This window comes from Pteronotus mesoamericanus, unplaced genomic scaffold (genome assembly GCF_021234165.1).
Source record: "Pteronotus mesoamericanus isolate MK-2021 breed Mesoamerican mustached bat unplaced genomic scaffold, CSHL_Meso_final scaffold_85, whole genome shotgun sequence".
NCBI lineage: Eukaryota > Metazoa > Chordata > Mammalia > Chiroptera > Mormoopidae > Pteronotus > Pteronotus mesoamericanus.
The window spans coordinates 13,032,085-13,167,342 of NW_026555329.1; the positions used below are offsets into that span (position 1 = coordinate 13,032,085).

Consider the following 135,258-nt stretch of genomic DNA (forward strand, 5'->3'; position numbering starts at 1 on the left):
TAGCTACGCCCTCCCCGAGTTGATTTTGCTAATGACATGGCTGTCTCCTCAGGTGTTAGCATCACTGAGTTCTCGTGTTTGGCATTTGGGAAAGCAATCTTTTCACAGCCCGGGCTTAAAACAGCAGTTCTGTTTAAGATGATTTTGTTTTTAATCTAGTGTGGTGAGGACAGGAGGAGGGAGCCCTGAGGAATCTCACTGCTCCTGTAGACTTCAGCCCCGTTCGGTCAGGCACACTCCCACTTCCAGCCTTTGTACTTGGCGCCCCTTCTGCCTGGGTGGGATCACATGGTTCACTCCCTCCCCCTGCCAATTATCCGGTTACTTGCTTAACAAGGCCTTCCCTAACCACCCTAGTAATATTGCACTTCGCCTCCTTCTTCACCTAGCAATTTCTGTTCCCATTCCTTGTATTTTTTCCTCCATAGAACTTTTAATATTTTATAATACACGTATTTACTGATTTTTTTGTGGGCCTCCTTTCTGCACCATAAAGTTTATGACAAGTGAGATTTCATCTGTTTCATTCACATTGGATCCAAAGTGCTTAGCATAGCACCTGCCACTGAGTAGATGCCTAATCAATATTTACTGGATGAATGAGTAGTCCTTGGAAGTACAGCCTCTCACGGCTGCCTTTACTACCCTCACAAGCCCCCGGCCCTCAGAAAACCATTCACATTTAGGCCACAGTGGCACTGGGCCCACTTCCCCACGCCAGGACCTGATCTGACACACAGAGGCCCTTCATTTTCCTGGAGATTCCCTAGATCACTCCCAGCTCAGACTGCCCATTGCATGGAAGGGTAGCCTTCCCTCCTCACCCGGCTGCCCTCAATCTACTGCCAAAGTTGGTTTCTACTTGACTGGAGTTCCATCTTCTGTCCCAACTCCTGTTTTTTGCGTCTGTTAAATTAATTAAAGAAGGAGGCCATTAGACTGAGGTGTTGCGATGCTGTGGAGGCCTGCATTAACAAACCAAAATCTAAGCCTATAAATGTCTCAAGGTCACAAAAATCAAAACCTAAGGACAACCAATCATGAACAACCAAATAGACTTTAGGCTATAGCCGAATCAGTAGTTTCTTTGCTTGGCTTCCCACTTTATCTATAAATGTCTCTCACCTTGAACCCCTGCTGGTTTGGCGTTGCCTAATTTCAATTGATTTCTAGTCAAATAAACTTTTAAAAGTTTTAATATACCTTGGTTCATCTTTTAACAAGACTCAGATTTCATATGTACTATATGATATTAAAATCTTTTCTCCCATCCAAGTACAAACCAGGCCTGACCCTGCTTAGCTTCCGAGATCAGATGAGATCAGGCACGTTCAGGGTGGTGTGGCCATAGACTAAAATCTTTCTTATTATGTAACCATGAAAAGGTTTATTTTGACATTTATGTTTATTTGTGCATAAAAGGATTTAACCTTAAAATTAATCATGTGATTAACTCACATATCACATTTGAATAAAATCTCACAACAAAAAACCTTTTCAAAAAGATGTGTTTTAATGATTAAAGCATTTGTGAAGTTTTCTTGTACACATTTTTAGTGATATTAAACATGTACTGTCAAATATAAACATCTCTTAGTGGATAAGAATACAAATTGTTTTTTTCATGAAAGAACCATGCTATTAAAGGCTTTTAAAGAGGCAAAAACGACAGTTTCTTTTAGAAAATGACGCTAAGGAGTCAATGGTATCAAAGTCACATTGGCTAAAGATGGAAAACAAACTTTTAAAGGCATCTTAACAAACTTTACTGCAACTATATTCCTCTTTTGAACACAACACATAGGAAGGAGAGGAACCACTGAAACGTTACTGCTGTCTTCTCCGGTGTGTTAAAGAACAAGTTTGGCTAGCAGCTCCTGAATAATAAAATTCCCTGGCAAATTCTCCTAGCTTGGCATAGCTTTTCGCTTATAAAAGGTCATATAAAAAGGCATAGTTTCAAGCAGAGCTAATAATGGTCCATAACAAAAGTTTAATTTAGGTTATTTAAAAATACTAACATAAGAAAATCCAGTTAAAAAAGAATTTCAAACCAATACTAGGCATTTAAAAAATAGCCAGATAGCTGAGGTTAATTTTCTAAAGTCATAGAAACAAAACCTCCTCCTTTGACCCTCCAAAGAGTGTCTGTTTTTTCCTACAAAAATCAGTTTACCACTTGCTGGAATCCCAACCCAGAAACCAGCCTGTGAATGTGGGTGGTTCATAGCCCTGTTTTATGATGATAATTGGCGTCCTCTTATCTCTTCCAGAAGGGTCTGTCTCAAGGTACACATTGGCTAAAATGAAGCGCAAAGACATAAATTTAATTAGCTTTGATTAAAGTAACTATAGAATGAACAGTTTCCAATAAAAGTAATGAATTAAATCCTCCTTGCTCCAAAGCAGTCAAATACTGCTTCATATGAACAATTACTTATAGATTTCTCTCATCTACTAGAATGTTCTATGACAGCTTCATTATTGCCTGGAAAAAAATTCCAAACTTTACGGAATTATACTGATGGCATAATTATTCTTGTTTTCAATAACAAAAAAGCACCAAAAACCTCCAGCATTATTCAAAAAGAATTAAAAAATAACCTAGGTTATAACAGTTATGGAGGTTTTACTATCTATAACAAAAAATGTAAGTGAATTAAACATTTTCAGGAGATCAAGATGGCAGAGGAGTGAGTGGAAGTCACACTGACCTCCTCCCAGGACCAACCTAGAATTACAATTAAATTGGGGAGAAATCGCCTGGAACAAACAACTGAACAATAGCGAGAGAGGAGGCTTGTAACCTCGGGGACAGAAGATTCGGCTTTAGTGCAACCTAACTGGTCAGGACTGCGGTACAGACCTGAGAAGGTGGGGGGGGGGGCACCCATGGGTGGCAGCACCAGAAGGATATTTAAACGGCCAGTTGGATCCCCCTGAGAAGAGCAGGGTCTAAACCAAAAGTGGGGATCTCTGGCCCACAGCACCAGAGCCCAAAAAGTACACAGAAAACAGCCAGCTGTGAAAAGCAACAGGGTTGCTCTCTGCCAGAGACAGGCGGCTGGAGACCCAAAGGACTGTTTAAAGGGCCAATGCAAAATTTTTATTTGCAGCCACTTACTCCAGTCTCCGGCAAAAGGGGAGCAGAGTGGGCTAGAGACTCTGAGGAGAGACTGGGGAAGTAGGCTTTGGGGAGAGAACTTAGAGTAGCTGGCGGGATCTCGGTGCTGACTCATCCCCCAGATTGCAGCAGGAGCCATCTTGCTCAGGCAGAGACCACTCCCCCTGAGCGGTTCCAGCGTCAAAGGACCCAATAGTCCTGCCCCCAGGTGGGATTCTACCCTGCCCTGTGCTGTCTAAGCTGCCTGCTAAGTGCAGAGTGGCAGCCATAGATAGCAGAGCCCTGGCTAAAGGGGGTGCAGAGAGATCTGGCGACTCTTGAGGAGAGACTGGGGACGGAGGCTTTGGGGAGAAAATGAAGGGAGTAGCTGGTGGGATCCCAGTGTGGACTCCTCCCCCATATGGCAGCAGTGTGAGTAGACTCAATAAACCCACCTCCAGGAGAAACTCTGCCCCACCCTGAGCTGTCTAAGGCGGCCTGCTGAGTGCAGAGTGAATAGATTAACAGCTGAAGGAGACGGCCACAGACAATAGATTCCTGGAAGTCTCGAACCAACTAAGGTCAGACAGGGTCAAATCTGACATCATCAGAGGCAGATCTAGAAAGTAAAAACAGCGGTCTCCAACCAGACAAGTTCACACCACAAAGTCAGGAAATCAAGACGGATCAACTTAAGAAGCAGAAGCAAAAGAGAAGAGTCTCACAAATAATGGGAAGACAAAGGAATACACCCCACTCAAAGGGAAAGGAGGAATCCCCAGAAAGAGAATTAAATGACATAGAGGCAAGTAAACTATCAGATATTGAATTCCAAACAACAATCCTAAGGAAGCTCAGTGAGCTCAGAGAGAATTACAAAAAACTACAGGGACACTACGAGGAACTTACTGCAAACTATATCAGCATGGAAAAGGACATAGAAACTATCAATAAGAGACAAGAGGAAATGAAGAATACAATTTCTGAACTGAAGAACACAGTAGAAGGAATCAAAAGCAGGCTATATGAAGCTGAGGACTGAATCAGTGAGCTGGAGGACAAGGTAGAAAAAAGCTCCCAGAAAGAGCAAGAAAATGAAAAAAGACTCAAAAAGAATGAAGAGGCATTGAGGGAAATGCAGGACAACCTGAAATGTAATAATATCTGTATAATAAGAATATCAGAAGGAGAAGAGGATGAGGAAGGGATAGAGAGCCTGTTTGAAAAGGTAATGATGGAAAACTTCCCTAACTGGAGGAGAGAAAAAGTCACACAAGTCCAGGAAGCACAGAGGGTCCCATTCAAGAGGAACCCAATGAGGCCCACTCCAAGACACATCATCATTAAAATGGCAAATATCAAAGACAAACAGAGAATCCTAAAGGAAGCAAGGGACAAAGAGGTAATAACATATAAGGAAGCCCCACTATGGCTAGCATCTGGCTTCTCAACGGAAACACTGCAAGCCAGAGGGAATGGTAAGAAATATTCAAAGTAATGAAAAGCAAAGGCCTGCAACCAAGACTGCTGTACCCAGCAAGGCTCTCAATTAAAATGGAAGGCAAAATAAGGAGTTTCCCAGACAAAAGAAGGCTAAAAGACTGCATCTCCACCAAACCTGCGCTGCAAAATATGCTAAAGGTACTGCTTTAAGATGAAGAAAAAGTTTTATGAATACCCAGTTCCTTTCAGAGTTGCCAATACTTGATACTGATAATATTTTTAATATTCATTTATCTGATTGTGACAATGATGTTATTTTAATTGTTCTTTTACTATTTATTAAAACTAAACCTGTTTTAGTATATTTCTTGCCTATTTCTATTATTTTTAAAAAAAGCTTTAAATAACTTTCTGGTATTCTTTATTCATTTATTGATTAAAGTTTGTAGAAATTTTTCCCCTAAAAAAACAAAAAAACCTTATTAACCATGTTTTAGATGTGTTGCAAATACTTTCCTATTCTATTCCTTGTCCTTTAACTTTTTTAATATGTATATTACTATATAGTTAAATGTTTAATATAGTCATATTGTCAATATTTACCTTATACCTTCTGGGTTTGAATATTTTACTTCAGGTCATGAAAAATATTAGTTCTATTTTCTTCTAAAACTCCTTAGATTCTACATATTGATTTTTAACTCACCTGAATATTTCTTGTATAATGTGTGAAATAGGGCTCTATATTAGTTTTATTCCAAGTAATAGTGGTCCATGCACCTTATTTGTTGAATAAGCCTTATTTTACCCATTGATTTGAAATATCAACTTAATCATATATTATATTGTTAGACAGATATATACGTTTGTCTCTAGAATGCTCATTATATTTCATCGATCTACTTGATGATATTTCTGTGCTGGTGTCATGTTGGTTTAATTGCTGAGACTTTATAATGGTTTAAAATTTTTTTAATTTTTTATAATTAACTTTGACATTTAAAAAAATAAATAAAATCTATCTGCATTTAAGAAAGAAAAAAATAATAAATAAATAAAAATAAAAATTTTCAGGATAATTGATATCTAGCTTACCAGACTTCACAGATTCTTTCTTCTCAACTTCATTGGCATCTTTGCCAATCCAAATAAAAATCTAAAAAATGAAACAATAATAAAATACACTGCTTGGGGAGCATGAACTCAGTTCTGGATCCCACACAAACCTCTTCCCACACATGGCTCATTTAAACTTCACAACAGCCCAGGAGTGAGAAACATGGACACAGCAGTGTGGGCAAGTGTGGACACTTCCTCACTGTTTGCACTCACCAGGAGACACGGAACTTGTATCCAGACAAGCTTCCCCCTAGATTTCACATTCTGGTAGTTTGTGTTTATATAGCATTGTCTAGTTTATAAAGTGAATTTTCTCAAAAACATCTTACTGGGTTTTTTTGTACCCCCCGCCCTGGGATGTGAAGGACAATCATTGTCTCTATCTTATCCTGGAGGGACAACTCTCAGCTTGTTAGCAGGCACCCCACAAATTAGAGGTTGATGAACCTCTGACTGAAGCTTAGTGAGTACCATATCCCCTAACAATTTAGTAAAAGTGCTATAACCTTTAGTATTTAAATATTGAGGCTATACTTAAACTGCTGTAAGTATATATTCTGTATGCATCCTTCTCCTTCTTAAATATGTAGGTTGGGTACTTCAATGCTGAAAAATTCTCCTGAGTGACCTCATATGTAAATCACTCTGAAGTCACTTGTTGGCAGAGAAATTTTGGTCAAATTATTTTTGACTGTGTTCTAATTCACACTGAAAAGGCTGAAATACTGGCTTGCAGGGCGTAGAACAAAGCATGACAGCAAGGTAATGTACATAAAAAGTATGAGGTATAATTGGCACATAACACTATATTAGTTTCAGTTGTGTAACACATTGATTCAGTACTGTATCTATTGTGAAGTGATCACCACCACAATAAGTCTAGTTAACAAGAAGCTAAGGGGTATTGTACCTGAATGACTTGGCAATTAACAGCAGACCTATAAGTAGCAATAACTTCGGTTGACTCTTAGATCAGACCAAATTCAGATATGTAAATGTTTCATATTGTTCTATGTCATTTAGTTTCTAACATATTTATTTTCCCCCTTTACTATTGTTAATTTACAATGGTAAAGACAGATTAAAAAAACAACCGTCAAATGTGCCAGTTAAATCACCATTAATTTTATCCAGAACTAAACGTAATAGTGACATACTTTGCAGATTCAAAACTATTCTGTGTCTGTTTCTTTCCTATGGGAAGAGTCCCCTATGTCTCCCTGTCAAATTTCAAGAGAAATTCTGAATATTTCAGTCTCCCCATGGTACTGTACCCCTGTTATACACATTAATTATACCTGCTAATGCATTTATTAGTTAAATGAATATATAAATGTATGAAAAGTTTAGGAGTAAATTTTGTAAATAAATGAAAAATAGTACCTAAAATTATAGAGCCAAGGATGGTAACCGTGGAATTGTTTTTACAAGACATCAACTTGCTATATGTGTCAGTCTTATTTTTTGCCAAAATGTGTTGTATCTCTTTTAAATAGAGCCTAAATCCATAGGTCCATTTATTATTAAACTTGACACTTCTCCAAGCAGGTTTTGTCAGCTCCCAACTATAAGGACACACTCTTGTTATGAACAAAATATAATGATACCTGTTCCCAAGCATCTAGTAACATGACGTCATCTTCTGCTAAATCATCCTGGGTGAACTCTCCTGGAACCTCTTCAATCTGAAATATATAAAAAACTTTATGACCAAATGGTAAAATAGTAATTTTTCTAGTATATAGACAAGTTGTTTCACAGATTTATGAGGCCTTCCTAAAGTCTGTAAAGGTATTTGTGGGGTGGGGGGAAGGTCAGGGGAGGGTCTATTTTATGGACAGTAACTACACAGTACGATCTACTCATAAATTCCTAACTGGGGAGGTCATGGTGGGTAGTCATGCCCCAGGCCTATAACTTCTTTAGTGAAAGGTTTTGAGCCAGCCCTGTCCATTATTCTTGTGTATCCAGGTAAACACACCTTTGAACTACCAGAAGGAGGTATTGAGGAAGAGAGCACATAATCTTGTTACCCACCCTGTACTGCCATCACCACCTTGCTTTTTCTTACCTCCACATAGCCTTCCTTGTGTTCCCTCCTCAATTTCAAATGCATAAAAGCTGCAAGACTGTTATTCTCAGGAGCATGTGAGATCTTCTCCTGGCCTATGTTGTCAGTTTTGACTCAATAGAACTCAAAAATTCTCTACAGGTTTGGACATTTCTTATGTCAACACATTTGAGCTTATGGTCTGGATATTAAATTGCCTTTCATTTTGTGGGTCAAGGTTCTTTTCATAAAATCAATAGGTATGGTCACTTTTATAAATCAACAATTTTCAATAAGATAAAATTTAATATTCCATAAACAAAGTTTTATTATTTTTAAGTGGGTTAAATTGTGTTCTCTATAGTTTTACATTAAAGGGTAATGCAGAAGGTTAGTTTAATACACCCAGTGCCAGCAAGTATGTATTAAAGTTCAATATTTTTAAAGAATTCCAGATAAATTCCCTGATCTTCAGGAAAGTGTGGTAGATTGGACTACGGTTCCCAGTTCTTCACTCCTTCCCTCTGCCATGTGACTTCGCAGCACGGTTGAGTTGGTAAAGAGCTGACTGTGGCCTTGGCCATGTCATATTAGCCAATGTGACTCTCATCAGGGACCCTCTTGTGCCCTTGGGGCATGTCATGGGAAAAACAAGCATGAACCCAACCTGCAGCCAAAGGAGAACCTCCCAGCTGTGCCAGCCTCCATAAGCCAGGCCCTAGGCAATCTGGAGCTCTCTGAGCACGACAATGCATCTACTGTATGGATGGGATACCAAGATTGTTGTACAGAAACAAAAAACAAGCCAATGAAAAGCTAACCATTTATAAAGGGCAAGGAATTTGTTTATATTATCTTTTTACAGAGTATTTACTAATCATATAAATAGTTAAAAAAGCAAAAACTTTCAATATTTCTTACTTTGTGCCATGCACTGTCCTAATCCTTTATGTACAAAAACTAATTTTACATTCCCAACAACCCTATGAAGAAAATACTAGCATTAGCTCCATTTATCAGATGAGAAACCTACAGCACAGAGATGGTAAGTAACAAGCTGAAGGTCACACAGCCAGTAAATAATATCAGCAAGTAAGTAATATCACACAGGCAGATTGGCTCTAAGAGCTGCATTTTTAACCAGTGGGTTCTCCTGCTTCTAGACATGAATCCACATGTCTAAAGACCACTTTCTGATGGCGATAAAATGAAACACTTTTCAGTAACACTCTTTTGCTTTAAATTGTGAAGGGAGCAGGAGTTCTGAATATCAAACAAGAAAATGAAGAGGTGCAGAGGAAAAGTACATTTCTTTTAAATATGTGCATGACCAAAAAAAAAAAAGACTAATAGAATTTTTTATACCCAACTAAGAAGAAAGCCTATGTATTATTTTTGTAAAACACATCTTCATTTAAAACCAACATGTTATTTATAGCAATATTAGCAAATAATACTAATAAGAAATTATAGGAACATATGGTGAAAAAGAAGTTGTTCAGATGCAACATCAAATTAACAATCAAAAGAATAAAACAACATTTTTCTGATGACAGGTTTATAAAATACAGAGGTTTCTTGAAAAGTAGATGAGCAATTGCAGTGGCCAACAAGGAAATGTTTATCACAACCCACAATTTAAATCTTTAATTTTTGGTCAAATCACTTATAAATGTCAAGTGTAAATTGTACCTGAGCAGTTTCTTCTTCAAAGCATTTTATTTGTAGGAAGCATGTACCTGGGAAAATACTTAGGAAATTTTCAAGAGTGTGTGTGTTGAAAAATAAAGTGTGTATTCACCAGGATGTGATGACAAAATTTTTAGATCAAATTTTATATAGTAAAGGAATTAGTTCTTTAAACGAAAAAATTTATACAAGAGCCTAGCCTGGCAAACAGAGAAAGAAGTTAAACTGAGATGATGGGCTGCAGCCCAGAATATTCCAGAGCCCAGTATAAAACCACTCTTGGATATGGACACTTTTATTTCCAGATACCTGGAATTCAAAATCTGTGAATGAGTCTGAAATAAAACATTCCCCCTGATTTCAGTTAATTTGCAGGTGCGTGTGTAGCTCTCTGTGATTTTGTCCCATGATTATAATAATCCCATAATATATTTTATTCAGTCAGCATGGTGAAACTTCTTATCCCCCTTGGAAATTGAAGGGTAACATTTATGTAGTTTGATCAGAAACCACTCTTGTAGCCAGCAAGAAATATCAAATTATTCGATTAGCAAATCCAACCCCCGTGCATGCTGACCCCGGTGCAAGGTAGCTGATATTTTTAAGAGCAGCTTGATTTATATAGTACATTACAATATTCCAGTGCTTTCACATGCATTACATCACTGACTTTTAAAACTAAGCTGGGATGGGTGAAGAGTATCACTTATGGTTTGCAAGTGAGTGGAAATTGAGAATCAGAGGTAACATGGCTGGAAAGCATCAAAGCCGACACCAGAAAGTCTCCCTGGACACTTACCATGAATCTCCCACTTTTGTTAGAGCAGGCGTAAAGCCGAGGAGGGTGGTCTTCAGCCTGGGTCTCCAGCAGTGGAGAGGTCTGGTACTTGCTTTTACCTCCGAGGGAATCCCAAAACTCCTCTGTGGAAGACACACTGAGTTACCTGATGCATTTTCAGATATTATTAACAAATCATATCTTACCTTGATTTTAATGTTAAGAAATTATTGAAATATAGCAGGTACTACCACTCACTGTGGAAGCTAAAGGATTCTTTCCGCCCCCCACCCTGCCCACCACTCATGATCTTTAGAAAGTGACTATTTACAGATCAAATAAATTACGTGGTTAGCAATCACACCAAAGGTAAGTTCCGATCAGTGGCCCAGGTCCCGCAGTACACACCTGGCTCCTTTCCTTCCTGAATGCTTGTGGTTTTGCATTTGAGCACACTGGCCACGTGCTCTGCTCCCCTCTCCTCCTCCCGGCTAGCACCTTTTCCTATCCAGGTGTAGCCATTATTGTGTGGCAGTTTCAGGACAAAAACATCATTGGAATTCAAGGACTCTGCCTCAACATCTACCTACAGTATGAAGATAAATAACACAATGATTCAAACTCATAGCTGCCCCTTCACTGAACACATCGGAGAAATTGTGGCAGTGACGAATCATCCAGGGCCCTCTGTCTCAATCCCAGGAAGCTAACTCAGGGCAGCAGGTGGGCACCCCGTGGCGTTAACAGCTCTGGGGCAGGAGTACTTCAGTCGGTGCCCATTTAACTCCCAACTGCCCACACGAAGTGCCACAAGGCTCTGAGAATGAAATTAGCCAAATTTAAATGATAAGTAGCAAAGATAATATTTAAAGAGATCATAAAAACAAGAATGCGCTATTACTGGGGGGGGGGGGCGGGGAGAAGAGGGAATAGTATTTCCAAATGACATACATGAAGCAAAGGTATTCAGTTTTCTCTCTCCTGCTAAACAGGAGAGAAGGTTTATCAAATAATCAAAGGGATGTCTAAAAAAACCACAAATCAGGGATGGGAGTCCGGTGTAGGCAAAGATATAATAATGCAGGTTCACTAAAAAGTGCTCCAGGTTCAATAAATTATTGCTCAAATTATAAAAGACTATTTATAGTCTTTTATAAGACTATAAATTAAAGACAGCACTGACACACCCCTTCCTTTCAACCAAGACGCTGTGGACACTGTCTCGGACCAGCCAGGTGAACGCAGTGCTGCCCCATGTGGCCACAGGAGAGTGAAAGGGATCCCGGGGCTTGGACTCTGGCTGGAGAGGGAGGCTGAAGGCGGAACCTCTGGGCAGGAACAGGCATGTTCAGAGGCTCGGACTTGGTGGTGAGCCTGAAGGTCTAGGGTGGGCCTGTGTCTCTGTGTCTAGGACCTTGTGATTTTGAGACTCTTTATCAGTGTCTGTGAGAACCTCTGTCTGGTTATGTGACTGTGTCACTGTGACAGCATGTATATCATTTTGTGCATGACTGTGGGACTCGGTGTTAGGTGTGATAACAGGGAGATGAAGCATGAGTAAGCCAGACTGAGACGAAGCAGCGTCGGGGAGGAAGAGGACAAGAATGTACTGTTCTTGAGGCCAAGTGAAGAAAGTGTTTCACGGAGTTGGTTATCCACTTTGCCAAATGATGCTCTTTGGCCGACCACACTGAGGTGCCAGATGAAGGAATTAGCTGCGTGTAGAGTTGGATCCCACCAGGTTCGCCAGGCCCCCTGTCCCCAGAGAGAGCAGTACAAGAGGAAGGGATGGCTGTTGGAAATACTGAAGAATCGGTGGTAACATTCAGGGACGTGGTTATCATCCTCTTTCAGTAGGAACTGAAGAACGCTCAAAGGAGTCTACCAAATATGATGACAGAGAATTACAGAAATCGTGACTTCCCATTTCTAATCTAAATGTCTTATTGGTACAGAGGAAAGAGCTTGGCTGATGAAGAGAGGGGAGACAAGAGGCCCATGTCCAGATTGGTGTGGGGTCAGGGAAATAAAGTATAGTCTCCCCAGAGATGAAAACAGAAAGCCCTATAAACAATGATTTTGATGAGTGCATTCCAGGAGCCTAAGAATATGCAGGCCAGTTTGAGAAGCACAGGGAAATAAAGGAGCTATATCACACGCAAGCTACCATGTCATAAATAAGTGCCCCCTGGGGAGAGACAAGGAATGTAGCAGATCCCACTGACTCTTTCATCAGAAAGTAACTGAGGGTGCCCGTCAATGAGAGCTTAACTGTCTTTTAATTGGATGGAGTAAAAAAAAAAGTTATAATTGAACATGAGAGTCCATGCACAGAATATTCTGGATGAGATCAATACATATGTCATTTCAACGATGTAACTGAATGAGGACAACCAAGACCAAGCCTCAGACCACCCAAGTGCTTAGAGGGCTAGCAGAAGTGAGTCCAGCAAAGCTGCCCTTAGAGGAACGGCCCTGAACTTGGGAAGAAATCCTGTAACTTTGGTATTTCGGAAGGCTGGTGGTAAAACAACAACAATAAGAACAACAACAACAACAAACAGAGTTTCAAGAACACAGGAAAAGGAGACTGTCTAAATGCTAGTGGGAGGTAAAGACAAGTGAGATCAGAGAAGGCGCAAGGCAGGTGGAATGGCAGGAATGGATGTCTGAGTGGAGTGGCTTTAGTGAACAGGCTTCGAAAAGCAGAGATGGCACATTAAGTGGAGACAATGATTTTGAGGATTTGCAGTTTTAAGGAGGGCAGAGAAAGGATGTCACCAGGTCATGGTCAAGAGATAGTTTTTAAACGAAGGATGGGAGTCCCTTAAAGGCATGTTTATATTTTGAAATAAATGATCCAGGACAGAAGAATAAATTAACAATGCAGAAGAGATAGAAGTATATTGCCTGAGATAATGGTGAACTGGAGGAGGGGTAACACAGGACAGAGAAAAGTCCAGAGAAGTTCCTAGGAAGCTCAGAGGTCAGGGATCCCGGACAGAAGCTGGCAGTGAGGGCTTATAGAGAAGTCACATTTTCTTTCTTTATGTAATAAATATGTATTAGATTATTTACCAGTATATACTTTATACAAAGATTATTAATTTTTAATGTATGGGTAAGAATAGATTGATATTAATTTAGAAATGATTTAGAATTTATATGTAAATAACTCCTATCAAATATTATTAAATATAAATAAATTAACTATTTCAATTTCTTTCATAAGACAGCTGGGAAGAATATACAGGTGCAGGCAGGTTGGTGAAACTGGAAGGGAGTAGAGGAGGTTCTTGTGCGAACTCTGGTTCCGTTCCCCGTAGAGAGCAAGCGACGCTGGTGATTTGGAGAGAGAGGGGGCCTGAGGGCGCGGTGGACACAAAGGGTTCGAGGATTCAGGATGGAGACTGAGAGCTGCTGAAAAGCGCATTCTGAAGTGAAGGAGCTGCAGGACAGGCCATGCTTGTCTGAGGTCAGATGCCTGAAACAGCTACCCAAGGTGCTGCACTTATCGCCAATGGGAAGGCTTGGTATCGGGCCATGTGCCCGTGAGACAAAATGGGGTCAATGACAAGACTGGATGAGAAAAGCCAGAGTGATGGGGACAGCGAGGCCATGGCCGAAGCCACTGAAGTGTAAGGGAGGAAGGACCGGCTGCTCAGTAGACGGTAGCACAAGGGGCACAGGTGAAAAACACAATTTCTTCTTGAGGGGGCTGTACAGGGATCTGCATCTTCAGCGAACAGCAGAGCGTGAAGGGGAAGGAGGCTTCGAGAAGAGGTTGCAGGTGGAGAGATGCTACGACTTTGCCTGGTTTTAAGGGCTCAGCTGAATGGCTGGTACAGAAGCAGCATTGGCAGGTGGGCCTGTCTGAGGATATACAGGGTGTGAAGGGCAGTTTAGGTTGATTTGGGAGACTTGAATTTCAAGGGAGACTGAGGTGACCAGCATACCAGGTGATGGATCATCCTAGAAGTGAAAGCACTCAGTCATTTAAAAACCCGCACCTGCTGGCCTTGCCCATGCCCGAAGGCCGTGTTGTCTAGTGACAATGTGATAGGGGTATGATTCTCTCACAGCTGCTGTCAGCCAGCGTGTTTGGCTGGCTGAGTTATGGTCTGGCCCAGCGTGGTGAAACCTGTTTCCCACATTCATTCAATGTGCACAGACAAGGGGCTCCCCTCGAATTCCCCGGGGGGGTCACCTGACCAGCACCCGCATCCATCTTCCCCAGGCCTTCCAGGACAGCACGGAGGCTGCCTCATGCCTTTGGCAGCTTGATTTGTTACATTCTTCTTAAATTTCATTCGTTTTGGCATAATGCACTTGAAAAATGTGAGAGGCCTGGTATCTGGAGTTAACTTTTTACTCAATTCTCCTGCCTTTAGTATTTTTTATTGTGAACACTTGAGTTGCTATAAACATAAAGGGAGTTTAATTGCCAGCTTTTTCAAGATTAATACTGGCTGAGGGCTCAGGTCGTTTCTGGAATGCATGACATTACCTCCACAACCCTGGTGATAGATGCCAGGTTTCTTCGGACTTGAAAGAGGCGGGTAGGGGCGGCAGGTACCTGACCTCCTTTCTTTGATGTTCCATCCTTGTAAATAATGAGTGGTTTGTCTTTGAACAGACTTAGCAGGTGAGCAGGTTCTTTGCCCTGGGAGACTCGAATCTGGCCGGGGGAGGGAAAAGAAACGAAATGAAGGGCACCATGAGAGAAGGGCACATTTCCAAATGTGTTCCCATTTTTCTTTTTGAAAATAAAACAAAAAATAAACCACAAGTCAAGAGAAGGAGGAATAATGATGAATAGAAGGTGTAGATTAATGATAATCAAGCACGGTTTTATCACAGACTTAAGAAGCAATTATAATTCGAGACCCCATACTTCTGACTGGTTTTTCCTCAGGGGGAACATCACCTTACTGGGCCACTTGCTGTTTACAAAAAGAGAAATAAAAAGAAGTTCACCTATACCTCCAAAAGAGAAAAAGTGAAGTGCCGATGTACGTCATCTTTCATGGAAACTACTCTTTTTTTAAGAGTACCAACACCTGACAGATATTAAGGGGTATGTACATTTTTCACATATTTTGGATCTTGTTCAGGTTAAGAGATGTGCTTTTAAATGCCTCCACAATTACAACAACACAAAGTATACTAATTGTTTTTGCATCCCTACAACTCAGATGAAAAAATAATTGAAGAGCTATCTGGGGATAGAGAAATGATTTCTATCCAAACATGAAAACCTGACAAAAATAACAGAATATACTTTCTATTTTTAAACTTAACTTTAGAAATGATAATAATAGATTTGCTTAATATAAACACTTGAAAAAATACATTATAGTCCTGACCAGGTAGCTCAGTTGGTTAGAGCATGTTCCCAATATGCCAAGGTTGCAAGTTTGATCCCTAGTCAGCGGACATGCAAGTCAATGTCTGTCTCTCTCTCTCTCTCTCGCTCTCTCTTCCCTAAATCAGGTTAAAAAATACATTATAAAGACTTTGCAAGATAAGGAAATTTAAGAAAATATATGGGAAGTTATTTAATTTCACCTATTAACACCAAACATTGCACTAGAAATGTATTTCCTATTTTCTTGCATAAATGATCAATGCATTTTTAAAAAGATTTTATTTATTTATTTTTAGAGAGAGGGGAAGGGAGAAAGAAAGGGAGAGAAACATCGATCAGTTGCCTCTCACATGCCCCCTTCCAGGGACTAGGCCTGTAACCCAGCCATGTGTCCTGACAGGGAATCAAACCAACAACCTTTCAGTTAGTTGGTTGATGCCCAACATACACAGCCACACAAGTCAGGGCCTGATGCATTTTTTAAAAATATAAAGTATTTAAATTTTGTGCTGGTTCCACATTTTTGTCAATTATTCTGCCCTATGCTAAAACTGGATTGTCTCTCACCTAATCTAGTCTGTCTCTTTCTAGAAGCCAAATTAATGGGAATGTTGATGCAAATACTATTGCAGGGAGGCCCAGGGAGCATCGCCAATAATTAACTTCCCAGTTATCTCTCAATGAGTACACATTTAAACAAATGAGTGGCAAATGATAAAAGTGTTTTCTGAGTCACAGCCCCGAAGCTCCGGGTGAGGTTAGCAAGAAGTTACTTGTTGCTTAGCAGGACACTAGACTTAAAAGGAAAGAGGCCACTAATTAAGACCCTTTCTACTGTGAAAGGAGATGAGAGAGAAAAAAAGGTTAAACTGAATTTTCTTCAGTACTGTTACTATACACTACAGAATGTTTAAAACAGCAATAAAGGACTTGAGTTGCTTATGCATTTTTATAAATTACTGCCATCTAGTGATTTGGCTAAATATTACCACTTTATTGTCAATTAGGATTCGACTGGCTAACAAGGGAAAATTCATTGGGTATCTCAAACATTTTACTATGACATATGAAACTTTTAAGGCATGATAAATATCTTCCAAGTTTTAACATAATTTGGTAAGGAATATATTAAGTATCAATTAAATTACATAGATGATGCCAGTTCTTAGACATATTTCATTCAAGAAATGGATACTTCACAGTGAAATAAAATTCAGTACATTAAAAAATTCAATCATCTTACTAATTTGTTAATTAACAATTAACAAATTTAATTTTTAAAAAAGTTAACACAGACCATTACATATAGATCTAATTTGCTTTTTAGTATATCTATTAACTATAAACAAATACTGAGGTAGAAAGAAAACTATCTAAAAGACCAAATTTTGCCTCCATATCTTAGATTATATATACTGAAGTATCTGACTTACCTATTTAATTATTACCTCTGAAGAAGCTATTACACATTTATAAAGCTTTGCAAACAAAAGAAAACAAACAAACAAAAAAACCTTGTGTACCCTATAGACCCTTGGTTCACTCGACATCAGGCCTGAGGAAGTTAGACACATTCCTGCAAAAGGAATGCTTAATGCTGCTGTATCAGAAATGTCACGATGCTGGCCAACCCAGCACCTGCTTTCACAGCCTGAACCCCAGTCTGCACGATGCTTTTGCCAACAGATGGGAGCAGACTCTTTCCCCAAAGCCAGCCAGAGAAAACACCTAGGCATTGTGAGCTGCTCCAGCTGGGAAGTGAGGGAGGGAATGAGGAGGAGGGAGGGAGAGGGGGAGAAAGAGGAAGGGGGTGGAGGAGGGAGGGAGGGAGGGAGTGGGGGGGGGAGAGAGAGAGAGACTGGCACTAGGGAGAGTTTGCAGTAAGGCCAAGGAACAAGCCAGGGCCACTCCTGGGGTTCAAAAAAGTAAACAGACAGGTTGGTGCACATTGAAAAGTAACAAAGTCTCCTTGAAGCCTATACTTAAGTTACACTTGGAGGAATTAAATAAGCAAAGACCAAGAATTCTCTAATATGGGCCCTGAAATAAGTAGCAGATATTCTGCCCTGAACATAAGAAATGAACTTGTGAGAAGAGGAAGGTCAAATCAGGCTGGAAAGTGTCCCTTCACCACAATGAGGACGACTGGCACTGGAACTGATAGTAGAGTCCCAGTGTGTGGTGTTCCACCTTTTGTAATCAGTCAACACATTATGTCTCTCTCCCCCTCTTTCTCTATCTCAATCTATCTACTTTTCTCCAGATAGATAAAAAGATAAATAGATGGAAGGAAGGAAGGAAGGGGGGGGGGATTGTGTTTTTCCCCAATGCCCAGTTTCACTCATTTATATAGAATTGTTATTTAGAATTTGGGATTGGTCATTCTCAACAAATTATTTATTTTCAGAAATACTCAAATAATGAATCTCTCTCTCTTCTCTCTTACACTGTCCTCTCCTTTTTCCTTTTTCTTCTCTCTTTCCCTCTCGTCTCCTCCGTGGCTTCCCTCCCCCTCTTCCCACCTATTCCTTTCCTTCCCTTCTCTCCTCCACCCCCCCCCCACTTCTTTTCCCATTCCCTCTGGTTCTCTCTCCCCAGCCCTCCTCTTGCTCTTCCTCTTTTTCCCTCTCCTCCCCTCCCTCTTCCCCTCAGTTTGGTTGCTAGACTGTGTGTCAGTCAAAATTCTGGAACTGAGAAGGGAAAAATTAAGGATCCATGCTCTCATCAGGTTTATTTCAGATCTTCTGTGCAAAACATCTTATGTACTTTTATGATTTGGGAGAGTGTAAAACATTGTCCTATGTTTTAACTATTAATTAGGATCTGTACGTCTTTTATACTACTATATTTAATTCCTATTGCTTTTATAAAAAATCATCATGATTTTAGTGCCTTAAATCAGTCTAAATTTATCTTCGAGTTCTGGAGGTCAGAAGTACTAAATGAGTCTCACTGAACTAAAATCAAGGTGTCGCAGGGCTACGTTCCTTTTGGGAGGCCCTAGGAGTGAATTCGTTTCTTTGGCTTTTTCAGCTTTTAGAGGATGCCTCTGTTACTCGGATGGGGACCCTTCCATCTTTGAAGCTACCAATTGCTGAGTCTCTCTCATTATGCCTCCTTCTAACTCCAGCTGTCTTTCTGTTTCACTTGCAGGGATCTTGTGGTCACCCTGGATTTACCTACCTGGTCATCCTGGATAATCTTCCTACCCAGGAAGGTTTTAAGGTTTATCTAGTTTTAAGATATCCTATTTTGCAACCTTAATTCTATCTCCATTCTTAATTCCCCTTTGCTTTATAACATAACATAGCCACAGGTCCAGGAGATGAGAATGTTCACATTTTTGCAGGATTGGGGGTGGGGGAATAATCTACCTCATCCGATTTGTTTAACAACAGCAGGAAGTGGTAACTCAGAATAGTTTTAATATCAGGTGACTGACATTGACATATGATGTGATTCTAAAGGAAAGATTCTTTTGGGCTCTTAAATCTATAAGTCATTTATTTTGGATTTCATTGTTTTTTATTTTGTTTGCTTTCTCTCTTCAGGGTCTGAGAGAACTGCTATGGCACAAGAGTAGAAGTATTTGAATTCCAAAATGGAAAAAAGCTAGTATCTAGAAAAGGTCAAGCTTCCATCCCAACCTGAGTGGAGGGCTTAAAGTAGACGTTGGGTTACCAAAACTTGAACTTCTATGAGTTTGGGGGTAAAAATATTCCAACCTGCACAGCATGTCCTCCAAGGGATCTATCCAACTGAACAGTCAGGAATGCAGATGTTGTCAGCTCATCTCTTGTGGCATTTGCTCCTTGCCTGGTGGGACCAAAGGGAAATAAATTAGCTTGTATTTAAGTTTTAAGACCTTCTAATATAGGCATTTCAAGCAGAGACTTAAGTTTCTCTGATTTCACAGGGCAAGGCTGGAGAAGCCATCATTGTTTTGCAAGTACTAACGTTGCGCCATCAATTGGCCCGTGTACTGGCTAGAACTACATGTGGTTGGCATCTTCATCTCCACTTTATAAGAAGTTGACGCTTAGCTCCTTACATAACTTAGGTAAGTAATCAGGTCTGTTTGACATCAAGTTGGACCTGCCTATTTTGGAAAACCACATCCATAATGAAAATTCTCCATTTGACTAGGAGAATTTGAGTCAAATCTAGTAGGCTGGATATCAGAGGCACTTCATTGTTCCATGAATATCTGGTGAGTATCATATCAAATGTCTGAGCCCAGAAAATCAAGAAAATAATCATGACAAGTAGACTCTGGAGAGGCCCAATTTTGTCATTCTAGTAAAATTCTAAGAGAGACTAAATTACCAGTGACCCAGATAAGGGTCAATAAATCAATTTGTCCAGTTCATTTGCAATTTCTTTTTCTATGGTAGCTTGTGGCTATAACTCCAATCATTAGCTCTAACCTGTAAAGCAACCTTTGGGAGATTTGCCTATTTGATGAATTTGTGTGTGTGTGGTGGGTGTGTGTGTGGGGGGCGGGCGGAGCAGGGGGTAGGGCAGAACTAGCCAAAGCAAGTCTTGTTTGTTTCTAGCCAACTCTCCCTTCTCTGTCTGGCTAGGGATTAGCAGGAAAAATACTAACCCCCGAACTGGATTTTGAAAATTAAACATATCTTTTTTTCTGAAAGTTTGAAGCGACCTGTTCCATACCCAGAACAGAGTAACAGTAATCTCCCATCCTGGGCACAGCACACACACAAACACTGAGTGCAGGGAGCACGTCTTACTTACTCCAGAACATTGCATTGCACACATAACGTCAAATGATACAAAAATGGTCCACAGAGAAGGGCCGCCGCCCAAAACCACATGCTCATGTCAAACACACGTTTAAAACAAAATTAGAAATTGCTTCCCCTAATAAAAGCACTAAGAGAAATATATTTTTCTAAGGCTACTGGCCTAAAATGTTCAAGAGCTCATAGCGCTACCACATACTCCTGTGAGCCGCTGGGAGCTTGGGTCGGGGAGGAACACAGGGCTGAGGGTAATGTCAGGCTCTGCTACCATCTGTCATTCCTTCACCACATCTGCAGTTTTTCTGGTGAGTTCTCCATTTTGTTTTTTTTTTCTACAGGAAAATAAATTCAACCAACTAATAGACAGCATCACCTAACTTTTATCTCCATTTTGCTCTACCCGCTGTAATATTTTGAACAGCAAACCCGAAAAACCTGATCCAACGTTTGCCTCTGACACTCTTAACAGATACATCACTGCCAATCGTGAGCTTCTCTTCCTCTTCTTGTCAGGCGGACCCCGCTACCATCCACACAGATTCACGCTCATTTGCTTTATGGATCTATGACCCAGAGGGTCAAGTACTCCAATCAAGACATAATAAAGTCCCTCTTTGCCTCTAATTTTGGAATCCCATGCTTATGGGAGGGGGAAAAAAAAAGAAATCTACTTTGACATGATTCCTTTATAAACATATGGTGCTCACTGTCCATTAAACATAAATTCTTAATGAAAATGGAATTTACTGCTTCAAGAAATTCATCACTGCCGTTGTTCAATGTTTGTTCAATTTCAATTACCTGACATTTTGGAGAAAAGACCACTGCCAAAATTATTTGTCTCCTAGCATTTTTTAATATAAGTGTTTTCACAAATATAAAGACAAATTTGTGTATTCAGTAGTTGATTGAACTCTAATCTTTCACCTTTAACTCTGCCTCCTGGACTTAACCTATTTCCATCCCTGCATCAATATTACCAGGTAAACTGGAAAGTTGCTGGATTTGAAAGGCAGTCTTCAAGAGATCTGCTCATTTTCTAAACGCCTCCCTTACTACCTTTGTGGAAGCTTTGGAAGTTCTGCAAACCAAACAACATTAACAAAGATACATATTTAAGATCCAAGATATTAAGTGGTAAAGGCTCACAGAAGGACACAAATAGCTAACTTATATTCTTGATTTCTCCCAAATGCATATTCTCATCATAGAAATGTTGAACATGTTGAATTGAGGAAAAGAAGTTAAATAACCTCCTCCCCCATCCCTAGTCCTATCCCAAAGTGAGTAACTATTAACAATGTGGTGTATTCTTATTACCTTTCTTTTCTCTGGTTTTTTATGAGGTGTCATGGCAAACATTCTCCTAAGCTCCCTATCTCAGTGAATAAAACACTATCCACTTGTGAACAGACCAGAAATCTAGGGGCCACCTTTGGCTTGGTCATCTTCCCTGTTCCCCGTAACCTGCTTTTAGATGCCGGCTCCTTAATACGTTGAAAACTTACCTCATCCTTTCCCTCCCTGTTACCCTTACATTGAATTCTGGACACATGATCCTTCAGCTGGACATTACAAGAAATTCCCAGCAACCTCCCTGCCACCAATCTATTCTTTGGATTTCAACCAGAATAATTTCTCTAAGATGAAAAGCAATCATGCCCCTGCAAATTCTTGGACTGGCTCCCAATGGCCTGACAAAGTTCGTACTCCACAGCCTGGTTACAAGGCCAGTCACAATTTGGCCCCTTGTAATTTATGTGGTTTAATCTCCTGCTCTGTCACTTTGCTCCCGCCATACGACATCGCCAGGAGATTAGTGCACACTTCCTGGCATTGCTTGGAACAACACCCCTATTTGCTTGCCCGGCTAGCTCCCACCTCTGCTCCCACTTAGCTGTCCCTTCCTCGAGGAGCTCCTCACAACCAGGCTAGGAGTGGGCTGGGGTGACTGTAATTCTTCAAAGGTCACTTGGCTTGGACTTATCTTCAAATCATTTATCCTTCATTGAAATGCCTGTGAATCATCTGCCTCTCTTTAAACTATAGGTTCTTGTGGTCATGGGGTGTTTTGGGTTTTTTTTTGCCACTGTGCCTTTAGTATCTAGTGCAGTGCTTAGAACATGGAAAGTGCTCAATAAATACTTTCAAATGATTTAAGGAACAGCTTCTACATTTACAATGTTTAACCTGACTTAGTCTGTTTTAGTTATAGCCGCATCATTATTTATATGGATTTCAAATTGTTAATTCCTCAAAATACCCTCTTGAATTGCTTGTTTAGATGTTCTTGTTTGACCTAAGTGACACACTTATATTTTTTACATACAAAAGAGAATTAAGAGGGAGACCAAGATCAGGATGCAAAAGAAAAGCTGACTGGGAACTTTTAACTGATCACTCTAGATGTCATGCTTTGCACAAACACTTTTCTGAATTAAAATTTTAGAAAAGGAAATTGCAAAATAAGGACACACCTTTCGGGTCTAGCTGCACTCGGGCCTTCGTTCAAGAGAGACCTACAGATCAAGGGGCAAAATGCTGCCTTACAAGTTACAATTATTGCGTCTTTGTATTCAGTTACTTAATTTGCCTGATTCTTCCCCCTTTTTTTTTCTTTTGCAAATAACCTTGTGATGAGTAAGAGAGAGAACACTTGAAAACATCTAGTACTTTGCTGGCACAAACATGCTACTCAAAAAAGTGGTCGCTCCAAAGATGGCCTCTTATACGCAAAGCTAAATATGGTCCATCTTTGACAGGCTACAATATGGCTGCAGGGTCAGTAGTGTCTCTGGGCCCAGTGGTCCTCGTCAGTGCCGTGGTGTACACTAGACTCTCGGGGGTCCTGCCACACAGAGAGTAGGAGCTATTTGGTGTTGGGTGGGGGCCGGGCATTTGAATTTGTGAAAAATGTCCAGGTTATTATGGGTGGCTGGTGTTTAGAACCATTGCCTAAGGCAGTGCCTGTCAATTCTTAAAATGCATGTGAAGCACCTGGGGATCTTGTTAAAACACAGGTCTGGCTTGATGGGTCAAAGGTGGGCCTGAGATCCTATATTTCTTAACCAGCTCCAGATCTCACTGGTGTCTCTGGTTCCTAGACCACACTCTGAGTAACGAGAGCCCATGGGATAGTGATGATTATCCCGTCTTCTGAACTTGGTTGGGCTCACGGCACTGTTCAGTGTCAGTGGTTAAGGGGGAAGTCCTAAGATTACACTGTGGGGACAGGTATGACTCTGTCATCTGGGGGAACACTCACCAAGGAGAAATGTCACCATATCAGCAGAGACCTGAGTCCCTGTCCATTCACTAAAGCCACGAAGGCTGCCACCAGGCAAAGGCAGATGCTGCTCTGCCCTTGTTCCCCCGCACCCGGCACCTGCACCTCTCACTTGTAGGCTCTTTTTTGAGAATTCTTTTCTTTCTTTCTAGCCTTCTCAGCAATATTCCATTTAACCTGATTTCATTTAATACAGAGTTAGAGAATCCCACATTATATGATTTATCGCAGAACCCCTAACCCTTTAGGATTAGCCCACGTGGTATGTGGACTTAATTCACTTGGTCAGACATTCCCAGTGGAGCAGGGACTTGACCCTGACTCTGTGAACTTAACCTTCAACTATCTCAAATCATTATGCAAAGCCATATAAGATGTGGATGCAATGGCACTTTGCTCTATTACATGAACTTCCCGGGGAAAAAGAATACGGATGCACTGATTTGAAGTCTCTGGAGTATAAAACAGGATCATTAATTTTATCTGCCTCTTGCAGAGTTTGCTCATTGCAACTTGGAGGCTCCAATCAGGGCAGGCCTTTGAATTTTAATAGGAAGGCGTGGTACCCAATGCTGGCCAGCTGGAGTGTCAGTGTGCACAGAGATGAGCTATTCAGCTATGCACCCACTAAAAGAACACTACCTTTTGGATGTCAAAAGCTTTTTCCTAGACTAGAGAGAATGATCTGTATCTAATTCCTCCTGTTTGAGGAGAGCGGCTACAAAATATGGTCAAAATCAAATCAAAAGAAATGACTGCACGCTATACAGGTCTCACTGGGAGAACTAGAGGACAAGCCTATCCCATATTGCATAGGACTTAATAGAACTTAACTCTGGAGTGAAGTCTGGCCTCTATGCAACTGAGATTTTACAAAAGAGGGAAACTTACCATGTGTAGATAATCTGTCCTCTGGGATAAGTGTAAAGTATAATGTAGCAGTCTCCACCATAGAATTCACCATAGGAGTTTCGGTCAATTTCAATCCTTCCGTTGTTTTCTACACGCCAAATCTGAAAGGGATGGAATGTGCATATACCAAAACTACAAATTCCTTGATCTAATAATACTTCTCAGAAGTTTAAAAAATTTGGTTTAGATCTAATGTTAAGTAACTTTTACGTTACTTTTCTAATGAGTTTAGAAATCAAGCAACGAGAAGAAATTTTATTAATTTGGCAATTTGTGAATTGATGTTAAGTGCTTTTGCATCCTTCACAGTACTTTGCACAGTTCTGAATAAGTTGATTAATAAAGACCTGTTTTTAATCAATTAATGAAAATAACATAACACTTTAGTGGAATATACTCAGCTTAGAAACACATCTCTTAATTTATATTAAAATGTTCATCAGTTGGGAGATAATTTTTTAAAATTTCATTTTCCCTGAGCTTAAAGGGATGAGGCTGTTGTTTTCCCAGGCAAGAGCGATAGACTGTAACCAAAGCAGGCAGGACTAGGTTTGTATTTTTTAATTAAATTTATTGGGGTGACGTTAGTTAATGAAGTTATATAGGCATCAACTATGTCTGTAAGTTTTTGTCTTCTTCACAGAACCAGTTTTTCCTAATTCCTCATCCTTGCTGCAGATTAAAGATACTCCAAGTTTGAGAGCTGCAGGTGAAACGGGGAAGTAGCACCTGAGTGAGAGACTGCCAGGCACTGGTTGTGCACACACACGACCTCCTGCCAGGTCCTGGGCAGGGGCAGGGTAGGAAATTGGAGACAGGCAGGTGGAGAGGACAGGTTCAGTGCTTTCAGAGAGAAGCCTTCCCACGCCATCCCGGTGGGCAGAGGAGAAATCGCAACTAGGCCTGGCTAAACTCAAGAGCCCAGAGACAGCCTCTGGGTTTTAGTAGCCCTGGGTGGCACAGGAGGGCATCTCTGAGATGCTGTGAGCTGACATGGAGTTGCAGTCGGGACACAGCTGGTCTGGGGGAACCAAATCTGCCAGCAGCACCTCCAGCTGAGCAGAGTTCCAAAAAAGGACGTCTGAGCAGGAGACAGACCCAGACCCAGAAGTTGTCACACCCCTCACAGCGGCCACAATTTCTCCCTTTGCAGTTCCCACCCCTGTACAGCTTAGTTCCTACTTCATGTCTTTGAAAGGAGGAAGAACAACTCCCTAAATCTCTTTACTGTATATTTTAGTCCAAACAAAGTATGGCTAGCCCTCGGAGCATAGAGATAAAATATTCAATTCATGCCCCCAAGGATCTAACAGGAGGTATAGGAGGAGAAATTTCTAAATAAATAAGCAGTTCCAAGGTACTTATCATACTTGATAAGTTTTGTGAAGAATATTACTTACGGTTTCAGCACAAAGATCATTTCAGGGTGGGGGGAAGGCTTTTGGGGAGAGGCAGGACTTTACTGAATTACAAAGGAGGAGGGGGGGTATTACTGAGATGGCGGGGCTGGGGGGGGTGGCGGTGGGGAGAGCAGCCCAGGCGCGGAAGGGTGGGCTGGAAAGCAACGCCGGGATGAGACCACGGAAGGCCTTGCAGGCTCAGCGACAATGGCCGTTCTCAGGGACACTGTGGGGAACCATTAGAATATTTGAGAAGTGACATCACCGGTTCTCATGAAGTTAGAAGACTCCGTAGTGGATTGACTGAGTGTGAAGAGATTTGGGTTAGGGAAAATTATCAGGTTGTTTTTTTTTAATAGCATTTTTGTCAAAAAATAAATCAAGGAATCATCAATGAACTTAATTTGAATGCTCTAAAAGTATCTGTGATTTCAGCACATAACACATGTCCAATTTGCTTCTGTGAATGCCTCTCAGATGCGAGGGAAGGACAAACCGAAGGTAGTCAGTTCATTCTGTGAACACACCCCCTCTGGACGATCCCAGTTCTGAGAGCAGGAGCGGTTCTGGTCCAAGAAACAAGGTCTCAAAGGTGACAATTAGGCCATCTTGCACAAATCACCTCATTTCTTAGAATCTCAACATACGTTTTGTAAATATAGAACTGAATCTCAAACAACATCTATTCCAGCTTTAAAGTCCCAGCTTGGACCATCTTTTTTAATAAGTAAAAGTCACATTTTACCAAGTTTGTATTTTCCTGAAGTTATATTCCCACATATACTGGCATGAATGGGCTTGACATAAACAAACAAACAAACAAAAGGTAAATACCTCCACTTTGCCAGAACCATCATCCACCATGTTGTGCTGGGCTGCCATTCGGGGAGAACTATGCAATTTGGAGGCATCAAATGGAATTTGCTTTATTTGCGCCACTTTCTCTGTGACGTACACTTTCCCGAAGCCGTCACTCTGATCTTTATCTCTCCAGTCCTTAAAGAACTGCTTGAAGATCGGTGTTTCACCTCCTTCGGGAAGGACTTGAATCTGAAATTTAAAAAAAAAAAAAAAAAGAAGAAGAATTATAAAGAGAAAAGAGAGTGAGGAAAAGCATTAATCACATAGCAAAGGAAAAACTAAGGCAAGGAAAAGACTGTCCTGGCTTCTCTGAGGCAGACGGAAACCTGGAAGCTGGGATCCTGAAATGATTGCAGAAGGGAAGGGAACGAGCCGAGCCTGCTTTTGTCTCGTAACTGAAGTGATTGCCACTGATTTTGGAAGTTTGCAGTAAGAACCAAGTTGTTCCATATGTTATCATGGCAGGCGAATAAGCTTGTTTTTCTACATTAGGTTCCTCCATGGTCCGGACCTGGAAGAAGGGATCTCACGGTGTTACTTGGGTCAGGACATGGAAATGAGGAAAGAGGAGACTGAGAGGTTTAGAAGATGAGAATCAGTAGCTCGTGTCTAAGCTGATCATGGTGAAGCCAAATGATATCTAGATATTAGTCCATGTCTGCACAGATTGTTCTAAGGAATAACTGATAAGAGCTCCCAGTAAATTCAACTGTGGTTGATTATTTTGACTTGAAGACTGTGGAGGGCATATTAATAGGTAAACTCTTACTTTCACTATGCAGCCCCCCAGAAGGTGTCTTCCTCAGTTTCTGAAAAATTCCATCCTCCATACTAGCAACTTTCAACCCTTTTCTTCTCATGGCATATGTAAACTAATCGCTAAAGTTCTGTGACACACCAAAAATGAATTTTTGCCAATCTGAGAAAAAACAGGTATAATTTTGATTCATTCACACCAGACTGCTACTGTTGTGTTAGCTGTTGTCATTTTCTAATTTGACAGAAAAAAGAGGTCAGTGCCATTGACTCAATAGTCAGGTATTGCATGTTTTAAAAATTTTGCGGCACGCCAGTTGAAGATCGCTGCTCCATACGCAGAGCTTTCTAGGGACGTACGGCACACCACTGCACACACTCAAGTGAGGAATGACTTCACACCTACACGTTATTTTAAATTAAATGCTTTTATGAGTTTTGTGGAGATGTCATGAGCACCCATGTTTGAATTGTTTTCTAGACAGTTCCTTTCCACACATACTTGGGTATTGGCAGAATAGTTCATTTGCTCTAGGAATTGTTCAGCTGTCTTCATGGCAGCCTTTCTCTCCCGGGGATTAGCATCTTTACCTAAATTACAAGATACATTAAAGAGAGGCAGAATTTTAGCAAGGGAAGATATTATAGGGTCAAGTAAAAATTATGTACAAAAATAATTATTTAATTTAAATACAACACTGAGAAAATGGCAGAAATTTCTAGTACATTAGATACACTTAAAATGCAGTAATGAACACTACACATAAAAAAGATTTTTTTTTTGTATTGTCCAAATGGTCTTTTAACTCCATCATCCCTGGCAAATGATGCTAGTAGGAAAAAAACGTGGCTTTGATATCTGCATTTTATGTGGGCTGTTTACCGATCAAGTCTCAGAAAGGTAGATTTTTTTATTTTTAATCAGAAAATACGTTTTCTTTACCTTGCCGAAGAAATACCCACAAACCTGAAGAGCAGCCACAAAGTCAATGGCCTCTTTTACCTTTCCATACAAAAATTTGTTTTGCAGCACCGTGGTCCAAAATAAAGCATTCTTCAGACAGCAGCATCGCCTTTGAGAAGGGGTTTTCCTCGGCCACCAACGTCACCCTCATGGACCCGCTGGCGTCTGAAACCTAATGAAAAAATAGCAGCTCATTTGGGCAATGATATAGATCTTCTAAAATTAGATTATGGTGGTAACTGCACAACTCTCTAAATGTAACAAAAACCACTGAATTATACAAATGGGTGAACTTTATGGTATGTAAATTACAGCTCAACAAAGCCATTTCAAGGAAAGGAAGCCAGTAACAAAATCCACGAGCCCAATTATATCCTTAAAGGCTTTAAAACAAAAAAAAGGCTTTTAAAACAAAGATTAAAAAAAAATGGCTTATATTAAAATTATCAGTATATTTAACAGAAGCAGCAAACACATTTTCCTTTGTCATCTAGGCAGAAAACAATCCCAAAGATAAAAGAACTACTAATAAAAAGTTAAGACACCACATCTAAAACATCAGAAAATAGTGATAATAATAACGGCTAAGGCTTGTTGAGATTCTCATATACTAGGTACCATGCTACGAACTTTACATGACTATTTCTTAATTTTTACAGCAATCTTTTCAGATGGATAATAATCCTACAGTCATTAGGCACACACAAAAAGCTGAAGTTTAAATATTCAACCAGTCAACATTTACTGAGAGCCTACCATATGTCAGGCATTGCTAAATTAGTTTATCTTTATCAATTTTTTTCAATACAGGTCCTATAATATATGTATACTTTGTATAAATCATCAAAGTAAATTTCCTCTGCCACAAATTAATTGTTATCTAGATTCTCAAATTTGGAAATGACTACAAAGCTTGTCTTTAAAAGTTGAAGGTAGACTTACAAAATTGAAAGTGATATTAAGGCTCAGGTTAGAATTCATTGGTTTTCAATGGTCACCTTGTAGGCTACAATGTAACCACCTGGGTACTTGATAAACATGCAGACTCCAGGGCCCTTCCTAGCTCAGTGGTGTTTTTCAGCACTTTGGTGGGTCTTAAACGCTGCAGTTAGTGACTCTGCTTTCCCACTTTGTTCAGCAATCTTAAATTACAGTATTTTCAAGTAACTTTATACTTGCATGCAATACATGATAGGTCCACTAGAGGGAGCAACGATTCTGGATTATCATGTTCATATTGTAAAATACTTTAGTCCTTAATGCTGTCCAAGAGCGAGAATAGTTTTATTTGAGGGTGCGGCATAAAAGATATTTGTTCAGCTGCTGAAAATGAGTTTTAGAAACAGTAATTAAAAAAAATAAGCAGCCACAAACTCTTGATATTTCTGTATGGCTTATATTAAAATTATCAGTATATTTAACAGAAGCAGCAAACACATTTTCCTTTGTCATCTAGGCAGAAAACAATCCAATTCCCCTTTAAAAAAAGGATGTTATGCTGGACAAGTTAGTAATCTGATCTTCATCTAATATCAGTGGTTCTGAGCTAGAAGGTCACTTAAAGAGCAGCAACTACAACTCCTTTCCAAAGAGATGAGAAAACTATTGAGTTCTGCAGGGAGTTGACAGTCGGCTCCAAACGACCTGCTGAGGGAGCTGGAAGCGGAGGGAACACTAGAATGGTCCCACTTGAGCAGGCTCCTCACCGGTGTACCTCGTGGCTTTTGTTACCCTCACCAGCAATAAAATCATAAAATTAGAGGGTTATTATAGAGTTGGAAAGAACTGAGTAAGCTTCTAACGTAATCTCATCCCCTCTCTCTCTCTCTTTTTATTTTCCAGATAAGAAAACTTAGACTTGGAATGGTCATGTCTTGTCCATGGTCATCCAGACAGTCATTCACCACGGAAGTGACATGAAACTGGGTTTGCCAGTCCCCAGGGCAGGGCCGTTTTTATCCTGCTTCCTTCCAGCTGTTTGATTTCATAGCTTTGCCCATAATAAAGAAAGCTTTCACTATGGCTAACCAGAATATTTTAAAGAAGGTGAAGATTTTATAGCTTATCAAGAGTTTATTAGGAAAAGCTTACAAAATATGTTTACTCCATGAAGGAAACATTTTATTGAATGTAATATATCAAACACATTGTTGCAAACTAGTGAAGGAACAATGTGTAGTTTTATTTTTACAACAGTAAGTTCACTTAGTTTTTAATAAAGATAACAATAAGTAATGAAAAAAGGAATTTTAATAAATACACTAGAGCAAATAATGGATTTTACCTACACATTTCTCTTTGAGGGCAACAAGGAGAATATCAACTGCAGCAAAGAGTCCCTTCCAGTACAGGCCTCCCCATTACATCTAGTAAAAACAACAGAACTGTCTAACAGTTAACTCACCATGTAGAGTTTAGCCATTTTCCTGTTTGTTATGTCTGCTATAATGTCATCATCATCATCTCCCTCCCTGAGCTCTGGCTTTTTTCCTAAAACCTGGAAAAAAGTGGATAAAAGATAAAGACCTCTCATTAAATACAGAGTTTTTAAAAAAGTTAATGATGTTGCATTTCTAAAGACACAGATTATAAAATATTTGCTATTAAAATGACCAGGCTCAAATGTTTCTCAGCAATCATACTACCCTGGCATTTTCCTACGGGTCAAATCAATCAATGGTGTTAAGTAAACAAACACTGAGTTTGCTGGTGATGGGAACTTCCAAGAAAGTATAATCCCAAATTTATAAGCTTAGGTGTCCATATTATTGAGAACTAACAGGAATTAAGTAAAATATGAGTTCTAAGTTGAGTCCTTTAACAGAATTTCTTCTGGGGCTTCTGGTTCTTGAAGAAGCAGTCCATAGGTTTAATTGATTAACTATTACAAAGACTTGGATCAATGTTACCATCTGAGGGCTAGGTACTATTATTGCTATTGGCATGTTACAGGCTAGATTAAGTGCAAGACCTTGTCTACCATACCATACCTCCTTTCCTCCTGTACCCTTGGCACTCGGAACAGTGTCTGGGCATAGGAGATGCTCAGTAAGTAGCTGTCAGATGAACAAATGAATGTATTTATTGTTGCATATATGATGCTATCCAAAAGTTTAAGCAAACCATTTAGAAGAAAGCACACTTGAATCTGCTTTGAAATTCTGTACACTTGAATTACACAAAAAAGTTGATAAAGCACCTTAATTTATTGATACAAATATCACAGAATGTTAAGGACAAGAATAAAATGTAAATTTATTCTAAACAATGTGATTTTTTATAGCAACATAGAAATAAATTGAAGTTTAGAACATGCAAAAAAGGTATTCATTTAAACAAATATTTAATATACAATGAAATACCTTGCATAACGTGTTTTATACTCAATATTCCTTACAATATATTGTGTGAAGTACAGACTGCTGAATGTTAGAAAACAATAAAAATGCATATAAATTCTAATCCTTATAGAAGTATAGGCACAGCCTGGAGTTTAAAATTACCTTAAAGAACATACTTCCTCTGGGAACAAGCCTAACTTTTTATTTATACAATAATCAATAAAATGTTTTAGTTATTATATATATAAAATTATTATGATAGTTTTTCTTTTTTGCTAAAAGTAGGATCAAGACAAAAATTAAAGCCCTTGCAACCAAAAGCTTTTTTTTTTTTTTAACAGTTTTATTTTGGTAGAAGTGTGTATAGCTTTGAAGAGCAGTGAGGGGTCTCCTTATAGACCCTTTGTAACCAACTGTGCTCCAACCAAGACAGCAGAGCTTGGAATCAACAGTCTGTGTTAAGGACACAGCTAATGCCAGCAAGTTTCCCAAGGAGCCAGGTGAGTCTGAGATTTGGGGCATCCTCTAACTTTTAATTTTCAGACAGCAATTCCCGTACTAGCCAGGGATCTTAATTAGCCTCCCAAAGGACTGTAGCATAGTTGGGAACGGAACCGAAGGGATTTATGAGAAATAGGTTTAATTCCAGCAGTGGGGAGATACTGCCAGGAATCCCTGAGGATCGTTTTAAGATTCAGTTCAACAACTAAGCATTTACCAAAACCCTCACTGGGATACACAAATGAGTTTTCACCAACTTGCCTGGTCCTTAAGGACTTTTCATCCTACCTAGAAAGAGGAAAATTAAATATGCTCGTTTTTATCAACCACGCCATACAGTTTGATCTTGAAAATAAACTGTAAATACAGCCCTGACTGGTGTGGCTCAGTTGTTTGGGGGCTGTCCTACAAAGCAAAAGGTCTCTGTTTTGGTTCCTGGTCAGGGCACATGCCTGGGTGGCAGGTTCAGTCCCTGGTCAGGGTACACATGAGAGGCAACAGGTCAATGTTCCCCTCTCTTTTTTCCTCCCTTCCTCTCTCTATAATAAATAAACAAATTTTAAAAAAAATTGTAAATACAGCTTTCCTTCCTCTCTGCCCACATGCAGGATAGTGACTCAACTTAAAACACTCATTTAAAGTTTCTCCAGCAATCAGTATTTTGGCTCATATAATCCTTTTATTTTTGTAGGAAATAGCATATTTTGACAATTTAAAAAGAAAGGAAAACAGAGAAGCCTTATCTGAGGACGTTCCATAAAAATTTCATCTATCGTTCTAGCTAAGACCTGTCATTCGAGCTGGCAGTCCTCCCTTCCGCTAATGATGTTCTCTGAGTTTCTACTTCAAAATTTCACCGTCCGCTAACGTGCTCCAAACTGCACTGATCTTTCCACCAAACGGCCCATTTTCAGTTCACCATTTATGTCAGTGACTCTTCATGCTCCCATCCACCTGGACTGAAAATCACGTGGTCAGTTTTGAATACTTGCTGTCCTCCGCTTTGAATTTTCTACCCGCTTAATCATTAAATTCTATTGGGTTGTCCAAAACGTCAATTTAACTAAAAGACACATTGTTCTTTTTCACAAGAACTTTATTGATTTGGATACTTTGAGTATGTTGGCTATCTCCCACATGGTATAACGTCGACTGTTCTCAACGTGTCGATTTGATCGCTCTCAACTTCAGTTGGCCTACTGGACCGTGGAGCATCATCCAGCAAGAAATCTCTACTGCGAAACTTCACAAACCGCTTTTGACACAATCAGTCACAGAGCCTCCTCCATACACTGCACATTTTTTTTTTTTTTTGCATTTCAGTTGTGTTTTTGCCTTCCTTGAAATCATAAAGCATAATATGCCAAAAATGTTGCAAATTTTCTCCCATCTTCAATATTAAAATGGCTACACAAAAATTCACCGATTTTGAGTGAATTTTTAAATTCACTCAAAACTTTTAAATTTAATGATATGACAGCTGTCACAATACAATCTAACAAAATTGTTTTGAATGAAGATAAAGACAACTAAGTGCTACTAGAGCCATCTTTCAGAAAAAACCAAATAAACTTTTTGGCCAACCCAACAGTTCTTTATGATGATGTTTGGAGTCACTGATTCCTTTCTGTTCCTTAATTACCATCCTAGTGAAGTCCTCCATCATCCTGGTCATGGGTTATACCTACTGTTGTCAACTTTCTGCTTCATCTTTTCATCCAAAGTCATTCTGGACTCTGGCAAGAAGGCCCTTTATTTCACTTTAATCCTAAATTTCAAGAATATGGCTCTAATTAAAGATTTATATCTGGAGCAGTGGTCTTAAAGTTCAGTGTTCAAGCAATATCTGGGAAAATTAATAGAGTACAGATACCTATCTGCCAGCTATGAAGTAATAGCTCGGGGTGAAGTCCAGGAATCTATACTCCACATCATCCAGAAATAGATACCAGTGGCAGAGCAGAACCCCTCTGTCTGGATCCCAAAGCCCCCAGAGGCTGCTGTTACCCACCCTGCATTATTCCTCAGCCTCTCTACCAAGCTCCATCTCTAAGCAGGCTGACAGTTTCATTGTTCCTTGGGAGACCATTGCACTTCCTTCCCCAGGGCCTTACCTAATGCTGCCTGAAGCACAATTGAGCACAATTATCCTTTGGTTGGTTCAGCTAATTATAAGTAGTACAGTAAAAGACACCACTTTACTGAATGTCTACTATGAGTCACACATTGTATCGGGAGCTTCGGACACATGGCATTCCATCCCTGTAAGAGCCCCTATAAACTAGATCCTATGGTCATCATTTTATGGAAGAGATCACTTTTTTTTCCATAAAGGTGAAGTGATTGCTTCACAGAACTGCTAAATGCCTAGGCTGAGATTGCAGCACATGTCCCTTTAATGCCATTTCAGTAACTTTTAGAATAATCGGTTGCATACTTCTCTAAATCAAGAGAAACTAGACCAGTCTTTGAAACGGACAGAGATTCTTTTTTTAATAGTTAACTTTTTATTGTATTTTTCCATTACCACTTACTTCCCTTATGCCCTCTTCCGTCTTCACCCATGCCCCCTTCTCGCCACAGTCACCACACAGTCTTCCACGTCCATGAGTTCTTCCTCTTTTTTGCTGGATCCTGCTACCCGCAACTCCCCCCTCACCAGAGCTGTCCCTCTGCTCTGTCTCTACGAGTCTGTCTCTACTTTGCTTTTCAGTTCAGTTTGTTCATTGGATTCCACACGTGAGTGAAATCACGTGGTACTTGTCTTTCTCTGACCAGGTTATGTCACTCAGCCTCATGTTCTCCAGGTCCAACCATGCTGTCTTTACAGCCATAGCGCCCTGAACACACCTGACCTCGTCTGATCTCGGAAGCTGAGCAGGGTTGGGCCTGGTTAGTACTTGGATGGGACAGAAAGATTCTCTTTCATTTGGTTTTAATTTTTTCAATTACAGTTTATATTCGATGTTATTCTGTATTAATTTCAGGTGTACAACATGGCGGTTAGGCAATGATATACTTCACAGAGGGCTCCCCCTGGTATTTCCAGGACCCACCTGCCCCATACACAGTTATTAAAATATTATTGACTACGTTCCCTATGCTTGTTCTGTATTCCCCATGGTTGTTCTGTAACTTTGATCCTTCTGGTGATCTGATGCTACAAAGGTCTGTACTTCTCCTTTGAGTTATTTTCTAATTCAGGTGAAGATCAATAGAAGCAAATGATTTTGTCTATAGACACTGCTCACACAGAGATTCACAGAGACTTTTGTATGGTAGAGATGAAAGTAAGGTCGGCTCTGTGGTCAAGGCCAGCTTTGCATTTATTAGAAAACTCATCTCAACACTGATTGTCCATACATCTGTCTGTTCTTTGAATTTTTCTTTGAATTAGTTATAATATCTTATTAGTTCTCTTATGAATGAATGCCTTTTAAAATCTTTCATATGGGTTATTTTATATTTGTCTGAGATTCATTATTTTACTTTTTGGAAAACTACCTTTGGCTCCAGAAGTTCCACCCGCCCCCACCCCCCCAAAAAAAACCCCAAGAAAACTACTCTTAAAATATAGTATCCCTCTTGTCAAATACTTCTGTATTATGTATTGGGACCTGTTTACATATTCGCTGCCTTAATTAGCATTACATATGTTTAGCTAACATTTTTCAAGAGCTATTCTGTGCCATGCCAGGAACTTTTAAACTATTATTTAACATATCACTATGTGCCAGACACCATTCTAAGCACTTTACAGTTGTTAAATCATTCCATCTTCATAACAACCCTATGAGTTGGCTTGTTTATTATCCCATTTTATGCCTAAAACAACAGGCTAAGCCACTTGCCCAAGGTCATGCAGCTAATAAGTGACAAAGTCAGGATTTGAACTCTGGCTCCAGAGAGTGTGTTCTCAACTCACATGCTCTGCTATTTCTTGTCAGTACTTCCAAAGGCCTTCACTTCATTGTTTGGGGCTTGTCTTTGGCAATCAAGTAGTTGTCACTTCATAGCAGAGCTTGCACAGGGGCCGTTTGCGTTCTCCCATTCTGGTTAGACCACCACCAGCAGATAAGAATACTGAGCAGCACACATGGTATGCGTTGTAGTTCTAGCGTTCTGCTGTCCTCTCCACTAGCTGTTTTCATCTTTCTCCAAATCCTCTCTTTCTATTTCCCTTTCTTCTCAGTTCTACCTTGTGAGCCTTAAAGGCTGAGAGGGGGAAGTTCTTTCATCATATCAGTGTTGTGTGAGTAAATAGCCCTTAAAAAAGAAATCGGAGTGCTCAACAAACATGAAAGGTACCAAAGAACGTAAACTGAGACAATAGTGCTTCTTTAACCGCAAACTTTTCAAAGGTTAAGAGAAAATTGTACCCAGCGTTGGCACAGATTCAGTATTCTATCTGCCATTCTTCTAGTAAAAAAGACAATTCTTGAAAGGGATTAGCAGTAGGCAACAGAAACCTTAAGAGCATGCTAATTTTGTAATCCAATAATTCTATTCTAGTAGTTTATTCTAAGGAAATAATTAAAATATATGCAAAAAATTAATGTACATCACAACATTTTATAGGATTTAAGAATGCAAACCATCTACATGCCTAACATGGAAGGAATTGGTTAAGTAAATTAGGCCATATCCATATAATTGAAAATTATATAGACATTAAAATAGTATTTAAAATGTGATAACCAGGTGATCACATATTTTAAATACTACTGATTTAACCAGTATTTAAAAATGGTGATAACCAAGAAAATGTTCATAATAATTAAGGTAAAAATTTATATTGCAAAGCCTTATCTACAGTATAAACTTTTTTTGTAAAAGCACAGAGGTAAGTACAGGAAAATAAAAATTAAAAAAAATTGGTTATTTTTTTATCAAAGGTGAGATTTGTGATAACATTTTTTCTCTGTACAACTATATATTTGGTAAAATTTCAACCACAAACATATATTTTTCTTTAACAAATAACCTCCTCCGTGTCTTGTGTTTTTTCTATATGACCCATTGTGCTACTTCTTTTAAAACATAAGTTGGTCTATGTGTAAATTTGTTTTCTGAGAAAGACCAGGCAGTTGAGAAAAACTTTGCTGAACCCTTGTGATTCCTACCTAATTTTCACATTGGCATCTGCCTTTATTTACTGACTTTGAAGCTTTAAGTTGGCCCCACCTGCTTTGGAGATGAAATCCCAACACTTACAACCTTGGTCGCTCAGGATGGGTTTTCCCTCCTTTAATTCTCTGTGGAAAAGTCAAGGCATTTGGAAACCTTACAGAAATGTTTAAAATAAAAAATAAGAAAAGAGAGGATGATATGTGGCCTGGAGGAAGGACAATACACAACCCAAAACTTGAGGTCACTTCGGATAAATGTGCTCTAAGTGGGTGTCCAGTCCTAAAAGCATTTGACAGAGAGGATCCTCCATTCTCCTCAACGCTGGTTTCAGCTCGACAGGTTGGAAAAGGGGCCGAGAGAAGTTAAGGGTTTTGGCTTCTGCGCATGCCCCATCAATACTGAAGCAAGGACGCAGACCCGGGCCCCTCCAGCTTCTCCTGCCCTCTGTGGGAAACGAGACATCACCTCCTTCTTAGCATCATCATTTTCATGTGAACTCTGCTTCTACTTTCACTAAAAACAAACTAAGCTCTCAGGTTCTGTGAGCTAACATTTGAATTACTCAGTCATTCTGGTGTCTTATTTCCTACACCGGACTGAAAAATAAAACAGTAGTTTGCAAGCAGAAATAAATTATGAAATGGTAAACAGAAATAAATTGTGAAAGGGAAGAATAGCCTTGTTATGGCATATTTACTGGCTTAAAGGCAAGTAAATATTTGGAACTAGAGAAGACCAAATATTTGCTAAGAAAGAGAGATAAAAGCATGGGCAATTCTTGGGAAAAGCTGTGACATCATTTAGGCAGTTCCGCCTAATCTGGGTGTGCGATCCCAACATTTGCTCTCCTGCTCTCTCAGCGATGTGCTTTCCTGGCTCTAAAACACCTTCATCCCTTTATTCCTATCTCAAGTAAAGGGTAATTTAATATATCAAATAGTGGGTAAAAGTAATTTAGAGAGAAACCATGTGCCATACATGTTTAGTTAAAAGGATAGAGTGAACTGGACGTCTGCAAGAGAGATTTGGCTACTTAATTATCTGGGCCAGGGCTGTCTAATAGAATGGTCTCTAAATGCAATATTCCATGTCTGTGCTGCCCAATATGAGGGTCACTAGCTACCTAAGCTGGTGTCGAGTCCTCAGAGCATTTAACACGGAAGGTCATCCGCGCTTCTACTACAGGCAGCTAGCGAGTGCCTGACGTATGGCTGGTGTGAGCACATACCTAAATTGTACATTTTACCTAATTTTAATTAATTAAAACCAGAACTTAGCCATATGTGTGTCACAGATGCTATAGTTGACAGTGTATCTCTAGAGGACTCAGGAAATGCAGTAGCCTCAGGGTAAGTTAGGAACTCGCGCTGACACAGGTCTGGTCCTCAGTGTTACTGTTACATCAACGTAGTAGAGACTAGAGGGTACAATTCACAAGAAAATTAACTCATAAATTATCATATTATGGGAAGCTAATTCACAAGTGACTATCATATGGAAAGCTAACTTACAAGTTACTACAACACGGAGAGCTAACTCACAAGTTGTTAAAATACATAGGCCAGAATGCCAGCTTATTCAACCAGAACAGTTGTTCTCGCTGGCTGCATATTGGAGCCATCTAGGGAATAAAGGATACAAAAGTCTGGATCTGAGCCTGAGATTCTGACTGAAGCCTGGCATCGGTTCAGTGATAAACTTAAGTGTTCACTGGTATCAGCTTTGTTTTAACCTGTTTCATCTTCACCATCAGGACAGGGCTGCCTAGCATTTCTGGTGTCCACTCAGCTTCTCAGGGGAACTTCTCCCCTGGACAAATTCTCACGGTCTGGTAGTTTGTGAGCTGCCCTACAGCAAATCACAGGGAAAGGTTTTTAGGCCACCTTCCTTTTCTGGGGATCATTAAACCTTTTTTGTAAGACCTCATACCTGTTTAAACATTTCGAGCTGATTAGTGTTGGAACAGACACTCCCACCGTTTGCCTTTGGGATTTCTAATTTCTATGCTTCACAATGAGCCTCTCCGCCCCCCCCCGCCCCCCGATCTCCTGATCATTCCTTCATTTGGGAGGCCCAGGCAAGCTGAGCTGGGTGGACCCACTACTAAGTGACTCACTGACCTTGTTCCCACATATAAGATGGTATAACAATGATCTCCCCTCTCAATTATTCTAGGATACGTGCTGCTGAAGCGAGGGCCCACTCATAATCGTTATGATGATTAAGTGAAATAATGTATGGGAAGTGGCTGTCACTATACCTGGGACATGGTGGAAACTCAACCAAACTTAGATCTTGCATCTCGAGTCAAATCCTGCTTTGGTCAAAAGGTCATTGTGTCTCCTTGAGATGCTCCTGCATATCACTGCTCTGGTGCCTGTACCTTTAAACTTCTTGTCACACACCTCCCCATTGACTTACACTTACTTACTACTTGTCCATATCCTAATACAGTGCCATTAAGTTGATCATAGGCAGATCTATATACCCTTCTTCAAGCAAAGCCTAGAGAATTACCTCCTGTGCAAGCAGCAAGGAAAGAGCTGATGATGCTTAGAATAATGAGATGAGTAATCTCTTCCCTTCTTTGAGTTTTCTTCCCAATTATGTGTGTATAATGGCATTAGTCTTTGCTTATACAACCAGTTCTCTGATCTTCCCACATGTTTCAATCCTATCTCCCCATTTAGTGTTGTACATACGACCTTATTTTGGTGAGGCAGGACATATCAGTTATGTAGGTTTATTATGCAGTGTCTATGATTTATCAGCATCATGAGAGAGGTCTGGGGCTCTAATGGCGCTGGCTGTTGTCCTCTGCAGTAATAAAATATGTGACAAACGGTTTCTTAGATTATGGGGTTTCTGTGTTAATGGTAAGAAGCATTTGTATCACATAAGTAAAAAAGCAACTAGAAAGTGTAAGAAGTGAACAGAAAATGCAGGCTTCCAGTGAGCCATCTGTTCTTACCCTTGTAGAGCACAACAAAATAAAATATGCCATCACCTAGCAAGGGAGCTCCAGGACAGTGACTCTCACAGCGACCGATATTCTATTGCAATGCATTTGCCAGTTGCTTCAAAACAGATTTTAATTAACATTTTTGTCTTTTCCACATGCACTCTATCAGACTTCATGTAGTTGTATTTTCAGTTCCAGTTTGCTTTATTAGTTGCCAGCATTCACTGAAATAGAGCACTGATACTTGGTTTCTCAGTCATGCAGAGTTTATTTTCCAGTATGGCTTTTTTTTTGTTTGCATACTGATACTAATATATTTTAAACAACATGCTAGTGCCTTTTTCCTGATCAGTAGACTGTTATGGAATATCCAGAATGGAGGATTTCCTCTTGGTTTACACGGAGAGTGTACTATATTTATATGAAAAAACTGTGCTTTCCTGACAGTCACTTTATAATCCTTTTTGTAAATAATAAACATACATGAGTGTGTGTGTACATACACACACATACATATATACTCCACACCAAAGTAAACTGTAAAATTGTAACGCACTAGATACCCTTACAAACAGAATAGCAATAACATTGGCTTTTAATTTGGCCAAGTACTGTCAATATAACCCAGTTCCACAACAGTGTGATTTTTGGCTCTGAAAAAAACAGGACTTAGAAGCCCCATCCAGATGGCCTCAATTTTAGAGAGTTCTTTCCAATATGTGAACACATTTCCTTCTGATAATAAACAAATATTAATTATAAAATAAATACTAAGGAATTGTGGGTTGTTGACTCTTGAAGAGTCAGTCTTATATCTGAGCTAGGCTGTTAGCACAACATATATAAGTAAAGTAATATAAAATGAACATTTCTGTTGACTATTATTATGTATTTTAAAAACAAATTTACAAAATGTCCAAGAAGAGTGAATCATTGAATTGTAGAGATCTGGCTCTTTGATATCTGAATTTTGGCTAATTCTTAGGAAAGGGATAAGATGAAATTGACAAACTGTTGAAAGAAAATATAGTCTTAATGTTAATATTTAAAATTATATATCATCACTAATATTATAACATGAGGGGCAATATGGAGAGATTAGAAACCTGCCATTCTCGTTGAACATGTGAGTTGATCAACTCAGATACAGGTTTTGTGGGGTCAAAGATCCACCCTTTCATGCAGTCCATCCGTCTCAGAACTGCATTCTGCTATTTACTCCCTCTCCCTATTACCTCACTCCAGCTGCAAACTACAGGGAAAAGTACCTCATTCAGAAATGACTGCCACTGGCGTTCATTTGGACTGATCCTATAAAAGCAATATCTTATCAGTAAGGTCACAATCTTCATGTTGAACTTTGGTGTGACAAAGTGAAAGACTAGCTGAAATATTATTATATTATTGCACCATAGGGTTAACTACATGGTCGATATAGTTCTTAGCTTTCTTCAGACTATCTCAACTTCCCCCACTGGATGAACTGGTGAGGCACAAAATGGGGACCTGAATTCAATACTAGAAATCCAAACAGAAGATTCACTAAAATAAACAACAAATGAATGGTGCCTTGAACAGTGCCTGGCACATAGTAAGCTTTCAATAAATGGTAGATAGTAATAGCTAGAGCAATGTCAGCGCTCTGGAAAGTATTATAACCTTGTAGCACGCACTACTTGTCACTATGATTCTTTGGACTTTGGATGGATACTCAGTATTGTTGTCTTAAAGCAAAATAAAAAAAATAATTACAATGCTGAAATGTAGGACCATTCCAATGCTTACAATATTAAATGTTCAAAATCACTGCTGATGTTACTTCTTGTAAATTTATGATGTATAAAACCTTAGGAAGCATTAACAATGTGCACAGCCTTTTGAAGATTTGGGGAAGAATAAGAAAAATATATTGGAATATTTATAAGATAAAGCTCCACATCTGTTTAGTTCCTTGGAATTCAAGGAGTATAATGACTCAGCTCAGTGGCGAGAAAAGGCAGCAGCAGGACTAGGGGCAACAGCCCAGAAAAGTGGTGGAGGCCAGCAGCCAGCAGGGCCGAGCACTCGCGCGTGAGAGGGGTTAGTGTTTGTGGTTGCTGGACACTGAGCGGGGAGGTGACCTGACCCAGAAAGGGCGATTATACAGATGGGGGTATCCAATGGCAACTCCTGGCAACATGCACTGCTACTCATAGAATGAAAATTGTTAGACACCAGCCCTTTATTTCTTGCTGTACGAGGTACTTTCACCCAGAGTATTTATAATCTACCTAACATGTGGGAAGGTACTGCAGTAAATATGAATAAGCTTGACTCAGTTATTACTTTCCGAGAGGCTAGTTGTAACTCTCCATCTGTGGAAGGAAGACTAGAAGAATATATGAATTATCATTATCTAAACACTAACTGCGCCTTTATAGGTGCACTTGGTTTAAAAACTAAATCAATAGGATGGCTTTGTTCATATTTTCACCAACATTGTAATCTCCAATGCAGGGGAATCATTTCTCAGCCTTTCTGCTACAAGTAAGTGTAGTGTCCATTCTTATCAGGTTAAAATGCAGGAAAGTTTTCAAAGCAATACTATCCTCTAGAGAACAGGAAAGCAAAAGGAATGGTTTGCCAGTACCATGTAGCTCACCGTTAATTGCACTTATTATCCAAAGATCAATGAGCAATGAATTAGAGCTGAGATGGTCACACAGCTATGAAGGCAGTGCCTGTCCTAAAGGAACTTAGAGCAGCAGTACTAGGATATAAATGCTATTTGACAAAACACTGGGGGGAAATGTGAATACATTTTTACTCTTTTTCTAAATAGATATCTCTAAAGGACAATTGAAGAACTATCTGCACTATTCAACTCTAGATTTCACTTACAAGATATCCAGATGAGGTAGATGCATCTGGTCCACTTGCCAATAGAATGACTAAGTGAATGATTTTATTTTCAAGTTGTCAATTAGCATTGTGACAAGATGAACACAACTCCTACGTTGGGAGATCCTTTGGAAGTTAATCTAGCCTATACACTATTATAATATAGTCTAAAATACATAAATTTATCATGACAAGACTTCAAACTAACGGTAGTATCATTCTGACCATGCTTTCTGGTGTTTGCGGACCTTTACAATCTGTCCCCACGCTTTGACTGTTTTAGATCTAATGCATGTTTATCTCCTCAAATGGATAATAAAATAAGGAGTCTTTGAACTCTATTGGGAACCAGTACAGTGTTCAATAAGTATTAATTGAAACAATATGGTAATCTAATCTAGTCTTTCTTCCAACTTCCTTTTTCTTTAATCCAGATTCAGAAATAATAACTGCACGGGGAGCCTTGGTATTTTTATAAAAGCAAGAATCTAACCATTCAGCAACATGGCATCTGTTTCCAATTTCCCTGTAGTGTTTTTACCACCAGTATTCCACCACTAGCATTTATAATAATTACAGACTTAAGAGGTTTATTAAATTATATTGAAAAAAGCCTTTCTTAGAAAAATTCATTGTTTCCTGTTGTCATTTCAAACAACTTGCCCCTTCGTATTCTTTTTCTGATATCTGCCAGATGCTGTCTTTTTAAACATGAGCAGCTGCAGGACCCGATCCAAGGTGCTGGCAGAGTAGGGAGATGTTATACTCACCGTCTCCCAGGACCAAACTGGAATTACAACGAAAATACAGAACAATCAACCTGAGTAACCAAATAAAGATTAACTGAACAGAAATCTTGTAACCCAGGATTTACAGAAGAAGCCACATCCAGATTGATGGAAAGGGCGGAGATGCAAAAAGCTCTGGCCCCACTCCCATGGGCAGCAGCTGAGATTCCAGAGGGATATTTCAGCTACAAACGTTCTCCCTAAGAATCATGGGGTCTCAATCCCAAGCCAGGCTCCCCAGCCCAGAGCACCAGAACTGGAAAGAGGTGTCCATATACCATCTGGCTGTGAAAATTGGTGGAGATTCAGTCTGCCAGAAAGAGACAAGAGTCTACTAGAGACACAGGTTCCCTCTTAAAGGACCAATGCCCAAAAATCTTGTTTGCAGGCACTCACCCTGGGCTCTAGCCCAGGGAGGGTGGAGCAGAACAGAGTCGCATGAGGAGAGACTGGGGTTAGTGGCTCTGTGGGAGAGAGCTAAAGGGATACTGTCTGGGCCTCTGTGCTGAGTCACTCACCCGCACTGCAGATGCCATCTTTCTTGCGGGGAACACTTCCCTCCTTCTGGCAACAACTGGGGGAATGCAAAAGCCCAACTCTCTGGATTCCCTGGCTTTGGGGTCGGGGGCCATTCCTTCCACTTCCCAGAAAGCATGACTGGCATCTCCCCATCATGGGAGATCTGCTAGCCCCACTTTATGGGATCCCAGCAGCCCCACCCTCCCAACTTCGGGTGGCTATGCCCTGTCAAGGTCTGGGCAGAATACCAGAGAGACTGTGTTGTGTGGCTCTAAACAGGAACCATTTTTTTCCTTGCACACCTGACTGTTGCAAAGTTCTTCCTACACATGGCCAAATCTTGGTCTGTTTTGGCATGATAAAATATCGTGGCCTATCTTCGTGACTCCCTGAGACCCCACTTCATCACAAAAGTGTGTGAGCACCAGTGGATGGCATCTGGATTTAATATACCCTGGGGCATTTGCTGGGTGGCCTCAGACCCAGCACTCACACCAAGTTTGAACTTGTATCGATCTAGTGAACACTCCTTGCCCCTGCCTGGTGACTCACTGACAACCTACCTTGTGTAACTTGAGTCCCACCTGAGGCTCTTACAGCGACTCAGCCTAACAGACAGCAGGCAGGGGGAGTTGGATCTCAAAGTGTCTTGGTATTCTAGCTGACCTGTCTTCAGGCCTGGTGCTGGTAAAAGTGGTCCTTGGTGCACAGCTTGGTCCTTCCTGTCAACATCCTGGCCCAGGAGAAGCAGCTGCAAACTGTGGGTTACTTTGTAGCTCCAAACCAGTTGCCCGGGGCCAGTCACAGGCAGTATCTGACACTGCTTTGCACTAGAGTCCTTCCCAAGAGATCCAGAAGCAACACACCCAGTGACCAGCTTCAGATAACATTAGAAAAGAATCTAAATATTTTCACAAGAGGCATATCTAAAGGGAGATCTTGGCAGGCACTAAACCCTGCTGAAGTAAACTCTGTTTCATATGGTCAGCATCTGCGCAGCTGCTTGTACACTGTTGTCTGGGTTGATCCTCACAGTCAGCCAGCCTGAGGGTCAGCCCCATGTACGAACAGGTCAATAGCAATCAAGACTCAGTTATAACAGTGGGGACCACATAACCCCCACCAGAGGCATTCCTGGAGCACCCATCTCAGGTGACCAAGGGGACTGTGCCACTGGGTCCTAAAAGATACCTACTACATAAAGTCACCCTACAAAGACTGAAAGTCATAGCAGATCTACCTAATGCATTAAACAACAACAACAATAACGACAAAAACACAAAGAGGCAGCCAAAATGAGGAAACAAAGAAACATGCCCCAAGCGAAACAACAAGAGAAATCACCCAAAAAAGAACTGATGAAATGGAGGAAAGTCATTTATCAGAGTTAAAAAAATGGAGGTAGAAGAGGGTAAAGGGGGGATAAATGGCAACAATAAAAGGAGATTTCACTTTGGGTGGTGAACACATAATATAATATACAGATGATGAATTATAGAATTGTACACCTGAAACCTGTGTAATTTTATTAACCAATGTCACCCCAATAAATGCAATAAAAAATAAAAAATAAAAAAATAAAAATGAAACATTGATTATTGACCTTAGCAATATTTCCTCTGCAGATGTTTTAGGCCCCCTTCTAATGTTTGGGGAATGTACAGGGCCACTGAAAAAAGTTTGGGACCTTAGGGCTAGTGAGATATTTAATTTTCCTTCACATTCATGGATTATTTGTTTTAAATATAAAAAGAACCACCAAGAAAAAAGCTTTGCATAATTTATAGGAATCTTTTCATGTTGAATATGTTTATAGTAAAGAGAAAGAACAGAGTAAAGTGTGACTTTAGTTATAGGTTTTAGTTCTATTTATTGGATTATTTTCACATGAGCTTGTAAAAGTCACTAAAGATACAGATAAGGGGCTGACCACACATCCTGTTTCCCCAGATGGTCTCACTGATATACGTCCCCATGTCCTGTCTGGTTGATGTCTCTATTACTCTCTAAAGTGTTTGAAAAAACAGTTATGATCATTCTAAAGAAAAACCACATTAAAATTTTGTGAAAATAATGTTGTGATCAATAAATAGCTGAAATACCTTAAAATAAAGATCAGTTTTTCAAAAAATTATCAGAAAAGTTATTTTTCATATTTTTAGTTTTGGGCACACCAATGAGTTTGAAAGACATGTTCCAAAAATTCAGCATCTAATATGGAGTAATGATAATAGGGTTATTTAACTGGTTGAACTAAGAAAAAAATCTTATTTACTATAGCAATAAGAAAAATAAAGTATCTAGGAAAAAATTAAACCAAGGATCTAAATGACTTGTACTCAGAAAATTACAGAACACTGAAGGAAGAAACTGAGGAAGACACAAATAAATGGAAGCATATACTGTGTTTATGTATTGGAAGAATTAACATCATTAAATTGTCCATACTACCCAAAGCAACCTATAGATTGAATGCAATTTCTATTAAAATACCAATGGCATATTTCACAGATCTAGAAAAAACACTCCAAAAATTTATATGGAGCCAAAAAAGACCCCAAATAGCATCAGCAATCCTGAGAAAGAAGAAGAAAGTTGGAGGGATTGCAATACCTGATATCAAACTACAGTACAAGGCCACTGTAACCAAGACAGTCTGGTGCTAGCATAACAACAGACATTGATCAATGGAACAGAATAGGGAGCTCAGAAATAAACCCATGTTTCTATGGTGAATTAATATTTGACAAAGGGGCACAAGCATATGATGGAGTAAAAACAGTCTTTTCAATAAATGGTGTTGGGAGAACTGGACTGGTGCATGCGAAAAAAGGAAACTCGACCACCAACTCTCACCATATACTAGAATAAACTCATAATGGATAAAAGACTTGAATGTAAGTTGTGATACCATGAAAGTCCTACTGGGAAACATAGGCAGTAAAATTTCAGACATCCCACATGCAATATTTTTGCCACTACATCTCCTAGGACAAAGAAAATAAAGGAAAAAATAAACAAACGGGACTAGATCAAATTAAAAAGTTTCTGCATGGTAAAGAAACCATCATCAAAATGAAGAGGGAACGGACTATATGGGAAAACGTATTTGCCGATGATATATCAGACAAGGGTTTAATCTCCAAAATATACAAAGAACTCACAAGACTCAACCCCAGGAAGACAAACAACCCAATTAAAAAATGGGCAAAGGATCTGAATAGATGCTTCTCCAAGGAGGACATACAAATGGCCCATTGACATATGAAAAATGCTCAGCATCACTAGCCATCAGAAAGATGCAAATTAAAACCACAATGAGATTATCACCTCATACCTGCCAGAATAGCCATCATTAATAAATCAATGAACAAGTGCTGGCGAGGATGTGGAGAAAAGGGAGCCCCGGTGCACTGCTGGTGGGAATGCGGACTGGTGCAGCCGCTGTGGGAAACAGTATGGAACTTCCTCAAAAAATTAAAAATGGGACTGCCTTATGACCCAGTGATTCCACTGCTGGGAACATACCCTAAGAATCCTGAAACACCAATTTAAAAGAACTTATGCACTCCTATGTTCATAGTAGCACTATTTACAATAGCCAAGGCTGAAAACAGCCTAAGTATGTATCATTAGATGAATGGATTAAGAACTGTAATACACAATGGAATACTATGCAGCAGAAAGAAAGAAGGGACTCCTACCTTTTGTGACAGCATAGATGCAACTAGAGACTATTATGCTAAGTGAAATCAGTCAGTCAGTGAAAGACAAATACAATGACCTCACTTATTTCTTGAATCTAATGAACAAAATAAAGTAATGAGAAAAATAGGACCATAGACATGGGAACATGGAACAGACTAATAGCTATGGGAGGGAGGAGGGGAATGGTGGAAGGAATGGGAAGGGATTAGTCAAAGAATGTATATGAATGACTCACAGACATGGACAATGGAGAGCGGATTAACTGTGGGAGAGATGGGTGGGCTGGGTGGAAGGGGGCAAAAAGGGGGAAAAATTGGGATGACTGTAATAGAATAAACAATAAAACAAACAACAGCAAAAAAAATAATTTGTTGAAAGTCCTTGACTTCAAGCCATTACTAATAGTCATATCTAAATTTCCAAATTTTTTGATAAGTAATTTTAAAAGATTCCCATGAAAAATTAGTTACTTAAAAGTTCAATTTTAATTTTTTTTAATCATCACCCCAGAGGTATTATTCACTGATTTTAGAGAAAGGAAAATGGAGGGAGAGAGAGGGAGAGAAACAATGACGTGAGAGAGAAACATTGATTAGTTGCCTCACACACACGCCCTGACTAGGTCTGAACCCACAATCCAGGCACGCAACCTGACTGGGAATTGAACCCACACCCTTTCAGTTCATGGGACAGTGCTCCAACCAACTGAGTCACATCAAGCCAGGGGAAAAAATGAATTTTAACAAGTATTTTGAAAGATTTTTATAGTTTTTAGAATCGTTCTCTAACAGAGTTTCAGAAAAAGAAATAGCAGCCCATCATCTTAAACTAGGTAATCTTGTATGGGTGTGCTATCGACCAGTTTGAACCACTTTTGAAACCTATGAACCTCTTTTAAGAAAATACTTTTTAAGTGTGTAAAATACAACACAAAGTACTACAATGAAAACCTATTTTTTTAGAATGCAACTATCAAGATATCAAAATATATTTTAAAACAAACTATAAAGTAACATATGAGCGTCTTCATTAACCCATTAAATAATATTACTGAAGAGCAGGTGTAATCTCTATCATAATTTTCAATTAGTGATTAACAAATAATATTTTGCAATAAATGATAATTTGACCTGAAGAGTCACAGGTAGTGCACATGCTACTTTGATTTGTTGACTAAATTCACAATGGGAGAAAATTTTCATTACAAGGTTAGTGAAAACAAAGCTGTGTTTTTTTCCCCCAACAAAGTTCATGACCTCTTGAATTCTACAGTTATAGTTAGGTACAACATTAAGAAAACCTAAACAAACTAGTTTATCACAGGTGCACAATTAATTCATTAAAAAACTACTAAGTCTCCCTGACTGGTGTGGCTCAGTGGATTGAGTGCTGGCCTGCGAACCAAAGAGTAGCAGGTCTGATTCCCTGTCAGGGCACATGCCTGGCTTTTGGGCCAGGTTCCCATTTGGGGGCATGTGAGAAGTAACCATACACTGATGTCTCTCTCTCTCCCCCCACCCTTCCCTTCCCCTCTCTCTAAAAATAAATAAATAAAATCTTTAAAAAAAAACCAAAACTACTAAATGTTGTGACCAGGCTACAAAACAACAGGTATAAAAACAAGAAGCCCACTGAATGTTTTTTAAGAAAAAAGTAGACCCTCACTGAAAATTCAGTTCACTGTGTAAGAGTTGTCAAATATAATGGAGGATATAATGAATGTATTCAATGGAAACAATGTATTTTCTAGGATTTAAAAAAAAAAACCAAATGGAAATTCCCTCATACATAAACATGCATTTTATATTAAGCAGTATGTCCCTTAGTCCTATCATTGAATATTTTATAGTCAAAATTATATTTTACACGTATTTTTCTTCATATTTGCATCTTCTTATTTTAACAGTATAATATATTAACTGGCAGTTTAAACTTATTCCAAGCTCTGAGAAAGAAAATATACACATATACAGTTAAGGCCTCAACCTCAGTGGCGTCATTTCCTGGAACACACTACACATGATTAGAGTTAACCACAGATGATTGCCTAAGAAACAAGATAGAATTTCATGTCACTGGCACTGAAAGTGACCATAGGAAGCCACTTTGTCCAACCCCTCATTTTACAAAAGAGGAACCAGAGACAATGAAAGATTAAGGGACTTACTTAGACCCGAGATGATAATGAAAAAGCTCAGTCTGAGAGGTAATGAACTCTCTACCCACCACCCACTGTATAAGGATGAAGCCTGTTCCTGAGTCCATTTCTATAAAAGAATAGCTTTGAAACTATCAAAACAAAAAGTTACAATCGACTCAAAATACGTCTTATTTATAGACTTTTGTTTCCAAATATAAGAATTAGAAGACTTAGGTGGTGATTATGTGCCTAGAACACAGGCCTTAAAAGAATATTAAAGGTCAATAATTTGTTTTGAAGAGTCTGCAAGGTCTAATTCATTAGCGATGTTATTCTATTGAAAACCTTCCTTTCCTAAATTTTTTAAGATGACCTTTTCCTTCTGATTATAAAAGGAATATATATCTATTATAATAAATTTGAAAATACAAGGACAAATGAAGAAAATATCAAGCATCCATATCCAAAAAATCAAAGATAATATTGGTAATGTTTTAGGATATTTCTTTTAGATATACAGGGTTTAGCACAAATAACACCCTTTTTTATTATATAACCTTTTATTACAAAATCATAAGCATGTAATTCTGTAACATAACAATATCACTCAAGCATACCATATGACATTTTGGGTGAAATGTTTACATTAAAACTATATATTATTACATCCATATTAGTACCCTATACCATATAAGTACCCTACCAACCACACTCAAGCAGGCGTTACTTCGGCTGGACCCTGTATATGTATATATGAATATATAACTATAATATAAACATATATTAAGATAAAATTGTATATAAATTTTTATATTATGCCTTTTCTCTTAGCATTAGACCATGAGTGGCTTCCCACTGAATCAAAATTATTTTTAAAACACCATGAATTTGAATATTGGTGTTTGGTGATTATTAAAGCAATAAAGTTTATAAACATTGTAATCAGCACAATTATCTCATATAATTTTTTATGAACAAGAACATTTATTATAGAGTTTTAAAAGAGTAAAACATTGAAAGTCACATAAATATAAACGAGGAGAGACTTGTAGATGGAGAGCAGGATGGGAGCTAAGGGTGGGAGGAAGTAGGGGGCAGAGGGATGAAGCAAAAAGGAAAAAGGACTCAGGGACATGGACAACAGTGTGGTGAGTGCTGGGGGGAGGGAGGAAGAAGGGGACTAAATGGTAATGGAAAAAAATACAGTAAAGATTAAATTTTAAAAAACCATCTCCCTAAAAAAAAAGAAAAGAGTAATTATCTGGTAGGTTAAAAATAAACTGTACTATATCTATATCTGTATCTGTATTGGTATCTGTATCTCATATAATTTTTGATCATTGGGTTATAAAGGCTAACATTGGATTAGGTAACTGTAATACGTTACATTGCTCTAAATAAAAAATTTTTAGAAAATATGTTTATAAGATACTCTTTAAGAAACTTTAAATGCAAATAGCTAAAATCATTGGGGAAAACTACATACTATTCAAGGAAATTACAAAAATTAAAATTTGGAAATACCATATGCTACTATTAAATGTGGAAATATTCAAAATAGTTTACAATATTACATCCTGACAGAGCTCAGTAAACTCATGAGGGATCTCAGTGCTTATGGAAGGAAGCAGTATTTGATGCAAACTTAGTTCCTGGCTCATTTTAGGAGTTTAATAAATATTTGCTGAATGAATAAATGGGAATCAACTCATCAGCATGTACCTAGACACCTGAATATGATCCTACCCTTTGACTGATGACCCTACTTAAGGGAATATATACACTATACCCACTCGGGTACTCACCACAGTTTTCTTAAAGGGGAAAACAATAGGTCAAAACTTAAAGGAAAAAGGAAAAAGGACTCAGGAACATGGACAACAGTGTGGTGACTGCTGGGGGAGGGAGGAAGATTGGTATAATGGAAGATTGGTATAATGTCCAAGATTGGTATAATGGGGTAAGGAAATGATGTAGGTAATAAACAGCCATGAAGACAATTTTTAAATTAATTTAACAATTGTACTAAAATTATAAGCTTCTTTCTTCTAATCCTTTGTTTAAAATTATTGAAATATTTAAAAAATATTGGTAACTTAATCTTTTGGTATAAGATTTTATTTAATTCTTTTAATGAAATACTTGTTAAAATAAAAAAATCCTTGCATTTAAAAAAAAGTCAAGAAACCTAGATGAATAAACTACTTTTTCTTCCAAAATATATTTTTATAGGAAGCCTCCAAAGAGTCACCTATCTATTTGTCCTTGAATATCACAGAAGACAGGGTCAAGTCTTTCTCCAATAGCCACACCAATGGTGAGAGAACAGTCTTGACCATCTTCTTTCCTGGAACCATGACTTAGATAACTATATTTCCTCTTTCCTAATCTCAGCCTAAGGAGCAGAAAACTTGTTAAAATTAATACCCATACACATGCACATACATCTTGCCCCACACACATGCCTGCTGGGACTATACCCTAAGAATCCCAAAAAGCCAATTCAAAAGAACCTATGCATCCCATTGCTCATAGCAGCACAATTTACAATAGCCAAGTGTTGGAAGCAACCTAAGTGCCCATCAGTAGATGATTGGGATCAAAAAACTATGGTACATTTACACAATGGAATACTACGCAGCAGAAAGAAAAAAAGAACTACTACACTTTACAACAGCGTGGATGGAACTAGAGAGCATTATCCTAAGCGAAATAAGCCAGGGGGTAAAAGACAAATACCATATGATCTCACCTATAAGTGGAACATAACCAACAAAACAAAGCTGCAAGGAAAATACGACCAGCAACACTGAAAGAAAAAAGAAACCAACAGAGTCAAGAGGGAAGAAGGGAGGGGGCGCGGGGAAAAGGAAGGGAAGGGGCAAGTCAAGGAACACAGAGCAAGGACTCATGGACAAAACCAAAGTGGGGAAGGACTGAGGGAGGGAGATGGGGGAGGAGGGCGGGGGAAAGTGGTGGTGGGAAGGTGGAGACAAATATATTTGAACAAAAAAATAAATTAAAAAAAATTAAAAATACTAAAAATGAAAAAGTTGTAGCCTTTCAAAACAACCTAAGTCACATTACCTGTATAAGTTCTGGTGGTTCATTTCCTTCTTCCACCACAATTAGTTGAGATCTTCCATTCCTTTCATTGTCCCGAATGCCAATGGCAACCTGGCTGGCCTTTACACGCTCATATTTGTTGCACGAGGAGCCAAACCACTGGTAAATTTTCTAAAAGAAAGAGACAGATCTTTTGACCCCAGAAATATGTGGCAGACATTCAGGCCTGTTGTAATACACATTGTGATTAACTCCCAAAAAAAGAAAAGGTATAAAAAATAAAAATATAAGGTCACAGAAGAAGACCAGACCTAAGGTGGTGAGCATATACAGATGGTTTATAATAAAGTGTGGACCTGAAATTTATATAATTTTATTAGCCAATGTTATTTCAATACATTTAATACTAAAATATTTTTAAATTATCTATTTTCAGGTATACATGATTTTATTTAGTACTTAATTATTACCTCATTCTCTATTCTGTTGTTCTCAGCATTATAAAGTAAGCATTTTTTCCAGTATCGAAAATTTATGTTAATAAACTATTCTAATAAAGAAAAACACACCCACATATATTGTACAGGGGTTTTCATTACTATGTGAGGAATTAGACACTAAATGTTCAATAACAGAAGAGTAGACATATAAATTATGACACAGGAAAAAATAAATACTTAAATATCAAAGTTACACTTCAATAGCAATTTAGAGAAATAGAAACAGAATAGTTTGATATTTTATAAAGTAAATAGATATTAGCTGACATTTATATTAAATATATATATATATTTTACACTTAGGTACAGTGTTCTGAAGCTATAGAGATATAACTGTAAAATAATAACAAAATATCATTTTCTCCATTAAATGTGGTTTAACAAAAATAAGAAAAAGAAGTTTAATAGTACCTAAGCCAGCTGGGGTGCATATAACGCATATACAACATATAATGTGAGTTATATAAACTTTTAGAAAGGCTTTTTTTGTTTGAGCACAGTTTAGCACCATATCAAAAAATTATATGTGCTTTTAGAATCAGGAAATTTCACTCCCAAGAATCTATTCTATAGTAGTCAAACATGGGATAAAAAACAAAGAAACAAGAAAGCTTTCCATCTACAGAAATATGGCTATGTAAATGTCATTACAAGGATATTGCAGACTACATTTCAGTTGTTAAAAATTAAGAAAAATGTTCCATTACTGCGAAAGAAAATTATCCGAGGTATGCCAACAAGAATAAAATACACAGTTTTAAAAAATTACAGTTTTAACACCGGGGGATGGTCATGTATATGCAGAAAGAAAATTTTCAGTTTTCATGGTATTAAGTCAGTGTTTTTTCCTTTTTTTAAGAAATGTCAGTCACATTATTAGGTGCCTAGTATGAGCTACATGTTGGGGATAGAAAGATGAATAAGAGAAAATGAGCAGGAGAAATATGTAGGCAATCATTGCTAGTAATATGTCTACTACATTTGGTTTTTAAAAAGTTTCCACACATATTTCATCTAGTTTATCTTAAAGAGGAGGTTAGCACAGCGATTAAGTATGAAGGAGACAGACCTTGGTGGCCACTTACTGGTTACGTGACTTCATGTTTGCAGTTTTTAAAAGAACAAGTAAATTAATAACGGCAACATAAAAGTGTACACAAGGCTCAAAGACTCGCTCTTTTCTCTGATTACAAGAATTTCCAGTCCAGAATTATTTCTTTATTCAAAGGTAATTTACTGCTTGCCTAAAATGAGGCAGGCTCTCTTCCAGACCCTGGGGCTACCACTCTGAACCACGTACTGCTACCGCCCTCACACCCTCACCCGAACCCGTTCCTGACTGAACTATTCCACATTCCTCTTTAATAGTAAAGTATATGTTTTAAAAATACAAGCCTTTATAAGAAGTAAAATAAAGGACTATGCTTTGCAATCCCTCTTGAATTTGATTTAGTTATTCAACATGGTTAAGGGGCATTTCTTTTCAGTTTTTAAGAGAATTGTGCACTTCTAATGTTTCCTCCCTAACCTTTCTCTCCATCTGGGCATCTGGGCTCACGTTTGGAAGCACTTTGAATATCGTAACCAGGTTAGCAGTTACAAAGAGTAAGGATACATGATTCCCAATGATCAGTCAACCCCTAATCACTGAGCATTGAAATCAGGTGATGGAGTAGGAAGGCGATTTTTTTAAAAAAATTATTTTTCAATTACAGTTAACTTTCAGTATTATATTGGTTTTAGGTGTGCAGCATAGTGGTTAGATGTTAATATAACTTATGAAGTGATCCCTACACCACCGTAAACCCAGTATGCCTGTGGCACCATACATCGTTCTTACAATATTATTGACTATATTCCCTAAACTGTACTTTACATGCCTGTGCCTATTTTGTAACTACCGATTTGTACTTCTTAATCCCTTCATCTTTTTCACCCAGCCCCCTAACTTCCTTCCCATCTGTCAACTTTGTTTGTTCCCTGTATCTATGAGTTTGTTTGTTTTATTTGTTCATTTATTTTGATTTTTAGATTCCACACACAAATTAAATCATATTATGGTAGTTGTTTTTCTCTGACTTACTTCACTTAGTATAATACCCTCTAGGTCTATCCATGCTGTTGCAAATGGTAGGATTTCATTATTTTTATGGCTGAGTAAATCCATTCTGTATATGGACCACCTCTTCTTTATCCAATCATCTACTGACAGGCACTTAGGTGCTCCCATAACTCAGCTATTGTAAATAAAGCTGCAATAAACATAGGGATGTACATGTTTTTGGATTACTGTTTTGGATTTCTTCAGATAAATACCCAGAAGTGAGATTGCTGGGTCACAAGGTAATTCCATTTTTAATTTTTTAAGGATGCTTCATACTGTTTTCCACAGTGGCTGCAACAATTTGCAATCCAACCCACAGTGCACGAAGGTCCCCCTTTCTCCACATACCCACCAGCACTTGTTACTTATTGATTTACTGACGACAGCCATCCTGACAGGTGTGAGGTGATATCTCACTGTGGTTTTAATTTGCATTTCTCTGATGATTAGTGATGTTGAGCAACTTTTCATATGCCTATTGGCCATCTGCATGTCCTCTTTGCAGAAATGTCTATTCAGGTCCTCTGCCCATTTTTTAATTAGATTGTTTGGCTTTTCTGGTGTTAAGTTGTAAGAGGTTTTTATAAATTGTGGAGGTTAACTCCTTATTGGATGTGTCATGGGTGAATATCTGCTCTAATTCAGTAGGATGTCTTTTTGTTTTGTTGATGGCTTCCAAACTTTTATTATATTTTCATGTAATTCAATGTTTTATTTTTCTTTTGTTTCCCTTGCCCAAAGAGATATATCCAAAAAATATTAGTAAGAGCAATGTCGAAGAAGTTATTGTCTATGTTTTCTTCTCGGAATTTTATGGTTTTGGGTCTACATTTAAGTTGTTAACGCATTTTGAGTTTATTCTTGTATATGGTGTAAGAAATGGTCTAGTTTCATCTTTTTGCATGTATCTGTCCATTTTCCCAACACCATTTATTGAATAGACTGTCTTTATCCCATTGTATATTCTTGACTCCTTTGTCATAGATTGACTCTATGGGCATGGGTTTATTTCTGGTCTCTTTATTCTGCTCCATTGATCTAGGTGTCTGTTTTTATGCCAGTGCCAGGTTGTTTTGATTGCTATGACCCTGTAGTATAGTTTGATATCAGGTAGTATGATGCTTCCAATTTTGCTCTTCCTTCTCAAGATTGCCATGGCTATTTGAGATATTAATGGTTCCATATAAATTTTAGAATTATTTGTTCTAGTTCTTTGAAAAATGCCATTGGTATTCTGATAGGAATTGCATTGATCTGTATGGATTACTTTAGGTAGTACTGTCATTTTAACAATGTTAATTCTTCCTATCCATAAGAATGTTATATGCTTCCATTTATTCATATCTTCTTTAATTTCTTTCTTCAATGTCATAATTCTTCATGTACAGGTCTTTTAACTTCTTTGTTACATTTATTTGTAGGTATTCTTCATGCAATTGTAAATGGGAATTGTTTTCTTAATTTCTCCTTCTGTTAATTTATTATTGGTGTATAAAAATGGAACTGATTTCTGAATATTTGAATCTTGCTCCTCTACTGAATTTATTTATCAGTTCTAATAGTGTTTTGGTGGAATCTTTAAGATTCTCTCTACATAGTATCATCTCATCTACAAATAATGACAGTTTTACTTCTTCCTTTCCAATTTGGCTGCCCTTCTTTCTTTTGTATGATTGTTTTTGCTAGGAAGGAAGGTGATTTTTGAAAATACAGATATCTGAGCCCTACCCTTAGGTAATCTCAGGTATATTTATTGAACAATCCTCAGGTGTTTCGAGCATTCACCCAGGTCTGAGATCATCTGCTGGCATTACTGAGCACCTTGCACCTGGTACAAATTACAGGGCACCTCTAACATCTAATTATCTAATGCTGCTAAGCAAGCTACCCTCCTGAATACATCTAGGCTCTTAGCTCTGATGCCTTTCCTAGCTCATTCCATGTGATTTTGCAAATAATTCTTTTCCCAGCAGTCCTGAGAAAGCAAAGTTCTAATATTTATACTATAGTGAAATTTAGTAGGTAGATCAGAAATTAGCTCTCTAGATTTCTCAGACTTGTTAGCAACTTTCATTAATGACTTGCTCTGTATTTATACAGGCATCTAACAGGTGTTTGTTCTTCAAACCTTAGTTGTATAATGACCTCTTATCTACTTCAAAGAGATTCTATAAAATTATACAAAATTTTATTAGCACCTGTAAAGTATTATGGAAGCTTGAGAAATGTGTTACAAATGGGTTATAGATGATAATTTTACAAACATAATTATTATTTAATGTAGAATTTATAATATTGTATGGATCCCAGAATATTTTCTTCAATATTTCTTTGGGATGGGAATTTTTATGTGCAGTATCAATTCGCAGATTAATTTAATTATAGTAAATATTCCTGACCATTGCTTAGAGACCATAGTTTCTCCCTTTAAAATAGCAAAAACATATCTAAGAAACAAAACTTTTCAGAGTGAAGTTTTCCCTTTAACTCAAAGATGACTAAATCACTCAAGAAAGAGTTATGAAAGATTTCCTACTGAGCACCAAAATGAATGCTTTGTGTTATGCTTCCTCTTATTTTCACCTAATCCTGTGCTATTTCAATAAAAGTGACATCTTATTTACAAGACTTAATTTTCAATGGTTAATTCAGACAAGAAATGCAATAAAAAATGGATTCTAATTATAAATTGCTAAAAGCCAGAACTATTTAAAGTCATATTAATTAAAACAGCCTTTTCATTCAATGCTAATGAATTTTTATGCAAATATAATTCATTAAATTGTGGCAGCAGCACCCTTAAATGTGCTTTAAAATCTTAAATTTTAGCAACTCATTAAATTTGAGCAATTTATATCCCATCAGGTGTGGATAATGTGTTTAGGGCATCTCATTTTAACAGAGCTCTACTGTGCTGAAATACATGTGTGTTGTACTATTAATAGACTGTACTGCTCAACCCTTACTCTATTTAGAGAGAGGTGGTTAAGACTACTTCACCACTTTGTGCACAAGGAAACTTTGTATTTAACCAGCACCATGCTTGAAAAAATTCTCTCTATAATTCAACTTAACCTTTTTCATAAGGGGCGTGGGCTGCAAAAAAAAGATATTCTTCACAGAACTAAGAAATATCTGAACTGATGAGGTAGGTAGAGCTGTATTATTACAAAATTATTTTCATTATAATTTAAGTTGTTTTATTTATAATACTTTATGGGGATTTAGAAGAAATACCTTTCATAAACCTGACATAAGTGTACTAGACATGGAAAACTGTAATGCAAACACAACATTGGAGGAAACTATTTACTCTCTATGATCCTAAAGACGTTAACAACTCAACACTAAAAGTTATATTTCTTTAAAAAAGGTCATAACCCCTTCCTCCCAACCCCCGTAAATTTGGAGGTATCCATTCAATTCAGAATGAAGTCTATTTAAATTTTGGCTGCTATATGCTGATGTACATATAGCCCATGAACACTGTCTAGTAGAAGTTTGTTTAACTATAGTTAACTCATGATACACACACTCTTAAAGGCAACAAAAATTCTTTGGAAAATTAGAAAAGGAAGAAATAGAAAATAAAGACCATCTGTTACTGGCAATTAATGTGGTCCACTAGAACAAGACATATAAGCAAGTGAGTAATATGTATAGAAACAACCATACTGGGAGCAAACTAGAGTTTTCTAATATTTCCAGTAAAATGTGTAGTCAGGGTTAACTAGTAAAACATCAAAATGCAGCCAACCCTCATTTTGGGGACAGGAAATAAGAGCAAAAATAAAACAATAGTCAGTGATCCACTTGAAGGAAAGCAAGGTTTCAGATTCTGAGTTTAAAGGAACACCCCAAAGAGCCAATGTGATGTTGACTCATAACACGTGCAAAGAATTCATCATAGACTATCCACTCTTTTGTCCTTTCTAAGTTACTTACTCTAAATACATGTAAAAATTTATTAAAGGAGAAGGGGGACCATACCTAGTCCTCTTCCTTGATTCTACTGGCTTTATTTTATTTTATTTTTTTGCCATGTTCAGTTTTCTTTTAGATCTAATAAACCAACTATAGAATTCATTCAGATATCCCTCTAGGCTGGACATTTTCTAAACATAGCTTAAAAAATGATAATGACTTGTGCGATACCTCTAGTAATCTACATTTTTTTTTTAATTTCAAAACTGTAAGACATGATTTTCTTTTTGGTTTTTGGATAAACAAACAGTAATTTACATTCTATTCTATTGTTCACAGGTGAGCCAACTCAATGGCATATATGTGTTTAAAAAAAAAATGCCTCTGGCTAAAGGATGGGAGATGGATGGAGTGAGTATGCAGGGCCACTGCTGGCCTGGCGACCAGCAAGGAAGCAATTGCAATGTGAACTAGGGCAGAGCAGTGGTGACAGAGAGGAAAAGAACTGAGGGATATTTATTAGGTTAAACCCTACAAGACTGATCGAAATGTCCTTCAGGGAAAGGGGGAGTGACGGACAATTTCAGGTTAGCTGCTGGTAGTCATGTCACTTACTGGGACCAGGGGACAACTTTGGAAGCTTCTTTGTGCAGTGACAGTGAGAGCAGATGAAATTATGTTCTCTCCACAGTCTAAGTATTGGGCACACCCCGGAAGTTTTATCATCGCAGTTTATCAAAAACCAAGTCTGCTAGCCACATAAGTTGATGTAGCTATTTTTAACTGACTCATTGGTTCTTCAAGCCGATAATCTCTGAAGGTTCCAGGACCTTTAGACATTCCTATATTGAAGTGGTTCTCAGGGTTCATTGTACATTGTAATAACCTGGGGATGGGGCTTTAAAAGTACTTACACCAAAGTCCCATCCCAAAGTTTTAAAATCAGACTCCTAAAGATCAAATTACAAGCATCAGTATGTTAAAAACATCCAAATGATTGTAATGTGAAATACTCTGACTTGTATAGGTGACTGTGGCTCCCACAATTGACAGCACCCAGAGGTCAAAGGCTATCTAGTTTTCACACTTAGCCTCCATGTGCCCAACACATACTAAGCACATAATAAATGCCATTCATTCCTACTTTCATTGAAGGTAAATTTTTAGAGATTTAAGATGAGGTTTATCTTCCCCATTATCTTTTCTTGTTACCTCATGGCTCTCCCCTCATAAATCTAGGGGAATGCACTACTTTAGGGTAAGGATAAAGTTATCCAGGACAAAGATTTTGCTCAGTTTTTCATTTTAAAACAAGCATTTTAAAGTCATAACGGAGATAAAAGTTTGAAAGCCAATACCATTTTAATTTACAAGAACCTTGATTTTGTTAAAGTTTTTGGGGAAAGAGTGAGAATTCAGTCTATAACGCTGGTTTTGCATATCAAGAACCAGTCTTGGCCTTAGGGGCCAGAGTATATGGCAGGAACTACGGAGTAGGTGACAATGTGAAATGGTGTAAGACTAGTTTGTCAGGCCCAAGAATAGAATGGCAGGAGATTACAGGAGAACCAGGAAATTTTATCAGGTGCAAAGAAAGTTTGAATAGAGCTCGGTACTTTCCCTTCAACATATTTGCCGTACATTCATCCATGATCCTGAACATTAGAGCAGAACTGACTGTAGGCAGTGTCTAGGCAGTTGGAGCAACGTGGCTACAGTGTCCCCACAACGTCAGTGAGGCGTGGGAAAATTGAAGCAGAATTCCTGAGCTGGGAGAGGGAGGGGTGGGGGAGGAAGGGTAGCTGGCAGAACCAGAAGGGGTCTGGCAGTGGATATTTAAGCAGATCAGAAGACCAAAGTAAGACCATGGGTATTTTCCAACAAATGTCTCGGGGCAGAGGCCAAAGCTCAAAGCTCAGAAATAATAAAATGGCTACGCTTCAATAAAAGTTCGAGAGGGGTGAAGACTGGCCACTGCACACCAGACTCACACTTCCATTCTCAACCTGACCCCATGCCCAGGTCATAATATCCACATGCATCTAACCTGCGGGACAGGGAAGGCTATGGGTGGGGTAAGTCTGAATTGCTTTAATGGTAAACAAATTTCGCCTTGGCGGGGCAAGATTATTTCATTGTAAACCTTTCAGTGGAATTGGCAGCTTGACAATAAAGTCAGATTAAGTTATAGATGGAAAAAAAAGTGCACCTTTATGCACAGGACTGCCTGAGACTGTTTTATGATGGACAGCTATCTATCTGTTGAAACATTTGTTGAGTGATATTAAGTTCCGGGCCATATACTAGGAACCACGTGAGGAAGTGAGGCTAGTAAGTGAACAAACAGGCAATGTGAAGAGTGCTAGAGGCAAGTCTCTGCGTTTTGATAAGAAAGTTAAGACAGGGTGTGCTGAATTCTACAGAGTGTGACACGGGGCAGTGGTAGGAGAAGAAGCCAGGGAACACATTGTAAAGAAGGCAGTATCTGAGTTGAAAATTTAAGGATGAGATGGTAAGAGGATGTTTGCTGTAGAAAGGGGATGAGGGTGGGGAGAGTATTCTAGACAGAGAAACAATGTGCTCAAAAGCAAAAGCATGACAACTTAGGGGAAATACCATGCATGGGGTATTGTGGTGGTGAAGAGGACAGGAAGGACTCAAAAGACGCTTAGGAAAAAGAACAGACTAGGTGCAGTGATTGACTGTACGTGCAGCATTGTGGAGAGATTGTCAGGATGATTTCTGGATTTGGGGTTTGAAGGCCTGAATGAGTGGTGGCACTATTCCCAAGACAAGGACAATAAGGAGAAGTCATTTTGGAATGAGAGGGTGAAGTTGATGAGTTCCATTTTTAGACTTGTCATGTTTGCGGTTCCCATGATGCACATAAGCTAAAGTATTTGGGAAGTAGTTAGAAATCCTGGCTAAGGGAGAGGTTGTCACCAGGCTATACATTTAAGATTTACCAGTGGGTCAGTATTTGAAACTTTGGGGGAAGACGAGTTTGCTCAGGAAGAATGTACAGAGAGCTATGATCCAAGTGGAATCCTGAAAAAAAAACACAAAAACCTTGAGGGTGTGGGCAGACCATGTTCAGAAGAATGGAAAGAGTGGCTTGAAAGGGAGGGGAGCCAGGGGGCTAGGGGAGTAGTGAGGCTTACAGAGAAGGGAGTAATCAAGTGTGTCAATGACAGCATAGGGGACAAGTGGATAATGATCAAAATGTCAACTGGATCTGTCAGAAGGCAATATGCCCACAGGAAGAACCATTTCAAAGGAACAGTGGGAGTGAAAGTCAGAAAACATGGGTTGAAGACCAACCGGGAAATGAGGAAGTGCAGACGGCTTTTCCAAAGCAGCGTGACTGAACAACGAGACAGGGGTGATAGATTATAAATAGCAAGTGGAGTAGGGCAAAGCTGCGTAACTGACCAAACAAGTTAACAAGGGAACAGGACACGCAGAACTCACCACTCTGTGAAATCTAATTCTCCACTAGTGGCTGACTTGGGCATCTATTTCTAAGGGAGTTAACTCCAGGTGCCAAACTTTGAGAGTATGGGCTTTTTTTCATTATCATTCAGTCACAGTCTCTATTTATGGATGTTTTGTTACAGTATATTTACATGTGATTTTATTAATGTCTACAAATACTCCAGATCTTTAAAAATAGTGAGGAAATAATGATATACAAATTCACCAACATCAAAATATGTGGTTCAAAAGCATTTTCCAAAGATTTAGTAAATTCCAAATTGCTGACATCCAATTCTGTTTTACATTATTTTCTGGAAACATACTAAATATAAGACAACTTACCCAAGTTATTCTCTGAAATGTTGGTAGTATTTAAAGTGACTAAACAGATAATTTTACAATCTTATGCTTTAGGCTGAGGAGGTTACATTGTCATATACTGGGGGTGCTTACTGTAGTCTCAAATCCTATCATAGTAAATGTTTTTAAGGTATATGGCATATCATATTAATACTAGTGATTATTTATCAAAAAAGCCAACTTCCCTCAAACACAATCAAGGCATAGGATTTATGTTAAATCGATAACCTTCATGTTGGCCAGCTGGCTTTAGCTGGGAGACAGCTTCAGATGTCTAACCTGCCTTTTTCATACCTGAGTAATTCAAACAAACGTGAAGAAAACTGCTGTCTAAAGCAGACTCCTTTTGTGCTGTCTAAAGCAGAAAGTGGTCACAAAATAATTAACTCAGGTTAAAATGTTACGGTAGAATTTTGATTCCATACCTTCTTAGCCTTCTCTGACACACCCAAAAATGAAGTCACTACAGTAACTACAATATCTTATCATCAGTAAGTAATTTTTTGGCAATGTACCAACTGGTTGAAGGTTATTTAACATAAAGACAGATCATATGGTATTTGTTCCAATGTTCTTGGTAAGCCAGTGCTTGATTCCTACTGGGTTATCCCTTTGTGGTATAGGAAACTTTCACAACAGAAGAGTTCATCGAACTCTGGGATCTCTGCAACAAAGTCATTCCAAATGTCTCCAACCAGGCATGAGATCAAGTGGCAACTTGAGGGCTATTAAAGATAATTAACTATATAAAATAAGGATAGTTTTCTATTAAACAGATGAAGGTCCTTGAACCTCATAAAAGAGACCTTGTCCCTTTTTTATGAGCCTGGATTTGTGGGTCATATACCCACTGGGCAGCCTTACCTATGGGAAGGGAGCATTCATCACTAGAATGACAACCTTCCACTGCACCCAACTGTTAGCCCATTGTGGAAACTCAATTCATACTTGTTCAACAAAATAAATGATTTCACTAATAGTATTACTTTCAGTGAATTCTAAGCCAGGTTAGACATATTCAATTCTGATTTAGCAGACTCTGAAACTGTTACAAGATATTCTTTTAGAGAGCTATACCACTTTATATACTGCTAAGTTCACTTAGTGTAGTGAAAAAGATGGGAACTAGGGGTAGAAAAACCCAGATCCTATCCCAGGTCCTCACTCAACCTGTATCAATGCAAGTGACTTACTCACACATTCTAAGGCTTTTTTTCCTCTTGTGAAGCTGGGATGATAACTGTCATTTCCAGATGTGACTGTGTATCACATGAGACTGCATCATAGCCAGCGAAGGTTTCAAATGCCATTAGAAACCAGAGTCAAGATAAAAAAATTAAGTGAAGGGGAGTTAAAGCTCAAAGAGGTTAAAGCCTTGCTCAATACCAAAGAGGAGATAGCTGAAAAGTTGAATTCAACACTATTCATGATAAAGGGATTGCTGCATTTATAGAGCAAGTACATTACCCATAATGTGTTTCTTTAGAAAGGAAATAATATTTTTAAGTGGTGGCAGTGATAAATTACATTACCACTGTAATGTAGTATCTCTCACTTAGGGGCCCTAGAGATGATCTAATCAAATGCCTAACTTTTATAGGTGAGAACCTAAAACTAGTAAAGCTGAATAAAAAACAAGTAACCCCCTTTTTCTATGAAAAATACCACCTTATATGTAAAAGTTCTTTAAAAAGGGGATAAAAGGTTCTAAAATGTAAGTGGTTGAGATGAAAGTTAAGACAGATGATTAATGACTGTGCCCAGGCCTTGAGAGACAGGGTGTCGCTGTTCTGGGGACTGTGTGGCCCGATGACACATGCGGTCATCCATCTGTTTAAATGGTGGTTTCGGTCGCAGGGGAATGGGGGGATGAAACAGAATTTGTTTTCTGCCTTGATCTGAGGCACTGGTAGTTGGGCCTGGTGAAGGGACTGGGGTAGCATTTAAAGTGGGAAAGGAATTTTTCATGAACGTGCGAGATGCGGGGTAAGAGGGCTGCCGTTCCGGGTGCAGATGTCTAAGTGTGATTCCAAGAATTTTACTTTGGGCGTATTATGATCTCAGCTGTGCACACAAGCTGGTGTGATCCAAGACAGCTCAATTATATATTAGCGGTAACAAAACCATAGGTGTAACCTAATTTTGAGAATGCAATGAGATTTATAGCTTGGGGTCATTTTCCAAACCATTTATAACTAAGCGCATGGAATCTCTGTGCTGCCGCTAAATAAATAATGCTTAGACAGAATTTTGTGTAGCTTCATTTTCAAAATCTTTAGTGTCCTTTCTCTATGCATAAATAAACTCTTTTGGCCTCTGTCTGATGCTTTCCCCCAAAATACTGCCCAAGAAGCAGCGATGAAACAAAATGTTCTGGTGGGAATCGGCACACTGGACCTAGGGTCTAATCCTGGCTTCACCGTTTACTGACTGCACAACCTTGAACACGTTCCACCGCCCGTCCATGCCTCGTGCTAACTGAACCATGCAGGTCAGTTCAAGCCTCTGTACAATGCTCAGCCCAGAAATGTTAGGGCTGATGATGTGAATGCAGATTTATGGGATGTGATGAGAATGATAATCGCGAGGAAAAGGAGAAGGCCGTCATTAACCAGCTCTGTGCTTTCCTGCCTTTTCTGCCTTTGCACATGGCTTTGCAGTGATAGGAAATGCCCTTTATTTCTACTTTTAAAACCTTACAAAGATATAAAGACACAACTTATATACACCTACCAGAGTCTAGCAGCAGACCTCCAAATAATACTTCTTTGTCACAATAATAATAATTTGTAAGTATACCTCTTTTCTTCGAAGAAGATATACCATTGCCCATCCAATTAGGATGATAACTGATAGTCGTACTTGTGCCTGTTCTTCTAATAACCAAAGATACCTAAAAAAGTGTCAAGTAGTGTGGCACATATCTGAGTGTATGTATGTGTGTAAGGGAAATTGCCCATAACTCTTTGGGCAGACTGCTTAGACTCATACTGTGCCCATTTGAAACTCTAGAACTTTTGCTCTCTGGGGGAATCAATTTTCCCCTCAAGCAATGTTTTCCCATACACAATTAGAGACAAAAATAATTAGAGGAAGCTCTGTTCAGAAAGAAGGGGAAATATATGAAAAAAATTATTCAATTTCTGTTCTATGGTAGGAAGAACTAAATCACTATGCCATTCTCAACCTGGCAAAGAAAATAAAAACTTTGAAGTCCTACTTTGTGCCATTTAAACACTAGCCAATTACTTGCGTGATATGATTGCATCTCTCATCAACATGACCTCTTTTCAGTGTGTAGAAAAAACAATTATCTTCCTTGACATGAACATCAGATTTGACCTGAAGACAATTTACTTTTCTTTTGATGTCCACATGTGCATATAAAACTTACACTGCCAAGGTCAATGATGAAGCAGTCCCCCTTGTTGAAACTGCGCCAGCTCAGGGGCACTTCTGTGGCCCTGACCACTCTCCGACCCTTCACGTGCAGCAGCCTCTGGGCAGTCAGGTCGTTGGTGATAACATGATTGAGTCCAGATGCCACGCCTCCAACCTAATCAGGGAGGGGACAGGAAAGAAAACAAAAGCAATGAGGCTTCTAACCAGGCACAATCACGCATAAAACCACAGGTGTTTGTACCCAAACGGCCTGTCAAGCCAAGAAAAAAATAGCCACCTCAGTACCTGTGAAAAATTAAATACAAAGAAGAGAATCCCTTGGCAAATCAACAGGTTTTTAAAAAAAAAAAAATTTAGGCTCTTTGTCCTTCCTATTCCAACATTCAATTTAATAATTACAAACATTTACTGAGAACTTTCAGTGTACAAATCTGCTATACAAACAAAAAGAAGCTGTAGCTCTTGTCCTTTGGGAACTAATTATTCTTAAGTCAAAGAATGAGAAGGTAGACGAGGACTTCAAGGGAAAGGGCAGCAGGAGGCTGGAGGAGAGTCAGAGCCAACAAGCACAGAGGAGGGGCGCCCAGGGAACGAAGCACCCAGGTGCCCGCTCTCAGTGCTGGCCGGGTAGGGGCTACTCCTACTCATGGTCCTTGTTTTTCAACTTTAAAGGATCCCCTGTCTTTCTTATCTATCTATCTATCTATCTATCTATTTTTGTTAAAAGAGTTTACTAAATATGCCAATGCAAGGTATCTATCTATCTATCTATTTATTTTTGTTAAAAGAGTTTACTAAATATGCCAATGCAAGGTATTTACAGTTTACATGAGGAGAGATGAAGAATCTCGGTTGCATATCCCCAACCCAAAACAAAAAAAAATAAAATACAACCACATTGAATTAAGAAATGATGAAAAAAAAATTAATTGCATCAAGTACATCTTCCTGTATTATTTGAAATCAGCTTTTATCTTTTTATTTTTTCCTGTTAGAAACAATAAACTTTATTTTCACAATTAATTATGAGGTAATGTACATAATAAAGATTCAGTATAAACAAATATCTGTCATTTATTGATCAAAGGTCTCCTATGATAATATGATACAAAAAATTAGCAGTATAAGAAACCTATAAAACAATCCAATTTTTAAATTTGTTATATGAACATATACAGTGAATCCAAAATCCAGGAGAATTAGCTGCATATTTAATCTTCAATACATTTTTATATTTCCATTGACTTTAAATTTTTCCCATTCTCCAGGAAAAGGCCCGCATGAATAGAAGGGTTTTGTTAATATATGCTAAATGATTTCAGGGCAATTATAACCAAAATTTTTAAGAAATATATAATAATTGCCCAATTTTTTAATTCTACAAAGATTGCCATATTTTTGACAGAACTAAGAATTATATAATAAAAATGCATATAAGTTGTCATCATATATACACTGTTCTTAGCCATTTCCTTTTTTTTCCAATAAGTACACTGTGATCTAAAAGAAAATAGTATAAGAACACTGTAATCTGAAAAAAAAAGTTATAAGCCATAGACTAGACTGAGTATACATATACAACACTTAGACTAATTTCCTATGAACCATCAGAACATGTAACAGTATCTTAAAAACGAATTTTGACTCTAATATTTGATGCCAAATATGTATAAAAGAACTAAGTTTTATACATGTCTGTATCAGATGGTAAGTAGTTCTGTCAATATTGTTTGAATCAACCCTGGAAACTCCCTGCCCCTTTCTACCTATTCCACAGAATGAAAACAAAGTGGGTGTTTACATTTAACAAGTTCCTCTAAACCTGTGGCACCAAAAATATGCTTTTCCTGGTTGACAGTTGTCAGATGGTTGCTGAGGGCTGGGTCTTCTTGAGGTTGGGAAAGCTGTGATTAACTAGAGATTTAATATGAGGGAGCAGCAGTAAGTAACAGTCCTCTATAACCCTTCTCAACCCCCTAAAACGCCCCAGGAAGGAAAAATCTCAGGTCAATGAAATCAGAGGAGATGGTCTTAATGTTTCCTATCTGAATCTTTACATCGCATGTAACGACTACATATGGTTATTGCTGACTGGATAGCCACAGGCTTTGCCAAGTTATTTTCCAATTTCAAGTAGACATAAAAAATTGTCCTGACATTTTAACCATTTACTTCTGTTGAGAGCATCCCAGTATAACGATTACCAGCTCAGGTACAGAGTCAGATGGTCACCCACTCACATACCAGGTATTTGGCCTTGGCAAAGTTACATAGACTCTCTAAGCTTCCCTTTGCTTATTTTAATAGGGTGATAATGAAAGAAACTGCGCCATATGGCTGTTGTTTAGATTAAGTGAAGTGATGTTCATGAAGCGCTTAGCACATTCCTATAAGCATGGAATTAGGTATAACACAACCATCTTTGCTATTCTGGGTGGTAAATTATCTTTGCTTCTACATTTCCTATCAAGCATTGCTGCAACTGCAACACCTCATCCGCTCAATGTCACTGATGATAAGATAGTGAATTAATTTTTTTCTGCTGATAAATCTGACCTCCATTTGCAAATATCCTCTTTCTAAAAAAAATGCTGATTTGTAGTGGTTTTAATGTTGATAATTAGAAAATAATTATTCAATAGCTATCAAATTACTTTTATCATGTCCACTTTTAAATATGTATCCAGAGGTGTGATTTCACAAGTCTTTCAAAGAGCCAGAAGGATTACTAATAGTGTAATTTCCTATTGATTGTGTATGTATTACATAAGTATTTTATTCTTTAATTCAATCCTTAATCCCTACAACACTTATATGAGGAAGCTGTTGTTATACCCATTGCACATTTGAGAAAACTCAGCACAGAAAGCTTACACACTGGCCCTGAGGCCAACCAGTAATATGTGGAAAAAAGGGGTTCATAACCATTCTGATGACACAGCACATGCTTCTAGAAACTATACGACCAAGCTTTTACAGGAGGTTGGGTTCGCTGACATAAAGGAGGTTTCAGGACCATGTGACAAACTGTAGGGATTCATGTGAATTAAATACAATGAGAGGTAATAGTTCCATGTTTAGGTTGCATGATATCCTAGAGCAGAAAAATGGTTCCAAGAGATATGAGAACTTTCAGTGTTTTGCACTCATCTTAATGGCATCACAAAATATTCAACTAGGTCTCTCATCAGGTGACAGTAAAAATAAACCCTGGCATTGTAGCAGGCAAGTTTAGTATCTCTTCTGAATTCTAGTTTAGCTCTGAGGTCTTAGGTCTTCACTAGGCTAATATGCTATAGAGTAGTGGGCTCTGTAGAATACCTGTTGGGGCATCTTTGATTTTGAAAAGAACTGTTTCTAAAATGTTAGTCTAGGGAGGGTATTCCTCACACATTGTCTGAACGCCCCAGGAGCAGGGGGGATAGTGAAGGAAGGCCAGTTTGCAAAGGCCACTGGGAGATTTCCTCTCAAAAACTATCTTTTACTGAAAATTGCCTTACAGGGACAGAACTACTTAACACTTTGTGTTTTCCTTTAATTTTCAAAAATAAAGCCAATACACATAAAATGTGTGTACATGCCAGTGGATGTGCATTTGAATTTATGAGACCGAACCACACATGTTTGACTCAATGGTTTCATTTGTATCGCTTCCAAGATCAAACAACACTATATGGGAAATGTCTGTTGAATTCTTTGTATTAACGGAAGTTATAATTGTTATAAATACTGTATTAAGATATTCTAGAAGAGTTGAGATTCCCACATAATTGGTTACTTGCAGCAAATTCAGAGTTTCTTCAGAATATCAAAAACAAAAACTGTTACTACACAGTTTACCAATATTTAACTATTGAAATAATTTTACTTCAATAATTCCTGTGACAACATAACTGAAGGCTCTTAACTTTATTAAAAGTCAACTTACTAAATGAAATAAAATCCGAATAGTTCACATATTGCTCTATACATTCCACAAACATTTACTGAGCACTTACTATGTGCCTAGAGGGTATTGGTGATATATCAGTGAGCAAAACAGATTAAAACAACAACATAACAAAAAACTCTGCCCTCGCCTGGCCAGTGGGGCTCAGTTAGCTGGGCATCATCCTGAAAACCAAAAGTTTCAATGGTTTAATTCCCAGTCAGGGCATATGCCTAGGTTTCAAGTTCAGACCCTGGTCAGGGTACACACAAGAGGCATCTGATTGATATTTCTCTCTCAGATTAATGTTTCTCTCACTCTCTCTTTCCCTCATTCTTTCCCTCCCTTCTCCTCTCTCTAAATAAAAAAATAAACACATAAATAAGCATGTCCTTGAGTGAGGAGGAAAAATAAATAAATAAAATTGTTTTAAAAAACATGTACATTTACTCTAATGAAGACATGAAGTGTGGATGGATAGAAAGAGAAAGGGGTCATAGCAGAAACTGAGAGCTACTTACCCTGTATTTCAAACCTCCTTTGAAATAGCCAACAAAATCAGTAGACTCATATCCTTGAAGTTCTCTACTCTGCACTGGTTTGCCGCCCAAGTAGTCGTCCATCTGCACAGTAAAGATGGCAGCCGCGGTGCTTTCATCCTGAGAACACTCCTTGCCTGAAACAGCAAACGAAAGTGCCTCATTGGTCAAGCAAATAAAAGGATGATGGCAGAATTTTTGATAGTAAAAAACTCGGAAATATTTTTGAATTCTCTCCCATAAAGCAAATCATCTTCAACAGAACAATCTTTCAGCAGAAATGGTGTAATATGAAATATTATGTTGCTAACAACTAAAATAATGTTGTTCCTGCTTTCCAATTCTTTTTTAAAATTAAAAAGACAAAACACCACTGTCTGAATATGCTCACGAAGTTATAACAATACATTCTAGTTGGATTCAGATTCATTCAGTCAATAACATCAAGCTCTAAAAACATTTTGAAATTGTTTTAGCCTTTAAATTTTCTATTTTTATGCTAGTTTTCCCCCTTTGGCCCCCTCCCTCCAGCACCCCCCTTCCCACAATCCCCACACCACTGTTCACATACAGGAGTGATGCATATGTGTGTATGCTCTTTGTCTGGTCCCTTTACCTTCTTTCAACCAGTCCCAACCTCTGCCATCCCCTCTAACAGCTGTCAGTTTGTCCCTTGTTTCTGTGCCTCTGATTCTACTCTGCTCATTAGTTTATTTTGTTCCTTAGATTCCAGTTATGAGTGAGATCATATGGTATTTGTCTTTCATTGCCCGGCTATTTCACTTAGTACAATAAAACTCTTTTAGCTTTTATTAGCATCAATCTTTAATATCCAATGTCAATATGTTAGTATTTGTAAGGAATATGCACATGATAGGCCACAGCTAAACAACTTAAGAAAATGTACGTTAGAATGGGGAAAAAAAACATAACTTGACTTTTCCCTTATTGAGTCCGATTGTCCCAACTTCACTCCCTTAATGCTGTGATATTCTCTGAAGTGTAAGGGAGAAGAAAGGAAGTAGCATGCTCACACCAATTGAATGTTAATGTATGTATTACTGTCCCAGGAACTGAACAAATGACACGTTTAATTTTTAAAATTGTAATACAGATCCAATCCAGGCAACCTCACTGAGGTGGAAACACCAGTTTTTAAAACCAGCATCTTCAGCGTACAGGGAAATCAGAACCAAGACAGTCCTGAGGGGAACTCAGATTTTATAAAAGGCACTTCAAAACCCTTACTACATCTGAGCTGTGTGAAAGTCATAAATGATTGTAAAAATAGTAATAGCTAACATTTATATACTTATATCTTAGCTATGGGCTAGGCATTGTTAGTGTTTTACATGGATGATCTCCTTTAATCTTTGAAGAAGCCCGTGCAGCAGAAACTATATTGTACCATGTTACAACGGTGGACTTGGAGGCTTACAGATGCCAAGTACCTTTTCTGGGAGCATAAAGTTGACCTGTGGTAGACCACCACCCAGAACGAGTTATCTGTGACTCTGATGCACAGACTCTTTGAAATTAAAATTCTAGATTCTTTTTATGTATACTTAGACTCTCATTACCAGTAAAATGTTATGGTAACAGGAGTATGTTATTTTCCTTCATGAATAATTGATGCATAAAAGTTAGAAGCTGTAACAATACTATATGAGGTCTACCTGGAAAAAGTCAAGCAATTGTTAATTTAATGAAAATGGTTTATGTGACATTGATGTAATTTGCCAGCCAAGGAGAGAGGAGTGAAATGCACAGGTGTGAACAATGACAACTTTACTGTACTAGTCAGTGGGGGTGGTAGATGCTTTCGAGTGAACATGTGAATTGTGGCCATTGCATTCAAAATGACTGAGCAAGTAGAGCAATGAACCTGCATCAGATTTGGCATTAAGCTTGGACATTCCTCCAAGGAAACTGTTTGAATGATTCAGAAGGCCGCAGCTATGGGCAAGTGATGACTGGAAACTATATCACTATAACGTGCCCACTCATGCACCACATCTTGTGCAGAATTTTTTGGCGAAACATCACATCACCCAGGTGACTCAGCCTCCATACAGACCAGATTTGGCACCCTGAGACTTACGGATTTTCCCAAAACTAAAATTACCTTTTATAGGGAAGAGATTTTTAGACCATTGATGAGATTAAGAAAATTTGATAGGGCAGCTGATGGCAATTGGGAGAACTGTGAGAGGTTCCAAGGTGCCCACTTTGAAGGGGGCTGAGGCATCATTGTCCTAAGTACAATGTTTCTTGTATCTTCTTTTAAAACAAATGTCTCTGTTTTTTATATTGCATGGATGGATACCTTCTGGACAGACCTCATAGTTCACCTGAAACCCCAGATGAGAATATTCACCAAAGCTGAAGAAAGGAAATCAATCAGCAAAATGGAAGAAAGAATTAGATTTCTTTACAATTCTTACTACTCTCAAAGGGGACCTGTAAAGCAAGTTTCTCCTTAACAAAAAATTTAGTAGCTAGAAGAGCATTTGACATGATATATTTTGTGAACTTGTTTTGGTCAAAGGAAATTGTATAACACACTTCAAAAAACACACATGTAATTCTTTGGTCCAAAAGGACTCCAGCATCATTCTCAAGCCCGCTTTCCCATCCATAAATGAGAATACTGAAAAAAGGCATAGATGTAGATTTGTATGGTAATGCTTTAAAAAAGGAAAACTTAAATCAAAGTGAATACCAAGCCATTAAGGTTGTTGTGCTTGACATAAACATTCTTACTTGAGTACAAGTTGAAACCCAAGTCTCTTTAGGTAGGTGTAACTGGACATATAATTAATGAATGGACTGGAAGTAAGGTAATTAAATTATATTATCACTTGTTGATATTTATGTACTATGCTAGGCTGCAAAAACAATCAGTATGAATAAGCCAGCGTCCTTGCTCTAAAGAGGTTGAAAAGTCACTAATGAAGCTAACAGCAGTCTTTGAATGTGAAAACCAGAATCAAATTCAATTGTATCATGATGAAATCCTAGCAAGTACTCAGTAACTTGTGAACTTCACTTATTTTCCCTATAGTAATTTTACCAATGTTATATTGTTTTGTGTTATTATAGTACATTATGTTACATTATTGTATATGTATAAAAGAACAAAACTTACCAAGTTAGGAATACAGGGGAACATTTCAGCTTGATAAAAAAAAAAATTTAAGCTAACATAATTCTTAATAGTGAAAGACTGAAAGCTTTCCCCTAAGACTAGGAACAAGGTCAAGTTTGCCTACTCTCATTAATTGTACTCAACATTATACAAGAAGTTCTATCCACTGCAACAGGGTAGGATGAGAAAAGCATACAGACTGGAAAAGAAGAAATAAGTGTTTCTATTTAGAAAGGAGAGGATGATCTACATAGAAAATTTTAAGAAATCTACAAATAAATAAATTTTAAAAGGCCCTCCTAAATAAGTGTGTTCAGCAAGATAGCAAGTTAAAAATTGATAACAAAAGGCGGTCTCTTTTTTTATATAGAAACAATGGACATGAGTAAATTGAAATGAAAACATCATGCCATTTATGATCACTCTGAAAAATTAAGGTGTCTATTTAACAAAACTGGTACATGATCTATATGCTAAAAATTACAAAATGGTGATAAAAAGAATCAAAGATGATGATAAATGTAAAGACATAGTGTCATGGACTGTAAGACTCAATATAATAAAGATGTCAGTTTTCTCCAGGTTGATCTGTAGCCTTAATGTTATTCCTGGCAAAATCACAGCAAGATTTATTATAGATTATATGAGTTTATTTTAAAACTTATATGAAAAGGCATAGGCCCTAGAATGGCTAAAACAATCTTGACAAAGAAAACTAAACTAGAAAAAATGACTCTATCTAATATCAGTGCCCACTCTGCGGCTACAGAAATGAAGACAGTGCGGTACTGGTGGAAAGATACACACATAGATCAGTGGGATGCGTTTCTCCCAGTGGTAACACTTTGTAAAACTATAGTACAGGGACCCCAGGACCCTTCGGTCGTGGAGCAGCCTCCTGCGGTCTCCTCTGGAAATGGGCTCCGTGGCCTAGCACCCAGTTCCCCCTGCCCGTGATCATGCCGAGGCACCTGAGGGGTTGCTGCCAAAGTTTCCACCCAGCCCACAAGCAAGACTTCGCAGCCATCCCTCCTGCGGCTCACTGGTGCCACCCCTGACATCCACCAGCGTCACCTGGGTTCCACGTCCAGTGACAGCTCCAGCGGAAGTGCGAAGTACCGGGGGATGCCATTGTCCACCACCCCGGCCCTCCCAACGCTGAGCCGGCTCACTGGTGGGCTAGTTTTTTTTAGGAAGTCCACTCTCCCGTTCAAGGCCACAACGTTGAAGTCCCCAGAGCACTCGGAATCTCCCCAGGCCTCCAGCAGCGGGACCACCTGTGACGTGGGCTGGGGCAGCCACCAGGAAGCAGGCTGGCAGCCAGCCCGGCACAGCCAACCCTGCACCCCATCCTGAGCGGCCACCACCAGCTACCCACTTCCAGAGGCGCTAGGCTCTTTTGAGCCCCTTCCCTCCCCGCTCTCTCTCTCCCCCCTCTCCCCACTCCTCGCCTACCCCATAGGCTGGGTCGACTGCAGCAAGCAGAAGCATTTGCGTTCTTCTATATCCAAACAGCAAAACACTGAAAAGGAAGTTGGAAGAGCCCCGCTCTTTACTACCCAAGACACACACAAGCCTTCCTGACATCCCATAACCATGTGTCGTGCACAGTGGAAAATAAATGACAAGCAGCCAGAAAGAAAAAAAGAAAAAAGAAAAAACCTTATATAGTTTTTTTAGTTTATATATAGTTTAGTGTATCACAGTATACTAATGTGCAGGTATATAAGTATAGTACAGTGCAGTACCACAATTAAGATTTGACAGTGATACAAGGTATTTATTTTTTTCACATTTCCCCAGTTTTACCTATACTCATCCGTGTTTGTACATTGAATTCGTGTGTATATAATTTTATCATATGTGTATATCCAACATCACAGTCAAAATACTATATAAGGCCATTGCCAAAAAATCTGTTTCCCTTTTATAACTACACCCACCTCCCTCCTGCATCCCCCTGACCCCACCCCATCCCTACCCTCTGGTTACAACAAATCTAAAATTTTGTCATTCCAAAAATGATATATAAATAAAATCATACAGTGTGGAACATTTTGGCATTAGTTTTTTTTCCACTTACTCAGCATAATTGCCAGAGTGTTTATCTGAGTTGCTGTGTGTATCAAAAGTTTGTTCCTTTTTATTGCTGAGTAGTATTCCTTGTTATTGATGTGCCACAATTTGTTTAACCAGTCACCAGTTGAAGGACCTCAGAGCTGATTCAAGTTTTGATCTATTCAATAAAGCTGCTATAGATACTCATGTATAGGTTTTTACATCAATATAAATTTTCATTTCTTTGGGATAAATGTCCACGGATGCAGTTGCTGGGCCATATGGTAATTACATGTTAGTTTTGTAAGAAACTGCCAAATTCTTTTCCATAATACTCATATCTCTCATTTTATATCCACCTCCCCAAGTGACAGAGAAAAATTCAGTTTCTCAGCATCCTGACCAGCCCTTGTATGAGTTCCTTGTATTGTATGTTGTATACTGTAACCCAATTCTTTGGATCCCCAGCACCTTGCATAGAGCACAGCATAGGCTAGTTACACTGAAATTGTTTGTTGCCCTCAAATATATTTATGTAAAGCTTAAAACTGGCAAGGAGAAATGGTGAGGGTAGGAGTTTGTAGTGTAGACCTGGGATGTGACAGGCAGTAGCTTTATCATCTAGTCCTGCTCATGAATATATAATGGTGTACTTAACCAGAAGCAGATGGTGGATGCATTTAAAGCACTAGGTACAAAGCTGAAATGTTGAGGAAGGACCAATGCAACACTCTCATGCAAAAATTCTTACTTTGCAAATATAAACAGTAAAATGAAATAATCTGAGATGTGCAAGGGTGTTATAGAAAGACACAGAGGGAGAGACCAGGAAAGATGACTCTCTATTCTCCTATTTTATGTCCAACTTCTTCCTTTTCCCCTTTTCCCTTCTTTCTTGACCTGTTTCTTTGTTTCTCCCCTATGCATCCTTTTCATCCCAGTCTGATTTTAACTTCACTCTCTTTCATCTTCCTTCCAACTGATTTCCTATCTCTACTTTCTTTTTCTTGAACTTTCAGCTCTCCTTTTTGGAACTTTCATTCAATCTGTCTTATTGTCATGAATTCATCCGAATTCTTAGTGAAATATTCTGGATGAAATCCTGCTCACTTCAGGGAACAGGAGTAGGAGGAGCTCCTGAACAATTTCATCTAAAGCCCTGTTGGTTATTTTATTCTAAACTTTTCCATGTTCTCCATGATCTTCTCTTGACACAAGATCCCTCCCAATTACCCTCATGTTCCTCTTTTCTCTCAAGGCTTCTCTGCTTCCTCCTCTCCACAGGCACTGAGAGTCCTTTTCACATTTCACAGCGCTTATCACATTTTACCTGTCTTATATCATGTTTTGATCCATTGTAATTTTGAGATTATAAACTTTCAGGAAAGCTTCATAAATAATTCATATGCAAGAATGCCTTTTACAAAGCTGGGCACGTTGAATAATTACTGAAGAAATAAATTTATTCATTAACACATCATAACTTCAGTTTTAGCAGATCTTGAAGACTATAAGAAACTTCTGCCCAAAGCATTTTCTGAACTTGGTGAGCACTAAATGAATAATTAAGAGTCAATAATTAATAATGATTCTGTGTAGACCTTAGAAACTTAGTGCTCAAAGACCTTATTGAGAAGGAAGAACCTATAGAATTAAAAAAGTGTATTCAAAACCATCTTGCAATCTTCTCACAAAGTCAAACTCAACTGTTGTCTACAGAAAGATATGAAGTTCTTCCACATTTCAATTCACCAAAATGGCAAATGCAGCATTTCCGACACTTTTATTCATTCCACATGCAAGTTGTAGATAAGAAGACCAAGGTGGGGGCATTATTATTCTATCTGGCATCATTCATTCATGAACATGGTTATATATTAGGATTTCAGTGTTGTGGGGGGTTTGGGGGTGTAAAATAATGACATTGCAATGGGAAACCAAAATGAGCTTCAGCATCCTCAAACACAAAATGTTAATACCAAATGTTACAATGAAAAGCATCCTTCTTCCCTCTATGTATTTGTTATTTGAGTATCTGCTCCAAATGTTGACTAACATTGAGAACACTGCTTCTTAATGTTTTCTACCTTTTTTTCCCTTAAAATCTCCAAGTGTTAGAAGTAAAAATAGTGACTTTTTTAATGGTTTTCAGGGTCTTCAAAATGTATATGTGTGTGTGCTTTTGTGTGCTTTTCCCCGTACACTAAGGAGTAAAATGAAAAATAAGAAACACAAGTCCAAGGGAGGCAAGCTAATTTGAAACGTCAGCGAGGCTCAGATAATCAGCACGTTGTTAGATGGGGTGTGCCCACTGGCCCAGGATCTCACAGGGAGAGGCTGGACATTCAGGATGTTTACGAGTAAAAGTAGAAGGTGGAAAAAGTAGAACACACAAGGCCCAGTGTCCTGAGAGTCTGGCATGAGTGCAGCCCAAAATAATTACTGCTGAAGGAGCAGTTTTGTTCCAGAATGTCCTTGTTCAAATAGATAAATATTAAATTTAAAAATAATTATAAAAGCAGCTCGTTTAAATACATAAATAGGCCATAAAAAGCTAGTTTTTTATATTGACAATATCTGTATTGTTTGTTTCCTGTCTGTATCCAAGGTGGCCAGCATCCTAATAAACAGGAACGTTAACCACAACTGCGAGCCACGTGGGGCAGGTGGGCTCCTGACTTAAAGCAGCCAGACATTAATCAACGCAATTAGTAGAGAAATGCAACAGGAAAAAAGAAAAAGGATTAGTTAGCAAACAACAACAACAACAAAACTTCTCGCCAGCTGTGGCAGATTCCCACAAACGACTTCATCTCCTCCCTGACAGGGGAGCCAGGACTTAACTTGTCCGCAGGTGAGCGGGACTTGGCCAGCACCTCGATGCGCCGCACAGCGGTTCTGGCAAGGACTGGGGTTGGAGCTGGAAGGTGAAAGAGGGAGGAACCAGCTAGAGGAACCAGCCCCAAAACCCGAGAGCGGAACACGGCAAAGATCAAAGGAAGGGGAATAAAACTGCTCCCGACTTCGCAGCGCCCGGCGTTCGCAGCTGCGGACCCGGGCGGGGAAAAAGTGGCCACCCCCGAAGGCTCGGCCCCACAGGGACGCACTGGCGCCAGGGCTCCCGGACAGTCCCGTTTGCTCTCTCTTTCCCCTTCGCAGGCAAATCTTAGCTCCCTGTGGCCTCGCCCCTCCCGAACCTGGGCGCGTCCAGGTCCGGTGCCCGCCGCCCGTACCTAGCCAGAAGTGCAGACGGTAGGTGAAGCCCCGACACGCCTTGGCAGTGTGCAGCACCAGGTAGGCATCCCCAACGTAGAAGTCGCCGTAAGCGCTCGGGGGCACAGGCACCAGCTCCATCTTCTCGATCCTCCAAACCTGCAGACCCGCCTTCTTGCCCGCCCTGGCGAACTCCCTGTGGTACAGCTCCTGGGCCATGACTGGCACGCGATGCTCCGGAGAGGAGGCAGAGGACGTTGTCGACCTTGGCGTCGGACTGAACCGAGAGCGGCCAGAGGGACCCTGTTCGCCCCAACTTTATAGGGCTCGCCCTGCGCGGAGGCGGGGCCCCGAAAAGGGAGGGGCTAAGTGCCCAGGCAGGAGTTGCTCGCGGGGAGAGGATCTGTTCCCAGCTGGAGCACAGCCCCCACTACCTAACTCCTACGCCCTTCCCTGGGGGAAGAGGAAATCGGGGTTTTAAAACCTTGAGATCCGGAGGGAATGTGTTGAAACTCTTGGAAATACCTCCTCCAAGTCAGGACGTTTTCCCTGGCAACGGATGAAGGAGATTAACAATTATACGCGATTTTGGCGGGGGGGGCGGGGAATTGGCTATCCAGGTAACAATCACCCTAAACATCAACGCCATCATTTCCTTGGTCACGCTCTCTCTTCTTGACGGCTGAAGGTTATGTCTTGATCTTCCCAGTTCGAACATGCCTTGAAAAACAGCACGCCAAGTTCCTCGGAAAGCTTGGAAACCTGGAAGGTTGGAGGTCTTGCCCTGGGCACAGAGCTCTGTAATCCCCGGGGGTTCAGCAGCTGAAGCTCTTAGTCACCACCTGCCTCCGTTGGCCAAGAAAGTTGCTGAAAAAACAGCAGCCCTCCTCCTGAGGTGTTCTTAGGTTAGGCTGCCCTTGGCTGTGATACAGTGGCTGCACTGCCTTACGAGTTACCTGTTACCCGGCTTCAAAGTGCTAATTTTCTCACCGTTTTCTCTACAGATTTTGCTTTTCCAGCACGAGCAAAGCACTGTAAAAAACAGGTGGAGGTGGACTCTGTATTTTGCACTCATTCAACCGAAGCTGAAATGGCAAAAGGGGTTTACCGTTACATGCTGTGTTATTTAAAAAGCAAATCAGTGCTCACCAGGTAAAGAGTAAGAAAGACGATTTTTATGCATGTGCATTTCCTGTCATTGATTCCCAAATTACTAGAGCTCCGGAAAGTTACTAATACTGTATAACTTACTTATTTCCTTAATGAACTTTTAATAGGAATTGCATTACCACGGTAAAACAAAAACAAAAAACAAAAAAACTGAAGTACGAGACGTGCAATAAAGTTTACCTCCATTTCACCAGCCACTTAAGAACATCTAAAATTTTCCTGTTTTTTTTGTTTGTTTGCATGTGTGTGTGTGCGTGCGCGCGCGCGCGCGTGTGTGTGTGTGTGTATGTATGTGTGTGTCTCTGTGTATCTGTTGTAGGTTGAGATCCTGGCTGATAAATATCACTAGCTACATTATTTTCCCCCTCTTAACCCAGACAATGAAAGGCAGGTGCATAAGGCTCATTTTACAAATGAGGAAACCAAAGCTTTGGAACTTGTTAGAGGTCACCTAAAAAGGAATTCAAGCCCACTGTGTCTAATGCAAAAGCACATGCTTTTTGCAAAAACTTATTTTTTCAATCCAAAGTATTTGGCCAAGATTTGTTTACATAAGCACATGTAATATTTTCATTTTTTTCCAGCTTGTTCCTAGAGGGGCTTCTGATCTGATGAGTTAAATGCAGCACCAAGAAGTTTAGTTTTAACTTTGTCACTGAGTCACTAAATATCTTGGTTTCCTTATCTGCAAAGTGGAAATCATTTTTTCTTTCTCTTTCTAGGGAAAAAAAATGAGAACTTGTGCTCTGGTCTTATAGTCAGAGTTATTAAGTTCAATTTCAGTTTTATTGATAATTCCTTTCCTTTTAGTGAGGGGATTCCTTTCAGTGAAGAAATAAAAATAAAAGGAAATAATTTCCTTCTAGTGAAGAAATACAAAGAAAATTTGGGAACAGGTAAGTGAAATTCCCTCTTACTTAGACCTGGTCTGAAGCACCAACAAAGCTTAGTAATCAAGATCAATACTGTTTTGAGGCAATATTTTAAAAAATCAAAATTAATGTGAAAAATTATGGTAAAGGCAGAATTGATAGTAGTGCTGCATGGGACCATGTTGGAGGCTGAGGCCTTAAAAGAAATACCAGCCTTTCTTTACTTAAACTTTTGATATTTGGTTTATAATTTATTAATTTTGATATTTCAAAACATATTACATTAAAATATGAGTGATCTTGATTACTGATTTTTTTTCTTTGCCAAACTCCTAAATTTTGTGCCTGAGTCAAGTGCTCACTCCTATTATACTAGCTCTGATCTGGCCAAGCAACCTCCAGACTCGTAACTTTCTGCTAGACATAGCTATCTAATTGATCCTGCCAAGGTCAAGTTCAGCATGCTCAAACAAGCTCATCATCCCTTCCAAACATGTCTCTCCTATTCTTCCTAATTTCATTAATAGCATTTAATTTTGACTCAGCACTCTCATTTTATCTTCACATTCATTCAACTAGGGTGTCTAGAATATTTCTCAAATCTATCCCAGCTGCCCACTCTCTTGTTATTTCTTTAATTCCCGTCTTCATGAGAGACATGCAGTGGAGTAAAAGGGCCTAGTTTACAGTGTGGCCTAGATGTAAGTTGAACCCTACCTACCCCCAGTACTTTTCAGATGATTGAGCAGGAACAAGTTACCGAACATTATTGTGTTTCATTTTTACTGATGGAAATTACCTCATAGGATTGTCGTGAATAATAACGGTAAATAAATATGTAATTGAGTGAAAGTTTATTCTGTTCACTACACAATAGCCAATAAACTGAGTGACAACAAAGAGTCAGGGCAAGAAAAGCAACTTTATTTGGAAAGCCAGCAAGCCAAGAAGATGGCAGGCTAGTGTCCTAAAGAACCATCTTGAAAAAGTACAAATTCAGGCTTTTATGTCAGAAGAAGTGGTAACCTGAAGGATTGAGGTCAGGAGGTAATTGGTGACCACAGACATCTGATTATTAGCAAGGATCCCAGGGGGATGGTGAAACTTCAAACTCTAGTTGTGATGGTCTCAGTCACAAAGTTACTATTAATCTTTTGATAGACAATCAGTTTTGTACATAGCTTTAATATAGGAGAGGGGCACGGAAAGTCAAAGTTCAGTTAGGGACCTGCTACATGCTGCCTGACATGGAACTCACTGACTGGAGGTGCAAGCAGACCATGAGGAGCCTCCAGACAAAGAAAATTCCTGCGAAGATTGATTAGTGTCTACCCACCCATACGTTATTGTTTACTATACTACAGAGGGAAAACACAAGGCCACAAAATACACCTTGTAAAGGTTAAAGTAAATCTCAGCCTTTTTCCATTCTCTGTTTCCCCATACCAGAAATTACAAACATATGTATAAATTCAGCCTCTAGAGACAGTTAGGATCTCTCTTCTTGCTCTTGTGAGGGCAGTCTGCTACTCTCTGTGGATTGGCTTTTCTTGGTTGTTCCCTCTGCTCAATAAAAGACATTTTTCCACTTCAACCTCTTGTCCAGGTGGAGTCTTGAATTCTTTCCTCTTTGAAACCAAGAACCCTTTTGGCTTGGGCTTGAGTCCTCCCTAAGGACTCGTCCCTCCAGCATCACCTTCCTTATCTCCTTGGGGAGGTAGTTTCAAGCAGGGAGGTTGTTTCAGTAATTTCTAAACTACAGGCTAGATTCCTTTAATGATTAGCATATCTACATGCCAGGCTAAGCAGAAGTCACTAACCAACATGTCAGGCTCAGTGAAATAGTCATAAAGACAGATTATTTTATTCCAGTACAATTATAAACTTGGAATGGTGCCTGCACATACTAAGTGACAGTAAACTCAACTAAGGGTGATGAGTGGTTAATTCACTTCTTCAAATATAATCCTATAAGAATAATATTTCCAAGTCTAGTTCAGATAAGGGCTGTCAGTTTCCTATACAAAAAAAAAAAAATCTCTAAAATCAGGTGCCAATTTCCTTTGTATGCCTTTATTTTCTCTCTCATTTCCTACGTTCTTAAAAGTAGATTATTTTCTCCCCTTCATATTATTGTCCTTCTTCCATTACCTGTCTTTTGAAGTGTTACCAGTTCTTTAGGGTTTTGCTGAAGATTCATGCCGGTATCAACACTGTTCTCCGGGCTTCACTGAATTTGAGCATCCTCTGAACCCCAGGCTCTGTTTTCTCTCACAGATCATAGGTTCACTGAGAGACTTCTGTCTCATTCTTTTATTCCCTGGCTTTCTGGCAATCTACGCTAAAAAGATGTGGTTGAATAGTTGATTTTGGATTAAATTACATTTTTGAAAAGTCAAGTTACCAATCCTTTCTTAATTCAGCTACAAACAGTGAAGGTGAATGAATAGCTCTTTCACTGATACTAAGAGTCAGGAGGTTTGAGGTGTGAGGCTTGTGGTTGAATTCAAGGTTGGTGTTCTTCTAGAATGTTAATGCCCAAGGGCAATGTTGCATAGTTTAATCCTGGAAATAAATGACAACATTAAATACCATAATTGGTTCATTGTGCATGCATTTTATTGGGATGACCTGGTTAAAAAAAAAAATACACATGCACACACAAAACCAGTTGGCTTTATGTAATCTTCATTCCCCAAGTTGTAGACTTTTAGAGTTGAGAAGCTCTTATTTTTTTTTTCCATCACTGCATGGTGACCAGAGGGTTGTTGCGATTAAATAGATGTGAAAGACTGCAAATACAGGAAGTGGGCTTTTTGTCCCAGGGGAAAAAATGCTTCCCATGTGTTATTTGTTTGCTCTCTTTTGAGAATAAATCAGGAAAGAATATAATTAAAAATACATAATTAAGGTAGTCCTTAAAGGGAACCAAAGTTTTGCCACCCCCAAAGCTGTGCCTTTTGGGATATTCATTTTCAGCTGGTTATTAACAAAAAAAATCAAAAAGAATGACCCTTTACCCTTTATTCTGCCCAAGAGATTCAGATTGAAAAACTGGCTTCAAGGAAGAAATCGGAACGTATTCACCTTGGTCTAATTTGAATTGAGTTTGGTGGGTGGGAGGGCATCTAGAGGCATGTTTATTAGGTTACCTCCCCTCCATCTCATTGTTTATGGATTGCCTAGCAAAAATTTACTTGAAAGCTCTTCTTCAATTACCTGTAAATTGCCTATTTCAAACTCTAAAATCTAAGACCATGTCTCTCCTTTCTCCTTTGTCCAAAATGTCACATATACCCAATTTTGCCTCACTGTCCGGAATTTCCAGACATACGTGAATTTCCTGTGCATACGTATGAAAAATTTGATTTTCTCCTGTTACTCTGTCTCTATTAACTTGATTCTTGGCCCAGTGAGAAGAAATTAGAAGGTAGAAGGAAAAGTATTCTTTTTTTAGCCCCCACATCCTGTTAAATTTAAATTTAGATAACTTATATTTGATGCCAAATTATTTGAGGGTTTAAGCATAGAAACTAAAGTGAGAAAACTTGAGAAAGCTTGGAAGATCAAAAGAGATAATGTACATCAAAGCCCTGGGAACACAGTCAATAAACACAGTTAATTAATAATCAGTAGAGATGCTCAGCTCTAGTACTTATTAAAGATATGTGATGACTGAAAGGGAAAATGTACCCTAAGTGTATTTTCATCCTTCTTTTCTATACTAGGCAAACTAGAACTTATTTTTTAATTCAGCTTTAAAAAAAATCAATCAGAATCTAGGACTTTTTCTTTCACTAATAAGTCATTTTAAAGTTACACATGCTATTACTATAAAGGCACGGTCATGGCTCAGTACTAAGATGAAGGTTTTATTTGCCTTCGATGTCTGTTGTTTTGATAAATAATTTGTACTTTGTAAACCAGTTTACCTCAGAAGGTTAATTCAGCACTTTCTTCTATTTTTATTATATATAAATTTATTATTGTTATTATATAGGAAATAACAGATTCTTGTAAGATTATTGAGAGGACATCATTATCACTTTAGGAGTTTACATATTAGAGAATGCTTATGACCGAAAGAAAGATTGAGAATCCAGAGTTGCATGAAGATTTATGATATAAAAATGATAACTTTTGCTCTAGTCTTATATTTATGCAAATAGAGATGTGAAGATAATTATAGTTTTAAAATATAAAATTGAGGATACAAGTGCTTGAGATTGTGACAGATTTCTTGGTCCTAATTTTTCTAAATGTGTCTATTTATTAATAATCACGATTAACATGCTATTAAATTTTGTCTGGAGCCCAGACTTTACCAGTTTGTGAGAAATAGCTTCAGATTTTCAAGGAACATGCCAACTGAGCATAGACATGATCAGATCATCATTTTGTTGTGCAGGTACTTACAAAAAATACGGTTCATTGGTTCACCTAAACCAAATGGCAGGTTGTTTAAGAGTTAAGGCTTGAAGATCTCCTTTCCACTGACAAGAAACCACTTCCTTTAGCTAATTTCTTGATTCAACCTCTCTTAGTATGAGTAAGCAATTTGACTAGGACTCCTTTCAGTCTTAACTTCCCCCTTATCTTGGAATTTTGAGATTTCCTTGAAATCATAGCTTTTCGTAGACTATTCGAATTGGTTGGAAGGATTGTTGAAGATATTTTATTTTATATATTTCAGAGAACTCCATATTCTTAATCTGACAAAGAGAGAAAACTATGTAAAAAGACCACTTGTTAACCTAATGGCATAATAATAAATTATAGCAATAACATATCAATTGGGAAATATTTAGAAGGATTTTATTGTGATTAGAAAAATAGGAAAAAATGATAGAAGCCCTACTATCTCACTACTGCTCAACAGGGTACTGAGTTTTGGGTAATACAATAAGATCAGAAAAAAATAATAAAATATATTAGAAATTGTTAGGAAAAAATCAAAACTCATTATTTGGAGAAGTTAATATGAAGTGAAAAGTCTAAAAAATCTACTGACAAACTAATAGAACAAATAAGTCAAACAAGATTATCAAATGATTAGTATAAAGTGATATAAAATGAAATGCAAATTCAAAAGAATTAAAATCCTTAGCATTTTATGTGTATTTCTGAATAAAAAAATTCTTAAACAATACCCAAAATACCATGAAATATAAATACAAAGGAAAAAACTGTTCACTTTGACTACATTGAACTAAAGATGTGGCCTCAAAACATGACAACAAAAACAAAATTAAATGATGGGTGGCAGACTGTGAAAATCTTTTCAATTTCTGAAATGATGAAGGATATTAAGAATGTATAGAAACAAAAATTATGCAGCAAAAATAAAGTCAAGGAACTTTAAGGAAAATGTAAAAATATAGAGCAATCTAGCTACTGAATATATGATGAGTGCTAGTTGATCTGGTCCTCATTATTGGTTGGAGGAACTACCTGAACATCCAATATTTGAGGGCTCTATGTGGTCTGACACTATAATAAATGCTTTTAAATATGTGTCCTGATCCTTTTAGCAATTCTATAAACTAGGTCTTATTATGGTCTCATTTTACAAATCAGGCAACCGAAAGATATACAAGTATGAAGTAGTAGAACTAGAATCTGAATCCAGGTGGAATGGCTTTGAGTCCACGCTTCCAACCACTACCCAAAATGACTGTACATTACTTTTGTTACACTATTTAGCCATATATTAATATAACCATCATATTGCTATAAATTAGAAAGATAACATCAAAGGCTGCTGAGGAAGGGGGAAATGAGAAATCTCATGTAATAGTGAGAGAGGCAGCTCTAATACAACATAACCATTTAGAGAGCAATCTGTCAGTACTAGGTGAAAATTGCAGCCACGTACTTTGTGCCCCAGAATTCCACTCTTAATTGTCTATTAGATATATGGTCTTCACAGATGCACAAGGAGTCATGCACAAAGACGCCTACCAAAGCATATTGTGGTGGAAAAAATTTAAAGGCAACCTAGGAGTTTAAAAATCAGTAAATGTGAGAGTAAAATGTGGTGTGTAGACATGCATAGCAAAAACACTGTGCGGTATCAGAGCCAAAGAACAGCATGGAAGGGATAGCAGTGTAGGTGTATGAAAACTATAAAGTTGACCTGGCCAGCAGCTCAGATAGTTGGAGTGTTGTCCCATCCCCATACATCAAAGGGCTGAGGGTTTGATTCCTGGTCAGGGCACATACCTAGGTTGTAAGTTTGATCCCCAAATGGGGTGTGGACAAGAGACCAATTGATATTTCCCTCTCTCTCCTTCCCCTTTCCTCTCTCTCTAAAATCAATAAACATATCCTTGGGTGAGGTTTAAAAAAAACAACTATAACATTGAATAAAATAGTAAGAAAAAATATGATGCAATTTGTGCCAGTAAAAACATACCAATGTTTATAAAAATAAATGTTATAGTTGTACATATTTAGAAATGACAATGAATCATGTGGAATGTGAATTGGAAGAGCGTACATTAACTGAGACTCTAGGTCTATCCATGTTGTTGCAAATGGTAGGATTTCATTCATTTTTATGGCTGAGTAGTATTCCATTGCATGTATGTACCACCTCTTCTTTACTCAAGCATCCAGTGATGGACTTGGTTGCTTCCGTATCTCAACTATTGTAAATATTGCTGCAATGAACATAGGGATGCATATATTTTTCCAAATTAGGGTTTCAGATTTCTTTGGATAAATATCTAATAGTGGAATCACTGGGTCATAAAGCAGTTCCACTTTTAATTATTTGAGATAACTCCATACTGCTTTCCAGAGTGGCTGCCCCAGTCTGCATTCCCACTAACAGTGCACAAGGGTTCCCCTTTCTTCACGTCCTCACCAGCACTTGTTTATTGATTTATTGAAGATAGTCATTCTGACAGGTGAGAGGTGATATCTCATTGTGGTTTTAATTTGCATTACTCTGATGATTAGCAGTGTTAAGCATCTTTTCATATGTCTATTGGCCATCCATATGTCCTCTTTGTATCAGATGTATCATTGACAAATATGATCTCCCATTCAGTGAATTGTCTTGTCTTTTTTTTTGCTGTGCAAAAACTTTTTAGTTTGGTGTAGTCTCATTTGTTTATTTTTTTCCTTTGTTTCCCTTGCCTGAGGTGCTATGTCAGAAAAAAATATTGCTATGAGAAATGTCAGAGATTTTACTGCCTATGTTTTCCTCTAGGATTTTTATGTTTTCAAGTCTAACATTTAAATCTTTAATCTATTTTTGAATTTATTCTTGTAAATGGTGTAAGAAGGTGGTATAGTTTCATGTTTTCGCAAGTATCTGTTCAATTTTCTCAACACCATTTATTACATAGACTGTATTTACCCCATTGTATGTTGTTGCCTTGTTTGTCAAATATTAACTAACTGTAATGGCTTAGGTTTATTTCTGGGCTCCCTGTTCTGTTCCATTGATCCATATGTCTGTTTTTATGCCATTACCATGTTACTATGGGCTTCTAGTATAGTTTCATATGCAGTATCATGATTCCTCCAACTTTGTCCTTTCTCAAGATTGCTTTGGCAATTTGGGGTCTTGTGATTCCATGTAAATTTTTGGAATATTTGTTCTAGTTCCATGAAATATACCATTGGTAACTTGATAGGAATTGTGTTAAATCTATAGATTGCTTTGAGTTATGGACATTTTAATGATGTTAATTCTTCCTAACCATGAACACAGTATATGCTTCCACTTATTTGTATCTTCTTTAATTTCTTTCTTCAGCGTCTTAAAATTTTTTGAGTATAGATCTTTTATCTCCATGGTTAAAATTTATTCCTAGGCATTTTATTTTTTTCCATGCAATTATAAATGGGATTGTTTTCTTAGTTTCCCTTTTTATAGTTCATTGTTGGTATATAAAATTGCAACTGATTTCTGGACATTTATTTTGTATCCTGCTACTTTACTGAGTGTATTTATCAGTCCTAGTAGTTGTTCAGTGGCATCTTTAGCGTTCTCTATATACCGTATCATGTCATCTCCATATAATTGCCTTCTGAAATATTTATAAATGAATACAGCTTTCAGAGCTGCATAGTTGAATACACAGGGTCCGGCAGAAGTAAGCCCTGCTTGAGAGTGGTTGGTAGGGTAATAATAAGGGTGTAATAATTTATAGTTTTAATTTGAACATTTCACCTAAAATGATGTGCTCCAGTGTGATATTGTTATGTTACAGAATTACATGCTTATGATTTTGTAATAAAAAAGAGGCGTTATTTGTGCTGGACCCTGTATTTAGAAGAGTTTATGATGCCAATCCAAAAGGCCAGCCACATTCAGGATGAGGGATGGCCTGACACCTTTATCCCATTTCCAGAACAATTGGCGGGTGGGGTTGCTTTTCCATATGTGTGATAATCATTGGAGCATATTCTTCCTCTCCAAGTTTGTGTGGGGCAACTCCTGTCTATAAATATTACTTTCCCTCTTAAGCAATTTCAAAGTTAAACTATCAGGCATTAAATATTTGTGATAACCAAGTAACTTTATGAATACAGAAAGGTTTTTTTGGTGGGGTGCAATTTTCAACAAGTATAGAGAACAATTGCCCAAGAGGACATTAGTGAGTGAGATTGGTTAATGTTACTGACACAATTTAAACTAATAGGCAGTTTGTTTTAGGGAGAATTTTCTATAATAAAATGCTAGTTGAAAATTAGTAACATTTATTTCAAAAGCTATGATCATTTTAACATTTTAAATGATGAGTACTGAAGTCTGAAGGAGGAGGCTGAGGCTGAGGAGAACATCTCTGGAGGTCTCTGCCATGCAGGCTTTTCAGGTGACAAGGTAAGTACCTTACTTCTTCCCTCTCGTGTCAAGTAAATTAACCTCATTTTTCAGAGAAGGGTGATGCCTTCCAAACAGTCACCAAGAGGTTAACTTTCTTTTGTAATTTGGATGATCAGGGAAATTTTTTTAAAAAATTTACACAGACTTCAATTTTTTTCTCTTGGGATTATAAGACTTAAAGTGCCCTGCCCATCTGCTAAGGGAAGTTTAAAAGTTTCATGATGAAACTGAAATAGAAAAAAAAAAATTAAAGTTTTACCTCAGTAAAAGGAAAATAGTCTGAAATTTAAATATTTTAACTCTGTGTTTCAACAAGTGAAAAAATGGAATGTTTCTCCCCAGTCATTAAAAATATGGCAGTTGTCCCTGTTTTAAATTTTTTCAATTATTCTAGAAAACATAGAAAAAGGTATTATTCAACTTAAAGAGAAGAATAACAGTCCCTTTTTCTGCATGTCAAATTTTGTAAATGAACAGAAATGTCAAATACTTCATAGTTTAGGAGATATAGTTGGGAAGAGTTGGTTTTCCAGTGATAAAAGTTGAGATGAAAGACACTTGAAACCTATTTCCTGACCTTTGCATGTGTAGGTAGGAATCTGAACTTTGCATTTATAAAAATCAAAACTGGGTTTGATTTCCAAATTCTCCATTCTAAAGTAGTGAGGCCTTTGACAAATTAGTAACCTCCTCAACCTCCCCGTCTCTGAAATGGTGCTGATGAATATATACTGAACACATATGTATGAAAACCTATGCACATCACTATAAAGGTTAAATTAGACTGGATGTTAAAGGTACAAAATTCAAGTAACTAGAACATGTATAGGAGGTACTCTATAAATGAGGTATTAGTTATTGGGTGTTCTGGGATAGCATTTACATTTACTTTAAAATATATATGTTAGTAAATATGTATGCTTGGAAAAATAATTGTTTTGAAAAGTTTTAGAAACACATATTTTGGGGTACAGAATGAGGTAAAAATACAGCATGCTATTTGCACAGTTGAACTATTCTGAATGTTGTCCCTAAATCCCCTGAAAGAAGCAAAGTTTTCTAGTTGAGAAACTACTTTCTGTGATTTTTAAATTGCATCTGGTTTGAATTAGCCTTGGAAGTCACTGCTCTTTTTTTCTAAAAGAAGTGCTTGATAATCTTCACATAACCCTGATGATGATATCATTATTTTTGGATAGTCACTTGATTTCTCTTTCACAAAGAGAAAAATAAGCAGAGGTTATACCTGAGTCTTTGCCAATTGTTAATGCAATTGTATGAACTTTAGAATGCGGACAGGCCCATGTCTAGCTCACCATTATTCTATAACTGTATGCAAATATAGAACATTCCTCCTAACTGCTTTCAGTCCTTGATATTCTCATCAAACTCAGAATTCAATCAGTGGTACTGTGATTGCAATAAAAAGCTTCTTGTCATACAAGTGTCAGTATTTTCTCCAAAAGCTATTTCTTATCTAATAGGACCTTAACATTTTAAACTCACTCACCCTGCATTTTATTCTGTAGCGGTATTAACTGAGAGATCAAAGATATAATTCAGCCACCTATTTGTGAGAGAAGAAACGGAGACCAAGCCTTTAAAAAATGTATGAGAACTCTCAAAATGCCCATGGATGAGTCAGAGAAGATGGTCTAGGATTCTTGGGATCCTGAGAAGTTGACAACACTAACCAGGCTGTAAGTCAATTTTATACTTATGATTTTGGTCTTTAAATATTTAGCCTATGTACAAAATACTTTTGCACATGGTGACTGTAATTCTAATCTTTCTGTCAATTGAGTAGCCAATTTTCTCATAGTTCAATAAAATTGAAATCAGAGATAGAAGTTGAGAGGTGATGGAACTTCAAAGATTATTCAGTCCATAGTTATATCTTGCTACTCAGATGACTAGGGTCCACGAAAGAAAACCAAGTAATTAACCCAAGCATTCAGGGTAATTTGGTTTGAATGTTAATGCTTGAGGTCTGGTGTGAAATTTAGACAGATCATTTCTTGCAATGACACATCCTGTCACACAGAATTGTATTGAGCAATTTGGTACTCTTTTCATGTTTAGCTTCCCCTTCTAAATATTTTTGCCTTTCTCTGAGATCATAAGTCTTTACAGTATTATTTCAGATAAGTAGGAATGAATTTTAAAATCTTGTTCTTTTAAGATTTTTTCCCCCCAAAGCTCTGAGTTTCTTCAATTTTGGATTTGGTACAACCCTTCTTTTGAATATAATAAAGTTTAATATTCCATTTATAACTGTCAGTTTTATAGTCTAGGTTCAGATAGGAAAACATGAAATTTGAATCTTAAAATACATTGGCACACTTGACAAAAATTTTGAAGAAATAATCTATGGTACAAGTTTGTTTTGGAGAGGGATAGTTTTTAACTTGGTTTTAATTTTTATTAGCATTATTATTAGGATTTATTATTTCTTTTCTACTTGCAAATTAATACATTTAAATTAAATAAAATTAGAAAATATATAAAAAATTAAAGAAAAATCTATTCTGAAGGAATCGCTTTAATTTCTTTAAAAAATTTTATTTAGCTAGAGAGGGGGAAGGTAGGAAAACAGAGAGGGAGAGAAACATCAATGTGAGAGAGAAACATCAGTTTGTGGCCTCTCACATGCGCCTCACCAGGGACCAGGCCCGAAACACAGGCATGTGCCCTGACTAGGAATTGAACCAGCAGCCCTTTGTTTTTCAGGACAACAGTCAACCAACTGAGCCATTCTGGGTGGGGCTGGCATAATCACTTAAATATTTTCATATATTGTCCAACCTTTATATGTATACATATGCGATTTTTAAAACAAAATCAGCGTCATGGTGAACATGATTTCTCTTACTGAAATTTACTTTTATTATGTAAAATAGTAGTTGAAAATCATGAGATGTAATGTTGAAATCTGGAAAGACTGGTGGCAGCTGCACTTATAATCTTCTGTTGCTTTTGGAGAGAATATATACCTTTCACATGATTTTAGCTTTTAAAACTTCTCTCAATTCTTAACCTTTATATTTTGTCCATATTCTCTGAGAAAGTTATGTAAGTATAAAAGCCAAATAGTCAAAGTTAGTCACCACTCTAGAAAGGCAGCATAGTATTTTGCTTCAACAGGAGACTGGGGTGAAATGAAGACGTTACTGGTACATATCAAATTTAAGTTTTTGGGCATATTTTCCTGTGAGAGGATAAGTATTTGAAAGAAATAAGGAATAGCAGACCAATGCAGCAACAATAGCTAAGAAAACATAATGAAATGTTGCAGAATGTGTACTTTTTATTCTAGGAGATAATTCAAAGTGAGTACAGTAGTGAATAGAGATAAATGTATGATTTTGAAAACATTATTTAGAGACTGGTGTGGCTCAGTGGGTTGGGTGTCATCACTCAAACAGAAAGGCTGCCTGTTTGAATCCAGTCAGGGCACATGACCGGGCTGCAGCCCAAGCGCTCAGACGGGGGCATGTGAGAGGCAGCCTGTAGATGGTTCTTCCACACATCAATGTTTCTCTTCCTCTTTTTCTGTCCCTTCCCCTCTTTAAAAATAAATAAATAAAATCTTTAAAAAATTATTTAGAAAGTAAAAAAAGAATATTAATTATCTATGCCTTCAAATAAGGAAGATAGAAGAAGGGCTAAACAAATAGCAACATGAAAAAAGGAAATAATGAAGATAACGTCATTAAAATGAAATGGAAGAAAAGAGGTATGATTTACAAAAGAGTATGCATGAACAAACAAAACATAGATTAAAGCTGGTAAAATAATGAAAGATATAAAAGATGTCCTTAAACAGCACATTATGTTATAAAGAATACTTTCATGGTTCATTCGAAATCCAAATTAAGTAAACAAAGAATGTAAAAGTGTGAAGTGGCAAAATTAAGTAAAAGATGCAAAAAACAACTTGAGGAGACTAATAGCCAATAAATATATTGTGTTACTAATTGAAAGTTTTCTGTCCTAGAAAGTACAAGACAAGAAAATTTTTATAAAGTACAGCATAGGAAATATGGTCAATAATATTATAATAATTATATATGGTGTCAATGGGTACAAGACCTATTGGGTGATCACTTTATAAGTTATGTAAATATCTAATCACTATGTCGTACACCTGAAAGTAATACATAATACTGTATGTCAACTGTAATTATAATTTTTTAAAATTTTATAGATAATCACTACCATATATCCAGGGAACAGTGCTAATCCCTAGGTTGTATAAATTAAATTCAAAAAAAAGGAAAAAAGGAAAAACACCAAACTTTTATTATGAAGCCACATTTTATTTTCTTTGGCTGCAATAATGCTGTTGAAAGACTCTACTTGCTATCCTTTAATGTCCTGAGATCCACTGAAAAAAAACTAAAATTTCTGCTTGGAAATGTGAGGTAACATGACTCAACACTTGGAAGTAAGGCCAAAGGAGTACAGCATGGCCTTTGAACATCCTCCTGGGGTATTAACAAGCCTGTTCAATAATTATTTAATCATCTAAAACTTCACTGTCTAATATGGTGGCCACTCACCATATGTGACTATTAAGCACTTGAAATTGGACTAGCTGGAAGTACAAAATAGGCATCAGGTCTTGAAGATTTAGTATAAATAAAAGTACATTACCTCATTAATAATGTTATATTACATGTTAAATTGAAACATTCTTGATATACTTGGTTAAATAAAGTTTATTATTAAACTTTTTTTTAAATGTGCATACTAGAAAATTTTGAAATATGTATGTGGCTGTTATTTTATTACCATTGGTTGATGCCGATCCAAAGAATATAGCCATGAAGGACTCACTATTCACCACTAAGTTCCCAACTCTGTGTAGTTATATATTAACTGGCAGATTTAGTTCCAGGAAGGACGCAAGTGATTTCTCTCTGGTAGAACAGGTAACCTTACAGGTTATCATTTTATTGTCGTAAAGGACAGCAAGCAGTTTTATTTTTTAAAAAAATCCTAGGAATCTTATTACTACATGTTTAAAAGTGTGTATATATACCCATAATCTCAGAATGGTCTTTGAACCAGCTTGGCTATCTTTTTGATTTCCTTAATAATGAGTTAGTAAAATCTTGCCATCCATTCACTCTAGTGGACTTAATATATACGGTTTAGAAGAGTTTATTTCCAAATAATAATATACCTGAAAGAAGGTATTTTTTTTAACTTTCTGAAAATTATACTTTGATGGAAAAAGTTGTCATTATGCTTGGCTTTTACTACTTTTCTTCAGTAAAGAGATTATATAATATTTTTCTTAACATTCAGGTATGACATAAAATAATATTGTTCTGAAAGTTGCTTCACAATTCACAATTCACAAACAATCCACAAAGAGAAATGTAACCAGAAGTTTATAGCATAGCCTTTATCCATTGTTTTCAAGGATGTGACTACTGATTATCAAAGAGGTTTATGTTAATTAGGCCATTTCTCTCATGCAACTTTGAGCAGTTAATCATTAATGTTCTCAGTAAACCTGATGAGCAACATTACTGATGAAAACACATACCAATCATTTAAGTGCAAGCATTTATTCTAAGAGCTTTATTTCTTACCTCTTGGGATGGTAATTCCCTTTCAGGTGCAAGGAACAAGAATCTTAAAATTTTAACATTCTTGACACATACAAAGCAGTGTAAGGGTACACTACTTCACAAAGGTATTAATTTTGAAATCAAAGTTAGTTTTCACCTAGTGTAGACGAGAAGAGAAGGGATAAAGAGACTATATATGTAACTCAGTACTCTTCAAAAGCCAGTGGATGACTTTAGCTTCATTAGCTCCTAAGAATGGAATGAATTACTGATATCTATGCCTTATGCAGCTCTCAGATTATCCCAATGAAATCATTCATTCAACAGACATTTAATAAGCACTTACTACCCACCAACTATTCTACTTGGCACTGGGACAAAAAGTGAACACAGGGACAAAGCCCCTGCCTTCATGAAGCTTCACCATGAGGAAGAGAAGCCAAGGGGCTGGAGAAGAGTAGGCAATGAGAGTAATAGTAGGAGATTAGTACAGAAAAGTAACCAGGGCCAGATAGCAAAGGACCATGTAGGATATTGAAAGAATTTGGCTTAAGATGTAAAGATATTGGAGGGTTTTGAGCAGAAAACAATGGCATAATGGGAACTGCATTTGACAAGAGTCAAACCATTCTGCTCTTTGTTGAAAATACATGAAGCTGGGGGTAGGCCTCCTGCAGAACTCCAGATAGAAAGCTAATGCAATCATTAATGCCAAAGATGATGGGAATTTGGACCAGTGTATTTACTAGCAGTGAATAAAAGTAGTTGGGTTTATAGTATAATGAAAAGTAAAAAGCACAAAACTTGCTGACATAAGGGCATAAAATAAAGAATAGAAACAAAGATAACTTCAGTTTTTTATTTTTTGCCTGAGGAAATGAAAGAATGGAGTTGCTCTTCAACATGATAGGCACAGCTGTGAGGGGGGGGAAGAATGCCAGGGCTAAGGCTCGGACAGGTAAATTTTGAGGGGACTGGTAGACATCGTGGGAGTAAGTTGTCCACGAAAGAGTGCAAGGGTCTAGAGTTCAGAAGAAATTCCAAGACTAGGGATTTACATTTAAAAGTCTGAAGCATGTAGATGGTAGTTGAAGAAACAAGAATGAATGGGATGAACAAGGGAGTGTACATAGAAAGAGATGAGAGCCAAGAACAGAGAGAGCCGCAGAGCATTTCACCCTTTCGGCTCACATGTCCTGAGTAAATTCACCTGTCTGATGTATGCAATCAATATTTGCTACATTTCTTTTCCTTTTTTCTTTAATTTTGTTTTTTCGAATACATTTCCTTTACCTGGCTCAACAGTTAAAATTCCAAGGAATCTTAATTATGTAGAACAGCCTTTGGGAAATGACATAACTCATTGCCTCATCTTTCCACTTAATGTTGCTTATGTAAAAAGAGCTATTAAATCTTTATTTGACTTTATTCTAATTAGTTTTCACGGTGAAATTAGAAAATAGACAAGATATTTAATGTGATAAAAATGTCAGTGATATGAGTGTCGCTCCTTTTTTATTACTTAAAATAATAATCATCGAATATGGACTAAAAACAAAGAAGCTTGAAGTCATTTGTCTGCTTTCCCACAAGACTTTTAAATAGAATTTTAGAAAATGATTTTAATTAAAATATTAAAGGGAAGACTTTTTCCTTCTCTGAAATTATAAATTCTCCAAGCCTAATCTTCAAGGATATATTTTGTGTCACTTGGAGATCTCTATTTTAATATATTTGAGAGTCTCAAATAAACTTCAAAAAATGTATTAAAAAAAGGAAAAATAAAGATTCAGATTTTGATTCAATATGCTGTACACATAGAAAAAATTTGATTGTTTTAGCCCATGTCACCTTCTAAATATGAACATAAAGTTCATACATATAACTCTTGAATATTTTTGAGAAATAAATATCCTAATATTTCTGAAAAACAATATACTTGTGGAAACAATTTAATCCTTAAGAAATGGTGCTGTGCCACAACTTAAACTGTTACTTTTTGCCTTTGGAATATCCTCTTGGAAAAGTGTGCTATTTCTATACTTCAACTCTGGTTGCTACATTGGTCTCTATGATTCTGAGGTTTGTTTTTTTTTTTTTGTTTGTTTGTTTGTTTTTTTACCTTTACACAGCTATATCCCTCAGGAAGTATAATACTTATTCCCCTAAGGGAATATATGGCTATATATAAGGAATTCTTCTTGTTACTACGAAGGATGCAAACAAGTGCAATTTGCAGTGCTTGCTTTAGAGAAGCTCAGTGGTCAAAATTAGTGAGCATTATTCTTGTTTATCTGCTGAGCTTAACCTGAGGGTAGAACATCACTTTAACTCTGGGCATTAACAGAAAGCACAAGTATTGTCAGCATTTCCACTCGTGGTTGGAAGAGCTAACTTTCACAAACTAAATCATAATCCTGAAGACAGTTACAACGAGGGGATTTCAATTTAGGCAACTTTAGTTTGAAAAGTTTGTTGTTTTAAAACTCTTTTGTGCCTCTGGGAGAGTGCTTACTTCTCCAGAATCCCGGATGATGCCCAAACCCATCTGTTTTCATAAGAAAATGCGGAGAGAATAAACATCCAAGACAGATTTCAGGAAGCCCTATGCTATTTTGGCCTGTCAGCTAAATAAATGAACAAAAGAGAAAAATGTGAGACCAGAATTTCTTGAATCAACTTCTATAATGGGTGGGGCTTACCTGATAAGTCACTCCCGGAACCAGAAACTTGACTGCAAAGGCTAGGCGACATCTGCTCAGTCCGCTTATCTCATTGTAGAAATATCCATCCAAAACCAAGCTCGTGACTGCATGAAAACAAAAAGGAGTAGTGGAACAGGACTACAACTGTGATATGGAAAGAGAACTATACCATGTCAGCCAAACAAATTTTTTTTGGTTATTCATCAGAAAATATGCACGTGCCACTGTGATCTTCAGCATATTGTGTTTAGGATTGTCATCTTGAATGAGTGCTCTGAACATTAAATTCCTGATGAGAACTTTAGTTTCCCAGTTTATAAAATTGTAAAAATAATAATCATGATGATAATAATAATAATACCTAATTTAAACATCATGTACCCCAGACATAACTGAGTGAAGTTGTGCCTATGAAAGTGATTGTACATTGCTGAGTTTGATTGCTAAAAGACAACCAGAGGAGGCAAAAGTCAAAAACTCCTAAATACCTAATATTTTATCCAGTTAAATGTCACCTCCACCAGCAACGGGAGAGTAGAAGAGTGCTGAGGAGTGTTACAATGCACTGTTTCTTGTCCAATTTTGCAGAAATGGTAAGGAGGAAGAGGATGTTTTCTTTCCTGTTGCAAATCGCTGAGCTGCAGGACAGGCTTCTGTTGAAGAGAGCAAAGACGTGAGATTCAAGTTTTACTTTAGAGTAGGTGAGACTTCCTTTCTATTTTTTATTTCTTCCTCCCCCCTTCCATTTTTTTCTTTCTCTTTCACCCACATTTTGCATGTAGCAACACTCTAGTTTTTGTTTTTGGTTTTCCTTTTTTGTTTTGCTGTACAGTAATCTATTCAAGGTAGGGTAAAAATAGGTTTATAGTTGTGCTGAAAACAATATAATAATTAATAAATAATGATATAAGAATAAACTGTGTTTCACAAACTCACAAATTGTAAACCTACTTTTGCTCAACCCTGTATTATTAGTACAAACTTTTTTTGGTTATATGAGTAACAAATATCTTCTCTGATCTCTGTGATGGCCTTTTCACTCTGTTAATGGTGGTGTCTTTCTTTCTTTCTTTCTTTCTTTCTTTCTTTCTTTCTTTCTTTCTTTCTTTCTTTCTTTCTTTCTTTCTTTCTTTCCTTTTTTATAGCGTCTTTTGACAAATAGAAGATTGGAATTCTAATGCTTAAGTAGCACATTTTATGGGTACTGCTTTTTATGGGTCCTACGATTTCATTTAAGTTCTCAAGTTTATTCTGGAAGTTTGATTTTCTTTTCATATTTAGATCTATGATCCATGTGAATCGATTTTCTTTATGCATGGTGTGAGGTAGGACTCACACATTTTTTACCCTCGCCTGAGCTCTTTCATGGTGGGACATGAATTTCGGCTGCAGAAATGACACTGCTAGTATTATAAGCCAAGTGGCTGAAAAGCTATGGGATCTGTCAGGGAGGGAAGGGAGCTGAAGGAAGGGAGACCCAACAAGGTGTATTTGAAAGTCATGATTTGAAAAAAAAGAAGGGAAGAGGCGGAAGGGAGATCAAGTTGAGGGAAGAGAGATCCATCGAACCCAGTACATTTGAAAGTCATGACTTGAAAAAAAAAGCCATTTTGTTTGAACCTTGACAGGGTTCAGTTTGCTAAGTAGTATATCAAATATTTTTAAAAGGAGGAAAATAAGGGGACACTGTGACTTTAGATTAAAACATTTTTATTTTGAGAAGCCCATGGGACATAAAGGTAGATTTGCTCTTAAAGGAAGCAGAAGATGCTTCCCAGTGACCGCTGGGAAGGGTGAGGTTCAGGCAGAGGCCGGAGGCCATGAATTCATCATGCTATTGTCAGCAGCGGCCTATGGTTTTCTGAAACTGCCTTGAGAAACTTGGTGAGGGACCACCATGCCATTTCCTTTGTGGTTGGAGCTTATATTTGGCTACAAGATAGTAGTTAGCATCAAGTCCCTAATTACTAAGCTCAAGTACAATGTTGTCTGTAGAGGAGACGCCCCTGATATAACAGTAGCAATCAAGATATTCTCCTATGTACAACACGATCTTGCAATTTAAAATAACCATGCTATAAACTTCGTAAGGCCAAGTCTGCACCCTAAGTCATTGGTGGGCTCATTCCACACCTACTACTTATAAATATACAATGAACTGCTGCCCGTTTGCAGACAGTTTTATGGCCATGTATCTCCGCTTCATGTAGCCATCTGTAATCTGGTCCTCGTAGGGAGCTGTCTGCTGACAGTTCACTTTCTGGATGCACCTCATTTATACAAATCCAGACTATTCTTACCAGACTAACAGGACTGATCTCTCTCTCTCTCTCTCTCTCTCACACACACACATACACACACACACACACACACACACATTTTTTAGTCAGCTCTTGGTTAGTCCCTGGACATTGTATAAATTTTATTTTGTACACAGTAAAAGCATAACTTTTGAATTTTTATTCATAAAATATAGCAATTACTAAGTGCCGTGTGCTGTGTTCCAAATGTCTTGTCATAAAATAAAACAATTACTAAGTGTGATGTGCTAAATTCCAAGTGCTTTACAAGTATAAACTTTTGACTTTTCATAACAATTCTATGAAGTCAATGTTATAATTATTGTCATTTCACAGATGAGAACTGAGCCACAGAAAATTAAGTAACTTTTCATGGTCATGCAAAGCCATATCTCTATATTATTAATGTTATTATTGTTAGTAATAATAATAAGTGAATCCAGAAGATATAAGGGACTTGGCAGCAATTTATATATGCCAATGCATTTAATTCTTTTAAAATCTGAGAAAGATTGACTTAGAAAACTTAAGCAAATCATTCAAGATTACACAGTTAGTTTGGTTAGATAGTCAGATAGTTTGGTTAGAATTTGAATCCATTTCCACCCATCCTGAAGGCCAAACTCTGTCCACTATAATAGTCTGCCCTGGCACCCCTTCCCATAGATGACATTGCCAAGTGACTAAAGACAGGTAAGAGAAGTTGTAAGGCATTGTGACTCTGACTCTGCCCCCTCCCTTCCCCCTGTCGAGGACAGTACCCATTATTCCCATCTTACAGGTGAAGAACTGAGGACACTGGTTAAGTAGTCTGCCCAAGATCTACCGAGGCAAGGCTGGCAGCCAAGCCAGAGTGTCTGCCTTCAAAGATCGTAATACTGCCTCCTGGTGTCTTGACTTCGGTTTCTCCAGAAGCAGACACTTGAGGATTCTGGCAAAACCAGTGGCGATCCCCCAGACGGAGGTAAGGATGCGAGTAAGGGAGACAGGAAAAGGAAAGAAGCCAAAGAAGCGGGGCAGCTGGAGCGTATCCTTCCTTCAAGGCAGCCCTGGGGGAATCCACAGTTATGGCTTCGGGACTGTCGCTGGTGATATTAAACCTCAGCACTTCGGACCTGTGAGGCAGCTCCAGCAACCAGAGAACGCTCCCAGCGAGGAGAGGAAGTCCAGCAGAAGCACATTGGCAGGATAAAGGCTGAGGGGGTACAGGCGGCACCGGGAGTGTCTGCCAGACCTGTAATTGCGTCTTGTCACTGGTAATTTCCCAGAATACCACTCAAACCCAGGAGAAATAATAATAATAATAATTATCTAATCAAGGGACTGAATTCTTCCTGGCTCCACTAAAAATGGTTTCAGTGCCATGCAAATAGTCAATTTATAGTCCCTATGATAATAGAGCTTCTATAGGATAAAGTACGTATTATTGAAAACACTCATTCGAGTAGTAACTATAAAGAGTTAACATAAATGTTCAACAGCAAATCTTAAAATTTTGTGCACCTGTTCTCGCATGTCTTGGTAAACTTTCCTTCTACTCTATAGACACCTCTGGGCCTTCTGTGTCTCTTAACAGAAAATGGCACAAGGAAGTTAGTGAAAACAAACATCCATTGGCTTTAATTGTTGTTTATCTTTTTAAAATTGCTAGTTAATAATCTTTCCTTTAAGAGGGTTGCCCTGTATGCCAAATACACATTTTGTTCTAGCTGGATATACAGGGCTATAAAGCCGCCTGATTTGTCCGTGGTAGCGTCGGAGCCCTGGTAAAAGCATGTTTTTCAATATATTTTTACGCGCGTATGACAGAGTCCTCCTCTCACGCCTTCTTCTTGGAGTGCAATTCACTCAAAATGGGCTGCTCCAGATGCGATGGGAGTAAATTGGGGACGACTCCTCACAATATTCAGGCCTCAGTCTATCATACCAAGAATTTTAATAAACAAAACCCAAAATTCTAGATAATCTACTACTTGCATTTTAAGAAAAAGTAGAGATCTGCATGCTTTACTTTCAATGGCAGGAGTATCTTTCCCTATATACACTATCAACAAATTAAAAACTCCTGCATTACAGCAATCGTTAACAATCATCCTGCCACAAGGCGATAGGAAAATATTTGGTAAATGTCTCTGCTAGGGCCATTTCCCAGCAGCTGTAGAGAAAGAATCAAACTCACGGCAAGTGAAGCAGATTCCATGGGCCTCAGGGTTTTTGGTAAAATTACTTTTGAATCCCAAGTGCATTCACCAGGCGTGTAAAGGGATAAATCTTTCTGTACCGTTCTGTTTATCATCTTTCAGCAACTCACACCCACGTAGTAGAAATAGGAAGACAAATGAGGAAACTTAGCAATTACACAAGTCTTGGCTCATGACGGGTCTCAGAGTATGGTGTCATTCTGGAGATCGGGACCCAGGATTGGTAAATCCCTGGACAATTTATAAATGCAAATCTAAATAAAGTTGGCCTATTTTTTGTGCTATTGCTGCTGGAATAAATGTTGTCTGTCTTCTTTAAACTCCAAGTCAAATCCCACCTTCTTTTATTTTCCTGTAAACCTCTTTTTAAAGCTTCTCATTCATGCCTTGTGATTTGAATAGCATATTTTGCATTCTACCTTATGTTTTACTTAGATGTTCCTTGGACTGAGAGGCTGTGTCTTATGACATATCCTTGGCTTTATCTTATATACAGACTTACACATAGTGTGTTTAAGGGAAGCTGATGTGATACATTTTATCGCATGCTTAGACAAGTCTTTTATAAATATAAACCATGCTAAAATGTGTACATTATTTGAAAATAAATTAATTTTAGAATTATAAAACTATTTGATTCTCATTTTGGAAAGAAGAAAATAAAATTGAACCTTTATCCCAATATCCAGAGACAACCACTGTTAACATTTTATTGTTTTGTTTATAAATTATGTATAAATAATTATAATATGTAAATATAGCATGCATATATTATTTATCCTTATCCAATAAAGAATGCTAGGTAAAACAAATTAACTCCAGGCAAATACTGTACAGATGGAACAATAATAATGATGATGTGTTAGTATTTACCATGTGCCAGACGACATGTGCTTTACATACATAATTAACTACATGCTTTACATATGGTAAAACAGATTTAATGCTTACAATGATTCTATGATAGAGATTCAATTATTAGCATCCCCATTTACAGAGAGGGAAACCAAGAAATGGACAGAGAATTTGGGGCAGCAAAGCCAAGATTCAGTGCTCCACAGCTTGCTTCCAGAGTCCATGCTCTTACATGGAAACTCTACCATTTCTCTATGCATTGAATTAGAAACTTAACTTTCAATAATAAATTATAAATGTGGGTGACAAAGAAAATGGATTGTTGCAATTAACTGAGCATTTAAAAAGTTACCATATTATTAACAGTGATAAGTAAAAATCCATCTTTTTAATTTATATGCCATTGTAAGTACTATTAAAATATAATGCAAAAAGTTTATTTTCTACCATATTAATAACTTGATGATAATGATTTACCTGTACCTAGTGTTATGACTTAAATTTAAGCCAGAGGGTCTCTTTTATAAGTTGTTATAAAATTTGGTATATTACATTGATACTAACTAGATATGTAAAGAGAAGATTGTACTATTACTAATAAATATTGTTTCTTATTGTATTTGGAATATGATTTTTTCCAAATAACTATTTCATTGGCAAAAATGCAACTTTGAGGATTTTGTTGTAATACTTAAAACTTGCTTATGAAAATTTGAAAAAGGGTGATCTAAGACTCAAGATACTGTACAAACAATTAATTTTTTTGATGAAGAGCAGTACTTCATTTATTCTTGTGAAGTAAATCAGAAATGACATTTTGATCGGGGTGAAAGTAAGGTAATCTATTCAAAAGTTGGCAACTTAATCTTAAATGCATAGGAAGTTACATATTATATTTCTGGAGTTGAACTTATTTCAGGGACATTACAAAATATTAAACAAAGCTATAATTTGCTGAGCCTGGAATAGAGTAACTGTTGATTGTTTTTAGTAAGCAATAAAAGAAAGTAGTTTTTTAAAGAGGTTTAAATGCACCAGTTTGAACCAAAAGAGAATCTGTGCACTTTCAGAAACTAATCAAATAAAACATCACCAATGTGTCTGCTTGAAAGAATTCCCTGGGGATCAAACCGAAGTTAGACGGGGCTCTCTCCTTAGTGAGTGACTTTAGGTCCTGTCTCAAGCTGGGAAAATATTAAAAGTTACTCTCTAAATAAGGTTTTTCACTCTAATAAATAAAATGTGAGGCCAAGTTTCAAAATTTCTTCAGTCGAAGTCCAATTTGTGATAATACTGACACCTGGTGGTAGTATAATTTATACTATGCTCCCTCCGAGAAAATTATTCAACTGAAGTCTGTAATTCTAACTGTAACTACAGGAACATTTAACTAAATCAAGGACATTTGATGACATTCCCAAAGGTAACATTCTCCTTTACTATGAATAAAAGTTATTAGATGTCCAAAATAAGTGTAGAGGGTTATGGACTAAGGCTTTCTGGATGTTGCAATTTTTACCCTAGTAGCTCATAAGAGTTAACATTTATTGACTACCTTTTTATTCCAGAACATGTTGTATGCACTTTGTATATAATTGGCTCCTTCATTACTTAAAATAACCAAAAAAATGTAGTTTTTCTATCCCATGTTATAAGTAAGGAAGAAGGCTTAAAAACTTGTCCAGAATTATTAGAGAGTAAGAGAACTGGGATAATCTGATCCCTGAGGCCATGCTCTTAACTGCTTTTCTGTATTTTCCTACTGGAATATATTTATTCTTTTCTCTAGCTATTTCTGTATTATCAGTTCTATTGCTTTTCTCTTTTCTTAGCAAGAGTCATAGTTATGTATTGAATTAGAAGTCTAAGTATTGACTATATTCCTTCAGAGTCATGTAATGAGTCTCTATGTAACCATCACCCGGCTTAACAAATGATCAATTTCTAGCTCAAATTCTTCAAATGTACCTCCAACGTATTTCCCTTCCTTCCTAGTATTTTGATGTAGCACACCACATAAAATAACTGATAAAATAGTTATCAGTAACTATTTTAGGTTTCCCCTAAAAGATAAAAATGCTTTTCTTTTAAAAGCATAAGCATAACACCACTATGACATCTAAAAAATGACCATGAATTCATTGATATTGAGTATCCAAGCAAAATTCAAATTTTCCAGTTATCTCCTAAAGTCATAGGCCATTTTGTTTTTTCTTTACAATTTGTTAGTTTGATTTGGACAAGTTATTTATTCTCATTTGGTCCAAAATTTCCCATGACCTGAGGGTTAATTTCTTTTTTTCTAACGGGGTGTAAAGGTTTCTGAGGCAAGATCCCTAATGTCTCTGGTTTTTTGACTACTTTAACGATTATTTTATTTAAAGTGAAAGTTTGCCACTGGGTGGCAGTGCATTACTTATGATTTTATCCCAGTTTATAAACTGAAACACAAAGATAAATTTGTGGGTAGTGGTTCCATGAGTGTTCAATTTTATCATTTTTTTCCCTCATGGAAGTGACAGTAGAATTGTGCTTACTCAATTTCTTACTGTCTTGGAAATAAAATTAACCCATCTTTTGCTGATACTTCACTCTCACTCTCTCCATAAAGATACATATGATTCTTTCTCAAAAGCCTGTGTTCAAGTGGCTACTTATGGTGAGTTCATTAACATTAGTTATTTGGGATGCCAAAATACATATAATGTAGCCCCAGATTTCAAGAAAATCACAAATAATTGGCTAGAAAAGATATAGACCGATAAGAATATGCGCTAAACACCATGTGATCGGTCCTAATAATTCCTCTTATGGGAGATTAAAGATCCCTGAAGTTTGAGAATATCTCTGCAGATTTCTCAGGGTAACTAAGAGCAATTCTCCTACTTGATGACAGAAGAATTCTTAATAAAAAAGAGAGGAAGGTGGTGGTTTGTGTGGGTGAACAGCATAAAAACTATTGAAATTCTCTTCAATGCTTTCATGAATGCCTTTCTGGAATTTTCTGATAGGAAAATATTATTTCATGGTTAAGTGACTCAAGTTATGTATAGAACCATCCAAAAATCTACTCTCTGGTAGATTATTCTGACCATATAATAAAATTTTACTGCGCATAAATTTCTATGGGATGTTCAGGGGGTGTTACTGAGTTTCCACAAATTTGGGAAGGTAACATGTTGTGGGAAACTGAAACCTCAACACTGACTTTTATGTTTCCAGGCGCTAAAGAATGTTCAGACTTTTGAAAAAGCCATTTGACTAACATATTTGTATACAAATGAATTAGCTTAAAATTTCCTGTATTAATAATTTCATCATATAACCAGTACCTGCAGTTTGAAATACTCTATAAATTAATAATGAAGTAAAATTGGTTTTAAATTATGCCAGAATAAAAAATAAGAATAAAGAAGTTTCTTTACTTAGGCAGAAGGAATAATATTTGCAGATGCTATAATGTACCTAAACAGTTTAACTTCCATTTTATCTCTGTAATGAAAGGGAACAATTGCCCAGGTGAAAATAACCAACATAAATAGGAATAATGTGAAGCTTGAGATAAATAGGAAGATAATAAAAAAGTTATTTATATGCATTCAGGCTCATAAAACCACATGAGTTACATTTCAGAACAATGAGAGATCAGGCAGTGGGAAATGAGGTAGTACCTTTTGGAACCTTGTTGAGAGCATAAGGTTGTTTCATCTGGTAACAAATCATTGCTTTTTCTTTAAGTAATTTTTTTTACAGAAGCTTTAACACATACCGCATGTTAGAAACTTGGGAATACTGATAGAGCTACAGAAATTCCTTAGAAAACTAAATATATATTTGAAAAGCAACAACAAAATCCATGAATGATTTTAAGATAATTTAAAGAAAAAATGGCCATTTTACTATACTTTTGTGAAACTAGGTATTGGAAAACCAGCAGTAGACCATAATGGGGAAGCAAAGTTTTGAAAATGGGACATAGACTTAGTGATTTTAAATTAATTAGTGAGACATGTCCCAACAACAAAGGGTCTCCAAAAATGAACGCCTAAAAATCATAACATAGAAAACCAGGTTCACAAAACCCTATCCTCACTAATTCTCATAATTTTCTTCAGAGTGCCTGTCTTTAGCACCTCTGTGTTACGACATTTAAATATATTCCTTTATTTGTCTTTTATATATAGCATGGGCTTATAGTACAGCATCATAAGAAGTACCATTAATGACTCATTCCCCTCAACTCGAAGCATGCAATCTCAGTATTATTTTCCATGTGTCAGGGAGCCTCTGCACTGTGAAATCTGTGACACAGAGCAGAACCACAGACAAAAATTACAAAGCTAATATGATATTCCTTTGTTTCTCACTGTTCTTTTTCTTATCCTGCCCCTTACTGGTCCTCATACTGAGAGCCACCCATTTAAGTCGAACTGTGTATCACAGTTTGCCAGCCCACACGCTCTGATTGAAATTCACCTTCTCTCTTTATTCCATGAAATCAGGAGTCAAGTAACTGATACAAAGCTAATCCATGCTATTATCATCTAACAACATATCAATGTCTGGTGTCATTGTAGAACAAGTGGCCCATTCAGAACCTCAATCTTGAGAAATGTATATTATTTCTTTTCATCCTGAAATTACTTATATGAAACTTATTGGTCATTTTCCTATCTGTCCCTTCAGTAAAACCCATAAAACTTGCTTTAAAAAGGGGGAAGAATGCTTTAAGCAACAAGATCTTGTAATTCTTATATTTTTTTAGAAGTTTGCATAGATAGGTGTGTATGTGGAGAGAAAGCTTTTAAATCTTTTTTAAAAATTACTATTTAAGAAGTGTCACACAGAAGAAGTGTAAGATTTCAGGTTTAAATGGGAAAAGCCTTATTTCTAATAGCTCTAGTAACTAAAACAAAAACTTTTCATTGATTAATTAAATATAAATTTTCTAGTGCTGAGATGAGTGAGAGAGAGTTGTGTCTACTGAGGAAAAACCCAGAAGAAAGAGAGTACACATAGATGTCCTCAAAATTACTTTTAGGTTTAAATCAGCAGCGATGTGCCCAGCAAGGGTAAACATATAAACATGTGCACCTCTCAGTGTGACCACACAACCGACTCTCAGTATTTACTTATTTTTAAAATACTGTATATATCGTCTTACACAGTAAAAGATCTCACCTTCATAAGTTAGAAGTCTTCTTTAATAAAAAAAAATTATCTAGAATATAAAGGGAAGATGAGTCAAACTCCTAATTCATGGATTTTAAACTTTTAATGACAGGAAAAGTCTTCAAGGAATCTTCATTCCTTGGGTATCCTTTGCCTTATCCAAGTCCAGAAAAACTAAGGCATTACAAAGCACACAGATTCATGACAATCATAGTGCCTGCTTCATAGAAATTTCTCCCCAACATGTCTTCATAGAAATTTCTCTGCTCACAGTCCAGCTGAAGGGACAGGGTCAAACCTGGCAAGACCAGTGGTATCACCTTCCAGATTCAATTTGGTTGGTTCAGACTTCGACCCTAATCGAAGGATAGTAGCACCTAGTCTTAGCATTGACCTTAGTAAATAGCCTGATAATAATGATGATGCATAATCAGATGCATAATCTAGATTTTACTCTAGAATAACTTGAGTTGAGATAAATATAGTAAATCACAGATACTAATATGAATTAAAGCATAATGGATAGCTAGAGAGAAGTTGTGAGGTAAATTCAAGACCCAGAGTATGTTGTATAGATGATGAAGTAGGAGTTATGTATAGGCAAAACACTAATGATAAAAATATGATAGAGAAAAGATATACATAGAAGGCAAAGAACAAATGTCTGTAGTGAGGAGAGGAAAGTAGATGTGCAGAGAGAGCTTGACTCACAATATTGGATGAGTTCTAGAGAAGGTTCCAAAAATTATGGCTATAGAGCTCTAAAGAGTTGCCTTTGACTCGGCCAGTCTCAGCTTCTGTTTTTGGATTTCCATGACCGGGTTTCTTATTTATCATTTCATGTGTCTCCTGTTATATTAGGTGACCAAAATGTGAATCAGGTCCTTTCAACAAAAAGAGTATAAATAAAATGGTGAGTTATAGCTTTAGTATTTTAAATGCCTTTAAAATTTCCTACTAACAAACACTTTATATTGACTTGAACATATTTTTAGGTTTCTTTTAGTAGCATTAACATGCTGTCATGGGGTAAGCCACAAATTCTGGTCCATAAATGTGCCATATCAGAATTGCCTGTGAAATTTTGTGATATAGATTCTAGGGTTCTATCTCCAGAGGCTATATATATCATGTCTAGGATAAGCCTGGGAATCTGCAACTTAAAAATATTTTCCGAGTGACTTCAGTGCACAATTACATTTAGAAAAAAGATAAGGAATATAGATTTAGAAGGTAAGATTCAGACCTAGATAAGTACTCATTTTTTGTCTTTCCAAGTTTAGATTTTCTCATCTTTAATATAGATAATAATATCCTCTGCCAGGGTTTTGAAGATCAGTGAGATAACATACATGAAAAATAAAACAATTCTGGAGTAGAAAACTAATTGTCTGATTAGTGGAGCCCTTACAGCATGGATGGTTCTTTACACAGACTTGATGGAATCGTAGGTTGCCTGCTACACCACAAGCCCATCCCAAGGAACTCCCAGCCCAGAGCATCATTGCAAACGGTCCCCATGCCAACAGGGCTGTTCTGAGGGTTCCCACGCCCAGATCTTTCAAGGAATTAAGACTAATTTGGTTACTCATGTACAAATAGCAATAATAATAAAAGATATTCTTTTCCTTTATTTGAGACTTCTATTTTATTTTAGAGGGTTTCCTTTGGTTTCTTTGGGTGTGTTTCTTTTTTCCTCAACAATATAAACATTATTTTTTGACTCTATAGTTCTCTTTATTAATGGAGATACAAAAGTTAATAATAGAGAAATAATTAAGAACAAACTTACATCTATAAAATGAAAATTACAAAACCATTAAAAACACAAAATTTCTCTCATGTAATTTAAATGAAATTGTAATATAAAGTTTATACACAGCATGATCCCCATATGTAATAAATTACAACCCCATGCATATATATTTACATGTACATATGCAGTATTTCACATCCTGAAAGAAAGTATATGAAAATTTTACCTGTGATTACATTAGGCTCACTTCTTATAGTTCTGTATTTTCTAAATTTTCTGCACTGACAATGTATTATTTTACAATTTAACAATAATTATTAACATTATTTTTAAGTTAAAAATAAATCAATATGTTAGAGGATGTAAGTGGCTCAATGATATCAGACCTCAGTATGAAATGTCTTCCATGACCACCTATGTCATTCATAGCACTAGCATGAAAAGGACCTTCAGCTTAGACCTGGGACACAAGCAATTGTGGGGTTCTCCTTGTATAGGGTGATGCAAAAGCTTATAGGTTTGTACTATAATCTAAGGAGTAAATTCCAGCTGCACAAGTACCCCGATCTCAGGATGTAAAATAGTGAATACCAGTTTTTTCTAGCAGAGTTTTGACCTGCCCCCACCAATCTATAACACGTGAGGGTGGCATAGCAATATCTCTACTATATGAGTCAAGTGATACTAAAATGTAAATTGGGACACTTACGTTTAGATAACTTCAGACTCTTAGTAAACCAAATATTAAATGAAATAAAATAGAAAATAAATAATTAGATCAAACGATAAATAGTTCAAAGATTTGTGAATTATTTCTCAATTGACGTTCTAGGGACATCTAGATAAAAGGTTAGAGGATGTCATAGGTCATAGATTGAATGTCATTTCTTATTATGGCTTTCAGAGTCCAGAGCTACTATGAAAATAATAAAAAAGAAAAGCAAACAGAGAGGATACTGGTATTAGAGACAGGAGAGCCATGTTTGAGTTCTAATTATACCACTAGGTGTAGTTGAGTGACCTTAGACAAACCTGATTTTTTCAACTGTAAAATTGAGATAATTCCATTGTCTACTTTACAGAGTGTTCTGAGAATGAAGAAAACAATTATATGTGAAAATATTTTGTAATGTAAAAAAGAAGTCATACATACATGTGCATAAACATATGCACACACCTAGTTTGGTTTTTTCATCCTGGAAACTTCTAATTTACTTTAATTACAGTTTATTTACAATTAAAATAACTATGCATTTTTTGGGTTACTTTTTTTAAGAGCCAACGAGAAGGTCACAGGTTCAGACAGATATCCTGAGATGTAAGATATTGTAAAAATTTTTTCTTCCCCAAAGCAAGACTATTTGAGATCCTTAAAGAGCAGAATCCATTCAAATTTAGCAATAGATTTCAAAATTTTCCCTTAGATCTTTAAGCCATTTGCTGTTGCCACACTCTAGACAGAAGCTCAGAAGTTCCCCATTTCCTTATCTGGCCTTAAGCCAGCGATGCAAACAGATCTTCTTCCTCTCTGGGCTGCACACTTGGGGGTTTCAGAGTCACCATCTTCTTGCAGCAGCTCTTTCAGGATCTGGGGTGCACTGCTCTCAGTCCCCATGTAGCAGTCCAGGGCCATGTGCATGCTGCACTGGGTCACAGTGTCCCAGGGGCTGGAGCCCAGGGAGGCATGCGTCTCAGCATGGGACTCTACCTCCAGGAGTGGGCTCCCAACACTGTGGGGTCAAAGCCTCCGGTGAGCCTGCCATCTGCTGGCCTGATGAGCACTCCCATCTATATGAGGAGCAAGGGCCAGAGACCCAGAGCATCCAAGCACATCTGTGACCAAAAGTCCCAAGCCAAAGCTCCATAAGCCGAGAGCCAGGAAGGAGTCTGCACCAGGCTCCAAAGCAAGAAAGCCCCAACCAACAGGGCAGCTTCTCCGGACCTTTGTTTTAAAAAGGGCCTTCCCAAAACACCATGTGCACGGGAAGCCAGTGGGAGTGTCCAGCTTTTTAACCTATGGCCATGTTTGTCTTTGCTTCTTTTTCCGGGTGTGGGCAGAAGTCTCCAGTCACCCTGGGTGGGGTGTCCAGCCCCCACAGCTCACAGGCACTGTGATAGGCCTGTATCAAGAGCTAGTAGTCTCAAGGCTGTGTGCTATTAAGCTCCAGCTCTGGTAGCACCTTTCAGGCCCCTTGCCTTTTTGCTGGATTTGGGCTAGGGAGGGTTTCCCTGGACTCGGGGTCAGCCCTATTCTCCAGGGATCTCAAGTCTGACCTACCCCAGTACATATACATGCATATACACAGCTCCATTTGCACCTTAGCATTTATCAACCTTAACTAGCAGCAGATTAAAAGCAAAATAAGACATTAACCTGTATATCTGGGTACATTACCTTGACATACCCTATCAACAAACAATTTTCACTTTAACATTAATTACATTCATGACTCTCTATGAAAAATTGTGATGTGTAATCAAATAGCTAAACTATTATATTGTTCCACATCTTAGACTAAATCAACATCATTTTCCCTATCTAAAACAGAAGATTCTCAATGACTTGGGAAGACAGAACTACGCTGGTCAGCCAAACAAAACCTTAGCATTTTATTCTGATTTCTGGCACTCCAGCACAAGTACTGGTTATTAAAAAATGCACTACTATCATAATATTTTTAAGTATACCAGCCCCAGAAAAACAGGTATCTTGTCCATGTAACACACCCTGGGGATGGGAGATGAACAGGGAATTTCCAGAGAGAGCCCACAAAATGCATCTAAAGTAAACAAAACACAAGTCCGTTGACTCCATGTCAAGAAAATAACGAAATGTTTACATTGGTCCTCCTTTTCATTAGTTCTTTTTGAGACAGAGAAGCCTCCTGAATGGTTGTTGGAATTTAGAATTACTCAAGATGATTATAACTGAATGGCCAGAGGGATATGCTCCCATTATGTCTTTCACCACAAAGAAGTGCTGAGTTCCGTAAGGGATGATGAAGGTCATGTTTGTCATAAAGGCGGCAAAATAAGAAATAAAGAAAATAAAGAAGGTTAGCACTGTTCTTAAGGCATTTATGTGGACTTCCGTGCTCACACCTTTAAAACCATGAGATCCATTTTGCATCCGATGAGTGTGTTTCCAGAGAGAAATGAGTAACATGAACGTGCACATCATAAATATGGTTAGAGGAAATATGAGGGTCAAGTTGACAAGAAGCACATCATTCGTTTGCTTTAGCTTGAATTTATGCAGCATTAGTGTGGAATTCCCGAGGTCACCATCGCCTATGTTTTGTGGGTAATCCACCTCGATACACAGAGCTGCAGTGCTCAGGGAGGCCAGCAGGCTTGCCAGGAGCAGCCAAGGCATTAACTTGGGGATCCTGAATTTCAGCCAAAGAAAATAGGGCTGGGTGAAGCCTACTAACTTGAAGCAGTAAAACACAGAAAGGCAGGTGGCAAACCAGAGACTGACAGAGCTAAAAAACATCCAAAGGAACACCAGAATTGCACCATAAATTTTTTCCCGATAAATGAGCGGAAAGAACACAGAGAAAAAACTCTGTACCATTAACACCATCTGTAGACCGAATCTAGACCCCCCTATACATATTAAAAGGAGTTGCATTGAGGTTAGCTTTCTGCTTTTGATCAATTCATTACAGCTGATGATTATAAGAAATCCATTTACTGTAATCCCTGTAATAAATTCTGCTGACATGATAATCACATGAGAAATAGCTGATAACGAGGAGGTCATGTCTCCTACCACAAATCTTAGCTCTTCCTTGTGGATGGTGCTAAATACCTCTTCCAGATGATCTTGCAGATGGTAACATATACTGAAAAATCTGATTCTCTGCCCACTCCTGGATCATAAGTAGAGTCTTACACTAGACTTTTCTTCTGAGGAAGAAAATCAGAGAGACTACTTTTTGAATCTGATGCCCTTAATGAAACTGTGGGTATGCAAATCCAAAGATTTGAATGATGGTGTGGTCTTCCAATTATATCCTAGGAAAAACTGCCATATTGGCATCATTCAGTTCTCACTCTTACTAAATTTTGCCAAAAATATGACTATAGAGGTTTTACTTAGGTTACTATTGGTTCTTTTCTGTCTTTTACTTTTTTTTCCTAACGGCAAATGCTACATCCTTGGGCCAGACAACTATTTCCTATTATTGCCCCAAGTATCCAGCCTCAGGATACTTTTTTTCCTGGTAATAATTCCAAGATACTTTAATACATTCCCCCAACCCCACTTTCACTCCAAGCTCCACCAAAAGACGATTTCTTCTCCACACTTGATAATCATTTCCTGGGAACTAACTTTGTATGAATCCTGCATTCCCCTAACTGACCTTTTATATTTTTAAAGCCTTCTTGGTCGAATTCTGATCTGAGGGTCAGCAAACTGGTGATAAACCTAGTGCATAATTAACCCACACTTGACATCATCCAATGTTCTTGCTGAAGAGCAGCAGCTGGTCCAAGGCAGATGTACAGAAACTTCTAACCACCAGCAGAGGGCATAATGACCTGTGTTAAAAACCAGCTTACACTCTATTTCAAAGAAATGTTTTCATAACCCTGCCGAACTTGAGTCACATCACAGGCAAAATGTAAATAAATCATTACCACTTCATAAAGCAGGCATGAAGTGTGCTCAAAGTGCTTAGCTCGGGGGTTAGGTCATGCTAATAAGCACTCAACAAATGTTAACTATTATTATTATTATATGTCTGCCTTCATACTGTGTTTACTCCAGCAAGAAAGTGATGACCCTATTTAGAAACATTTTCAATAGTTTAAATATTTTCAGTAAGAATTAAGATTGTAAGAGCATTGAAAACAGAAAATAAGCAAAGAACTAGACTTGTCATCCACTGCCAACATCATTCACGGTTTTTAACACCTCCCAGAGTCATTCATAGAATGTATAACCACTAGCCCATGAACGTCAACGCCAGGGCTACCTGTGTGACATTTCCCAGCCAGTTTTATCCCTCTCCCACTCATCTTCGAAACGTCACCGCTCTCCAGGCAAGGTTTATCCCATCTCCGGCTCTTCTAAAACGCTGGTTCTGAGATCTGCACATCAATTCTGCTTTCGGTTTTTGGACTTGCAATCTTCCTCGTCTATAAAACATCACTTTGCCCAGTGAGCAGTCCTTGCCCCATGGCCTCCAGGAAGCTATTCCCATTCTATGTGCAGGTGAAGCAGCTTCATTTCAGGGGCAAACTCTATAGACTAAAGTCATGTTCCTGAGGTGAAGGGAAAGAAAATGGGCTTTACACAGTTTATAGCTTGGTATTTCAAGTTACCTCTCTGAGAGTGGGTTATATATAAATTGAATGATGGAATTTAAAAGGAACTTGTAACTGAGTTTTCAAATACTGCAGGCCACCACAGCTTCTGGTTCTTAGTTAAAATAAAATTTCAATTAATCAGAGTTTTTTATTTTCCAAAAAGTCTGTTTTAATTAATATTTTGTTATGATTATGTTTCTCTGAATGAGCTTGTTGAATTAAAGATGCCTGGACAAATGATGGATGGTAATTTGGCATACACATAACCAGCCAGTTTATATTTAGATGCCATGTTACTAATTGTGTATTGTTAGACTAAAATCTTAGAATGTATGCTGACCATTAGGGTTATTATTTTATTATGATAGGTGTTTACTGCTTTTGCTTTTACTGTTGCAAAGAATATATGGTATGTCCAAAACATGTTTATCTTATTCTAGTAAAGCAATATAGATTTTTTAAATTTCAAATATTTACCAAGATTACCAGTATTTGGTGAGACAATAATCATATTATCTTCTTCATTCTCCATACTTCCTTTTCTATGGTCCTGTTTCTGAATTTTCTGTAGTAAAAATAAAATATGTACCAATATATGGAAACTCTTGATAGCCAAAAAATAAATAAATTAACAAATTGATTGCAATCAAGATTAATTTATATGACACTTATATTTTATAAAATGCAATTCTTTTTAAAAAATTGAATATCTATAGCAGCTACCTCAGAATGTACATATACTATGATACATAAATCCTTAAAATATAAAATCACACAAAACATTTTATAAAGTTATTTTGGATATCATTTCTTTGATTAAAAATTAATTTGTAATGGGGAATCTATACTCACTGAGTATCCAGGTGCTTTAAAATTTTTTGCTGAGTCAGTTTCAACAACCTTGCACTTGTTACATTCACACAGCTGCAGTTGGCAGCATGGTATGTGGAGTATATAATTCCACTGAGATTTGAATTTATCCAGAACTGATTTTAATCTGAAATCCTTCATTTCAGCTCTCATTTGCCTCCCTAAACACACTGGTTAATTGAGGAGAAAACTTGAATTTTCCAAGAACTATTCTAACGATGTAATTGATGTTAAGCCACAATTTAGCTAGTTTGTATTTGCATTTGTGATTTTCCTGTCGTATGTGGCCTGTTTTGCATTTGCCCTTTTTGAATCTCATTTTGGAAAGAACATTTTAGTGAAGAGCTCTTTCGCATATCTGGGAAAAGTTATTTGAAAGTTAAGACAGTCTTGAAGTTAATAATTCATAGGCTTCGTTATAGATCTGGAAAGGTACCAGCCAAATAGAGAGATTTTTAAAAAATTAAACAATCTCTAAAAGCTTTACCAAAAATAAATATTTTTATAAAATAAATAACAATATCTACCAAGATAAATTGGATATTTATAATCCATTAAGCAAATTTCAGTTTAGACATCAATGTATGTTCTTTTAAATGCTCACGTAATCCTTGAAATCAGACAGTCTTCCAGTGGAGTTTTTTGTTTGTTTTGTTTTTGTTTTGAACAACATAACATGGTAAGAGTCACCTAATTCTAAGATGATGTTCATAAATTGCTACACAAATTAGGATGAACTTTAAATATTGATACTATGTCCAGGTGTTTCCTGTGCACAGAGATTAGCTTATTTAGTTCTCATGGTTATAACTGCACAAATGTCTGAATTTTTAAAACAAGCACTTTGAATTGCTACTACTTTCCAGCGCTTTGGTGCTTTGTGAATCACTAAGAAGATTGAAGCTTGTTTTCATTCTTTAGTTGTAAATATTTTCATTTTCAGTTTTTCCATTACCCTTGCTTTGGTGTTGAAGTTTTGCAGAGAGAATTGGCTCTAAATACAGAATCCATTTTGGGACCAAATTAATCCATTGAGTTAGCTCATTTCTATGAAAATCACTCAAAAAATTATTTTGGCCTTCTGTAAAGAACTGACTAAATGTTTCACTTAAACCTGTCTTGTCATATATAGTCGTTGGAGGTATAATGAGGAGTCTGTGAAGTTTAAATGCTCTCTTTTCACACGTTGGCAGCATCTGGGCCATTGTCTCCTTGCTGAGACCAGGCTCCGATCACCGGAGAAATGGTGTTTTAAAGTCTATGCGGTATGTCTTTGTGTCTTTTTATGTTCAAAGCAGTTCTTTTATATTGGACTGATTTTTAGTGTTTGAATAGGTTGTCTGTGTGGATTTTGAGCTTTAAGACAAGTTTTTTACATTTATTCTCTGAGTTTCTTCTCTTAAGTTTCTAGAATATTAAGTAAGAGGTAAGTGATGGAGAATCCAAATAGAGTGAGCAGCAGGCTTATAATCCTAGAGACCCAAACAACTCCCACAGAGGTTATATTGCATTAATGAGTTATTTTCTGAAAACAAAGTAGACAGCAAATTAAAATAATAGAAATTAAGGAAATTTGCTAATCAAATTCATATTTGACAGTACTACATCATTTAATTTGCCATAATATTAGCAAATATTTATTTTAAAATACATTTTAAGCATTGCTCTACATACTTACTATCATTTAATCCTTAATGAAAAACTATTAAATTATCTCCTTTGATGAACATAATGAAGTTCAAAAACTAAAGCTTCAGAGTGGCGTAAAGAAGGATTTGAATACAGTCTGATTCTACCTGGAGCCCACATTTTTTATCAAAACACTACGATATGTTCAGATTGTAATACTTTGCTTCACCAAAATTGTTAGAAAGTACATGTAAAATTGAATGGAGAATCATATTTTAATGACCAGAATCCTTTCCTTCTCTATGGACATCAATGGGAAAAAATTAAATATAATCCATCTGTTAAGGAGCATGTCAGTAAAGCGGTAAAGCCAAGGAGACGCTGCGTTATTGTCCTATCTGTCTGCATCAGGATGCCAGGGGGCCAAGGCAGCAAATAAACCTATGAGTAAGTATTCAGCTACTGAATTTTCTGTGGAAAATGAGACACAACTCAGTTCCTAGGATTCATGAAAACCTTTTTGGCATAGGAAAGGTATTAGATTCCACTTCAATCATCCCAATCTTACAGAGAATGATATTTTGGAATCCTAAAGATTAAGTAACCCATTCAAGGTTTTAATGAGTAAAAGCTGGAAGAACTTGTGCAGGTCATTTTTCTTTTCTGGGCTTACATTTCTTCCTAAAAAGAACAAGTATATAGGGGAAAATATGAATGTTTATTATTTTGATTTTGTCAATATTTTAAGACTCACTTTCTGCCAAAACCTTGAAGCAGTTGAGCTGTTTTTGCCTGAGCTATGTCCCGTCATTTCATGATCCATTAATTAATACATTGGCTTAATGTCCTGCTCATGAGCCAACTCTTCTCAACTCCCTTCACCCCAGCAGACATCATAATGTTTATTGTAATTTTACTGTGAAGGCCTTCCTATCGCAAATTTTAATTTGTATTTCAGACAATCAGTGAATGAGGCAGTGGAGAAGAGCTCAATTTCTCAGAGACTTTAATTAGGGACTTCATTATCTCATTACCACATCACTAAAATTCAACTTTCATTATTCCATGGGATAGTTTAATCAAATAGAAAATTAAGGATGCAATACTTTTGAAAGTTGCATAGATGCAAAATGTAAATTAGTTGCTATGAACTGGCTAAATATGACAGACATGTATCTAAGATAATAGAAGGGAGGCAAATTTGGGGGAAGAATTTCATAAAATCAAGTAAGTATTAAATAACATAAGAGAAGCAGACAAAAGAAGAAAGGCTTAGTCTAAAAGTCAAAGAGAAGTATTTAGAATGGTGTGGTAACAAGACTAAAATATACATTCTATATATTATACCTCTGTACTGAAGTGGACTGCAGCTACCTTCACATGCATAGCATTTCTTAGTATGTGTACATAATCAGGAAAAGTGGCTGACAGCAGAAAATAAGGCAGTAGCATAGATGTACACCCCAAATTAAGACTTTATAAAATAATTTATAAGATAATAAGTAAAAGGGCCATAAATGATACATTGTTTACCAAAATACTGAGTACAAAAAACTCATTTAATTTTTAAAAGTTTTCTAGTATTTGTAGAAGAGTTATCTCTACTGTCAAGACAGAAGACTGTAGTCTTCAGATTTTGGATAACTTACCTAAATTTAACTGGACAATCCATGACAAAAGTAGAAATACACTTGGAAATCCATGTATAAATCGATAATCTTTAAGTACACTAAGTCGCAGTTTCTCCATAGTTGATCTATTTAATATGTTGAAAGATATGAATAAAAAATTCAACTCCAAATCATGGTTCAAAAAACACATAATAAAAAAATCAAGAAAGGCTGTTACTATTTGACCTATTTGGAAGACCAGATTGTTTCAATAAATTTGAATAAACATGCAATATTTAGATATTTTGCCAGTGATTTTGCTGTCCCTTCTTCAGTGAGTTTCTTTATATTCATTTTTTCAATATGCATTCCATATATGAAGTGACCAAATCCCAGTGTAAGAACTTTTATATTCCTAGCAGTGCTCTGGACTCACAATGAAAAGAGAGCAATTTGATGGAGAATGATACATTTGTACTGTTGTCCTGATCTGTTCGAAGATAAATTTTTAAAAGGAAAGATTTGTAGCTGCTAGAAACAGCAAGCATTTAAAACTCCAACATCATCATTTGTCTTCTTTAGCTTTAGTATGGTTGTTAAGGCTGCCTGTAATTCAACATCAATTTCTGTCCTTTGGTTTTTTTCCCCCCATGTCCTTTGTTTTTGAGAGATTTCAAAAGCTTAATTACACGATAATTTTTCCTTGTTTGAGATTTAGCTGCTATTACCTTGAGACAACATTTGAAGAAAGTAAAAAGCTCTGTGTTCAATTTCGGTGACACTGACATTTCAGAAGAAATCAGAAGGTCATATGAAGCAATTCATCTACAAGTGGAGATGAAGTAGTACAACCCTTCCTTGATTTACATATGGATGTGGTCAGGTGGGCCTGCTCAGAGGAAAAAAGATTATGTTCACAGCAGTGTGTGTAAATTAAGCTTTCTCAAAAGGTGTTCACATTGATTGTAATTTGAGTGACTGTATTTACATTCAAACCTCGGCATTTTGCGGAGTGAAATGGAGAACCTATAATAATTACGTCAGAACAAGAGGGCCATCGTGGGCAAAAGAGGATGTCACTCTAATTGTAGTAAATTTGTAATTTGGCAAGATAAAAAATGCCAACGCTTCTGGGAGACATATTTCTTCTGAACCTGAAATATCAAACTAGAATATTTATGACTGTGACATCTAAAAACTAGTGAATAAAATAAAAATATTTCCTCTTCCATACCTATACCGGTTGTATCAAAACACTCAGTAGTCGTTGGTCAAATAGATATTACTAAAATTAAGAAGTGACCCAACTTTTTCTAAGAAGTTTAAGAATATATGTTATATTTTTTCTAAATTTAAAATTATCATTTTTTAAAAAAATATTTATCTATTTTTGAGTTTTTCTCTTTTTTGCTCAATCCCTCTCCCCGCATGGCCTAAAAACTACTTCCTCCCGAGAGCTGTCAGCCTACTCTCTATCTATGAGTCTGTTTCTCATCTTATAATACTATGGTACATTTATCATAATTAATGAACCAATATTGATACACTATTATTAACTAAAATCCATCTTATTTTATATTTTATATTATATTTATTTTTTAATAAACATCTAAATATGGTACTATCTTTTATGCAGGTCAGCAGGTAGCAGCATGTGAACTGGTATCAGCATGTTCTACTGGTTCAGCGTTCTGAGTTCAAATTACATTCCCTTCTTCCCTACTCTCTCTCCTCAATGATCACTGGCATTGACAAATTATTTATAAATCGATCTTCATATTTTGGTTAAGAGAAAGTTTTCTATTTTTCTAGCTGACAGTATCCCAAAAGAAAGTTTTTTTAGTCAAGTTTGGTCATAGTTCCAAGAATGTAAGCCCTAATTTTATTAGTAACTGGATCATAAAATAACTAAATCTGTGATATAATAAGAGAGATTAATAAATTTTACATCTCAAAATAATACTTGAAATTGCTGAAATGACATATGTATAATGATAAAATCATGTACTATGGTTTTTAATTTTGTTTCCCTAAACTTCATTTTGTTATAGAGGTACTTTGGATATACAAGATGACACATATTTACATGAGAAAGGTTGAAGTTCCTGTTGTGTCTGCTTACACATTAAATCATCATACTGTAGGGAAATGCAGGTTTTCTTCTATGTAAATAAGTGAGATTATTGGTCTTTTTACTAATCCATATTTACATGTATTGTCTGAATTTTTACTAGTGACAGTGAATCCAGTTAATAGCCATAGTGCTCTATGGAATGTACATTGAAAAGTTAAAAATACCATGTAAAAAGAGGTAATATTATTATAGGTGAGTTAATAATTTATTACTATTATTGTTTGCCCTCATATGATCATAATTGAAATGCATCAGTAAACTTATTAGTCCAATACACTGAAATACTGAAATAATCTTTGGTATGGAAAGAGATCTACTAAGCTAAGCAAATATGCAGAAAGTGATATGGATGAATTGTGCCACACAGCTCTGTCCATGAAGACTTACCAACTTTGCGTGAGGGAGAAATTCCAGGAAACCACTTTTGCCAAAACAAAATAACACTGAGGTGAGTTTATCAGGATGCTAATCAAGCAGAAGTTTCAGAGACTCTCACTACCCATCACCCTTTACTTCCAAGGCCTTGTAAGGGGCCCTAGCAATGCTTGTGAGCATATTCTTTTGTGACATTGATAAAAGTTAAATATTTTATTTGAAATCAGCTAAGATTTTTTCTCTCTTCACTTTGACTTCTTTATACTTTCCTCATGGTAAGTGGGACGGAAGTGCCTGCAGGAGTTTTTGAGACCTGCCTGAAGGACACTGAAAGGGGGATACACTGATATTGAGTCTAATGTGATGTTAAACTCAATGTGTGGTTCATCGTCTCTTGCATCAATTGTTACATCATTGCTAGTTGTCTTCCTGTAGAAACAGCTTTCTATCACCCATCATGCCAGTTCAGCTGGTGTCATGTCACAAGCATGTTAAGCACCTGAGTAAAAGGCATATTACTCTACAAAGATGTCCAACAACAGTCTGACACTAGAAATGTGTAAGTGGAGAAAAGATTGGTCTTGAAATATATGTGTTCTAAAGCTGTGGAAATTTATCCTAACCTTATAGCTTATAAATGAAGAAAACAACCCTAAAACTTTACAAAATAGCCCCAGTGGTAAGCTATAAATGTTTAAGAAATTTTTAATTTTCTCTGAAAATGAGAAAGGTGGAGAAGGAAGAGTGGAAGAACACAAAGAGGAGGAGAATACCTTTGATATACATTGATTGTAATGTGAGTGACTATTTATCACCCAAACCTTGGCATGTTTGAGAGTGAAAAGGAGAATCTATAATAATTACATCAGAACAAGAGAACCATTGTGGGCAAAAGAGGATGTTACTCTAATTGTAATGACTTTGTAATTTGGCAAGGTAAAAAGATTTGTTAATGCAAAAATAATAATCAGTCACGAAATATTTGCTTTCCAGCCTCACTGTTGGCACGAGGACAGAGAGCATGGCCCTTCTGCCCTCTAATCCATGTGCCCATCTCACCACTCCCTTTACCGCTGCTTGGTGGGGTGGCATATATTTTGCATGGGGTACAGGAAAGCAAGGGTGCCATTCTACCCACAGATATTTTCACAGAGTAGAGCTATTTTCTTCTATGTAATAATCCACTGAAGTCTCTTATGAACTTGTATAATTAAAGCAACACTGGAAGATTCTCAATATATTCCAGCTTTCTGTATCAAAATCCTTCTTGAGGCAATGAACACAGAGAAGACTATGCTAAAAAAATCAAAGCAGATTAGAGACAAAATACTGAAGAAAGAGAAAAAAGAATAGTATTTCAAAATATTATTCTGCCAGAAGGGCAAAGCCTTTTTAAACTGGGTTCATCCTGGCCTATTCAGTGTCTTCACGTGCCATTCTCTTGACCAGCAACATTTCTCTCCTAAAATGGTGATTACTCTTTATAGCAAAACTATCATTTAGAATGCAAGGGCAGATAAAGTGCTTCCCAGATAAGGTCAAGTTCAAGGAGTTCATGGTCACCAAGACCTTATTACATGAAATGTTAAAGGGACTTATTTAAGAAAAAAATGATCAAAACTATGAACAGTCAAACGATGACAAACTCACAACTATCAACAACTAAACCTAAAAACAAAAACAAACTAAGAAAACAACTAGAACAGGAAAAGAAACACAAAAATGGAGATCACATGGAGGGTTATCAGCGGGCAAGTGGAGAAGAGGGGAAAAGGTGCCGGGAATAAGAAGCATAACGGTAGGTACAAAATAGACAGGGAGAGATTAAGAACAGTATAGGAAATGGAGAAGACAAAGAACTTACGTGTACACGTAGGGACCCATGGACATGAACTAAAGTGGGAGGGAATGCTGGTGGGAGGGGAGTGCAGGGCAGAGGGGAATAAAGGGGAGAAAAGTGGGACAACCGGAATAGCATAATCAATGAACTATACTAAAATAACCCCAAAACAAACAAGGAGCTTGACAGCTTTCTTACTCCCCAGGCCTTTTCCTCCTCCATGCCTTTGCATGAGTCGTCTCCTCTGCATGCGGGCTTGTTCACCTTGCTCCTGTCCAGAGAACTCCTTCTGAAAGCATGGAGTCACCTTCCCCCAGCCCACAAGCAGGATGTACCATTTCCCTCTCTCCATTCCCACAGTATGTATTACTCTGGTTTGAGGTTCTTGCATGTCTTCCCCATTAGACTCCTGGCTTCATGTTACATTTCTTATTCTCAATTTTCCTTTGTCCCAATTCTTTCCCTCAAAAACATTATGACATTAATTTGTTTTATTACTACACAAACAATATATCTGTGCTCTACCAGTCTGAGATCTATAAAAAAATCCCCCTCTCTATTCTAATCCCAACAATTTAAGATATCAATAACAATTTGATAAATATCCTGAGAGATATTTTTAAACTAATCCAGACACATTTTTATTTACAACTATTGAGATGTGTGTGTGTGTGTGTGTGTGTGTGTGTATAACTGTGAAGGTCATCTCCTACATCACCATATTAGAGTCAAGTCATTCCACTGCAGAATATTCCATAGCATGGCTTTCCCATAGTATTCTCAAATATCCTATGAAATTTACATGAGATAAGACATATAGCTAGCTGTGCTTGCAATTAATTACCTGGAACAAAGGAAGTTCTCAGTAAATTCTGCTCTTATTCAGAATAGCATAAGGAAAAACATTTCAAAATTTTACCTCTAAAGTATCTCTGAATTTGTTTCTTCTTCAGCTTTCCTACTAAGACACACAATTTAATTGGATAAGCAGGTAGACTTCTTACACAGTGGCTACCTAGTATTTCCAGAGAACCAGGTAGAAGCCACATAGTCTTTTCTGACCTAGTACAGATGTCACATAAAGACCATAAAAATTTATAAAGCTCCTCATGTATTAAATGTAAAGAAGGTATCCTACGAGCTCTTTCAGTGGAATGAGATGAGAAATTGCTCAAACATTTCCAGTGTAGAAATGTTTACAGGTTCTTTTATTAAAGTAATACTCACTATGATTTTGAATTTTAGTTTTGCCTTAACTGTATAGTGGGTGGCCTTAAAATGTAGACCAAAATTCTTTGACTCTCGTCCCAATGAGAGTTCGGGGTTTGTGCCCCTCTCTTGAATCTGAGCAGGTTGATAATTGATTCCACCAATAGAATAAAATAAAACTAATGCTATGTATAATAAGCCAATGGAATAAGGATAAAATAAATAATAGTAGTTGGGTATAAGTAGGATATATGTGTAAGATAAATAATAGTATTTAGGTATAATAATAAATAGTAGTACTGGAATTTTTTTAAATGAAAGAGGTATTGCTGATCTACAAGTAATATAATAAACAAAGGTGATTTATAGCATGTTAGAATTGAAAGTATGGTAAAATAAGCAGGTGGTATAAAATAAGAGTAGGCCATAGAAGGATCAGATCCCAGGTCTATAAGTTAATATGCATCATCTTCTTACAAAGCATTTACACGTGTGAACTGACATCTGCACACACAAACACACATCTACTTTCTTCCTACTCTGTTCCATCTAACTGGACTGTTCTCAGACTTCGTTGTGTATTTTCTTCAGGAATAATTTACCTTTATTTTATGATTTAAGAAATAATGCAATAAAATTATGACTATTCAAATTGTGTATGCAAACCAGTGTAAGATTATATTACCACATTAGGTATTTCTTAATAAAATGATTGGCAATGTTAACTCATATCAGAAACGTGATCCTAATGCTGATTTAATTCAATCAAATAATGTCGCTACTTTGTTCTTCCAACAGCATTAAGAAAGTAAATAGTCCTTGATGAGAATTATTTTGCTGTATTGCTGAAGTGTCGCTCTTGCTTATAAGGTCAGTACTGAGTTATTATAGAGCCCCATTACTCTTTCGAGTGTAAAAGGAGTTGGAAGAAACTTGTGAAATAATTTTATGAATAAAAAAATTTTGTCAATTCATGGACAAAATATGAATATGGACAACATATACATGTAACAAATCATCACATTGTATACCTTAAACTTCCACAATGTTATAAGTCAATTATATCTCAGTAAAGTCGGGGACAAAAAGAATGCTGCCTTTGCTGGGCAGCTGTCACCTCGCCATCCTGCAAGGAGGGAGGGCTGGCCCTGGGGAACGGGCGGAGGGCCCAGAGGCAGGAGGAGGGTTACTGAGGTGCCAAGGCCATCCAGGGGCAGAGAGCTGGCGGAGGGAAGTGGGGGAAGCTGGGGAGAAGGAAAACGGGTGCATGAGGGACACGTGGGGGTCATGGTTTCGATGATCTTTAATGTTGATGGACATGTGTTAAGCATTGTAATTCTTTTTTTCCTGTTTCATCAGCACTTCTTTGAATATAACTGCTTAACTGAAACTTAACCACTTGGGTCTGAGTGGTTACAAGTTCTAACAAGAAGATTGTTAAAATGAGGTGTGTGAAAACTTCAGAGAGTGTGTTTGAGGAACAAGGATTTGCCCAAGGGAATCAGGGAAAGCTTCATGGAGGAGGTGACTTTTGAGCCAAGATTTGAAAGATGGGAAGAAGTTTCAGGCAGTTGGACAACTTGAGGAGTATGTTGATATTGGAGAAAAAGCCTTAAGAGTAAGAAAGCAGGCTAATTCAGTTCATTTACTGAAGAAATGATTAAAATTGATAATTTGACAACTGTAAGTATACAGGATGTTCTCACTATGAATGTAGACATTATATCACATATAAACAGTTTCTGTTTAAACCAAACAAATACTACATGTGGAATTTTAACAGCATAAAATGTTTGTCCCTCTCTCCTCCTTTAGGAGAAAAGAACATTTACCACAATCTGATTACTGTTATCCTCAAACTTCATCATTTTCTTGGATATTTATCTTTAATAAACTATTTGTTATTCTACCTAGATTTTTCACTCTCTAGTTTGTATAGATTGTTTATTATGAGAACTTGTTTACATTTGTGATTCCTTTTGGGTCTTACGAAAAAGGATTAGCTAAAGTTTCTTTCCAGGCAGTACCTATAAGGGAAATACATAAAAAGTAACAATAGGGCTTATTGTGTAACCTGATTAAACAAAAATTTAATTCCACAAATCACTAAAAAGTAGCTTGGCCAACAACAACATTATTGAATTAATTAGAAACAGAACCTGACTTTTGGCATAACAATTTTGTGTGGAATATACCTCCATAAAGAGTAGCATCCTGCTTTTGGTGGTGGGAACAGATTGTGGGATCATGGAGAAAAGAATAATCCTCAGGAACGGAGTGAGATAGTTGCACTGAACATGACACTTATTTAGGTTACATATAAACGCCTAACTTAAAATTTTGGCTTTCTATTTTAACTATAAACTTAAGCAAGATGCCCTGAAGTACTCAAAGACATGGTCAAGGAGAGACCAATAATACTGTTTTTGCCACCAAGTCCAAAAGACAGTCTGGACGACAAAATTGCATTGACTTCAGTGAAAGGAATGTAAGATTAGGGAAATGGGCTGTTGATGCTATAAGCTCCTTCTTTTTTGATGGCACTGAAAATATACCTACACCTATCTGTTTACATATCAACTGTACAATATCATTTGTCTATCTATTGATGTCTGGCTATGGATCTATCTATCTAATGTTTTATTTTTGTGAAATAACTATTAAAAATGTTCTAAACTTCTACCTATAGCTATATGGTGTAAATATCCTTTGATATTTGAAGGTTTGTGCTTCCAAAGAAAAATGAGTGAATAAGAAAAAATTGTGACACATATAGGAGATTACCTTGATACTCATTCCAAGAGCTCTTATGAACGGATAAGAAAACAAATATGAAAATGGACAAAAATATTAAAACTCACAGACAAAGAAACCCTCATGGTCAGTAAAAATAAAAAAAATATTTTACCTTATCAGTGGTTGGAGAAATGCAAATTGAAGCAATATAATTATTTAACCATCAGATTGGAAGAGTTAATAAGACTTTTCCTATCCAGTTTTGTCATGAATGTGAAGAGAGGGAAATTTGTGTGTAGTTGGTGGTAATGTATTTTTAAGTGGACGACTCAGTAGAATTCATTACATTCAAAATGCTGTGCAAACATCACCACTATTTCCAAAATTTTTATCATCCCAAACAGAAACTGCAGTCTTTCAGCAAGAAATCCTATTAACCCCTTCATCTTCCCCTGGTAACCTCTAACCTACTTTCTATTTCTATGAATATGTCTATACTACATATGTCATATGAGTGGAATCATATAATTTTCCTTTTGTGTCTGGCTTACTGCACTTTATGCAGTAATGGAAACATTAGCATAATGTTTCCAAGATTCATTCATATTCATTCATATTATAGTTTGTATCAAGACATCATTCCTTTTTATTGCAAAATAATATTCCATTGTATGTATATGCTACATTTTATTTATCCATTCATATGTCAGTGGGCTTTTGGATTGTTTACACCTTTTGGCTACTGTGAATAATGCTGCTATGAGTATTGGCATACGAGTATGTTTTTGAATCCTTGACTTCAACTCTTTTGGATATACGCCTAAAAGTAGAATTGCTAGATCATGTGGTAATTCTATGATTAACTTTATGAGGAACTACCAAACTGGTAGGGAAGTTCTTTTGTTTCGTATTTCCCTAATGAATTTTTTAAATTTGTTTAAATCATGTTTATTCTATTACAGCTGTCTCAATTTTCCCCTTTGCCCTCTTCCACGCATCCCACCCTCCCCCCGGCCGTTGCCGCAGTCCATTCCCACTCTGTTGTCCATGTGCATAGGTCATTCATAAGTGTTCTTTGTCTAGTCCCTTCCCCCTCTTTCCACTATTGATTTAACATCTATTCATATGTTTATTGATCATTTGCATATCTTCTTTGGAACAACATGTACTCTAATCATTTGCCTTCTAATTGAGTGGTTTTTGTTGTTGAGTTGTAGAAAATTTTTCATACAGTTTCGATGTTAAACCCTAATAAGAAGTATATAAATTTTTTCTCCCATTCTTTTTTTTTTTTTCACTTTTTTGATAATGTCCATTGGAAACATCGATGTACAAGAGAAACATCAACCTGCTGTCTCTCACACGGCCCCAACTGGGGACCTGCCCTGCAACCCAGGCATGTGCCCTGACCAGGAATCAAAACAGTGATTCTCCCATTTGTGGGATGATGCCCAACCACCAAGCCACACCAGTCAGAGCAAAAGTTCTTAATTTTTATAAAATTTAATATATCCATTTTTTAAAAAATTTGTTGCTCATGCTTTTGGTTTTATACCGAAGAACTGATTACCAAATTCAAGTTCAAATTTTCATTTAAGAGTTTTATGGTTTTAGTTTTTATATTTAATTTGTTGATCCATTTTGAGGTGATTTTTGTATATGGTGTGAGGTAGGGGTCAAAGTTAATTTCTTTGTAAGTGGAAATCCAATTGTCCTAGCACCATTTGTTGACAAGGCCATTCTTTCCCTTTTAAATGGGCTCTGCCATCTTGTCAAAAGTTAATAGAACACAAATGTATGGGCTTATTTTTGGACTTTCAATTCCATCCCATTTGTCTATATGTCTATCCTAGTGCCAGTATACACTGTTTTGATTATTGTAACTTCATAGTAAGTTTTGAAATTGAATTGAAAATCCTCCAACTTTGTCCTTTATTCTCAGATTTTTTTTGGCTACTCATATCAATTTTTGTAAAAGGGCTGTTGAAATTTTGATAGGGATTACATTGAATCTATAGGACATTTGGGGTATTGTTAACACCTTAAAAATATTGCTTTTCTATCCATGATCATGGCATGCATTTCCCATGCATCCTATGGTCCTCTTTAATTTCTTTCAGCAGTGTTTTGTAATTTTCAGTGTATAAACCTTGCACTCCTTTGGTAAAATTTATTCCTAGGTATTTTATTCTTTTAGATACTATTGTAAATATAATCGGTTTATTAATTTCCTTTTGAATTTTTCACTGCAGGTATTTTAGAAACACAGTTGTTTTTTATATGTTAATCTTGTATCCTGCAATGTTGCTGAATTCATTTATTAGCTCGAGTAGCTGTTTCTGACAGAATTATTTGGGATTTTCCATGTACAGGATCATGTCATCTTCAAATATAAATAGTTTTACTTTTTCCCTTCCAGTCTGGATGTCTTTTATTTCCTTTTCTTGTCTAGTCATTCTGGCTAGAGCTACCAGTGAAATGGTGAATAGCAGCTTTGAAAGGAGACATTTTGTCTTGTTCTGATCTTAGGGAAAAAAGTGTTTCACCACTGAGTATAATGTTAGTTGTGGGTTTTTAAAAAATGCCTTCTATTGTGCTAGTGAAAATATTAATTATTGCTTTTAGCTATGTCAATAAAATTAACAATGAGAATACTTTGGAGCTTCAGTTTGTATATGATTCCCACATAGACAGAAAGACCATTGTTAAGGGTAAATTGTAAAATATCTGTATGGTGGTACTTTGAGAGAAGGGCCTTTCAAAAGCTGGTATCAACTTGGTTATCCATGAAGAATAGAATATTGACTAGATTTTTATATGTCCACACTGTGAAATATTTTGTATTTTAATATATATTTTAGAATACTGTTAGATCTATATACATGGACCTAGAGGAGTGAGCATACAGCATCTATTTTGAAGTAGAAAAATACTTCACGTAACTTAATACAACATAAAAATTTTTATAAAATCAAAACCAAAACCACCCCCAATTATTCTTTTGTGTGTGTGTGTGCTTTCTATGCATGTAAATATGGAAAAGGATACACACCCTGTGGTATTAATTGCTTAGCTAGAAAATAGGAGGGTAGAAAGCTTTTGGTAATTTCTATTACTAAATTAAAGATTATCTTGTATTATGGTACAGATCCTTCAGAAGATTTAACTAATATTTTATTAGAAATTAATTGGTAAACACTTGAGGAAGACCGATACGAAACGAGTGATAAAAACTTGTGGACTAGCTGGGGAAATGTTCTTTTGTCAAAGAAAAAGAAATGCTTCCCCAAACAAATTTAACCAGCTACAGTTTTACTCAGCGACCATCAAACACAAATGTAGAGGCCCACACGACAAACAGCCTCTGCACAGAGCAGCCTGGATGGAATGAGACGATGAGGCTTTGTCACCTGACTCGAGGTCCTGAGGAATCGAGACAGAAAAGCAGTCACTTCAAGGAGCGCCCAGTTTAACAGGCTGTGTCCTATTCTCCTTAGCCTTTCTGGAAAATGAAAGCTCATGTGGACTTTTTTCATGTAAAGGCCAAATATAAATTAAAATATTTCATTTTAACCTTTGTAATTAATTATACAGACGATCTTCCAGCTAATTTTAGGGCCTTTCTGCCACCTATGGGTAAGACTAGAGTATTACAGTTTGCATCAACACCTGTATACACCAGTGAGTTGTTTAGTAGTAAATGTCAGCAGTAGTTTGAGTTTCAAACATTTTAGATCAGTTTTATTCAGCTCAAAAATTATTTATTATCAATATTAAACACTAAATTAGGCACTGGGAAGTTAGAGGTAAATAAGCAAAGCTTTGATCTTCAAAGAGCTTATAGTCAAATAAGTGAGAGAGGCCTAGAAACGTAATTTCAGTAGAGAATTGATTTCTGACTTCTGGCTTCCAAAGCTGTGGGAGGAATTTTTTTGTTTAAAAAATGAAGAAAAAAATAGAGTAGAAACTTTATAGTTTGTAAAAACACCAGCCTTACACTTTGAAAGCTCAACATCCACAACCTGAAGAAAGGGAAAGCACCACTTCTATCACAGGTGGATTTTCTCCTGTGATTAAAAAAACAAACAAACAAACAAACAAACAAACCCTGAAGAAAATGTTACTTGGCAGCTCTGTTGACTGAGAAACCTCAATGAATTAAGGCAGCAATTTTCAACCTTTTTAATCTCACAGCAATCATAAGCTAATTACTAAAATTCTGCAGCACACCAAAGAATACATTTTTTTTGCCTATCTGACAAAAATAGTTACAATTTTGATTCATTCACACCAGATGGTTATGGTTGTGTTGGCCATTGTCATTTTTTAAAATTTGACAGTCTAAGGGAAAGGAGGTCAGTGCCCCGGATAAATAGTCAGGTAGTGCATGTTTTAAAAATTCTTTCACCACACTGGATGAAAATTTATGAACTAAGGAAAGAAAATTATCAAAACAGGCAAAATGGGTCAGGGCTAAATCAGAGCTTAGAATCTGGCTTTTGCCAAGCTGCTCTTTTGCGCCTGCTATTACCCTTGCAGCCCAGGGCAGCAGCCAGAGAAGGTCAAAGCATTGCCTGCATACTCAGATCCCAGGGGAGAAAGGCGCGCATGTGAAGGCACAGAGATCCAGGGTGATGTGCAGGCTTGACTTAGGTTTGGAGCAGCCAGCTCCTGAACATCCACATGAACAGCAAGACATTTGATGTGCTTTTCTCTCTTTAATATAATTTTAATTGATCTCTTTCTAGGGTAACTGCTGATCTTTAACTGATGATGCGTTTTCTCTTATCAGAGTGTTATGTATTATAACTCCTAACAGTGTTTCCAGAATATAGATGGTTGAAAAATAATTCTTATTAATACCTTATGTCCATTTTAGTGGCCCTCCTAGCATTAGGTTGTGTAAGTACTGTATTTTAAATGAATAAAAAGTGTCGTGATTACTTTGGCCATAATACAAGTTTGACATGACCAGCTGGAGATATTTGAAAAATTAAAGCCTATTTCTACATACCGTCAAATGTACTAAAGTCTATAGAAGTAACCTACTATTTACTTTAATAATTGATGATTGGTTTTAAAAATATAGAAAAACACCAAAAAAACCAACAGAACTTATTAGTGTTTTACTCATTTTCTTTAAGAATTTTTTCTCATTTTAAAAATATACTTAATCTTTTATAGATGAGTCCAGCATAACTGAGTTCTCCCCTAGCCTCAGTAAGATTTGTATTGATTTAGTAGTAATTTTACATACAAAGTTAGGAGAGTGGAGTTTTTAATGTTCCTCCATATCCACAGAAAAGCACACACACATATTTAATTATGCCTTTTTAATATAGTCATTAGAGTTTTCTTCATCCTTATGCTGCTCATTTATTTTCAAACTTGTTTTTAGGCACTCTACCTTGTCAATAACTGTAAAAAATATTTTTGAGATGTTAATCTTTGTTTTATTTCTTCCCTCCTTTCTTTTCTTTAGTTACTCTCTCAAGGTCTAAGTTGAGGAGAGAAAGTATTTGGAGAGTGAATAAAATAACTTCGGGAGAAAGATGACAAAGGCAGTATGTTCCCCTTCACCTGCCACCCCACACAGACACAAAGACGCACCCCAACCAGACTCCTCTCGATCTGGAAAAGCGGGGAGAGAGAGAGATGGGGGCAGAGTCTTGAACAGAGTGGCTCAGGCAGGTCTATGCAGAAAGACCAAGGTCACCCCTGAAGAAAGTTTCCAAATGGCTGTGAAGCAGCAGCAAGCTGAGCAAACCAAAGGGTCCACGATGCCAAGGTCATGTCTGCTGCAGGGGATAAGCAGAAGAGTAGTGCCCCCACCCTGAGAAAGCCTCATCACTACGTAGGACCCCACTACTTGCCAACACCAAAGCATTCTACCCACAAATA

The 135,258-nt window shown here is 37.4% G+C and overlaps 2 protein-coding genes across 2 annotated transcripts; both read right to left on the reverse strand.

Annotated features, from left to right (window-relative positions):
* Positions 1–2,083: 2,083 nt before the first annotated feature.
* On the reverse strand, positions 2,084–80,508 carry SCIN (scinderin). Its single transcript, XM_054563846.1, has 16 exons — positions 80,201–80,508; positions 71,744–71,898; positions 67,287–67,448; positions 53,549–53,698; positions 30,897–30,989; positions 28,532–28,664; positions 28,031–28,119; positions 26,746–26,961; positions 24,491–24,612; positions 19,276–19,366; positions 14,690–14,860; positions 10,591–10,768; positions 10,204–10,325; positions 7,273–7,350; positions 5,642–5,702; positions 2,084–2,300 (listed from the first exon to the last, which is right to left on the reverse strand). The coding sequence occupies exons 1-16, from the start codon at positions 80,397–80,399 to the stop codon at positions 2,173–2,175; spliced, it is 2,148 nt and encodes a 715-aa protein (XP_054419821.1). The 5' UTR covers positions 80,400–80,508; the 3' UTR covers positions 2,084–2,172.
* Positions 80,509–114,492: 33,984 nt separating this feature from the next.
* On the reverse strand, positions 114,493–115,401 carry LOC129063084 (taste receptor type 2 member 7-like). The gene has a single exon (XM_054564115.1). The coding sequence runs from the start codon at positions 115,399–115,401 to the stop codon at positions 114,493–114,495; it is 909 nt and encodes a 302-aa protein (XP_054420090.1).
* Positions 115,402–135,258: the final 19,857 nt, after the last annotated feature.

Bases quoted from the DNA above. Each gene is read 5' to 3' on its own strand.
- SCIN (XM_054563846.1), bottom strand. From the start codon at position 80,399: ATGGCCCAGGAGCTGTACCACAGGGAGTTCGCCAGGGCGGGCAAGAAG. The intron at 19,367-24,490 runs GTAAGTTTCCCT...TGGTCCCACCAG, and splicing joins GGACAGATTATCTACACATG to GCAAGGAGCAAATGCCACAA. The intron at 10,769-14,689 runs GTAATGTCATGC...TTCATACTGTAG, and splicing joins CTATCACCAGGGTTGTGGAG to GTAGATGTTGAGGCAGAGTC.
- LOC129063084 (XM_054564115.1), bottom strand. From the start codon at position 115,401: ATGACCTCCTCGTTATCAGCTATTTCTCATGTGATTATCATGTCAGCA.